Source organism: Prunus avium, chromosome 6 (genome assembly GCF_965620075.1).
Source record: "Prunus avium chromosome 6, drPruAviu1.hap1.1, whole genome shotgun sequence".
Lineage (NCBI taxonomy): Eukaryota > Viridiplantae > Streptophyta > Magnoliopsida > Rosales > Rosaceae > Prunus > Prunus avium.
In genome coordinates this window covers 34,344,756-34,461,936 of record NC_142289.1, presented here as the reverse complement: position 1 = coordinate 34,461,936, position 117,181 = coordinate 34,344,756, and the positions used below count along the sequence as shown (strand labels likewise).

General features: G+C 36.7%; 17 protein-coding genes, 1 long non-coding RNA gene, 1 other non-coding gene and 1 pseudogene across 24 annotated transcripts in view; 9 read left to right on the top strand and 11 right to left on the bottom strand.

Annotated features, from left to right (window-relative positions):
* Positions 1-1,087: 1,087 nt before the first annotated feature.
* On the bottom strand, positions 1,088-2,158 carry LOC110769214 (uncharacterized). The gene is made up of 2 exons (XM_088254727.1): positions 2,045-2,158; positions 1,088-1,963 (listed from the first exon to the last, which is right to left on the bottom strand). Exons 1-2 carry the CDS (start codon positions 2,156-2,158, stop codon positions 1,088-1,090), a joined length of 990 nt encoding a protein of 329 aa, XP_088110853.1.
* A 12,432-nt stretch (positions 2,159-14,590) lies between these two features.
* On the top strand, positions 14,591-15,288 carry LOC148294091 (uncharacterized). Of its 2 annotated transcripts, none has more exons than XR_015836753.1 (2): positions 14,591-15,049; positions 15,139-15,288. It is a non-coding gene; the product is annotated as an uncharacterized LOC148294091 (long non-coding RNA). The 2 variants fall into 2 exon arrangements; XR_015836754.1 differs by having other exon boundaries at positions 15,136-15,288.
* Positions 15,289-17,669: 2,381 nt separating this feature from the next.
* Positions 17,670-18,277, top strand: LOC110769191 (copper transporter 6). Its single transcript, XM_021973124.2, has one exon. The coding sequence runs from the start codon at positions 17,756-17,758 to the stop codon at positions 18,227-18,229; it is 474 nt and encodes a 157-aa protein (XP_021828816.1). The 5' UTR covers positions 17,670-17,755; the 3' UTR covers positions 18,230-18,277.
* Positions 18,278-27,319: 9,042 nt separating this feature from the next.
* On the bottom strand, positions 27,320-30,073 carry LOC110773450 (G patch domain protein). The gene is made up of 5 exons (XM_021977971.2): positions 29,684-30,073; positions 29,247-29,546; positions 28,698-29,028; positions 28,003-28,113; positions 27,320-27,845 (listed from the first exon to the last, which is right to left on the bottom strand). Exons 1-5 carry the CDS (start codon positions 29,945-29,947, stop codon positions 27,730-27,732), a joined length of 1,122 nt encoding a protein of 373 aa, XP_021833663.2. The 5' UTR covers positions 29,948-30,073; the 3' UTR covers positions 27,320-27,729.
* A 2,451-nt stretch (positions 30,074-32,524) lies between these two features.
* LOC110773474 (universal stress protein PHOS34) lies at positions 32,525-33,661 on the top strand. The gene is made up of 4 exons (XM_021977998.2): positions 32,525-32,810; positions 32,911-33,020; positions 33,152-33,270; positions 33,348-33,661. The coding sequence occupies exons 1-4, from the start codon at positions 32,633-32,635 to the stop codon at positions 33,427-33,429; spliced, it is 489 nt and encodes a 162-aa protein (XP_021833690.1). The 5' UTR covers positions 32,525-32,632; the 3' UTR covers positions 33,430-33,661.
* Positions 33,662-34,328: 667 nt separating this feature from the next.
* Positions 34,329-34,400, top strand: TRNAD-GUC (transfer RNA aspartic acid (anticodon GUC)). Its single transcript has one exon. It is a non-coding gene; the product is annotated as a tRNA-Asp (tRNA).
* A 568-nt stretch (positions 34,401-34,968) lies between these two features.
* Positions 34,969-37,289, top strand: LOC110773469 (UDP-Glycosyltransferase superfamily protein). Its single transcript, XM_021977989.2, has 2 exons — positions 34,969-35,294; positions 35,656-37,289. Exons 1-2 carry the CDS (start codon positions 35,103-35,105, stop codon positions 37,129-37,131), a joined length of 1,668 nt encoding a protein of 555 aa, XP_021833681.2. The 5' UTR covers positions 34,969-35,102; the 3' UTR covers positions 37,132-37,289.
* Positions 37,290-37,632: 343 nt separating this feature from the next.
* Positions 37,633-40,216, bottom strand: LOC110773461 (uncharacterized). Of its 2 annotated transcripts, none has more exons than XM_021977982.2 (6): positions 39,801-40,216; positions 39,058-39,145; positions 38,457-38,623; positions 38,254-38,329; positions 38,089-38,151; positions 37,633-37,952 (listed from the first exon to the last, which is right to left on the bottom strand). In XM_021977982.2, the coding sequence occupies exons 1-5, from the start codon at positions 39,924-39,926 to the stop codon at positions 38,135-38,137; spliced, it is 474 nt and encodes a 157-aa protein (XP_021833674.1). In that variant the 5' UTR covers positions 39,927-40,216; the 3' UTR covers positions 37,633-37,952; positions 38,089-38,134. The 2 variants fall into 2 exon arrangements, with proteins under 2 accessions (XP_021833674.1, XP_021833672.1); XM_021977980.2 differs by having other exon boundaries at positions 39,049-39,145; positions 39,801-40,212.
* Positions 40,217-41,949: 1,733 nt separating this feature from the next.
* On the bottom strand, positions 41,950-44,237 carry LOC110773449 (Pentatricopeptide repeat (PPR) superfamily protein). The gene is made up of 2 exons (XM_021977970.2): positions 43,700-44,237; positions 41,950-42,804 (listed from the first exon to the last, which is right to left on the bottom strand). The coding sequence occupies exons 1-2, from the start codon at positions 44,075-44,077 to the stop codon at positions 42,412-42,414; spliced, it is 771 nt and encodes a 256-aa protein (XP_021833662.1). The 5' UTR covers positions 44,078-44,237; the 3' UTR covers positions 41,950-42,411.
* Positions 44,238-44,819: 582 nt separating this feature from the next.
* LOC110773475 (subtilisin-like protease SBT4.3) lies at positions 44,820-48,713 on the bottom strand. 2 transcript variants are annotated; one of them, XM_021978000.2, is made up of 10 exons: positions 48,339-48,713; positions 48,075-48,166; positions 47,886-47,980; positions 47,547-47,793; positions 46,540-46,999; positions 46,314-46,408; positions 46,006-46,230; positions 45,813-45,924; positions 45,526-45,736; positions 44,820-45,449 (listed from the first exon to the last, which is right to left on the bottom strand). In XM_021978000.2, exons 1-10 carry the CDS (start codon positions 48,432-48,434, stop codon positions 44,893-44,895), a joined length of 2,190 nt encoding a protein of 729 aa, XP_021833692.1. In that variant the 5' UTR covers positions 48,435-48,713; the 3' UTR covers positions 44,820-44,892. The 2 variants fall into 2 exon arrangements, with proteins under 2 accessions (XP_021833692.1, XP_021833691.1); XM_021977999.2 differs by having other exon boundaries at positions 46,510-46,999; positions 48,339-48,712.
* Positions 48,714-49,282: 569 nt separating this feature from the next.
* LOC110773451 (subtilisin-like protease SBT4.3) lies at positions 49,283-52,510 on the bottom strand. Its single transcript, XM_021977972.1, has 10 exons — positions 52,415-52,510; positions 52,154-52,245; positions 51,953-52,044; positions 51,607-51,853; positions 50,930-51,413; positions 50,749-50,843; positions 50,440-50,664; positions 50,243-50,354; positions 49,948-50,158; positions 49,283-49,851 (listed from the first exon to the last, which is right to left on the bottom strand). Exons 1-10 carry the CDS (start codon positions 52,508-52,510, stop codon positions 49,283-49,285), a joined length of 2,223 nt encoding a protein of 740 aa, XP_021833664.1.
* Positions 52,511-53,093: 583 nt separating this feature from the next.
* LOC110773472 (subtilisin-like protease SBT4.3) lies at positions 53,094-56,536 on the bottom strand. Its single transcript, XM_088255789.1, has 10 exons — positions 56,379-56,536; positions 56,127-56,218; positions 55,943-56,034; positions 55,617-55,863; positions 54,745-55,228; positions 54,552-54,646; positions 54,243-54,467; positions 54,045-54,156; positions 53,749-53,962; positions 53,094-53,657 (listed from the first exon to the last, which is right to left on the bottom strand). Exons 1-10 carry the CDS (start codon positions 56,472-56,474, stop codon positions 53,113-53,115), a joined length of 2,202 nt encoding a protein of 733 aa, XP_088111915.1. The 5' UTR covers positions 56,475-56,536; the 3' UTR covers positions 53,094-53,112.
* A 10,817-nt stretch (positions 56,537-67,353) lies between these two features.
* On the bottom strand, positions 67,354-80,436 carry LOC110773453 (subtilisin-like protease SBT4.4; annotated as a pseudogene).
* Positions 80,437-81,580: 1,144 nt separating this feature from the next.
* Positions 81,581-83,112, bottom strand: LOC110773466 (BTB/POZ domain-containing protein). The gene is made up of 4 exons (XM_021977987.2): positions 82,797-83,112; positions 82,602-82,707; positions 81,917-82,035; positions 81,581-81,813 (listed from the first exon to the last, which is right to left on the bottom strand). Exons 1-3 carry the CDS (start codon positions 82,906-82,908, stop codon positions 81,957-81,959), a joined length of 297 nt encoding a protein of 98 aa, XP_021833679.1. The 5' UTR covers positions 82,909-83,112; the 3' UTR covers positions 81,581-81,813; positions 81,917-81,956.
* A 2,935-nt stretch (positions 83,113-86,047) lies between these two features.
* Positions 86,048-88,268, top strand: RABA2D (RAB GTPase homolog A2D). Its single transcript, XM_021977985.2, has 3 exons — positions 86,048-86,253; positions 86,369-86,561; positions 87,600-88,268. The coding sequence occupies exons 2-3, from the start codon at positions 86,397-86,399 to the stop codon at positions 88,083-88,085; spliced, it is 651 nt and encodes a 216-aa protein (XP_021833677.1). The 5' UTR covers positions 86,048-86,253; positions 86,369-86,396; the 3' UTR covers positions 88,086-88,268.
* MTPB1 (metal tolerance protein B1) lies at positions 88,184-90,823 on the bottom strand. Of its 2 annotated transcripts, XM_088255460.1 has the most exons (3): positions 90,397-90,823; positions 88,841-90,031; positions 88,184-88,717 (listed from the first exon to the last, which is right to left on the bottom strand). In XM_088255460.1, exon 2 carries the CDS (start codon positions 90,029-90,031, stop codon positions 88,880-88,882), a length of 1,152 nt encoding a protein of 383 aa, XP_088111586.1. In that variant the 5' UTR covers positions 90,397-90,823; the 3' UTR covers positions 88,184-88,717; positions 88,841-88,879. The 2 variants fall into 2 exon arrangements, with proteins under 2 accessions (XP_088111586.1, XP_021833676.1); XM_021977984.2 differs by lacking the exon at positions 88,184-88,717 and having other exon boundaries at positions 88,785-90,031.
* A 1,648-nt stretch (positions 90,824-92,471) lies between these two features.
* Positions 92,472-96,974, top strand: LOC110773465 (myosin heavy chain-like protein). The gene is made up of 15 exons (XM_021977986.2): positions 92,472-92,647; positions 92,747-92,834; positions 92,919-92,965; positions 93,096-93,185; positions 93,306-93,359; positions 93,643-93,720; positions 93,808-93,876; positions 93,953-94,108; positions 94,192-94,318; positions 94,893-94,930; positions 95,254-95,343; positions 95,435-95,539; positions 95,936-96,085; positions 96,504-96,613; positions 96,700-96,974. Exons 1-15 carry the CDS (start codon positions 92,612-92,614, stop codon positions 96,773-96,775), a joined length of 1,314 nt encoding a protein of 437 aa, XP_021833678.1. The 5' UTR covers positions 92,472-92,611; the 3' UTR covers positions 96,776-96,974.
* A 1,855-nt stretch (positions 96,975-98,829) lies between these two features.
* Positions 98,830-107,227, top strand: EIF3G1 (eukaryotic translation initiation factor 3G1). Of its 2 annotated transcripts, XM_088255364.1 has the most exons (3): positions 98,830-99,074; positions 105,107-105,425; positions 106,564-107,227. In XM_088255364.1, exons 1-3 carry the CDS (start codon positions 98,892-98,894, stop codon positions 107,091-107,093), a joined length of 1,032 nt encoding a protein of 343 aa, XP_088111490.1. In that variant the 5' UTR covers positions 98,830-98,891; the 3' UTR covers positions 107,094-107,227. The 2 variants fall into 2 exon arrangements, with proteins under 2 accessions (XP_088111490.1, XP_021833675.1); XM_021977983.2 differs by lacking the exon at positions 98,830-99,074 and having other exon boundaries at positions 104,930-105,425.
* Positions 107,228-109,855: 2,628 nt separating this feature from the next.
* On the top strand, positions 109,856-114,238 carry LOC110773473 (methylsterol monooxygenase 2-2). Its single transcript, XM_021977997.2, has 7 exons — positions 109,856-110,059; positions 111,370-111,507; positions 112,336-112,481; positions 112,643-112,762; positions 112,868-113,080; positions 113,180-113,260; positions 113,904-114,238. Exons 1-7 carry the CDS (start codon positions 110,030-110,032, stop codon positions 113,983-113,985), a joined length of 810 nt encoding a protein of 269 aa, XP_021833689.1. The 5' UTR covers positions 109,856-110,029; the 3' UTR covers positions 113,986-114,238.
* Positions 114,239-116,374: 2,136 nt separating this feature from the next.
* Positions 116,375-117,181, bottom strand: part of HAI1 (PP2C protein (Clade A protein phosphatases type 2C)) — a 2,067-nt gene continuing 1,260 nt past the window's right edge. Inside the window, exons 3-4 of the mRNA XM_021977988.2 lie at positions 117,173-117,181; positions 116,375-117,083 (exon numbers count right to left, since the gene is read on the bottom strand). The exon at positions 117,173-117,181 is cut by the window's right edge and continues 97 nt beyond it. Coding sequence (XP_021833680.1) covers positions 116,758-117,083; positions 117,173-117,181 — 335 coding nt within the window. The 3' untranslated portion in view covers positions 116,375-116,757. The remainder of the gene's footprint in view (positions 117,084-117,172) is intronic.

Genomic DNA, 117,181 nt, shown 5'->3' with positions numbered 1-117,181 from the left:
TGAGCAACTGATTGCCGGAAGTTGAATCCATGAGTTGGTCGATTCTTGGCAGTGGGAAGTTGTCTTTAGGGCAGGCTTTGTTGAGGTCGGTGTAATCGACGCAAACTCTCCATTTGCCCTTTTCTTGTTTCGCCACCAGAACAACGTTGGCTAGCCATTCTGAATAGGAGACCTCTTCAATGAAGCCGGCAGCTCGATCTCTGCTTCTATAATTGCGACCCGCTCGGGAGCTAAGTTGCGTCTCTTCTGCGTTACTGGCTTGTTGGCGGGGTTGACATGGAGCCGGTGGCAAATGATGTTCGAGTCGATGCCAGACATGTCAGATGGCGACCACGCAAACATGTCTTTGTTGTTTTGGAGGAAGGTGGTCAACTACACATTCTCATATGGGCTTAGGCGCGAGCTGATCTGTACTTTCTTGTCTGGCTAGTCAGGATCGAGGGGTACTAACTCAACGTCTTCCTCAAGCTTCCAACCTTCTTCAAGGGAGCCTTATGGGCGGATTCCCCCGTCTCGATCCTTCTCGTCTAGATTCTGGCTCGAGCCGATCTGCGCTTCTTTGCCTGGCGAGCCAGGATCAGGGGCTACTAACTCAACGTCATCCTCAAGCTTCCAACCCTTTTCAGGGGAATCTTCCAGGTGGATTCCCTCGCCTTGATCCTGGCTCCTTAATTGCTATTGTGAGGTAGCAACTCCCTTCCCGTTCAGGCTTGCTTGTCTGCTAGGAGCGCTTCCTGCCTCATTGGCAGCTTGCATTACTGGTGTGAACTGCAACTGCTTGCTCTTCTTAAGCCCTTGGGCTGTGCATCTCCTTGCCATGGCTTGGTCACTGTTGATCGCCACCAGGAATGGGGTAGCGGATCTTCTGGTGTAGAGCAGATGTGATGGCTTCGATCTTGCTGATCCACGGTCGGCCCAAGGTTCCATTGTAGGGAGAGACTTCGTCGATGACCATGAAGGTTTGCGAGTAGACCACTGGGGGTGAGTAGACGTCTAGGTCAATTTTTCCAACAATGATTGACGTGGCCCCATTGAAATCGGTGAGTGATCTGGCAAGTTTGCTGATCTTGGGCTCCAATCCCATCTGTTAGATAACAGATAGTTGCAGGATATTGGCTGCGCTACCCTCGTCCACGTGAACTCGCTCGATCACAGCTTGTTCAATTTGGATGCAGATTACTAGGGCATCATTATGCGGGAGATCAAGCCCGATCAAGTCCTTCTTCTGAAAGCCAATGATAGGTGTATCTGCAATGACTGGTACGCCCGTTGTGACTTGGGAGACATAAGTCGCCTGCGCGATCTTTCTCTTGTGCTCCTTGGTGGTCAGCCCAAACTCCTGGAAGTTAGCTAGAATGGTGTTGATCCATATGACCTTTTGGGGAGGTTCCTTGGCAACCGCATCACGATCCTCGATCTGCTGGATGGCTTTCTTTGCGACGAATTCTGTGCAATGGCCATCTCTAACCAACTCCTCAAGGTGCCTTTTCCAGGCGTTGCAGTTGTTTGTGTAATGACCGTGCTCCCCGTGGAATGCGCTGTATTTACTGGTGTCCCTCCTAGAGGGGTCTCCCCTCATGGGTGGTGGTCTTCTCACCCACGGCTTGTCCTTCACTTGTGCCAAGATCTGGTGGATCGGGATAATGAACTCAGTGAAGGTTCCTGTTTCCGAGCATCCCTCTTGGGGTCGCGATCTGCGCTTGTCTTTGGTTTTGGACTCGAACTTGTTGCTCTTTTGGCATGCCTGCCTTGTCGGGTGATCAACTTGCTTGCTGGCTTTCTTCGCCACTATACGGTCATCGTCCCAAAGTGCATAGCGCTCTGCCGTCCTGAAGACCTCTGCCAAGGTTTGGCTTGGAGTTATGGCCAGCTCACGGTATAGCTCGTGCTCAATTGGCAAGCCCTTCTTAAAAGCTGAGTATGCAACTTGGTCATTGCATCCTATGATGTTCGCCTTCTCAGCCTTAAACCGTCTGAGGTAGTCTCAAAGAGACTCATCTGGTTTCTTATGCATGTTGAACAAGTGGTCTGCATGCTTTCTGACCGTCTTGTAGGAGATGTACTCCTTTGTGAAGATGAGGGCAAACTCCTTGAAGTTGCCTATCGACGCGGACGGTAGAATGTGGAACCAGTCTTGAGCTGCTCCTCGCAGAGTCATCGCAAACACTTTGCACATCAGGGTGTCGTCTGCCTTGTACAGGATCTTGGCGCTCTTGAAGTGCATCAAATGGCTCTCAGGGTCAGAGTCTCCTTTGAAATGAGTGATGGATGGCGTTGTGAACTGCTTTGGCGGCAGAGCTCGTTCCACCTCGTCGGTAAAAGGCGAGCAGTCGACTTAATTAATTTCCTTGCGCCAGGCCTCCTCCGTGCTTCCTTTAAGTTGGAGACCTTGGAGTCGGTCATTCACTAATTTCTCGACATCCTCTGCCCGCAGGGCTAGTGGCTCGGGTCGATGTCTTCGGTGCCTTGAGTGCCGCTGGTTAACTTCCTCCTCATCTCACAGGGGTCGATCCCCTTGGTTGCTCTGCCCATGGGGCAGATTGGGAGATTGAGCTTGTGAGGATCCCTCTACGGCTTGTCACTGTGTATTGGTTCTCGAGCGGGCTGGTGAGCGTCGATCGTTGCGCTCATCACGCGATTGTTCATGAATTCGAGCTCCTTGTGTGCCCAACCTAGATTGGATACTTCCTTGTGGGCCCAAGCGAGCGCGGACATTGGACTGTGGGCCTAGCCTCTCGTGTACATTGGTCCTTGGACCTAACCTCGAACGGATCATCGATCGGCTTAGAGTACGACTTGCAAACATCTGTGTCTCGGTAGCACGATCTCGTTCTCCCCCTGCCTGTTTATCCCTGTCTGACTAGCCTGGGATCTCTTGAACTGCTCACTGGCATGCTCATGCGTCCTCCTCTCCTCGTCACGGGTTCCAAGGCTAGGGCCTTTGTTCAAGTTGATCTGCCTAAGTAGCTGGCCAATCAGGTTGTTTTGATCGTCAACCCTTTGTGTGAGCTGATCAACCCGTGAGTTAAAATCCACCTTACCAGAGGTGTGCGTCGGGCCCAATGGCATATGGGCTAGGGCTAGCTAGACGCATACGTCAAGTGTGGTGGCAGAGGAGGGAGAGAATGGATTTGCTCCAAGACTGGGACAGCGTCGAAGTAGCCATAGGGCTGTGCAGCAAGTCCGGTAGCTGAGTGGTGTGGCTGCTGCTGTGTTCTAACGGCAGGTTGGCGTGGCAGAGCAGCTCCAGCAGGATGATGATCGGTTCATAATTGTATATCATTTTGTACCCTTCTAGCTTATGATTTGGTTATGTTTTTGAGTTAAACTTGTGCTTTTAATCCTTTTTGTGTTTATCTTTCAGTTCATTGAGCTTTAGGTAATAATGATAGCTTTGGATAGTAAATGATGCAATCCATGCATGTTAGGGCCTAATTTGGATGAATGGATGAAGAGCTTAAAGACAAACTCAATTTTGGCTACAGTCCCCTGCCAGCCCAGTTTCGTAGGTCATATTGCAAGCTTTGTTTCAGCAACCTACATAGCTCGGATGAGGCCACATTCTTCATGAAAGTTGTTCCAATGGGTGTATACTATAACATATCCGAAATTCAGCCCCATTGGATAATTTTGGAGTCTGTTACCTAGCAAACACATAACCATGCTCAGGATGGATCTTATCAGCGCGGAAAATGAGTTAGCAATTTGTTTTGGCCTTAACTTCCTCCTCCGACCTTGGATTGGCCCAAATAACATATGGATGGAAAGAAGACATTCTGAACTTCAATTTCGAGTGCTTAAAGTCCTAATTTGATTAAGAGAAGCCCAAGTTGTAAGCCCTTGAAGTTGTTGGTCATGCTGATCTCAGCATGTGCTGGTTGGATGCTTGGTCATGGTGAGCTAGGTATGAGCTATCATTTCTGGTTGGAAGCTTGGTCATGGTGACATGAAGATGAGCTAGGGCTGCTGGTGGGATTTATTAGTGAAGTGCATCAACCATTTCAGATTTTATAATGGAAGTGTTGTATGCATTAGTGAAGTGCATCAACCATTTCAGATTTTATAAAACAAGTGTTGTATGCATTAGCCATACTTAATTCAGATTTTCAGCTTCCTTAGGCCTATATATAGTGAGGTTTCCCAAGCTTGTAAACACACCCCAAGGGGGGGAGCTCTCAAACACTTCTCTAGAGCTCCCTTCCCTTCTCTCCCTCAAATTCTCTTAATTTTGCTTTCTAGTTCTCAATTCTAGCTTTCCTTTTGCTTCTTAGTTGTAGTTTATTTTTCTTTGTAATGTAAATTCTTTTCTTAAGTTTTCAAGTTGAATTAGTTTCCAAGTTTCAATTATGGTTCATGTTCTTATTCATTATGCTTATAAGTTAATATGCTAGTTTGAATGATTGATCACCATTTAGGCTTGCATGTTAGCTATCTTGGTTTGAATTAAGAGTATACACCATGCTTTAATTCGAATTGAACTATGAATAGGAAGAGTATGTATGGACATTCGACAACAGGGATTAGATACATACTTGGTTGTTTAAATTGTTCTTCTATGCTTAATGGGTTCCTAATGCTTAATTTTAGGTTAGACAACAAATGATCAAATTAGGGAATTAGGAACACAAGGTTATGACCACACACCATGGCTTAATCATACATTAGCTAGAATCAATCCGTTAATCTAATTTGAACTTGGGAACTTATTTGCTTGAGTTACTTATTTCTTTCTTCCTTGTTTTATGTTCTTTGTTTTTGTTTCTATTTTGTGTAGGGAAACTAAATTGGATCATTCAATCACCAATCCCTGTGGAATCGACCTCGCACTTACATATGCTATACTACCAACGGTTCGTGCACTTGCGAGTATCACAAGTTGAGGATGCAGCTTAATCCATTTTGGTGGAGCTAAATCTACGCAACAAGTTTTTGGCGCCGTTGCCGGGGATTGGCAACATAGTTTGGTTCTATTTCTTTTCCCTACTTGTTTTATTTTTATTTTTCATTTTCATGTTTTTCTAGACAATTTCAAGTTTTAAAGTTAATGACGTTAATGGACAAGTTGTGTTTGTAGTCCAACAGAAAAGGACAATTGCCCAACAAGCAAGAGAACTGGGTTTAAGTCCCAGCTTACACAACCCATTGGTGCTTGTTGCTTTGAAGCATGGAATTGGATGTGTGTTGATTTTCCTTTTCCTTTTAGTTTTTATTTCATAATCCTTTTAATTCCATTTCAAGTTTGTGTGTTTGTTTTAGCAATTTATGATAGCTTAATAAAAATGGAGAGAGATGGCAACCTCAATCATAAGAATGGGAAGTGTGGAGCAATGGGAGAAGTCGCGACCTCCAAGTGCATCACATTCGACCTAATCGCTTCAAGGGGGAGCATTTCAATCCTTTCTCTTCTTTGAATTCTGTTTATTTTCGTAGTTGTTTTTGCCTTTTGGTCCGCGTTGAGTTCTTTGTTTTTCTGTGCTGAATCCAACCATATAAAGAACGTGAAATTTGGACTTACGGTTGGAAAGTTATAACCTAAAAACTGAACAGAGGTCGAAGCTGAAAAACATAGAAACGAATCTGTCCAAATGGTGATAAACGGGTGATAGAAAGTGCTGTTTGTTTTTTTTTTTTTTTCTTTGGTTTCTTGGTTTGTTTCTTTTAGTACAACAATTTATGTTGTTTGTTTGAATTTGTTTACAGTACTTAGTTCATTTTTGTTTATGGTTTGTTGTTTCATTTTATCTTAATTTGTTTTTATTTCTTATCTTAAAAATTTTAAAATAAAATAAAAAAAGATTTTTCATATGAGCCGACTTATGGTAACCCCAGTGAGCACTTCCGTTAATACAGTGTCTAGGAGTTCTTTAGGCGACACCTTCGGTGTCTAAGAAGTTTGGGTTTTAAGCGGGACCATTGTGACCCCTCCAACCTTCCCGGATCCCCTGGCTGTGTTTTCTGAGGCCCTTAACTGGTCATCCGTGAGTTGCTTGTATATTGTGTGTTTTTAAATTAAGTTTTTTTTTATATTTTATTTTCTGTTGAGTCTTTGTTTTTGTTTTGTTTCTGTTTTTGTGTTGTTATGTTAGTTTATTTATTTATTTACGTGGTATGGTTAGTTAGTTTATTTCTGAGTGTTAAAACACATTTTTATTTCAAACATTGCATAAAAAATAAAAATAAAAACAAAAATAAAAACAATAAAAATAAAAAACATCATCATCATCATCTTCATCATCTTCTTCATCTTCTTCATCTCCATCATCATCATGGCTTGCCTCTATTTTCTCTTACTTGCAGAATCTGCAGCAGCTCGACATGATCCTCATTTTTCCTCTGCAGTGCTTCCACGTGCTGATTGGCACAGTAGAGCCGCTTCTGCAAGTCCGCCACCATAGCCTTCAAGGAAGCTATTTCCTCGCTCATCGCGGCACACTCCCTTGTCCTCGCCAGTAATCGCATGCCCAAATTGGTAGCGGAGACCGCGTGGAGCACAGTTAAATTGTGGGACTCCTCTACCGCTGCCTTATCAGACCTCTGTGCCACATGCAGATGATCTGTTGGAGTGAGCTTGCTGCTAATCATGCCTCCTAGCAGCACTGCTCTGTTCGACAGTGCCTCAGAAAAGTTCGGTATTGCCTCAGCAAAGTTTGAGGCCGTGCCGTGATGATATGTGGAGTTTGGGAAGACAGGAGTTGGAGGAGCCCTTGTCTGGGCATTCGGTGGTGCAAGTGAGAGCTCAAGGTTGAGATCATCAAGGTGAGTGCATGAGGATGCCATTTGTTTTGCTTCTGAATTTTTTGATGTTTTTCCTTGAGTTTGCAGGAAGAAATGCTGGGTATCATCCGCTTGCAGAAGTGTGGTTTAAATAGACATATGCTGATGAGAGAGAGCCAACACCATTTCGGATTTCCCGGGCATGCTCGACCTAATCGCTTCAAGGGGGAGCACCTTTACTTTACTTTACTTTTTTTCCTCCGTGTTTTCTGGTGTTTAATATTTTTGCCCGTTACTTTCATTTTCTAGAGCTTTGTGTTTTTGCTTTTCCCTTTCGGCTATCATCTTTAGTTTATTTTAGTTAGGGAAATGTGTTTTCTTTTCCGTTTGTCGTCTTTGTTTTATTTTAGTTGGGAAGTGTGTTTTCTTTTTCTTTTTCTTTTTCTTTCTGCAACCTTACTCTTTTATTTCCGAAACAAAATAACGAAAATATAAAAACAACAAAATAAAATAAAAACAACAATAATGCAGTAGGAAATCATTTCTTCTCGGTGCTTGGTGTCTCGACCATTGGAGCTTTGAGTTTGGCCCTCTGGCTGTCCTCTTCCGGGGCTTCACGCACAGCTTCTTGGGGCTCATCACTTGAGCTCCCAAAGATCGCAATCTTAGCTTGAGCGTAACTACTCTCGCGATCTGCTTGTTTGCGTTTACCCGGTCTGTCTAGGTCTTCCAGCTGTTTTCGCATGTCGCGAGAGTACAACTCTACCATCTTTGATAGGTTTCTATTCTCGTCCCGCAATACTTCTAGCTGGTGTCGATTCACCTCCACTATCCTTGACCTCTCCCTTTTCAAGCTTTTTATAGCAGTCTGACACTCCTCAACCATACTTCGCTCCGCCGCCAACTGACCTTTCAGCACCTCTACCTCATGGGACTTCGCAAGTAGGCGATGACCCAAACTTGCGACTGTTGCTGTACTCTGCACGCTCAGTGCCAGGGCATCGCTCACGACCCGGTTGTCATCCCTTGTCCCCAGCACACGTATATCTTTAGGAGTCACTAAATTTCTAGCCACTCCAATGGCAACATCGTTGTCCAGGAGTATTGAGTCAGTTACTGTCACAGGCCCCCGTGCGGAAGCAAAGTAGGGCATCCATACTGGTGCCGCTGCTTGGCCTCGTGTCTGAGTCGGTGGAGCTAGGTTGAGATCCAACGAAAATGGGTAGTTAGAGGCCATTTGATTTCTCACTCTCTTTTCTTCTTTCTTTCTTTTCTCTTTTGTGTGTTTCTGAGTTTGCGTTTTTTTTTCACCCTTTCTTATAGACTTAGTCTTTGACAAACCCTAGCCATTACAGCATCTGAGCATTTTCTGAATCTCCAGCATTCCTTGAGTCCCACAACCTTCTCGCCTTCCAACCATACCCAACTCATTTATCACGACGTGTCTTTTCTGAACGAACGCGTTCAGTAAAGTCTTCGCGCCTTTCCATGAGCCCGTAATTTTTGCTTGTGGAGTCTGCGGCGCCTCTATGCGTCGACACGTGTCTCGCCCTGTCTGTTGGTCCCTTACACTGAACCGAGACATCATGACCCATGTTAAAATCCCGCTCTTTGTGTTGCTGTCACGGTTCGATAGTTTGTTTTTACAAAACTAAATAATAATAAAAAGCCGGAAATGAAAACAAATTGTGGGTCGGGTTTCACTTTAGTTTGGGTTTCAAAGTGGGTTAAATTCACCGTGGTTTGTGTTTCGAAATTGTGGGCTTTGGGCTTCAAAATTTTTTTGGGTTTCAGAATTGTGTGATTAGGGTTTACTGTTTTATTTTTTGTTTGTTTGTTTGTTTGTGTTGTAATTTTTATTTTATAATTGTTTTGTTTTTGTTTTCTTTTGTGATTTTGTGATTTTTTTTATTTGCTTTAATACCTTTCATTTGTTGTTATGACATTGTTTGTGGCTAATTTTTAAACATTGAGGACAATGCTCATTTCTAGGTTTGGGGGTATTGGAGTTTAGCAAGTAAACTTGGTTTTTCTTAAAAAAAATTTTTAAAAAAAAAAAAATTTAAATTTCTTTCTTGTTTTGAATCTTGTTTAGTCACTTTCCGAACACATTTGATGAGATTGTGATAAATGTTGCATGACTTAAATGAAAATTGAATTTTATTTATTTATTTATTTATTATTATTATTATTTTTTTGTTCCTTGTAAATTCTTCTTGTAAAATAAATAAAATAAAATAATTCATTAATTAATTAATTTGGCATCGTTCTAGCATGATATGTTCGAAACCTTCTTTGCACTTGCCATTTGTTTCATAATTTTCCAATTAAAGGATTTGCATGACCCAAAGAATTGTATCAAGCATAAATTAGACTTATATAACCATATAATGTGAGCTTTTGAGCCTTGTGCTTCATTTCATGAGTGTTATACACATACTCTTATTTTCTTGTCATCAAAGTTGTTGTTTGATCTCATTATTCATTGATTTGGTTGAACACTTAAAAGTCATTCATTCTTATGCAATTTGATTTCATGACATTTAAAAAAATGATATTAAGGCCTTCTTTGGATCGTTTGTGCCTTTCAAGCTAACCTTATGCATGCTTAAGCATGATTTTCCATTGTTAACCATTTTGAGCCTACATGTAAACCTTTTCTTTCATTTTACCAATTATATTTGCTCGCCTTAGCCCGAAAAACAAATATTTACCTTTCTAAGGAACTCATGAGCTCTAATTCGGATGTGTTTTTCATGCTAAGTTTGGGAAGGGATATTACATAGAAGAAAAAAAGAAAAAAAAGAAAATCACACAATTGGTGAAAGAAAAGAAAAGAAAAAAAAGTTATGATTAAATGGTAGTTGAATGAAATTTTGTTTTTGGGTTTCATTGGTGTTTGGAAAGGAGTTTAAATCATTGTAAATGAAGGTATAAGGAGTTTTGATCATGTAAAAGAAAAAAAATCTAATCGTGATGATTCCAAGTCTTGTAAACAATTTTTTTTATGCTCTTACATTGTGAGTTCCTTGGACTTTGTATTATCCATACCTTTCATTTCTCACTCACCTTACACCCTTGACCCCATTACAACCTATAATAAAGACCTAAATTGATCTTAAATGTCATGTGCTTGAATTGCATTCATTTTTCTACTTTTAAGTGTTTGGCCTCCTTCTTGAGATCATATTAATGCAAGTTCTTCATCTTCCTATTTTTGAGTTAAGTACCTTATGATTTAACTCTAATCCCATGTCTATAACTGAGTGTTGCATTGTAGCCCTCTTCTGAGTGATTCATTTGTGAGAGGACAACTTTGGTGAGATTTGAAGTTGCATTTGTGCTTGGTATGATTTTTGAAATTGTGTGGAAACTAAGATTGGGGAATTTGTTGCATTTGGCTATCACACTACTACACTTTGAGCATATTATGTTTTGAACTTTGCCGCTTTGTGAATAATGTCTAAAATTGAGCTTTTATTGTCAAAACGTTTAAGTCATGTGCATGAGTCATTTCTCTTCACAAAATGTTCGGAAAGATTGTTTTGAGTTTTTATTTTGATTTTGTTTTTTTTGTGTTTTGTGTTTTGTTTTTATTTTTATGTTTGTTTTTGGTTTTGGTTTTGCTTAAGAACTAACAAATCTAATAAGTTTTCTAACCATTTTGTTTTGTAGAGTTAGAAAAACGTTTGTGGGTATCGTAACTGTTAAACCCTCAGGAGACACAACTCCTCCTACTAGGGATGCCTAGAGGTTTAAAGGCTTGTTGCATTCGCTCAATGCAATCGAGTTACCTACGAAAGTGGTCTAGTTAACTTCTTGTTTTGTTTTTAACTTTGTTTTGTGTTGTTTTGCTCGAGGACTAGCAAAATCTAGGTTTGGGGGTATTTGATCGGTTCATAATTGTATATCATTTTGTACCCTTCTAGCTTATGATTTGGTTATGTTTTTGAGTTAAACTTGTGCTTTTAATCCTTTTTGTGTTTATCTTTCAGTTCATTGAGCTTTAGGTAATAATGATAGCTTTGGATAGTAAATGATGCAATCCATGCATGTTAGGGCCTAATTTGGATGAATGGATGAAGAGCTTAAAGACAAACTCAATTTTGGCTACAGTCCCCTGCCAGCCCAGTTTCGTAGGTCATATTGCAAGCTTTGTTTCAGCAACCTACATAGCTCGGATGAGGCCACATTCTTCATGAAAGTTGTTCCAATGGGTGTATACTATAACATATCCGAAATTCAGCCCCATTGGATAATTTTGGAGTCTGTTACCTAGCAAACACATAACCATGCTCAGGATGGATCTTATCAGCGCGGAAAATGAGTTAGAAATTTGTTTTGGCCTTAACTTCCTCCTCCGACCTTGGATTGGCCCAAATAACATATGGCTGGAAAGAAGACATTCTGAACTTCAATTTCGAGTGCTTAAAGTCCTAATTTGATTAAGAGAAGCCCAAGTTGTAAGCCCTTGAAGTTGTTGGTCATGCTGATCTCAGCATGTGCTGGTTGGATGCTTGGTCATGGTGAGCTAGGTATGAGCTATCATTTCTGGTTGGAAGCTTGGTCATGGTGACATGAAGATGAGCTAGGGCTGCTGGTGGGATTTATTAGTGAAGTGCATCAACCATTTCAGATTTTATAATGGAAGTGTTGTATGCATTAGTGAAGTGCATCAACCATTTCAGATTTTATAAAACAAGTGTTGTATGCATTAGCCATACTTAATTCAGATTTTCAGCTTCCTTAGGCCTATATATAGTGAGGTTTCCCAAGCTTGTAAACACACCCCAAGGGGGGGAGCTCTCAAACACTTCTCTAGAGCTCCCTTCCCTTCTCTCCCTCAAATTCTCTTAATTTTGCTTTCTAGTTCTCAATTCTAGCTTTCCTTTTGCTTCTTAGTTGTAGTTTATTTTTCTTTGTAATGTAAATTCTTTTCTTAAGTTTTCAAGTTGAATTAGTTTCCAAGTTTCAATTATGGTTCATGTTCTTATTCATTATGCTTATAAGTTAATATGCTAGTTTGAATGATTGATCACCATTTAGGCTTGCATGTTAGCTATCTTGGTTTGAATTAAGAGTATACACCATGCTTTAATTCGAATTGAACTATGAATAGGAAGAGTATGTATGGACATTCGACAACAGGGATTAGATACATACTTGGTTGTTTAAATTGTTCTTCTATGCTTAATGGGTTCCTAATGCTTAATTTTAGGTTAGACAACAAATGATCAAATTAGGGAATTAGGAACACAAGGTTATGACCACACACCATGGCTTAATCATACATTAGCTAGAATCAATCCGTTAATCTAATTTGAACTTGGGAACTTATTTGCTTGAGTTACTTATTTCTTTCTTCCTTGTTTTATGTTCTTTGTTTTTGTTTCTATTTTGTGTAGGGAAACTAAATTGGATCATTCAATCACCAATCCCTGTGGAATCGACCTCGCACTTACATATGCTATACTACCAACGGTTCGTGCACTTGCGAGTATCACAAGTTGAGGATGCAGCTTAATCCATTTTGGTGGAGCTAAATCTACGCAACAGATGACACAGTAGAGCAGCTTTGGCAGTCAGTGCTTGAGGCTGCAGGGCTGTGCAGGTCACAAGACCATGTGGCGGCTGTTCTGCAATTCCAGCAGCTGTCTGCGGTGGCTGTTCTGCAATTCCGGCAGTTGGGGGTGGCTGCAAAGCACTAGGAGGCGGCCGCAAGGTGTTGGCAGCCATGGTTCCATGCGGTTGCAATGAGGTTCCCACCACGAAACCATGAGATGGGCTCGTCGTGGTGGTGTTACTCTTCGTACGTATTGTATCGGCCATGGTTGATTGGAAAAAAGTGTGGAAAATGGATTTGAAGCACGCTTTGAGTATTATTTCGCACTCTCAATGAAAGCACCAATTTGTGGGAGCGATTTTCGTCCCACAAGAATTTTCGCCTAAGATTCCTTCGTCTTCTTCGCTTCTCTTTCCCCCTGCAAAACAAACCGGAGTAAAAGGACCACACCCTGCAGGTGTTGGCCAAAGGCCCTCCGATGCCTAAGTTAGGTTGGATGTTTAAAGGAAAACCGGGTGGCCAGAGCCGTGTGTGGTGGCCGAAGCCTTGTGTGTGAGAGAGAAAGAGTATAGCGGCTAGGGTTTGTGAGGGATAATTTCTACAGAGTTTCAGTAGGAATTTAGACGTACCTTAACCCTTGTGCGTAGCCAAGTATTTATAGGAGCCTCTGAGGCTAGGGTTTCAGAGGAATAATTTTGTAGATGGAAAGGAATTATTCCTCTCCGATTTGGCGAGATTTGATTCATTAGGGATTCGATTTATTTGATTATAATCAAATCCCTAATTGTGGTAGGAATCAAATCAATCCCCAATTTAATTAGGTAACTCCCAATTAGGTCAAATAATCCCCAAATAGAAGGAATTATTTGACCTAGGGTGATTTAATTCGGTTCCTACAGCCAGCAATCTAGAATAGACAATAAGTTAATTTAAACTTTTTTTTATTCACACATGGTGCTTAATTTTTTGGGTTTAAGCATAAGAAAAAAATCATCCAACATATTTTATCTGTATAGTTTTGTACTACAATTACCCAATCTAATATGTGTAGTACATAGAATGCTACTTAAAGAAATTGCATATGCTCAAAAGTATCGTTTCAACAAATCCAAAACTATTTTTCCACTTCCACTTGAAATCATTTAAACTCAAACTATTACCTTCCAAAATGCTTTTCATTTTGGGATCAATTGATTGCCCTAGATTATAGCCGTTTTCATAGTCAACAGCCGTCTTAATTCTTGTAAGGAAATCTAATTCCCATGGGACTTTATTGAGGAGTTCAATTGTGCTATACTTAAAATTCATGTGCCAACGGGGTCTATCCAATGGAAAAAGACATTGACGTGCAGACCAGTGATATTAGGTTCGAACCCCCTTGGCACTTTAGTATTGTGTGTGTGAGAAACCCTCCTCCCCCTTATAGTTTAGACTATATCACTTGTATTTATAAATAAATAAATAAAGGTCACGTACTCATCTTGTCTCCTTATTATATTCTTCTGATATGTGAGGAACTGAAGTGATTTTTAAAATTATATTATGTTTAAATAAAGTTAACAGTGTTAAATTTATGTTAAGTGACAAGATACATGTCAAAAGAATAGGGGCAGACTGGGCACGTGCATTTTGAGTACAACAAAGTTGATACAAACATTTTTTACACTGTGTTACTCAACACTTCTTGCACAATTTTTGTTTTTGTTTTTGTCTACGGGATGAGGAATTCAAATTTGCAACATTTTTCATTGTTAGAAAAAGAAAAGGTATTGCCAACAGGATGTGTGTGTGAGAAATCTCCCTCCTCTTTTTTTAGGTGAGACCCAAGGGTATTCACCGCCGACAGCAGTGACTAATCCCTTTAGCCGCGGGAGCTCTCCCAATGGAGGTAAACGGTTGGCAATCTCCCTCCTCTTTAGTTTACACTATCACTTATACTAAAAAAAAACTACTAGACCAATAAGTGGTTAGCAACCCCTTCACTCATACGTGAACATCATTAGTACTTCTTTGAAAGCCGGTACACTGGTGTTCTTTCATTGTTTCGTATTGAGAAATGCCGGCAATCTAGAATAGACAATAAATTAATTTAAACATTTTTTTTATTCACACATGGTGCTTAATTTTTTGGGTATAAGCAGAAGAAAAAAATCAGCCAACATATTTTATCTGTACAGTTTTGTACTACAATTACCCAATCTAATATGTGTAGTACACAGAATGCTACTTAAAGAAACTGCATCTGCTCTTAAAGTATGCAAATTTCCACCCCCAACACAAGACTATAGTGCAAAAGTTGTGACTAGTATATGACATGGCCCAGTTAATTATAGCCAGCCGACTAAGAATCTACTTGGTAAGTCTATGGTGGAAGCACCACTAACCAAGCTAGCTGATGGAGTTTGGCACCACAAATTAAATTAAGTACCATTTGTTGTAGTACAGATATATGAACTTCCAGTACTAAAACCCACTTTCCCTTATTTACTTCTTTCTTTTTATAATCTCTCATTTTTATTTGGGAGCAAAGCAACCATGAAAACCCATTTTACATATTTCTTGGGAAACACTACAGAAATTATGTTCTCAGGTTGGCCAGGCCAGAGCCTTGAGTCTTACATGTTGGCCTTAGTATCCGTCTTTCTGCTCTCTTTGGTGGTAGAGTGGCTTTCGCACACGAAATTGATCGATGGATCTACCGCAGATAATTATGTTTCTGATGGGCTTAAGCAAACCTTGATGTATGCTATTAGGGTTGGATTGTCTTATTTGGTAATGCTAGCAGTAATGTCGTTCAACGTTGGTGTTTTACTTGCTGCAATTTCTGGATATTCAGTTGGCTTCTTGATTTTTGGTAGTAGGGTTTTCATGATGAGATCGAAGAAGATAGTGCCTAATATGGATCAAACTGATGATCTTACTCCAATCAATTGTTGCTAAGCAGCATATTGGAGGTACCTTATCATCTGAAAATTTTAATTTTGATTGAAGAATATTCACTTACGTACTTATTTTTGTTTGGCAGATGATACTTGTGTACACACTTGTGAGCATATTATTCTTTTTTACTTTCTCTTCTTTTACCTTAATGCTTATGAACATTGTGTGAGATGTCAAACTGGTGTTTAATTATGCCAAACTGACCAATTGTACAGAAAATTGATTGAATATTAGGAAATTACTGGCCAAACCAAGAGAGGGATTATACGTTATACGAAAATCACAAGTAAATCTCACCTAGATCAATAGTCTATATAATGAGGATGATGGTGAAGTTCAAAGGCACAATTAATGTTCAAGGGGGAAACTAGGAATTTTCATAGGAATTTCGTCTCTTTTGCGTGGATGGTTGACTTACTTTTTATTACGCGTTGTTGGAGTGGACTAGACTGGACCAATACTCAAACTACATGCGTCCAAACCAACCAAAATGGTGTTTTTCTTGTAGACAATGCTTTTTCTTTGTAAAGTTGAAGGGATACCCGATTTGAATAAGGCACACCTATGTTGCACCGATATTCTTATTTGGAGGGGTATACTGGTATCCGATACTTTGATACGCCGATACAGGGTACAATACACCTCTGATACGTATACGATACAAATATATGAGCATCGTTGACTTTTCTGAAAATTTGACCTTCTAATACGTTTCCGATACTTCAAGGATACGTTTATGATACTTTAAGGGATAATTTTCAAAATATTTGAAAATATATTTGGTGATTTTCAAAATTATAAAATCCTAAGTTAGAGATTTGGGAAGTGGCTTCTCAATTTTTAATTTGTTTTTGTATTGCTTTTTTTTTTTTTTAATGATTTGAACAATCCTATGCAGACTTATATTTTGTGTTTTTTTTTTAATTATAGAGACTTGTATTTTGTGTTTAGTTTTTTGTTTTGAAGTTATGATGAATGATTATAACATGATGGATATAATATTAATTTTTTCTATTTATATTATTTTTTAAATATATATTATTTTAATCGCCATATTCATATCCTAGCTTTTGAAATTTTACTATATCAACAAATTGTATTGTATCGTATTGATGTACTCGTACCCGAACAAAAGCAACATAGCTTGGCACCATACCATAAGGATTTGCGATTGATTGTGCAGTTTCAGAACATACTTGCCGGCTGAAGATTTGAAGCAAACAATAGCTTAGCTACTTACTGTGTTATGGTGAAGCAAAAGGAAACAAAAAACAAAAAACTAGATAAGCAATAAATTGGGTCCCACATGTAGAGCAAAAGATGGTGTTAGAGAACCTTTGTCATTCTCCCAAAAAAAAAAAAAAAAAAAAAGAACCTTTGTCAGTTTGTGGCACTATCACGTCAGTGAACAAAATTTGACAAATTCAATATACAAATTACTCATAATTGAGTAGGATATGTGTTGAACAATGATCTGGCAGAGCGCGAGCCCAAAACCACAAGAGCAATTTTCTTCTCTTTTTAAGAAACAGAACCAGAAAAAGTTAGACTGACTATAAATGACGAAGATTTGATAAGATGCAGTAATCTAAATACGGAAGCAATATGAGTTATTGAATCACATTCATGCATTTCTTATTTCGGAACTTTCGGATGTCAAAATTGATTTGGACTAGCCAAAATCAGAAATTGTCAAAACGGAATTGGTCCTGTAATTTTAACCCATCCCCATCCATCCATCCATATATGATCTACATGTATGTACTATTAATTCCATCTCTTTTCTACTGCTCTTCTTCTCTAGGCTGCTATTTTGTACTGTATTATATATCAAACACCGCCGGATGCGTCAAGACGACTTGACCTTAGACTGGACCAAAAACAAAAAGACTGAGACCTTAGACGGTATTTCTCTTATTTTGGCAATGCATACGCGGCAGTGCCATGCAACACACGTTTCTTCATGAAACTGCAATGTACCATCTTCATTGACCCGGTGAATTGACGATTCCCAGATGAAAACAAAAACCAAAACCAAAAGAAAAATGAAAAACTACAGTTCAAAGTTCAAAACGATAGCAATCACGGATGACTTTTCAGGTGAACTTAGGACCATTTTTTATTTACACAAGAATACTGCCAAGATAATATTAACAAAACACGACAGTTGATTTTGTTTGAATCCAAAATAATCATTTTTAATTGGTGGTATATATATATATATATATTTGATTCTCATTTAAAAATGATGTAATATGACAGATATACCCCTCTATAGTACATCAAGCTATCTCGGCAAGGGTTTGTTGCACCTATTGCATATACATATTTGTAAATTCACAAATTTCCCAGTTGAGTTTTATCTTTGTACTACACATTACGAGCCCCAATGCGTACGAACAGATACATTAAGACACCCTAAGTAATATCCTTATAAATACCCCCAACTAAATGCATTGAGAGCACTCACTCATTTCAAGTTTTCAAACCCCAAACACAAGCAAAATTTTCACACAGAGAGAGAGAGAGAGAGAAGGTATGGATCATGGGCATATGGGAGGCATGGCATCACCACCATCACCACCATCATCCACGATGAACGGCTCAAATGGGATGATGCACCATAAGATGATGATGCACATGACCTTCTTCTGGGGCACGAACGCCGAGGTGCTCTTCTCCAAGTGGCCAGGCTCAAGCACCGGCATGTATTATGTGTGTCTGCTCTTTGTCTTTGCCCTAGCTGTCATCGTCGAGTGGCTGTCTCATTGTCGTTTAATCAAGGCTGGCTCAAGCGACGTCGTTTGTGGACTGGCCCAGACTTTCCTGCATGCCATTAGGGTTGGGCTGGCTTATATGGTCATGTTGGCCGTCATGTCGTTTAATGTTGGTGTGTTTCTTGTGGCTGTGGCTGGGCACACTATTGGGTTCTTGCTGTTTGGGAGTAGGGTTTTCAAGAAACCAGATCCTCAGGATGAAAAGGGCTCTGATCTTCCTCCCATGAGTTGTTGATTATTTTCATTAATGGAAATATTAAATGGGGCTTCTTCTTTTTCTTGATTTTGGACTTAATTTTATGAATTTCTTTTCAGATTTTGTTTGGTGGTCTTGAATATAGACGATAAATATTTACCAAATTAGTGTTGGTTTCAGAAATTTTTGCAGAATTATCTCTTTCTTTTTCTATCCAAGATTTTGATATGTGTGGCTGTGAAGAGGAGGGTGAGCTTTTGCTCTCATTACAATCAACTCAAGTCAATTTTCATTAATGACCGTGGGCTAGCCTAAAGGGCCAACCTTTTAAATCCTTGAGCCGTTTTAACGGATATAGATGTGCTATAATTCTTAATTGCAAAGAAAACAATTTTCAAAATTAAGATTGATTCTAATTAGCTTTGGAGTTGTTGAAGATAGAACGACGATGATAATGGGGATATCTTGATTTGTAAGAAATGTATATAATGATATTTGAAAATAGTAATCGAAATCACTAAACTAATTAAGGATGGATTAGAGACTATAATTTAATTTATTAAATTCAGGAGTTTTAAGCTATGTTTGGATGGAGGGATTTGAAAGAAAGGATATGAATTTGACAAATAAGCTTAAATTTGCTAAAAAACAAGAATCACATTAAATTGAATGTATTTGAGTCAACAGCAAGCATTAACCTACATTTGCATACCAGTGATTTAAGGTTCGAAACACTATGATACCTTGACAACTTGTAAGAAAACCTCCCTTCCCCGTATCGCTTTCGAGGTGATTGATTCTATTGAGTAACCCTTTTTTTTCCTTTTTGCTTAAACCATTTTTGTAACCCTTGATTCTATTCACATCCTTTTTTTTTCTTTTTTTTGGCAACCCAAAAAAAGGTCCGATAATAGTTTCACACGTTAGAAATGATATTCATCCTAGGAGTTACCAGGTATAGGGGTGGCAATTTCCGACTCGACCCGTTACACGACTCGAAACCCGCACGGGAAAAACACGACCCGAACACGCACGATTAATAAACGGGTAATTTTCGGGTCAACCAGCCACTGACCCGTTTATAAACGGGTGGGTTTCGAGTCAACCCGCCAACCCGATTAAATACCTGTTTAACCCGTTTATTAAACGGGTCGTGTCATGGGTCGTGTCAACTTGTTTACTACCTGCCAACCCGCGAAAAAAATTAAAGAAATTGAACCTTCAGCACACCCAATGGGTTTCGAACCCCAGCCAATTCCACCCCTCTCCTTGCAAAGTTGCACCTTATCCATCTTGGTGTGGATAACTTTGTGATTATATGTTACAACATTTGATATTTATAATGTCTTTACAAACTGATGAGCACTTAATTATTACATTTTTATCCCTAAATTATATTTGTTATTAATTGTTCCTTATTATTTGAGTTAATTATGTATATTTGATAAGTATTGGAAAGAGTATAGTTTGATCCTTGCAATTGCTGTAATATTGGATCCTATATATAAAATTCAGTTTGTGGAATTTTATTATAAAAGGTTGTATGGTACGAACTCCCAAGAAATGGCCAAAGTTCATGATATGTTGTATTCTCTCTTTGATTTATATGTGCAAATACATGCTAAGTCTGAATCAGTTGCTGGTATATCAAGTACCTCAAGTGGTGTTCATTCTCATGTTGATGACATGGTTTCAAAGGAATGCATGGATGTTATGAAGGTAAAAAGCTATTTCTTTTGTTCATAATACATCAAATTTCAGTTTATATTTGACTATGTGCTGATATCAATAATGTTGTTATATTATTAGGAATTTGATACCTTTGAAAGTGAGGAGTCTATCACTTCTTCCCAAAAGTCACAGTTGCAATTGTATTTGGATGAGCCTAAAGTAGATAGGAAGATAAATTTGAATGTTCTTGATTTTTGGAAGGCCAACCAATTTCGATATCCTGAACTATCTATTTTGGCTCGTGATGTACTATCTATTCCAATATCTACAGTCGCATCTGAGGCATCATTTAGTGTTGGTGGTAGAGTGCTTGATCAGTATCGTAGTGCTCTCAAACCTGAAAATGTTGAGGCACTAATTTGTACACGAGATTGGATATTTGGTGACCAAGGTATATTTCCCATAATCTTATTCATTGTATTTGTTTCTTTTTATCATCATCTAAAGTCTTATGGTTTGAATTGCAGAAAATTCCACTTTAGCACCCAGCTTGGAAGAACTGACTGAGGATATTAGTCAGATGGACGTAAATCCCTCCCAATCTGCTGAGTGCTCTAATACCATCATTAACAATGGTGGCTGAATATTTGAGTTAGGAATGTGATGTTGTATTTTGTGTTGTAATTTAATCAAAGTTTTTTTTGTTTATGTTTGATTTGGATTTTAGAGTGACTTTGAAGTTTTTAATTTTATTGTCATTTTGGAATGTTTGATTTAGCAGAATATTTGAGCTGGTTGTTAGAATATAAATTTGAAGCAAGCAGGTTATTAAACAGGTTATTATGTTATTAAACATGTCATTAAACAGGTAGGTTACCTGTTTATGACCTAACCCAACCTGTTTAGTAAACGGGTTACAAATGGGTCGTGTCGTGTCAACCCGTTTATAAACAGGTTGGGTTTGGGTTTGCATTTCCTGACACGATTAATAAATGGGTCGTGTTTGGGTTGGGGTTTCTTGACATGTTTAAAAGTTTGACACGACACGACCCATTGCCAGCCCTAGGTATGATAGAGTCCCATCTCCGTCGTTTAGTACCATAGATCATAAATCGTATTGTACGGTGTTGAAGCTTTTAGTTCCTTTAAGCATAATTGAAGTACCCACTACAAAAAGTAAATTTCCTTAACCACTTGAGTTATATATATATATATATATATATATATATATATATATATATATATATTACTCATATTGAAAGATACAACGCAGAACACACAAAACAGTTATGTGACCTGATAATTTTAGCCGACTGCAAATAATGTGAAGTAGCATCAAGCACTAGGGTTTGGAACTTTTTTTTGGTTGCCGAAGTTAGAAAGGGGAAGGGGAAAACTCACACACACGGGTATTATAAAGGCTTAAACCTAAGACTACTTAGGAGGGTATTATAAAGGCTTAAACCTAAGACTACTTAGGAACGCATCAAAGACCTGCCACAAGGTTTGGACTATTTAATCAAATTCAATCAATCTCTATATTTATTTACTTATTTAGTGAATTGATTGGGCTACAATACTTTTTCAAATTGAGCTGTGCTACAGTATTTTTCTAAATGGGCTTGGCTATGGTTTGATTTTCTAAAAAATATTTTTAAATTGTTTTTACAGGTTTGGGTTATGGGTCAGGCACTTACGGTTTGTTGCAACAACAGCAGGCCTTGCCTCGTCAGAATTCGTGGATCTAAAAATAATGGTTTTTTTTGGAGAACATATCCGCACTCTCATAGAAGCAAAGCTGGGAAAATTTTTAGGTGGAAAATTAACTGAAGGAGCTTTGTGAAAGTAATTTAAAATATAAGGGATAGTGTAATTTCCGAAACCTCGACGTATTTTGTTTTATGAAACACCAAAAACCTCAGGGGCACTCTTTTACTGACCCATTAATTCGTCCACCTCACGTTACCTGAGGGTTTGGGGATCGGAATTAAGAAATTAACTTATCCCTCTCCCTGCAGAATGCAGTAACGTAACGTGTCAATCACTATTGCTTCCAAAGTCTCAATATTTATTAATTCGGTATAACAAGTGCCCCAAGTTCCTAATCTAGGAAAGCTCCCCTTTGCATAGAGTGTTGTTTTTAAATGATTGGCACTGGCAGTCGGATGAGCACGTATGTCAAAGGGATCATTTGTGCATGGTATTTTTTGTTTCTTATGATGAAAATCAATTAAACGAATGAGGAGTAGAAAGATATTTGAGGTAGATATAAAAAAAGGAATTCGAATGCCAATAGGGTTTAGCCGAGTAGCGTGTGAGAATGAGAAACTCATCTTTCTTGTAGTTTAAACTATCGCTTGTATTAAAAAAATCTAAAAAAATTCAAATAACGACAAAATTAGAATTTAACTTTAAAAGTCGTAATGGAAATAAACACAATTTTTTTTATCAAATGCAAGTTGCAATGCGTTTTGATTATCTGATGGTGATTTGAGCAATTTGAATCAAATGCAGATCGATGACCCTATCGGAAGGTCTCTTTACAAGAATACGTAGCAATGGGATCAGCATTGGGGGCGATATTTGGCTATTGTTTTGTCTTATTTGAAATATTTTATATAAAACAAAAAACCAATCAAATAAGATGAATGCTGATGGTGATTTCTACAAAATTCAGATTTGCATTTTGGATATTTAACGTACACTTCTAATAATGGACGTTTTCTTTTAAAAGTTGATGTGAAAATAAATCATATTGCGTGTATGCAAATGATCATTTGCAGTTCACATAGGGGTAGGGATGGCTACTTGGAGAAAATCTATCGTGTCACGGTATATTTTTTGTGTGTCTACAAATTACAATACTCCTCCTCACGTGATGAATGTTGTAGACAAATGTGACAGTTGTAGGGTGTCGGTCCAAAAAGTTACTCGATATGAATTCAGTTGCAATTTATTTTATTTTTCAATTTATTTATTTATTCAAAGCCTTCTGGAATTTACATTTAGCTACTCGTGAGCTATGCATGGCTTTTGTAAGCATTAAGATTAATATCTGTGTTGTTTTCAATTTTTTCGGTCAATTTGTCTTTTTCTGGTGGTTTGGTAAAAAGTAAAAACCATATATAATGCATTGCATTGACCTCCAGCGTCAACAAACGATCATTACAGTTACCTAACTCATCACGGGATATTTACTATCATTAAGATAAAATATATGCATCTTCTGGTAAAAGGAATGAGTCTTAATATAAACTAATTGTACATCGAGGTAGCCCCTTGGGAGAGCCGAACATATATGATATAGAAAAAGAGAACCTAGGAGTTTCTTGTTATTTTACATCAAAGTGATTGTACGTGGAGAATTTAACTCTCGTTCGGTCTATTATTAAGTTGTAGGCCTCCTTTAAATAATCATTAATTAAGAATTAATATTCGTACTGTTGTGCCATTTTGCTTTGCCAATTTAAGACAAATAACATGCTTAGCATCAGAGTTCTTATTTGATCCACTCCACTCACAGACTAATTATGGTAAGGTAGTTGTGAAATTTAGTAATTAAAAATTGTGTGGTATTTGATTTATTTTTATATAGGTACTGTTTAATGTATTACGAATCTGTCATGTTGTATTATTATTTTCACTTTTAATGTCTTTGCATGCGGATGTGGATTAGTGGAGTTTGCCGTGGTTGTGAGTCCGTCTTCTTACACTCAAGTTTCAATTCCTCTCTTCGTATTAAAGTTAACGGTCTCCCAACGTATTAAATTTAGACTAGCACTTGTATTAAAGTTAAAATAAAAAGTCTTTGTCAACGGTCTAGCTCAATGGAAAAGAATTATAACTCGCATATCAATGGTCTTATGTTTAAACCAGCAGCATGATACCTTGATAGTGTGTGTGTGAGAAACATCTCTTTCCTTTTATAATTTAGACTATTACTTGTATTAAAAAATAAAAATAGAAAAAACAAGTCTTTAGACGTCAAGATGGATACATTTGCTTTCATTTATTCACGAGGAATGTTTTCCCTCTCATGAAAAGCTACTAGCTAAACCATAAAAGTTGGTTCAATTTTATATAAATAATAATGTATAATGAACCCTGAAACTTAAAAATCTTAGAAAAAATATTTGATTTTCACATTATGATCTCTTGCTAGAATGATATTTAATTCAACAGGTCAGTTGACATTGGCACTTTGCTTTTATTTTATTGGGTCATTATATAAGAGGCCCTTGCAACTCTAATAGTTTATACAAAAATTCATCTACATATTTACTTCCAACTAAAATCTAATTTTGAAAACGGATGCCATGAAGGATAAAAGTTGCCCATTTCTTATTACTTATTTACAAAACCCTGCCATTTTTGTTATCCAGCGATTTTCCCTAAACAATCCCTAATATCTAGCCTTTCCGTTATTATGGTGTTGCTGGACTCAACAAATCAAAATATTCTCATAATACATATAATATATGTTCGTTCTTAAATAATATGTATATATAGCTGTACATATAAACCATAATTACATATGATGTAGGGTATATTAAAATTAATGTAGGTATATTGGATGTCGAATAATGTAGGAAATTTACCTATACATATTTTCATAGTAGGTATATTATTCAAATGGTAGGTATATTGGATGACATATAATACCTAAATTCTAATCGTAAGTACATTAAAATTAATGTAGTTATATTGGATGTCGTATAATGTAGGTAATTTACCTATACATATTTTCATAGTAGGTATATAATTCAAATGGTAGGTATATTGGATGACATATAATACCTAAATCCTAATCGTAAGTACATTAAAATTAATGTAGGTATATTGGATGTCGTATAATGTAGGTAATTTACCTATACATATTTTCGTATTAGGTATATTGTTCAAATGGTAGGTATATTGGATGACATATAATACCTAAATCCTAATCGTAAGTACATTAAAATTAATGTAAGTATATTGGATGTCGTATAATGTAGGTATATTGGAATAGATAATTATGTACACTTCTTATAAATTAAAAATAGGTACACTATTCATACTAGGTAAATTATATTTTTCATAAAACAAATAATAAAAAGATTATTAGTTATTTTTCATAGAACAAGTAATAGGTACATTATTTTTTCAACATAATTACTATGTACAGTATTATTCATAAACAATTATAAAGTAGATTATTAGTCATGTATAATTCATAAAAAGAAAATAACATAAACATTTTTATTAAACAAACCAATTGCCTAAATCTGTATTTATTGTTAAATTTTTTTAAAAAATGTTTCCAAATTAATTTCTACATCCATTACAACCATTTGGAGATCTTTCCAAATTCAACGTCTGTCATTATATACAATCCAATTAAAAACTGTTTCCATATTGATTCCTACGTTAATATACAAAATGCAATAATAGCTTAGTTGGGGGTATTTTTGGAATCTGAAAAGTACAATAAATCATATTTTATGCTTAATTAAGTAACTTGCCGAGTTGGATCCTAGTCATGGGTTTTTACTTATACAAATTGGGTATTATTTATAGGAACAAAAAGTGAAGGGTTGTAGGTATGGCAAATTGAATTTGAAGGATGTAAGCCAAATTTACTATATTTTTTAATTTGTCGTGTAGCTTTAGAAACACCATGTTAACTAGTTTTTTTTATAGGACTTTTCCTATTGAAATGAGCAATAATATACTAAACTCATATACACTACATGGACATTAGAACTCGAACTCAGGACCTTGCCTAAGAGAATAATTGCTTCAAACCACTACAGTAATGAGTCCTTTGCTCGTATTAACTAGTTATTATTTAAAATTACAGCTGTTTTATTGTGGGTCAATGAATATCTTAGGTATGAAATCTTTTTTTCCCCTTGTAATTTATTATCACATTAATCTATTCCAGAATCATCTTCCATAATAAAATGTAAAAGCTGTTATCTCAAGCTCATATTTTACCAATATATAATGATCAATTTGATAGCTTAGGGTAATCTCCTTCTAGGGGAATGCTAGCAACCTTCTCTCTAACCTTCTCCCTTATTCTCTTGACATGTGGCTCTTTACTTACATTTAAAATAATATAATTAATGCATTAGAAAAATTAACTTTTGTTTCCCAATTTACCCTTATTAAGTGTATCCTTCAATTAATCCATTTTTTTACCAAATAGAAAAATAAGACTAGACATTAATACTAATAGAATAATTTTTTTTCTTTTGACCCAGCAGCCCTCGCTCCCTACCCTCGCTTACAGCAGCCACCACACCATTCTCTCTCCCCTTTCCTTGCCAATCCAACCCAGCCATCCACTGCCACTACTCTCCCTTTCCTTTTCTCTCTCTCTCTCTAGCCAACAACCCTCCCCCCACCGTTGATTTCCTTGGCTGCGTACCGAGCCGTAACCACCTCGCCTCGATTTTCGCCCTCCCCTCCACACATCGCGTTGATCTCCAACAGCAACCCCGTCGATCTTCGCGAAGAAGACGACTCCCACCCACGCTGATCTTCCCCCACCACCGTGGCGTCGATCCCTGCCACCCACTTCTTCTTCCCGTCCCCTGTGCTTGGGTTACGGGTTGTTTTTTCCATTTTTTTCATATTTCCTTCTTAATGTGTTAATTATTCAATTTCTTAAAACTGATCTTTAAAAAAATGAAATTAGGTGTTTGTTAAACGAATCGATATTTTTTATTAATTGGTTTTTGAAAAAATAAATAAATAAATAAAACAATACACAAAAGATAATATATTTAATAAGGTTAAATTTGGAAAACAAAATGTAGCTTGTGTGATGCATTAATGGTATTATTTTGAAAGAAAATAAAGTGCCACGTGTCATGAAGAAAATGGAGAAGATTAGAGAGAAGGTTGCTAGCATTCCCCCTCCTTCTAACATTATTATTATGTATTAAAACTTTTGCGACTCAACGTGTACGAAAGAAGCAAAAGTACCAATCAATTGCCCTCAGCGAACTTGTCAAACCAAAACGTGTATGGTCTATGTCAAACTCTAGCAGCCTTTTGTATTGCGTGGGCTAAAAAGGCTGAGTAGGTTAATTAAAAGGCCCACTATCAATATCCACGCGTCATTTCTTCATAGTTGTCATCTCCATCAATCATTAATTAAGTTGTACTTAAATTGGTTGATTCAAATTCACAGTTTGATAACATAATATGTGGACGTATACCTACTTATGTGATAGTATTTATATAAGTTTGATAATTTAATACGCGTATGCATACCGACTTACTTGATAATAGCTAATATAAGTTTAATTATAATCTGTTGCGTTTGGGTTTTTACTATTACTTCATAGTTGATATTGACAAAAGATTTGTAACTCAAGTAGTTAAAACCATTTACCCTTATATTTAAGGTCTTAAGTTCGATTGCTCTTTATGAAGAAACCAATTCTTTAGTGAACTAAAGAATCCCCATGAAAATAAAAATATTAATTACATGATGAAAGCAGAATTGGTACGTAATACTGTGCATTAACCAAACAAAGACCAGCCTGTTGCGTCCGTATCAGGCAATTAAAACTTATTGTTTATTTGAAAAAAGATGAAAAAAAAAAGAAAAAAGAAAAAAGAAGAAGATAATATTCTTGAATCTGTATGTTTTGTCCTAAACTATCTATCTTTAGATTCCCTAATCTAATTGACCGACATCAGCCTGTCATTTTTCTCTTTATTCTTTTTCTTGGAGCCTTTTCTTCTTTTCTTCTTTTCTAAGAACAAAATGCCAAAACACACACTACTGTAGACTGTAGTTGAGAACGAGAGCTTGATTAGCAACATCGATGATGGGTGGTGAATATTAAGGCATAGCACGTGCCAAAGCCGCGTCAATATGTCCATTCTTGAGGCAGACCCATCTCATTATGGTTCATCTCTGCCACACCCCGTGAGTTACGTTTTTTAGTTGATTGCATGCTTACCCTACCACCTTTGTTAAATCCATCTTCAACGAAACAAGGAAGAAAAATAAGTTAGAGGCCCGAAATCCGTGCACAAATCTAAACCGTACATTTAACAAGATTTTATCGTATCGATTCGAGAGTGACAATCGAATTATCTGTTCTACAAGTTATAATAAAAATTTATGTTAAAAAATGTACCATTTTGTATAGAGAAGCCCGTAGCATTGGGTCGGGGTAGCTCGCCAACTCGGTCGAAGTGAACTTTCAAGGCTTGCACTACCTTAGCAGGTATAAGAACAGGGGAACATCCTGTGGACAAAAAAAGAGCCGAAATGTTACCGTATATCATGATCATTCTTATTCTTTTGCCGTCATATTTAAACAAAACATCATCGATAATTTGACAATATAACATGTGAAATTGTGCGACATTATCTCAATTACATAAAAAGAAGTTGCTCAATTATTTTGAAGTCAATTTTGAAAGGATAAATAAATAAAAAAGAATCAATTTTGGCCAAACCCTAAGCAAGTGGACCAGAGAGGAAAGAAAGATTCGATTTCACACCAATCACTAGCGAGCAACAATTTTGGCCACTACGGAATTTGAGATTGGGGGCGAAAAGGAATCTTGAGAATTAAAGAAGCCCAATTCTTGATTAGATCCAGGATCAAACCAAAAGATGCAACACATAATCAAATCCCATGAAATATCTTAATCTGTAACATGGGATAGGTGATATTCCACTTCAAACCCAACCACTCCAACGACTAAGAAACCACAATTAAGTTTTAACACCCAAACAAAATACCACTAATTATTCTGCTAATTACCAACCCAAATTGACAAATTAACAAATTAACAAATTAAAATTTTGATTAATTATGTGTACCTCTTTTCTTGGGTGATTGTGAAGTGTTACCAATAACACAAGGCAAAAAGACACCTGTCCCACAGGACGACCTGATTTTCGAACCAGACCCACCAAGGAAAACGGCCCTCATACCCGGACTTGCCTGCTGGCTCATCCATGGGTTTGAAGCTGCAGGGAGTCCAAATTGTGTAGGAGACCTTGATCTTCCACAAGCTCCTCCTTTGTTCTGGTGCTTATAGTTAGTAGGCTCAAATTGTTGATTACCAATATTGGCTTGCCTTCCTCTACTACTTGACCCTTGTTTGCTTGAAATTTTCTCTTGCTTTTGCCTATGATAGGCCTCAACTTTCTGACCAAAGTAGGAAATGTTTGAGTAAGGTATACTATAAAATATCGACAATGCATCATATACGGTATATTATATATCGTATATTTGTTACCGGTCAATTACCTTATATTTATATCGAGAATGTATCATGTACTGTAAATTAGTATCCTTACAAGACTAACTCTGTAAACTTATAAACAGTAACAAATATGACCCAAAAGTTAGATTTAACTTATCACCTGAAAATCTTGGCTTTGATCAAAAGTTAGACCTTGCTTTGAGCAAGATCCAACACCTGGGTTCTCAACTACTTTGGTACACGTGCTGGCTCCCTGAGGAGAATTTAACCCTTGGTTGGTTATATCTAATTTGTCCAACTTTTTCAAAACGTCAGCGTATGTGCAGCTATTCCAAGCGTGGTTTTTGACTGGTGTTGCTGGTGGCGTTGGTTCCAGAGATGGCCCTTCTGGGCTACCATAGCTCGAACCCAGCGGTGACCACAGTGTTGAGTACTGTGGCCAACCAACAGAACCCAATAACTGAAAAAACAAAAATTAGTACCACATAATTCTAGTTTATATAAACTTCAGTTAATTAATTAGTATTACACATATTTTTGATACCAACGATATTGAAAGAGAGAGATTCAAACACAGGACCTCGAGTTTATAGGTACCTCTTGGTTTTTCTGAGAGCTAATATTGGCTTTGTCATGGTCATCTTGAAGCATGTAGTGAGTCATCTGGCGAGTCAACTCAGCAATGTAATCGTCGTCCTCATCAGTGGTCTCAGCTGACTCAGAGGAAACGAGTTCATCCTCAAGCACAGAAGACGAAGAAGAAGAGCTAAAATCTGATGAGCCAGTGAACCCTTTGGCAGCAGCTTTAAAATCCCAGTCCTTGTAGTTGGGTTTGGAGGAGGAGCACTCAAAATCCACCATGGTAATTAACTTGCTTAATAACAATTAGCAGAGAAGAGAGAGAGCGCTGAGCTGGGTTTAATTTGATAAGAGAATATGTGACCTATATGATTAGAAGCAGCTCAAGAAAGCTAGAATAGGGGTCAAAAGTGTGTGTTTTAAAGAGGCCTTGGGTGGGACCCAGTGGGTAATTAAGTGGGTCCAGTGTCACATATGGTATAGTAGTAGTAGCTGTAGTTGTGTTTCAGAAGGGTTGGGCATCGGTAGTTGGACGGTTTTGTCCAGCTGTGCTATCCTCCGTCCTTCCAATCGTTAGATAGAATTGCGGTGCCCCTATATCTACATCCCACCAAACCACCGTTAAACCTAGATTAGCTTTTCATGTATTGCCCCTTATCAAATTGTTCATGAGAATTTTATTTCCTTAAATCATTGAAATTTTCTTTCAATCAATCATGAGAATTTTATTTCCTTAAATCATGGAAATTTTCTTTTCATGTATTGTGTCTTATGATTTGATTTTGATGGTTTTATTTTTCTTTTTTCAAAGATGACTTTTGAAAGATAATTTGAAAAATGAATGACTAGATTATGAAATCGCATTACAAGTCTCGCCCGGACATGATTATTTGTGCTTATGATTATAAGAAAATGTATACAGAACTATTTTTGGTAAATAAGTTTGGTAAAATTTTACGAATTTGCTTATGCATTAAGTATTATCAGTTGTTTAATGGTTCGTTTTCAAAAGATAATATAGTCACAAATGGTTAGGGTTAGGTCGTGTCATGACCACCAATATGGTTGAGGGTTGATGCGGTTCAGTGTTGACTATTTGGCCACCGCGACATTCTCTTCGTTGTGTTTATTTTTTGTTGCTTGCCATGCACAGGACCGACAACAACCTCTCAACAATGCAGAGAATAAATAAGGAAATAAATATTGGCAATTATATATCAACGTGGAGTAGCTGGATCTTTGAAAGTAGCCCACTTCTTCTGGTGCATATACAATTCTGAATCTGGTTTTAAAGATTTTGTCAACTATTTCTGCAGGTTATGCCCCACTTGGGCTATTATAAACCAATTTACTGCTCCATATATTTGCAGCAGAAATATAATGTAATAGGTCCAGCTTTCATTCCATCAAAGCTTGAATGTATAGCCCAATAAGTTCCTCAGTCGGGCTCTCTCGTGACCAAGGCCTAAAGTTCTCCCTTTTCTTTTTGGTGTCACTATGAAACCATGGTGCTTTCTAGGTAGGGTTCGTCATTGGACCGGGAGTGGGGCCGGGCTCTCCTGAACCTTTTGGATTCATGTCGGATTTCATATGTTTTTTAAATTTTGGGCCGGACTAAGGTTTCAAATGCCAAAATTCAAGCCCTCCCCCATTGAGTCAAGCCTAACAAGGTTTGGTGGGCTGGGCCGCCCATGAGCCTAGATGAGTCGGCCCTTTTTTATTATAAAAAAAGTATATTTTTTATTACAAATTTTTAAACAACATTAAAAATATTAACCTAATTCATAACATGTGTAAAATAAAAAAATAAGTTTATTAATTTATGCTACATATTATATTATTTCAATTAAGTATACAATAAGGTTAGGGAGTACACTTGGATGTTGGTTGTGGTTCAATGTCTTTTATAAATTTTTGTTACAAATTTTTAGACAATATTGAAAAAGTTAACTTAATCTATAACATGTGTAAACAAAATAAAAAGTTTATTAAGTTTTCCTACATATTATATTAATTTGATTAAGCCTAAAATGAGGTTAAGGAGTGCATCAATTAAGTTGTTTTTAAAAGGGCCTGGATGGACGAGGCCATGAGTGAGGTGATGGTTTCAAATCCTAAGCTCAAGTCCTATACAATTCAAGAGCAGGCCAGACGACCGAACTTTGACCCATCATGCCACGAGTTACCCACTTCGACCAATGGGCTTAGGGCCAATTGATGATCCCTACTTCTAGGCTTGGTATATTGTAAATGCTAAAGTTAAGATGTATACAAAAACCCTAATAGTATTTTACAAAAATAAACACAAATTTACTTTTGGAGAATTTAGAGTTAAGAGTGTACATTGGATTGAAACTTCTAAAATTTCAAATTCTAAAAGTTTCTGTTATTACCGAGCATCCAAGTATCCGGACAAAGACAAATCGATATTTTAACCTCTTATAGAATTTTTTACATACTTAATAATCATCCCTAAATATTTTAAGTAATTTATCTTTGACATTACGCCACAATGTTACGGTCACATATGAAAGAGTTTTTCTAGTACTTTGCAACTTATAGAGAGCAGTGTTGAAAGAGAATATATGAAGCTAGTGTAGAAAAGAGCAAGAAGGATACTTCTTCTCCTGTCGTCTCCATCAATTGTATAATTTGTTCAGCCAGTGGACTGTTTGTTGAGATGTCTCACTCAATATTCAACCTTTGGACTAGTCCCTCTCTTAATCTTTCATTAGGGAAGAGATCAATCATTAATATATCATTATGTAAGAGTATTTCCGCACCACCTACCAGTCCTAAACCAGAGAATAGCAGATCATTATGTCATAAAAAATCCTCTGACTTTAAATATAATTCAAATCCCCACCGAAAGTTCAACGCTCAGATCCATCTCCTAGCTTCTTCTACCATATTCCTCAGGGCTCAGAGCACTTGTTTTTTTATTTTCTACTTTTATAATTCATCGAGATGACAAGAGATAGAAACATAGGGGTGGCCGTCGATTTCTCAAAGGGAAGCAAGATTGCTCTGAAATGGGCTATCAATAATCTGGCTCATGAAAAGGGTGACACCTTGTATGCCATCCACGTCAAGCCCTCTCAGGGCGATGAGAGCCGCAACCTTCTTTGGTCCACCACCGGATCACGTACTTTACCTATATATCATCTTATTAATTTACTAAGCTTTATTATATTTTCTGGATGATGTGTTTGGATTTTTTGAGCTTGGAATTTATCTGTATGCAGCTCTGATTCCATTGGCGGAGTTCCGTCAAAAAGCGGTGATTGAGCACTATGAAGTCAAGGTCGATCCGGAGGTCTTGGACTTGCTCGACACTGCACAGAGGCAGAACCATGTATGTTATCAGACTGTCAATCGACCAACGATTTTGATTGATGATAATTTGACGCGATAACTTATTAGACTGTTTGACAAGAGAACATTTTAGTACGTTTTGTATGCTAAATTTGTGTGAATTGATTTTAGGTGACGGTGGTGGCAAAGCTTTACTGGGGTGATGCGAGAGAGAAACTTTGTGGGGCAGTCGAAGATCTAAAGCTTGACTGCTTGGTCCTTGGAAGCAGGGGCCTTGGTAGCATCCAAAGGTATATTTACAACCAATACATCAAATTCAAACACTTGATATGGTTAGTATTAATTATTTGTGTTTTGTTGAATTTAGGGTGCTGCTGGGAAGTGTGTCCAGCTACGTTATGGCAAATGCAACCAGCGCCGTCACCATTGTCAAGGATCACAGTGCTTAATTAATTAAGAATATTGTACAATAAACATAGCTTGTGTTGTGTTTCTTTCAGCTTAGACCAGTCAAATTGAGACTTGTGATCAATGTGATGATGATATGAAGGCGGTTGAGTATGGTACCGCTACATGTTTATTTTATGTGCAAAGTTCCAAGGATGTATTCAATAAGTTAATCTATGTCTATCTGTTGATGAAGTGCAATAAGGAATTATTCATGCAAAATCTTTCGCTCAATTGGAAATTGTTCAATGATTATCCACAATTTCGTTTCTTTTTTACCTAACAAATTACGATTTTTTTGCACATTTTAAATGACTAATTTTTAAAGGATTCTTTTTTGTATGGATAATTCTTCATTCTTGAAGGATGATCTCAGTATAGGCGGTTCCAATCGTTGAAATATACTCAAAAAAGTAAAAAATGTTACTACTTTTCTTACCATATGGACATCCTTAACATTTTTTAAAAAAGAAGTCATGTTAGTTAACAACTTTTTTGAATCAAGATAATGATGATGGGTCTCTATCTCATTTAATTCAAACTTATCAATTTAATCTTCCAAGCGTGACACCTAAATCTTATAAAAAGTTAGCCGTATAACATTAGGAAAATGATGTCATTGCTTGGGACTAACTAGCCCCAGCAGAAAGGATAAGATACTACATTTGATGTACCGAAAAGCAATGTATCAAAGTGACAATTAGCCATGTACTTCTGAAATTGTGTAAATTCCTCCTAGTTCAATGGATACAATTATAACAAAACAATGCTATAAAAAATTTATTTTAGCGCCATACTTTTAATAGAAATGAGAGCCATCTATTATAAGGTAGATAAAAAGTCTTGATCTCTCTTACAATCGTGCTGTTAAATAAACCTGAAGTTGATATATAATCAACGAGTCGTTGTAGTATAGTGGTAAGTATTCCCGCCTGTCACGCGGGTGACCCGGGTTCGATCCCCGGCAAGGGCGCAAATTTTTGCTTTTTTCAAACTTTTTTTTTCCCCAACTTTTAAACTCTCACATGTCTTTGGCTTTGCTTCATCCCCTTCTTTCGTTCCCTTGCCTGAAAAAACACGTTACCCCAGAAAAGAGAAAACACACGCTACTCTCAGTTCCAATTTCAAGCTTCAAAGCCACGTTTTCCATTATATCGCTACAAAACAAAACATCCCAACGTCCCATTATTTCATAAAAAACGAAGAAAACAAAAAATGTTTTCTCCGTTTTCATTTCCACCACCGCGCCCGCCACAAAAACGGCGAAGACGGAAATGTCCGACGTCTCACGCCGTCCAACGCCCACGACGCGCATACACATAATGGCCTTAGACGGCATCGTTAACGTCAACTCACTCTTCTCCTTCGCGATCTTCGTCGGCCTCAATTGGTACCCCACCACCGACCCCGCCGCCATGCTCATCGGCTCCGACAAGGTTTGCGCCGCCGGGGCCGACTCCGCCGAGGGTCTCATTGCTTTCCACGTGTACTCCTTCAGCTCCTTCCTCTTCTCCAGCCTCGTCGCCCTCGCTCTCAAGCAAGCCATCAAGATCAGCCGAGCCGCTGGCCAAGACGGTGGCTACGGGTACCACGTCCGTGGCACCAACATGGGTCATTTGAACCGGGTCGCTTTGCGGGTCGGGACGTTGGTTTCGGCTTTCGGGTCGGTTTTGGGATGTGGGTTTTTGATGATGGCTCTGGTGGACTTGGTTCAGATCAAATTGGGGAGGTTGGGTTGTGGGAGTTTCTACACTTTGGCTGCAATTGGTCCTCTGGTGACTTTGGTTCCTCTGGCCCTCGTCATCTATGTGTTTCTTGTGCTACACGCTTTTACTCGATAGAAAAGTATAAATCCATGAAAAGGGAAGTTGAATTTACATTTTTATCTGTAGAGACAAATTGTTCATATATGAATTTATTAAGGCTTGAAATTTGGGTTGTTGGGTAGGCCAAAATGAATTTATGAAGTCAATGGATGTTGCTTCTGTGACAAGGTTCGTATTTCTTCATAAACAATCTATCGAGATTGCCAATTTGTATAGGATCTGCTTCTCTTGTACATTTAGTCTTGTAGGTGGCCATGTGCAGATGCCATTTGAATCAGAAACAGAGGAAAAGTGTTCTTAAAGATTTGTTCTTTCTTTCTCTTCATCAAAAAAAAAAAAAAAGATTTGTTCTTTCTTTTTGTTGTTGTTGTACACTCTGTATAGTTGCAAATTTTACTTTAGTATACTTCTTCAATGGCGAAGGATTCAGTTACTGTGTTGAACTTTCGCCGTCTTTGCTGCATCGTCTCGATGTTCTGTGTGTGGTCATTTATCTCATTCATTTACTGGTGCCATTACTATGGTCCAGGCTACTCTCTATACCAAAAAATGGAGCTGAAGCAAAACCAAATCAATGACCTCTTTGCATTCCCTTCTGCATGGAATCAGCTTGCTTTTTCCTCAAAACCGCCTCCGAAGCTTCTTAAAATTGCTCTGTTTGTCAAGAAATGGCCTCATAGATCTCAAGCAGGAGGGCTTGAAAGGCATGCCTTGACCCTCCACCTTGCACTTGCCAAAAGGGGTCATGAGCTTCACATCTTTACCACTTCTCCTTCTTCAAATTCCTCCTTCCCAAGGTACCCAATAAGCAATTTGTATTTTCACCTCTCAAAACCAACTGCTGCTGGGTATCTGGACCAAGCTCTGGTTTGGAAGCTGTTTCAAACTCAAAACTCAACAGGAAGGCCTTTTGATGTGATCCACACTGAAAGCGTGGGCCTCTTGCACACTCGATCGCGTAACCAGACAAACCTGGCTGTTACTTGGCATGGGATTGCATATGAGACTATCCATTCTGACATCATACAAGAACTTTTGCGCAGCCCCAAAGAACCACAGGGATCTGCATTGACTGAAAGAACTATGAAGGTTATTGCAGAGGTGAGGTTTTTCCCCAGTTATGCTCACCATGTTGCTACCAGTGACCATGTTGGAGATGTACTCAAGAGGATTTACATGCTCCCGGATGATCGCGTTCACATTATTCTTAATGGTGTCGATGAGGATATTTTTAAGCCAGACATTGCCAAGGGAAATGACTTTAAGAAAAAATTTGGAGTACCTGAATCCAGGACACTGGTTTTGGGAATGGCTGGAAGGTTGGTAAAGGATAAAGGGCACCCCTTGATGTTTGAGGCTTTGAAACAAATGCTAAAGGAAAATGAAGCATTTCAGCAAAGTATTGTGGTTCTGGTTGCTGGTAATGGTCCTTGGGGTGCTAGGTACAGAGATCTTGGAACTAATGTACTTGTTTTGGGGCCACTGGAACAAGCTCAGCTTGCTGAGTTCTATAACGCAGTCGATATTTTTGTGAACCCGACTCTACGCGCTCAGGGATTGGATCATACTTTGTTAGAAGCAATGCTGTCTGGGAAGCCAGTAATGGCAACAAGGCTTGCTAGCATTACGGGTTCTGTGGTTGTTGGCACAGAAGTGGGATATACATTTTCCCCAACAATAGCTTCACTAAAGACGACCCTCTATAGAGTTTGGAAAGATGGCAGAGAAGACTTAAAGCAGAAAGGCCAGGCAGCAAGGCAGAGAGGTTTGCAATTGTTCACTGCTACCAAAATGGCTGCTGCTTATGAAAGGCTTTTCCTTTGCATATCCAATGATGAGAACAGAGGGGACAACTATTGTCAATATCAGATTCCATAACACTTAATTAGCAGATCCTTCATATATCTCTAGTCCCCAAGGATGATTATGGCATCAGACTACAACATTTTGAAAGTTCAGAGGACCAGGTAGTGTAGAAAACTTTTCTTGAAGATGAACTAGAGGCTTGTCACCGGATTTTCGGCTTTAGAAGCAAGCTTTTCTAACAAAAAACCACCAAGTGGAGAAAAGGCCAGACACGGCTGAAGATCCAATCTGTATTGAAGCTGTAAGTATCTTTGACAATTTCCATATGCATTAAATTGGCTGATAAGCCAAGGATAGCTAGTGTGGAGGTTTTTTATGACATTTTTTTTGTTCTCTGCTAAAATTCCATGTATCCTCTTACTCTCTTGAAGGAAAAAAAAAAGTTTGAGTTTTGCTTGACCAGCAACTATGAAAACTTCTAATCTAATGGAGATGCAATTAGTCTTCAAGGGTAGCATTTCTTAGCAAAACACCATAATCCCTAAACCTATCATAATGAGAAAACACGTTGCATAAGAAACCAGAGTCACTTCAAGCATGTATGTTCAGAGCAAGAAGCTCATACCATTAGCCTGCGAGACATCGCAGGCTTCAATTTAACAGAAAAAACAACTTTTAAACTCAATATAGAAACATAGTCCAGTGGAGAGTAGTAAGAACTCAACATTTCGGAAACTCGGAACTTGTTGGTAAAACTCCAAAGAAACAGTTGATCATACCGACATAAAAGCTTTGCACTTCCTGCTCAGCATCTTTTGCAACCAATGCCCACATCAGTCACTTATTTATATTACACTTCTTCCATACTTTAAAAACCTAAGCCTCATGAATACCTGCAAAATGAAAATACATAAGGCTGCTTACATCAGCTACTTTCAGAGACAATGCTAAAAGACATTCTGACTGAAATAAGATGTCAAAACAACAAGAGCAATCCATTTGGAGAAATGGATCTAAAAGTGAATATACCTTGAATAATAGATGAAGAATTCATACGGCTAGGCAAGGAAAGGTCCTAATAATAGAGTGAACCTGCAAAAACACAAGTCAGAGGTTCAGGGACTGATCTACTCTACAACATCACTCTATATGCTACCAACTTACTACTATTAATGGCATCTGTAATAGCAATACCTTGCCACCAATTTCCTCGGGCAGCACTGTTCGAATTGCTTCCGTTAGGATCATCTTCTCCCCCATCTTTCTTGAACTAATTCAATCACAAAGTAATGAACAGAATCAGTTTCTCACATCATTTTTATCAGTTAATCATGCTGATACTATCAATATCACAGCAGTCTATGTATTATGTTGATGATCAACTTATCAAGACTCACTATAGGGTAGGATCCAGAGGCATGGGTACTTGGGGACTGGGAATACACCTCTTGCCCACCATAGTAAAGAGATGAACTTAGATAACATGGTTCTGCTCTTTCTTCCGGAAGAACTGAACTGCAGTCCTTGTTGGGTAAGCTATAGCGTGCACCTTCGCTACTTATAGCTATATTGTTTAAGAAAACGCAAAGGTCGAGGCAATAAGCTTTCAGTATCCAAAATTTAAGAGGTTCTTGAGAATTACAAAAGAAGCATATGATAATGGTAGTGAATGCAGGGAATCTGATGACCATGGAAGCTAGTTGTAGCAGTTGATTAAATGGAAAAGTTCTAAGAACTTAAACCCCACTCAAAGTAGCGTGGTTGCTAGTTAAACAAGCTTTCTTCTCAGTTAGGAGCAATACATCAAATGGTCATTTTCCACTTCAAAAAGAAAAGAAGTAAATTGTAAGAAATTATATTAATTCAGTGTAAATGATCAAAATTAAAAGAGGGTCCTTGTCAAGAAACCTTGAGACATGGTTGAATATAAACACAGAATAGGAAGAGAAAAATAATGAAGCTAAATTAGCAATTCAGCTTGATACAAACCTGGACTACCTTGCTTGGTGTTCCATGCATGATTTCCCAAGGACTGTTTTTGCCAGTATTCTGTCAGCTCAGAGCTTGAAGAGTTCCTTCCTACCACCTAAAATCAGGATAAATAAGTCAGATACAGGAAGACAAATCCAACAAAGTAAGAGTCTATGTTTCCAAGTGATCAGGACACTTCACTGCACAAAGCATTCTCAAGGACACTCATCTTTCTACCCACTTCCACTAATCTCAGTCTCAGAAGACTTGTCTATTCTCTATGTTGTATTATATTTTCCTAGACAAAGAGAATCCATGAAGAAAACTGCTATGCAAGAACTATGAGGAACAAATTGTTCTTTCTTTTTGGGCTATTTTCTCGATAGAATTCCGTTAAAGAATCCGTCCCCAGCCTCCGGTTCAAGAACAAGCAGGGAACGCTTGGCCACAACACGAAACACTTCACTGCAACTTCAAGGAACTTGACCAAACCATAATAACTTTCTTCCCCCGCCCCCCCGTTTGGTACTTCTGAGCAAGAATTTACTTTTCCTTTTTAAAGAATTCTCAATTCTCTATTATAAAGTTCACAAAAGTTTATCATAAAAATTATAAGCAGCATATGTAACCGCAAAAAGAAACCTAAGTAAAAGCCAAATTCATCTTCACCCAATTTCTCTGCTTTTAAAAGCAGCTTCCTGGCAGGAGACACTTATGCTATGCAGAACAAGCAGACAGCATAAATATGAATTCAGTAGAATCATATATACCTGAGATGGAGGTGGAAAAATAGATGCAAAAATCCCAGTAGAAGACTTGGGTGGTGGCTCCTTGACACCAAAGAGATCAGCAGTCAATGAGGAAGCTGCGCTGCCCTGGTTCTTAGCACTCTCCATTTTACTTCCTTTCTTTCTCTGAGTCAACTCAAAAAGCCACTCCAAACAAAAGCACTCTCCAAAAAAGCAGTTCCCAAGAAAAACCCAGTTGATGAAACAAAGCAAAGCAGATAAGATTTTGCAGGAGGAAGAAAACTAGAAAAGCAGAGCACGTGATGAAGATCCCGCACTATCTGAAGCCAAATTTATATTGGTAGTTCTACAAAAGACGGCACTGCAAGTGGTGCCCGCCCATGTGACACCATCACCAATATAAAACACCCTCTTTCTATTTTCATGCAAACAACATTTATTTCCCGTTTCCCATCAAAGATTTGGAACTTCCCTTGCGGTTTCCATAAATATTCCTGTTCCCCACACACATAAGGGATAAGCGCCACGTGGGTTCCGCATGTCCTTCCCACATGGACTAATCGGGGAGTGCCACGTTTTTCGTAGGTGGACGATTGAATAGGTTGATATTTTATGGTTATATCGAAGGGGATCCAACCTTTTAACATATCCTAATTCTAATCCAGTAACTTTACTCTCTTTTTGCCACTTGAGTTAAAGACACCGTCCGTGTATTTTCCGTGTTGATATAATGCCACTCATAATCGTGGGAGTATCTTCATCTCATCTCTCTCTAGCTCTCATGCCTATACATAGGCTTTTACTTCATCTCCCTAGCCAATGGCCTATTGTGCGATAGATTTTTGTTTGAAGACTATGGTGAGAGGGAAAGAGAAATGAATGTTAAAGCTTCTGATCCCATCAAGAGGATAAAAAGATAAGGTTTCCTCTGTCGGATGTGCTTCAAGTAGTGCTTGGTCCAACATTCTCTCCCTTTTAATATCAATGTACTATTCACTTGTAAACCCACCAGTCCTTTATGTAGGGCCATAGCTCATGAAGACTGAGAAAAATGATATGCATCATACATAATTGTATACAACCGATGACGGGAAAGTCTTTTTCTCGTAAAATTGAGATCTATATGACATAAGGAAAATATTCGAAAAGCATGAGATGTGATGAATAGAAAGGGCAAAATTATGTGAACATGATTGTAGCTGAAATTTAGTTTTGTTTGATTGTGGATTTGGTTTGAAGTGGGTCTCTTTGGATTAAAGTGGGATGCTTACGACATAGCTAGGTGGTACAATTATTGGTTCTAGGTCCTTTGGATTTCTTCAGCAAATTTTACCCTTGCTTTTGGTCCTTACTGTTTGGAATGTACAATGCAGGATTAAGCGACACTATTCAACAACTTCTTATTACTACTGTAAAGCCAACACCAAAGTCATAAATAAATAAATAATTCTTTAAACATAAACAAATTAACCCCCTCTAACTAGTCTACACAATAATAGTTATAAAAAAAATGGAATAAAAAAACACTACAATAATAATTTAAAAAGTGACTGAAACTAAGTGCAAAAGAAGAGTAGTTGTTTTTGGCATGTTTAGTTTAGTTACTATGAATAGAAAGGGAAAGAAGTAGGAATTATTCTCATTCCAGCATCTACTTTCAATAAAAGAATCAAAAGACATGTGTGCACCTTTTGGTAAGTCGGTGGAGTTAACCTTTTGGTAAGTAGGTGGAGTTCACCTAGGATTCATACAAAAAATATCTGATTAGTCATTAATTTTTTTTTAATTATATACAGGTGTACTCTCAACTGGTCTAAACTGCAGAAAGAGAATGTGAATTTGAGTGCAAGATATACAGGTGACAGTCTAAACTACTCTAAACTGCAGAAAGGGGAACGTGAATTTGAGTGCAAGAGAGCGAGGACATTGTGCATCTTTTAGCAAACTACTTTTACAGGAAAATTCAATATCTTGCAGTTTAAACCCGAACCGTTTTGCGTGGGCAACGAAAACCATAATACAGTTTTCTCTTTGGCCCGAGAAATATTTGTGCTGTTTTTTTGGGGGCCAAATGGTTTCTTGCAGTCAAAACTGGAGGCAAAACCAAACCACCGGTTTATACCATACTATTTGAGCATCTGATTTCTATGTTGTAGTGCACATTTAGTCATTTGGGCATTTAAACTTTCACGATTCCATTGTCCACCTCGTTAAATTTGGTGTTTGCACGGTAAAGCAACAGTGTGTTTCGCCACCTAAAAATCCTGAGGGCACCTTAAGCTTCCCTAGACATTGGCTGTGCCAAGATATACAGGGTACAGAATTCACCTTCACTCATATCAGTTAATGTACATGCTCATCGATGGCGACACAGGCAGGTCTAACAGTTCACATGGCTAGAAGAACATTTTGCAGCACATGACAAGTTACGTTTCAAGAGCTCCGAACTTCGATGCTCTAAAGAAGAATAGCAATTTTACGTTCCAACCTCCTCCAATGAAGTGAGAAATGAATTGAAGCCCTGGAACCAAATAAACTTCAATTTGGATGATGACAATAACAGAATCAATATAACATGCGTGTGGTGCATGCTAAGTTCTACAAAAAAGGCATGAAGCACAGATTGCAAGCCTCAGCAGCGCACACCAAATATCTCTTCCGGAGGATCATACACATGCTGTTCAGGAAAGAGCTCCTCAAAGTCTTGCTTGACTCTGTTTCTCAAAAGGGGGTGTGGTAGAAGCCCCTTCAACAAAATACGGAATGGTAGCTCCTCTGGTGGATCTGGAGAGTTCTTCATGTCTTCATATATGTTCATTGCATCGGCAGGAGAACCAGAGCTCAAAAAACCCCTAATAACTTCTGTATATGTTTGAGAATCAGGGAATAGATCCTCCTTTTTCATGCTGTCCCACAGCAGCATAACATCATCCATTTTCTTAGATCTTGCTAATGAAATGATTAAGTCTTTATACAGATAAACATCAGGATTGTACCAATCTTGCTTTCGAATCACATTAAACACCTGAAAATTAATTGAGTGGCTTGTAAGCCCAATCAAAAATTGGAGAAAGAAAAATAAAACTCAATAGTCAATTTAAACAAAAGTTGAACAGTCAATTGAAACAAAAATCACGATGGTGGAAATCTAGAAGGAATTGCATTCAAAATAATGAACTAAATCCATTTTTTTCTCACGCGTTCTGAGAAACAAGTCTGCAAACCACAGCATGCTATAATTTGTATTCTGAGAAACAATTAAAATGAAAACACCATCTGTGCATGGGAAGAGTTTGGGTTGAACCTGAGCGCTTGAAGGAAATAATAAACCCAAAATGTGAACACAAACTACTCTTGTTTCTCACTTTCATATGGCAATGTGGTCTTCCTGAGTCATTTGTTCATATGGTAATCTTGAGAATGAGATTTCAACAAGATTTAACAATTACTAGCTATTTCCAAATCCAAAAAGCTATCTTAACATCTATAACTACAAGTGAAAAGTTAAGGCCAATTTAACCATATGACAAAGATGGAATTGGCCTAAAAAAGGACCCTCTCCAATCCAAGTTTACCATACACCACGAGCTTGCATTACTCACAGAAATACAACCCAGCAAAACTAATACTAAAGCTAAGTTGACGAAGTGGCTTGCATCAGGAAAAGAAGGTGATAATGCTTCTTAAACTGTTAAACATTAGCTAAGCATATTCAAGGTGTCCAAGAGCGCACATTACTTTTGTGCATTTAATCAAACACATAACGAGCACCCACTGAAATCCTTTCCACGACAATTCTATACTAGCAATACTTAAGTGGATTTACATAGCACAAGTTATATACCCAAGAAAGAAAATTTCAGAACAACCCAGAAGAGCAAATGCAAAAATACACTAGATTTAAGCACAGAAAAGAGTACCTTAATTGCCAAATTGACCTCTTCTTGACGCTCAAGCTCAGTGAGAACAGCAATCAAATCCATCTTCAAGAGTCTCAAAACATGGTTCTTTATAAACTTGCCAAGCTTCTCTTCGTCATCCTTGAACCGCTTCAAACCCGATATCGCATAAAGCGCTTCTTTGCCAATCAGCTTCTTGCCCCTCCAAAGCGGTCCTCTCGGCCTCCCATCGTGGTATAGCCTAAACCCACAAATGGGTTTCCACGACTCGATTTCTGATTCTGGAATTCTGAATTTTCGAAGCAATGGGGTCTCTTGGGTGGTTGTTCTTTTTAGGCCACGAAGGAGTATTGAGGAGAAAATTGCGAACTTTGATGTTGAAAATGCACGAGTCGCCATTAGAAGTATGATGAAAGAGACGAGTTGATCAATGAGATTGATAAGGCTTTGTTTGGCAGATGAGAAACTACTCCTAGTTCTACAGAGAGGGGTTTAGGCGTAGGGCTCTAACTTAACAGTCGAAGATGAGAGAAGCTCTCATGAGTGAAGGGTATAATTGGATTTCACAACTGAAAAAAAAAAAAATTAAAAAAAAACTTGCTGGGTTTTCAAGGTAAGTACCACACATTGTGCTTGCGCAGACCTTAACAGTCTTGTTTTTTTTTTTTTTTTTTTTTTTTTTTTTTTTTTTTTTTTTTGGTGCTTAAGTGCAATTTATTGTAGAACTAATGTCAATTGAGTGCAAGAGGGGGAGCTTACTGCCATGGCCTGGTCTAACCCACGTCTGCAATTAAAGTAGTAACTAGTAAACTTAAAAATAGCAATTAGCGTTAACTAATCCAACCTTTTCTCCTCATTCAAAGACTAAAGGAAATTAAGGATCAATCTGGAATTTGGGAAAATGTTGGTCATGTAAGTGAACTTTGCAAGGCCAACATTTAAATGGCATTTTGTTTTGGAGCAAGGCATTTTCTATTTTCTACTTTCTTTCTTCATTAGTGTCTTTGCACAATAATAAGCTCATAGTGAGAAAGACAATAGGGAAGGCACATATAACTGAAGATTTCCATGATTGGCTATTGTTGAATGCTAAAACAAGAAGAAGAAAAAAAAAGCTTAAACCGGGCAATGACAAGGAATCTTTAAGCATCGTATTTTCTTCCCAGTAAGCTGAATGAAGCCCTTTAAAAGTCATACTAACACATTTGGAAATGTTAGGTCTCTTTACTCATTATTCTAGGTACTGTGTACACAACAATTGGACTTCTAACACTATGAGTACCGTCAGACCAGGCCAGTGAAGCAGAAACTCGCGATTCATATGGCAAACCACTTCCAGCAACCGTTACAGCAAAAGTCTTCTCCTCATTCAAGGACGCGAAGGAAATAACTTCTGGCACCACCTTGATGTCAACTTTGGCATTAGGAGACATAATGGCCTTGTAAGTGGAGTTTGCAAGGCCAACATTTTTAACTGTTCTGTGAAATTTTACCGTAAAAGGTTCCACTGCTGCAACTTTAGCTCCCATTGAAGGGTAATTAAGATCCACTAGAGATCCTTTTTCAGAACCTGTAGGGCAACTGCTGTTGTCTCCTGATATAAGTCTAACCATGCTTTCTTCATATTTCATGCATAGCAACTTTACGTAGTCTTCTTTAGACGCTTCATACACAAGCCCGGGGTCTATTGCTTTTACAGGATTGATATGTCCGGATCCATAAGCAAATTCACCACTGGAAATGTTGCTGTTGGTCTCATTCATGGGCCAAGCTACAAGCACAGAATAGATGATTTGAAGTTCAAAATAATAATGCTATTGAAGGAATATCTGTTATGAAGACCATACCAGTAGTCATAATAGATGATTTGATGGCTGCAGGAGACCAATCAGGGTGGAACGTTTTAACATATGCAGCTACAGCAGTGGCGTGGGGGCAAGCCATGGAGGTTCCAGTCATTATGTTGTATTTAACACGCCTCATGTCATGCGGAATTGAGATAGAAGCATTAGGCGAATATGCAGCCAAAATTTCTACCCCCGGGGCACTTATATCTGGCTGAAACACATAGGAGCTTAAATGTTATACATCTCTACGAACATGTAAGGTAACTGTAAGTGATCAGAACATGAACCTTGATAATATTGGGTAAAATGAGATTCGGTCCACGAGCAGACAAGGAGGCAACAACAGGTGCAACCAGATCTTTTATGACTTCACTTTTTAATATGTTCGCTTGAGGATCTCTACAAGAGAGGCATTCAATCCTTTAATGAAAATGATCATCATGAGACAATTGCCTTATCAGTATCCGAAAGAATCTATACCTGGTGGAGTTCATGTAGGACATGACCTCATTATACTCTGTGTTGTTTAAAGTTGACGCAGGTAATGGGAGAACAAAAGAAGCATCATCAATATTGATGTAATTGGTTAAAATTGAACCCAGTGCACCAACTTTGTAGGCCTCAGAAACTCCACTAGTGTATCGATCACATAGCACAATCTTCCCCTTCACCAAATCACTGTCCAGACAACCTTGTTCACAACTTCTGCAATGCAACAAGTCAGTACTCTAGCATCTTATTACTTCATAAATTTCACAGTTAAAAAAGGACAGGGGTACAAGAATTACCCGGCACTTTTTTCTGTGCAGTTCCTTGAAACATCTTTTCCATGTATCAGAGGAAAACTTGTTCCATTTAATGCGAAAGTGTTGACAGAGTTCCCCTGTTTGTGTGAACACCATTGAAAAGTACATAACAAATGAAATATACAAGTTTATCGTTAAATCTTTTATTTTGAGGATGGAGGAAATCAATTGTACGTACAACTAGTGTCCTTCCATCTCCAAGAACAACCTTGTCAATAATCCGACGGTCCATGCTACTTGCTGCAACTGTAAGCATCCAAGCAGCTACGCTTGACACAGTAGCACCTGAAGGACCATTGTTGCCGGCAGAGTTTGATGTTAGTATCCCTTTCTCCATTGCATGAAAAGCACCAATCGCAATAGGGTCCTCGTCGAAATCTCTTATAGCAGTAAATGAAACAGAAATTGTAATAATGTCAACTCCATCAGCAATAGCATCGTCAAAAGCACCCAAGGTATTGTGTGCACTGCACAATTTTTCATGGGAGCACACTTTATACACTGCAATTCTTGCAGCAGGAACACCTCCTCTTGCAGTTCCTTGTGCTAGTCCATAAAAGCTTACATCCTTTACAGCATTCCCTGCTGCTGTTGAGGCAGTGTGGGTTCCATGACCCCATTCATCCCTTGCTGACTCTGTTAAGTAATATCGTGCTCCAATGACCTTGCTGTAAAAAGAACATTTTTTTTCTTTGTTAATAAAACCTTAGTAGTTTATACATACTGTTACAGATTTCAGTGATTTAGTAGTCTGAACCCAAAGTATTAAGTTGCCATGCTTTCACATGAATATGCGGTTGTGTAATTTTTTCACAAGAGCATTGAAACACCAAGAACGTGCCTATGTCGAAGGTTGCCAACACCAGAGAGTGTGGTCAAAGAGGACGAACACCAAGAGTAAAGAGAGGTTCACTATGGGTGAGAGTGACTGCAAATTGTGGTTTTCTTAAAGAGTGCCAGAACTCAAGAGTGCAAAAGTGGAAAAGGGTGAGATTTTCAGGTCTCTCTCACAGTCCCACTGTTGTAAAGAAGTTTTCTGAACTGTGTAAATATGTGTGATATTTCCCTTTTTCTCTGTTCTAATTTCTTGGCTAGTTTTGCTATGTGATTTGTGCAGGTTTCTTTCATAACAATTGACATAATGGATCTCCAACTAGAGATTACTTATTACCAGCAACTTCTATCACTAGAATGATGAATACTGAGGAAACATACTTGTTGCAAGTGAAATTTTTGCCGCCTTCACAAGCACCTTTCCACTTCTTTGGAGGAGGACCAAAACCTTCATCTTTAAAGCTATCTGACTCCGGCCAAATTCCACTGTCAATCACACCAACAATAATATCACTCTCAACACCAGCATTTCGCTTGACTTTCTCATTGAAACCCATAAAGTCCCAAGATCTTGTTGTTTGAAGTTGCAATGGTCTGCTTGGAAAGACAGAGACCACTTCCTTCATATCTGCAATGCACAGTTTATAAACTCGATTAATTCTCAAACCAAACCATAATACTCTTTTCCAAGGGCATAAGAAAGCGTCGCCGAGCACTCACTAGAAAGTTTTTCTCTTTCCTGGTCAGTGAGCTTGGCAGCAAATCCATTGAAACTCCTTTTGTAACTTCTTACCAACAAATTTTCAGCAGAACCACTATAGAGAGTAAGAGAAACAAGAATAAAAAACTATCTTATAACTAAAATGGAAAAATAAAGAGGTAACCTTAAAAATCACTTAGACTTCATACCTTTCCTGGACAACTCTCTGTAGAATACTAAGGTGGTGAGAAGATGGGGAGAAAACCCAATCAGGAAGTGATCCCAAGTACACAATATACACCTGCATCAACATGATTGTATTCACACTCAAGAAGAAAAATAAAAATAAAACTAAAAATAATTGGCACCGGTGAGAGAGTTCCCAATAAGATGAAATTTCTAATTTATTTTTAACCTTCCTAGCCATCAAGCAAAAGAGAAGACTATTGTTTTACAACAAAGATGACTCTTACCTTTCTATCCTCAGAAGTTGCTTTGCAAAATAAACTCAGAGTGAGGATCAGAATTATGAAAGCATGATAAAACAGAAGAGCTCTATGCTTAGCCATTGTCAATTTCTCAAACACTTTGTGGGCAAGGTGAAGAGGTCTTTATATTGGCCATCTCCACTAAGCATCCAGGATTTGTCTCCTTCCTTTTAGAAGTATTTGGTATTGCAGCTAACTTACACAATTCATTCCAAAACAGCAATTCTAAATTCATAGAATGCCATGTACCTTCTATAAGTGTAAACAAATTGGGATGAGGGTGAAGTCTCGCTGCTAATATTCTAAAGTCCTCGCTGTTCATTAGCTTAATCTTTTGGACAAAGTGTGTGGGCGGAGTGGTTGTCTAATATGGTATCAGAATTCTTTGCAAGTTCCCCCAAGTGTGAGAGAGATATTTCCTTTTTACTTTTTTAATCTTTAATGGTATTTTCAATTTTTTGATTTTTTAAAAGTTGTAGTTTTTAACCCTTGATTTCTGAATCAATTGATATCATATGAGTGGTTGACATTGATATGTGGTGGACTTAGACTATTGTCTCAAAAGATAAATATACACGTTATAACATGAGTGAATTGATAACACCACGTGGCAGTGTGACGATCACACTAATAGATTTCTAAACATTCACGCTTCTCACGACACTACTCACTTCCACATTGAAATACATGTGAAAAAAGTAAAACAATGAGTAAAATGAGGAGTGTGTTTTGAGCTATAAACCATCTACATCAACACAAGTCAACTAGTCGTATAGTTTTTTAATAACGTCTTTTTGGCACTTCAAAGGTGCCCTTAAAAGTGCACCCTTCATATGGGAGAGGATAAACGAATGTAAGAAGTGATATTTGAAGTGCCAAAATAATTTTTTTATTATGTCCATAACACATTCAGTAAATATTTTTTTATTTTATTTAAAAAGGATATTGATCCTCTCCATTTGCATAGCTGAAGTGTACACAACAATTGGGCTTCTAACACTGTGAGTACCATCAAACCAAACCAGCTTTGTAGAAACTTGTATTCCAAAAGGCACACCGCTTCCAGCCACAGTCACATCAAAAGCCTTCTCCTCATTCAAGGACTTGAAGGAAAGAATTTCAGGCACCACTTTGATCTCAACTTTGGAGTCTTGAAAGATTGTGGCCTTGTAACTGGAGTTTGCAAGGCCAACATTTTTAATTCTTCTATGAAATTTAACCGTGAAAGGATTCATTGGGTTAACTTTAGCTGCCATTGAAGGGTAGTTATGATCCAGTGGTGACCCTTTATCTGTAGGGCATGTGCTGTTATCACCTGATACAAGTCTAACTTTGTCTTCATCATATTTCATGCATAGCAACCTTATGTAGTCTTCTTTTGAAGCTTCATAAACTAGCCCCGGATTTATAGCTTTTACTGGATTGATGTGTCCCGATCCATAAGCAAATTCACCAGTAGAAATGTTGCTCTTGGTGCTGGTATCATTCATGGGCCAAGCTACAAAACATAGAAAAAGATTTGGCTGTAGTATCAATTTTTTTTAATTCAAAACTAATGTGACCTATCAAGCAATTGCTATTATGCAGACAATACCAGTAGTCATAAGGGATGATTTGATGGCGGCCGGAGACCAGTCAGGGTGGAAGCTTTTAACGTATGCAGCTACGCCAGCAGCATGGGGGCAAGCCATGGAGGTTCCAGACATGATCTTATATTTTACATGCCTCTTGTCTTCAAACTCTGAGATGGAAGCATCAGGCGAATATGCAGCCAGAATTTGTACTCCGGGGGCACTTATATCTGGCTAAAACACATTAGAGTGCAAATGTTATTATTATCAGATCCATGCACGTAGAAGATAAATGTAGGTGACAAGGAACACCCATACCTTGATAATTTCCGGTAAAATTAGATTTGGTCCACGTGAAGAGAAGAAAGCGACATGAGGTGCAGCAGGATCTTTTATGTGTTCACTTTTTAGTATGGTTCCTTGAGGATCTCTATACAATTAGAAACGCATTTAATCATTTAGAGAAAGAAAACATGTTGAGACAATGCCCTTATGATATCGAAAAGAAACTATACCTAGTGGAGTTCATGTAGGACATCATCACACTATACTCTTTGGGGTGTAAAGCCGTCGCAGCTAAGGGGAGAATCAAAGAAAGATCATCATCGTTGTAGAAATTAAGTAAAACTGAACCTAGTGCACCAGCTTCATACGCCTCAGGAATTGCACTAGTGTATCGATCACACAGCACAATCTTTCCCTTTACTAATTGACTGTCCAGGCAACCTTCTTTACAATTTCTGCAATGCAACAAGTCAGACCCTAGAACCTTATTAGTTCATGTCTAGTGTTCGCAGTTAAAATACAATCAGTACAAAAATTACCCTGCGTCTTCCTCTGTGCAATTACTTGAAACATCTTTTCCATGTACCAGAGGGAAACTTGTTCCATTTAATGTAAAAGAGTTCACAGAATTCCCCTGTTTTCTATGAAGATATTAGAAAGTATATAACAGAAAATTGCAATGAAATACACAAGTTTATCGGTGAAGTTGATGAGACTTACAACTACTGTTGTACCAATTCCAAAAAAATCTTTGTCAATGATCCGACGATCTATGCTACTTGCTGCAACTGTCAATATCCAGGGAGCTGGACTTGACACAGTACCATCTAAAGGACCATTGTTGCCTGCAGAGTTTGTGGTTAGTATCCCATTTTCCATTGCATGAAAAGCACCAATGGAAATAGCATCCCCATAGACATCTGCCATAAAACCAAGTCCAATTGAAATGGTAATAATGTCAACTCCATCATTAATAGCATCGTCAAAAGCGGCCAAAATATCGTGTGCCATGCACGTTGGAGCACAAACTTTATATGCTGGAATTCTCGCAGACGGTACTCCTCCTCTAGCAGTACCTTGTGCTAGTCCATAAAAGCTTGCATCCTTTACACCATTCCCAGCTGCCGTTGAGGCAGTGTGGGTTCCATGACCTGTACCATCCCTTGCAGACTCTGCTGTGTAATATCGAGCTCCAATGAGTTTGCTGCAGAAAGAAAATTATTGTTATTTTTATTGTGGCTACAACCTTAGTAAGTATTACTAGCAAAACCATTAGAAAAATTCTGAAAATGGACAGACACGGGTATTTATGAAAGAATAGGTCTCTAAATTAGTTTCCTGTAATGAAAAGGATACTAATGCTACCACAAGATCGATGAATATGGAGGGGCACCTACTTGTTGCAAGTGAAATTTTTGCCACCTTTACAAGCACCTTTCCACCTCTTAGGAGCAGGACCAAAACCTACATCCGTAAAGCTCTCTGATTCAGGCCAAATTCCACTATCATTTACACCAACAATAATGTCACTCTCAACAGTGGCATTTCGATTGATTTTCTCATCGAAACCCATAAAGTCCAAAGATCTTGTTGTTTGGAGTTGATATGTTCTGCTTGGAAGGACAGAGACCACTTCCTTCATGTCTGAAATGAACAGTTTATAAGCATGATATAATCTCAAACCAAACTATATTACTACTGTGTAATGGGAAAGAAAAAAAAAGAGAGTCATGGAAGCATTACTCGAAAGTTTTTCTCTTTCCTGGTCAGTGAGCTTGGCAGCAAATCCATTGAAACTCCTTTTGTAACTTCTTACTAATAAATCTTCAATAGAACTGAGAGAGAGAGAGAGAGAGAGAGAGAGAGAGAGAGAGAGAGAGAGAGAGAGAAGAACTAGCTTATGACTTCAAAGACAAAAAAGACAATGTAATGTCGATAGACTACCTTCCCTGGACAACTCTCTGTAGAATACTGTTGTGGTGAGACAATAAAGAGTACACTCCTTGAGGAAGTGATCCCAAGTACACAATAGAGACCTGCATCATCATGATCGTATATTCACAGTCAAGTTTAAAAATTATTAATACTGTTAAAAGAGTTCTTCATAAAATGGCATCAATCACAGATTGAATAGCCTTCCAATCTTACTATTCATCAAGCGAAAGATCGAGAAGACTATTGTTATACAACAAAGATGACTCCTACCTCTCTATCTTCAGAAGTGGCTTTGCACAATAAACTCATAGTTAGGATGAGAATGCAGAAGACATGATAAAACAGAAGTTCTCCATCCTTAGCCATTGTTCAATTCTCAAAAGGACTTCCTTAACAAAAATTCTAAATTCATAGAATGATATGCACCTTCTATATATGTATATAGGTTGGCATTAGCATTAATTATGGCCACTAGTATTAGGGGTGTGCAAGATCCAATCCAATCCACCCAAATCCCCAATTTTAATTGGTTTCGATGACTTAGTGGATTGGATCAAATGAAACCGCTCTTAAATTCAGAGAGACAGGCTAGTGGCCCACTACTAACATCACCAATATTGTCCCCAACTTAACCACCTACAAAGCTCAGTATGTGTGGGGTTTTATCACAAAAGGCCTCGGTGTTATTAGTAGTAGAACTATTAATTATATTTTGTATTTTATTTAGTAAAGTTTCCGATGTGGGACTTATAAAGTTATATTCTTCAACAATCACGTAGTCAGGCAGCCATTGTTATTTCAAACTCATCATTATATTTAAGAAAACAAACATTAAATTTAATTATGTGAAATCAAATATTCTCACACTCTGAATAAGATATTATATTTGTTTAAGGGCCTCAAATAGAGTCATAACTTGTGTATATTTCTTGGGGTGATTGATCCTCCATTTGAAAATGTGAATCTCATTACTCATGTTCAGCTGCAGTGTATACAACAATTGGACTTCTAACATTGTGAGTACCATCAAACCAAACCAGCGCCGCAGAAACTTGTGATCCATATGGCAAACCGCTTCCAGCAACGGTCATATTGAAAGTCTTCTCCTCATTCAAGGACTTGAAGGAAAGAACTTCAGGCACCACTTTGATCTCAACTTTGGATTCTGAGAAGATTTTGGCCGTGTAAGTGGCGTTTGCAAGGCCAACATTTTTAACTCTTCTATGAAATTCTACTGCGAAAGGTTTCATTGGTTCAACTTTAGCTCCCATTGAAGGGTAATTAAGATCCTTTGGCGATCCTTTATCAGAGCCTATAGGGCATGTGCTGTTATCACCTGACAGAAGTCTAACTCTGGCTTCATCATATTTCATGCATAGCAACCTTATGTAATCTTCTTTAGAAGCTTCATACACTAGCCCAGGGTCTATAGCTTTTACAGGATTGATATGTCCCGATCCATAAGCAAACTCATAAGTGGGAACGTAGCTCTGGGAATCATTCATAGGCCAAGCTACAAGCATAGAAAATATTTGATAGTATTATCATAATTTGCAAATTTAAAAGGAGACTAATCAAGCAAAAGCTATTTGAGAAGACAATACCGGTGGTCATAATAGATGATTTGATGGCGGCAGGAGACCAATCAGGGTGAAAGCTTTTAACATATGCAGCTACACCAGCAGCGTGGGGGCAAGCCATGGAGGTTCCAGACATTATATTGTATTGTACATGCCTGTTGTCTCCAGGAGTCGTTGAGATAGAAGCATCAGGCGAAAATGCAGCCAAAACTTGTACTCCCGGGGCACTTATATCTGGCTGAAAAACATCAACAGAGTGTAAATGTATAATGTATCCATGAATATCGAAGCTAAATATAGGTCACAAGGAAATCATATACCTTGATAATGTCGGGTAAAATTAGATTCGGTCCACGTGAAGAGAAGAGAGCAACAAGAGGTGCAGCAGGATTGTTTATGGCTTCACTTTTTAATATGGTTCCTTGAGGATCTCTATAAAATACGAGAGGCATTCAATCATTTAGAGAGAGAAAACATGTTGAGACAATCCCCTAATAACCATCCAAAAGAATCTATACCTAGTGGAGTTCATGTAGGACATGACCACACTATATGTCTTCTCATTTAAAGTCGTTGCAGCAAATGGGGGAATCGTAGAGAAATCATCAGTATTGCGAAAATTATATAAAACTGAACCGAGTGCACCAGCTTTATATGCAGCTGTATTTCCCCTATCGTAATCATCACACAGCACAATCTTTCCCTTTACGAAATCACTGTCCAGGCAACCTTCTTCACATCTTCTGCAATGTAATAAGGTAGTATCTTGCATGTTATTAATTTGTTTAGAATGTTCACAGTTAAAATAACAATGGTAGAAGAATTACCCAGCCCTTCTCTCTGTGCAATTACGTGAAACATCTTTTCCATGTACCAAAGGAAAACTTGTTCCATTTAATATAAAAGTGTTCACAGAACTCCCCTGTTTGTGTAAAGATCATTAAAAAGTCTTCAACAGAAAATCTCAATATAAAAAAAATGCAAATTATTTTGAGGATGGAGGAAGGGGATGTGACTTACAACTAGTGTTGTCCCATTTCCGAGAACAACTTTGTCAATGATCCGACGATCTGTGCTACTTGCTGCAACTGTCAATATCCATGGAGCTAGACTTGACACAGTAGCACCTAAAGGGCCATTGTTGCCTGCAGAGTTTGAGGTTAGTATCCCTTTCTCCATTGCATGAAAGGCACCAATGGAAATAGCATCCCGATCCAAATCTTGTATAAAACCAAATCCAATGGAAATTGTAATAATGTCCACTCCATCGGCAATAGCATCGTCAAAAGCAGCCAAAATATTGTGTGCCATGCACATTGGAGCGCAAACTTTATATGCTGAAATTCTCGCAGATGGAACTCCTCCTCTTGCTGTACCTTGTGCTAGTCCATAAAAGCTTACATCCTTTACAGCATTCCCAGCTGCTGTCGAGGCAGTGTGGCTTCCATGACCTGTTCCATCCCTTGCAGACTCTGCTACGTAATATCGAGCTCCGATGAGCTTACTGCAAAGAGAACATAGAATTACAAGCAAAACCATAACAAAAATAACGAAAATGAATATACATAGGTGTTTCTAATAGAATAAGTCCCTGATTTAGTTTCCTATTACGAAAAGGATGACAATACAAAAGTATCAATTTGGTCCATATATATTGGTATTAGCTATAGAAATTTGGAAGTTGATTGTAAAGCTGCCTTTTCCATTGACATAAACAAGCTATTTGAACAACTTAAATTTGTGTTTTCTCTTTCTCCCTTTCTATCTTCTCTTATTTCTTGGTTAGTTTTTCCTTGTGATTTATGCGAGTTTTCTTTTTTCTGCAACAGTTTACATATAATAAATATTGAAGACATACTGCCACAATATTGAAGAATATTGAGGGAACCTACTTGTTGCAAGTGAAGTTGTTGCCTCCTTTACAAGCTCCTTTCCACCTCTTGGGAGGAGGACCAAAACCTTCGTCTTTAAAACTCTCTGATTCAGGCCAAATCCCGCTGTCAATCACACCAACAACAACATCACTCTCAACAGTGGCAGTTTGATTGATTTTCTCATGGAAACCCATAAAGTCCCAAGATCTTGTTGTTTGGAGTTGATATGTTCTGCTTGGAAAGACAGAGACCACTTCCTTCATGTCTGCAATGCACCGTCTATATAAATGATATATTCTTAACCATTTTAATGAAAGAAAGAAAAAGTATCATGGAGGCATTACTTGCAAGTTTTTCTCTTTCCAGGTCAGTGAGCTTGGCAGCAAATCCATTGAAACTCCGTTTGTAACTTCTCACTAATAAACTTTCAAGAGAACTGAGAGAGAGAGAGAGAGAGAGGTGTAAGAACTAGCCCTATGACTTAAAAGACAAAAACAAAAGGTAACATTAAAGATCTGCATAGACTACCTTCCTTGGATAACTCTCTGTAGAATACTTGGGTGGTGAGACAATGGAGAGTACACTCCATGAGGAAGTGATCCCAAGTACACAATAGAGACCTGCATCATCATGATCAAATATTCAGTCACATATAAATATAATAATCAATACTGTTGAAAAAGTTCTTCATAAAATGGCATTTCCTTTTTATTTATTATCAATCGAAGATCAAGCGAAAGACCGAGAAGACTATTGTTTTACAACAAAGATGACTCCTACCTCTCTATCTTCAGAAGTGGCTTTGGACAATAAACTGATAGTTTGGATGAGAATGGTGAAGGCATGATAAAACAGAAGTGCTCCATGCTTAGCCATTGTTCAATTCTCTTAACACTTCAGGACCAGGTGAAGAGTACTTTATAGTGGGACTAAGGATGCAGTATCCCATCACCTCCACTAAGCATCCAGAATTTCTTTTCTTTCTTTTAATTTCACTTTTGGCATACAGCTAACTTATAAAAGTTATTCCTTGACAAGAATTCTAAATTCATAGAATGTTATGCACCTTCTACTACATATGTAAACAGATTGGCATTAGAATTGATTCCGGCTACTGATCGGTTCATAATTGTATATTATTTCTTACCCTTCTAGCTTATGATTTGGTTATGTTTTTGAGTTAAACTTGTGCTTTTAATCCTTTTTGTGTTTATCTTTCAGTTAATTGAGCTTTAGGTAACAATGATGGCTTTGGAGAACATAATTCATGCAATTCAAGCATGTTAAGGCCTAATTTGGATGAATTGATGAAGAGCTTAAAGACAAATTCATTATGGCTACAACCCCCTGCCAGTCCAGTTCCGTAGGTCATATTGCAAGCTTTGTTTCAGCAACCTACATAGCTCGGATGAGGCCACATTCTTCATGAAAGTTGCTCCAATTGGTGTGTACTATAACATATCCAAAAGTCAGCCCCATTGGATAAATCTGGAGTCCGTTACCTAGCAAACACAGAACCATGCTCAGGATGGATCTTATCAGCGCGGAAAATGAGTTAGAAATTTGTTTCGGCCTTAACTTCTTCCTCCGACCTTGGATTGGCCCAAATAACATATGGCTGGAAAGAAGACATTCTGAACTTCAATTTAGAGTGCTTAAAGTCCTAATTTGATTAAGAGAAGCCCAAGTTGTAAGCCCTTGAAGTTGCTGGTCATGCTGACCTCAGCATGTGCTGGTTGGATGCTTGGTCATGGTGAGCTAGGTATGAGCTATCATTTCTGGTTGGAAGCTTGGTCATGGTGACATGAAGATGAGCTAGGGCTGCTGGTGGGATTTAGTGGTGAAGTGCATCAACCAATTCAAGATTTTCTAATACAAGTGCATCAACCATTTCAGATTTTATAATTCAAGTGTTGTATGCATTAGTCTTATTGAATTCTGATTTTCACTTCCCCTAGGCCTATAAATAGGGAAGTTCTCTAAGCTTGTAATAACACCCCAAGGGGGGGGAGCTCTCAAGCACTTCTCTAGAGCTCCCTTCCCTTCTCTCCCTCAAATTCTCTTAGTTTCCCTTTGTAGTTCTCAATTGTTGTAATAAGATCATTCTATTAAATTTTCTTTGTACTAAATATCAAACATCTCTCTACTTCCCTTCTCTTCCAAAAGTCTTCATGTCTCAAACACTTCACAAACACATTTCTCTTCATTCCCTAAGTTCTCAAATTCTCCAAGTTCACAAACATCCTCCAAGTTCTCAACCACTCTCTTCCAAATTCTCAAAGTTCCTAAACACTCTCTTCCAAAATCCACAAAGCTCTCAAAACACCTCTCTACTTTCTTCTCCAAATCCTCCAAGTTCTCAAACAGTCTCTTCCAAATTCCCCATGTCTTAAACACATTCCCTTCCAAAATCCTCAAAGCTCTCAAACACATGTTCTTCCAAAATTCTCTAAAGTTCCCAAACACTTTCTTCTCCCTCCTCAAAGTTCTCAAACACTTCCTTTCTTCCTCAAAGTTCTCTTAGTTTCCTTAATGTTTTCTTAGTTGTAATTTATTTTTCTTTGTTATGTAAATTCTTTTCTTAAGTTTTCAAGTTGAATTAGTTTCCAAGTTTCAATTATGGTTTTTGTTCTTATTCATTATGCTTATAAGTTAATATGCTAGTTTGAATGATTGATCACCATTTAGGCTTGCATGTTAGCTATCTTGGTTTGAATTAAGAGTATACACCATGCTTTAATTCGAATTGAACTATGAATAGGAAGAGTATGTATGGACATTCGACAACAGGGATTAGATACATGCTTGGTTGTTTAAAATGTTCTTCTATGCTTAATGGGTTCCTAATGCTTAATTTTAGGTTAGACAACAAATGATCAAATTAGGGAATTAGGAACACAAGGTTATGACCACACACCATGGCTTAATCATACTTTAGCTAGAATCAATCCATTAATCTAATTGAACTTGGGAACTTATTTGCTTGAGTTACTTATTTCTTTCTTCCTTGTTTTATGTTCTTTGTTTTTGTTTCTATTTTGTGTAGGGAAACTAAATTGGATCATTCAATCACCAATCCCTGTGGAATCGACCTCGCACTTACATACGCTAAACTACCAACGGTTCGTGCACTTGCGAGTATCACAAGTTGAGGATGCAGCTTAATCCATTTTGGTGGAGCTAAATTTACACAACAAGTTTTTGGCGCCGTTGCCGGGGATCGGTAACATTGTTTGATTCTATTTGGCTTTCCTACTTTATTTTTTTTTCTTAACTGAACAATTTCAAGTTTTAATTCCATTTCAAGTTTGCGTGTTTGTTTTAGCAATTTATGACAGCTTAATAAAAATGGAGAGAGATGGCAACCTCAATCATAAGAATGGGAAGTGTGGAGCAATGGGAGAAGTCGCGACCTCCAAGTGCATCCATGCTCGACCTAATCGCTTCAAGGGGGAGCATTTCAATCCTTTCTCTTCTTTGAATTATGTTTATTTCCGTCATTGTTTTTACCTTTGGGTCCGCGTTGAGTTCTTTGTTTTTCTGTGCTGAATCCAACCATATAAAGAACGTGAAATTTGGACTTACGGTTGGAAAGTTATAGCCTAAAAACTGAACACAGGTCGAAGCTGAAAAACAGAGAAACGAATCTGTCCAAATGGTGATAAACGGGTGATAGAAAGTGCTGTTTGTTTTTTTTCTCTTTGGTTTCTTGGTTTGTTTCTTTTAGTACAACAATTTATGTTGTTTGTTTGAATTTGTTTAGAGTACTTAGTTCATTTTCGTTTATGGTTTGTTGTTCCATTTTATCTTAATTTGTTTTTGTTTCTTATCTTAAAAATTTTATAAAAAAAAAGATTTTTCATATGAGCCGACTTATGGTAACCCCAGTGAGCACTTCCGTTAATACAGTGTCTAGGAGTTCTTTAGGCGACACCTTCGGTGTCTAAGAAGTTTGGGTTTTAAGCGGGACCATTGTGACCCCTCCAACCTTCCCGGATCCCCTGGCTGTGTTTTCTGAGGCCCTTAACTGGTCATCTGTGAGTTGCTTGTATATTGTGTGTTTTTAAATTAAGTTTTTTTTATTTTCTTTGTTTTCTTTTCTGTTGAGTCTTTGTTTTTGTTTTGTTTCTGTTTTTGTGTTGTTATGTTAGTTTATTTATTTATTTACGTGGTATGGTTAGTTAGTTTATTTATGAGTGTTAAAACACATTTTTATTTCAAACATTGCATAAAAAAATAAATAAATAAAAAAAAAAAAACAATTAAAAAAAAAAAAAAAAAAAAACATCATCATCATCATCTTCTTCATCATCTTCTTCATCTTCTTCATCTCCATCATCATCATGGCTTGCCTCTATTTTCTCGCACTTGTAGAATCTGCAGCAGCTCCACATGGTCCTCATTTTTTCTCTGCAGTGCTTCCACGTGCCGATTGGCACAGTAGAGCCGCTTCTGCAAGTCTGCCACCATAGCCTTCAAGGAAGCTATTTCCTCGCTCATCGCGGCACACTCCCTTGTCCTCGCCAGTAATCGCATGCCCAAATTGGTAGCGGAGACCGCGTGGAGCACAGTTAAATTGTGGGACTCCTCTACCGCTGCCTTATCAGACCTCTGTGCCACATGCAGATGATCTGTCGGTGTGAGCTTGCTGCCAATCATGCCTCCCAGCAGCGCTGCTCTGTTCGGCAGTGCCTCAGAAAAGTTCGGTATTGCCTCAGCAAAGTTTGAGGCCGTGCCGTGATGATATGAAGAGTTTGGAAAGACAGTGTTTGGAGGAGCCCTTGTTTGGGCATTCGGTGGTGCAAGTGAGAGCTCAAGGTTGAGATCATCAAGGTGAGTGCATGAGGATGCCATTTGTTTTGCTTCTGAATTTTTTGATGTTTTTCCTTGAGTTTGCAGGAAGAAATGCTGGGTATCATCCGCTTGCAGAGGTGTGGTTTAAATAGACATATGTTGATGAGAGAGAGCAAACACCATTTCGGATTTCCCGGGCATGCTCGACCTAATCGCTTCAAGGGGGAGCACCTTTACTTTACTTTACTTTTTTTTTTTTTCCTCCGTGTTTTCTGGTGTTTAATGTTTTTGCCCGTTACTTTCATTTTCTAGAGCTTTGTGTTTTTGCTTTTCCCTTTCGGCTATCATCTTTATCTTATTTTAGTTAGGGAAATGTGTTTTCTTTTCCGTTTGTCGTCTTTGTTTTCTTTTTCTTTTTCTTTTTCTTTCTGCAACCTTACTCTTTTAATTCCGAAACAAAATAACGAAAATACAAAAACAACAAAATAAAATAAAAACAACAATAATGCAGTAGGAAATCATTTCTTCTCGGTGCTTGGTGTCTCGACCATTGGAGCTTTGAGTTTGGCCCTCTGGCTGTCCTCTTCCGGGGCTTCACGCACAGCTTCTTGGGGCTCATCACTTGAGCTCCCAAAGATCGCAATCTTAGCTTGAGCGTAACTACTCTCGCGATCTGCTTGTTTGCGTTTACCCGGTCGGTCTAGGTCCTCCAGCTGTTTTCGCATGTCGCGAGAGTACAACTCTACCATTTTTGATAGGTTTTTATTCTCGTCCCGCAATACTTCTAGCTGGTGTCGATTCACCTCCACTATCCTTGACCTCTCCCTTTTCAAGCTTTTTATAGCAGTCTGACACTCCTCAACCATACTTCGCTCCGCCGCCAACTGACCTTTCAGCACCTCTACCTCATGGGACTTCGCAAGTAGGCGATGACCCAAACTTGCGACTGTTGCCGTACTCTGCACGCTCAGTGCCAGGGCATCGCTCACGACCCGGTTGTCATCCCTTGTCCCCAGAACACGTATATCTTTAGGAGTCACTAAATTTCTAGCCACTCCAATGGCAACATCGTTGTCCAGGAGTATTGAGTCAGTTACTGTCACAGGCCCCCGTGCGGAAGCAAAGTAGGGCATCCATACTGGTGCTGCTGCTTGGCCTCGTGTCTGAGTCGGTGGAGCTAGGTTGAGATCCAACGAAAATGGGTAGTTAGAGGCCATTTGATTTCTCACTCTCTTTTCTTCTTTCTTTCTTTTCTCTTTTGTGTGTTTCTGAGTTTGTGTTTTTTTTACCCTTTCTTTTTACCTTTTATAGACTTAGTCTGCTAAACCCTAGCCGCTGCGGTTCTGAGTTCTGTGCGGCCCTTACCGCTTATCTCTATATGTCGCCGCACCCGTTTCCCAACCCCCTTAATTGCATTTTCACCTTTCACCACCTTCTAGTGAAAAAGTCGTCCCGCTTCACCCAAGAAGCCAATAATTCTAGCTTGGGGGATGTGACTGCTGCCTCTGCACGCCGACACGTCCCTCACCCCTTTCACCCGTGACTCCCCAGGAACCAAGGCATCAGGGACCACGCTCTTCCCTTTCAGAAATCACACTCTTTGCACTCCCAATGCACATTTTTTTTTTAAATTAAAAAAAAATAAAAATAAAAAATAAAAAATAAACGTCTGGGCTTCGGATTTTATTGTGGGTCGGGTTTTCACCGTTGTTTAGGTTTCAAGGTGGGTTAACTTTCTTTTGGGTTGGGCTTTTAATTGTTTGGGTTTTGGTTTGCGTAAGACTGTCTGTTTAGGGCTTTTTGTTTCGACTGTTTTACTGTTTCATTTCTTTTTATTTGTTTGTTTGTTTTGTAATTTTTTATTTTGTATTTATTTTATTTTATTTTATTTTTGTTTTTTGTTTTATTTATTTATTTATTTGCTTTAATACCTTCAATTGTTATGTTTGACATTGCTTGTGCCTAAATTTTAAACATTGAGGACAATGTTCATTTCTAGGTTTGGGGGTATTGGAGTTTAGCATGTAAATTTGGTTTTTCCTTAATTTATTTTTTTATTTTTTTATTTGCTTGTTTTTATTTTTATTTTATTTTGTTAAGTCTTGCTTTTATTTTGATTTTGATTTTGATTTTGATTTTATTCACTTTCCGAACACTTATGATGAGATAGTGATAAATGTTTGCATGACTTAAATAAAAATTGGATTTCATTTTATTTTAGTGTTTTTTTTTCTTTATTAAAAAATAAAAAAAAAAATTTGGCATTGTTCTAGCATGATATGTTTGAAACCTTCTTTGCACTTGCCATTTGTTTCATAATTTTCCAATTAAAGGATTTGCATGACCCAAATAATTGTATCAAGCACAAATTAGACTTATATAACCATATAAAGTGAGCTTTTGAGCCTAGTGCTTCATTTCATGAGTGTTATACACATACTCTTATTTTCTTGTCATCAAAGTTGTTGTTTGATCTCATTATTCATTGATTTGGTTGATCACTTAAAAGTCATTCATTCTTATGCAATTTGACTTCATGACATTTTAAGAAGTGATATTAAGGCCTTCTTTGGATCGTTTGTGCCTTTCAAGCTAACCTTATGCATGCTTAAGCATGATTTTCCATTGTTAACCATTTTGAGCCTACATGTAAACCTTTTCTTTCATTTTACCAATTATATTTCCTCACCTTAGCCCGAAAAACAAATATTTACCTTTCTAAGGAATTCATGAGCTCTAATTCGGATGTGTTTTTCAGGCTAAGTTTGGGAAGGGATATTACATCAAAAAAAAAAAAAAAAAAAAAAAATCACACAATTGGTGAAAGAAAAGAGAAAAGTTGTGATTAAGTGGTGGTTGAATGAAATTTCATTTTTGGGCCTTCAAAATAAATTGGTGGTTGTTCAGGAAAGGAGTGAATCAATGTAAATGAAGGGTATAAGGAGTTTTGATCAGGTAAAAGAAAAAAATCTAATCGTGATGATTCGAAGTCTTGTAAACAATTATTTTATGCTCTTGCATTGCGAGTTCCTTGGACTTTGTATTATCCATATCCTTCATTTCTTACTCACCTTACACCCTTGGCCCCATTACAACCCATGTTAAAGACCTAAATTGATCTTAAATGTCATGTGGTTGAATTGCATTCATTTTTCTACTTTTAAGTGTTTGACATCCTTCTTGAGATCATATTAATGCAAGTTCTTCATATTCCTATTTTGAGTTAAGTCCCTTATGATTTAACTCTAATCTCATGTTTATAATTGAGTGTTGCATTGTAGCCCTCTTCTGAGTGATTCATTTGTGAGAGGACAACTTCGGTGAGATTTGAAGTAGCATTTGTGCTTGGTATGATTTTTGAAATTGTGTGAAAACTAAGATTTGGGAATTTGTTGCATTTGGCTATCACACTAATACACTTTGAACATGTTATGTTTTGAACTTTGCCGCCTTGTAAATAATGTCTAAAATTGAGCTTTTAAACTTTTGAGTCATGTGCATGAGTCATTTATCTTCATAAAATGTTCGGAAAGATTGTTTTGAGTTTTTATTTATTTATTTTTATTTTTATTTTTGTTTTGTTTTTGTAATTATTTTTGTTTTTGTTTTTTATTTTGCTTACGGACTAACAATCTTTTAAGTTTTCTAATTACCTTGTTTTACAGAGTCAGTAAAACGTTTGTGGGTATCGTATCTGTTAAACCCTCAGGAGACACAACTCCTCCTACTAGGGATGCCTAGAGGTTTAAAGGCTTGTTGCATATGCTCAATGCAATCGAGTTACCTACGAAAGTGGTCTAGTTAACTTCTTGTTTGTTTTTATCTTTGTTTTCCTTTTGTTTTGCTCGAGGACTAGCAAAATCTAGGTTTGGGGGTATTTGATCGGTTCATAATTGTATATTATTTCTTACCCTTCTAGCTTATGATTTGGTTATGTTTTTGAGTTAAACTTGTGCTTTTAATCCTTTTTGTGTTTATCTTTCAGTTAATTGAGCTTTAGGTAACAATGATGGCTTTGGAGAACATAATTCATGCAATTCAAGCATGTTAAGGCCTAATTTGGATGAATTGATGAAGAGCTTAAAGACAAATTCATTATGGCTACAACCCCCTGCCAGTCCAGTTCCGTAGGTCATATTGCAAGCTTTGTTTCAGCAACCTACATAGCTCGGATGAGGCCACATTCTTCATGAAAGTTGCTCCAATTGGTGTGTACTATAACATATCCAAAAGTCAGCCCCATTGGATAAATCTGGAGTCCGTTACCTAGCAAACACAGAACCATGCTCAGGATGGATCTTATCAGCGCGGAAAATGAGTTAGAAATTTGTTTCGGCCTTAACTTCTTCCTCCGACCTTGGATTGGCCCAAATAACATATGGCTGGAAAGAAGACATTCTGAACTTCAATTTAGAGTGCTTAAAGTCCTAATTTGATTAAGAGAAGCCCAAGTTGTAAGCCCTTGAAGTTGCTGGTCATGCTGACCTCAGCATGTGCTGGTTGGATGCTTGGTCATGGTGAGCTAGGTATGAGCTATCATTTCTGGTTGGAAGCTTGGTCATGGTGACATGAAGATGAGCTAGGGCTGCTGGTGGGATTTAGTGGTGAAGTGCATCAACCAATTCAAGATTTTCTAATACAAGTGCATCAACCATTTCAGATTTTATAATTCAAGTGTTGTATGCATTAGTCTTATTGAATTCTGATTTTCACTTCCCCTAGGCCTATAAATAGGGAAGTTCTCTAAGCTTGTAATAACACCCCAAGGGGGGGGAGCTCTCAAGCACTTCTCTAGAGCTCCCTTCCCTTCTCTCCCTCAAATTCTCTTAGTTTCCCTTTGTAGTTCTCAATTGTTGTAATAAGATCATTCTATTAAATTTTCTTTGTACTAAATATCAAACATCTCTCTACTTCCCTTCTCTTCCAAAAGTCTTCATGTCTCAAACACTTCACAAACACATTTCTCTTCATTCCCTAAGTTCTCAAATTCTCCAAGTTCACAAACATCCTCCAAGTTCTCAACCACTCTCTTCCAAATTCTCAAAGTTCCTAAACACTCTCTTCCAAAATCCACAAAGCTCTCAAAACACCTCTCTACTTTCTTCTCCAAATCCTCCAAGTTCTCAAACAGTCTCTTCCAAATTCCCCATGTCTTAAACACATTCCCTTCCAAAATCCTCAAAGCTCTCAAACACATGTTCTTCCAAAATTCTCTAAAGTTCCCAAACACTTTCTTCTCCCTCCTCAAAGTTCTCAAACACTTCCTTTCTTCCTCAAAGTTCTCTTAGTTTCCTTAATGTTTTCTTAGTTGTAATTTATTTTTCTTTGTTATGTAAATTCTTTTCTTAAGTTTTCAAGTTGAATTAGTTTCCAAGTTTCAATTATGGTTTTTGTTCTTATTCATTATGCTTATAAGTTAATATGCTAGTTTGAATGATTGATCACCATTTAGGCTTGCATGTTAGCTATCTTGGTTTGAATTAAGAGTATACACCATGCTTTAATTCGAATTGAACTATGAATAGGAAGAGTATGTATGGACATTCGACAACAGGGATTAGATACATGCTTGGTTGTTTAAAATGTTCTTCTATGCTTAATGGGTTCCTAATGCTTAATTTTAGGTTAGACAACAAATGATCAAATTAGGGAATTAGGAACACAAGGTTATGACCACACACCATGGCTTAATCATACTTTAGCTAGAATCAATCCATTAATCTAATTGAACTTGGGAACTTATTTGCTTGAGTTACTTATTTCTTTCTTCCTTGTTTTATGTTCTTTGTTTTTGTTTCTATTTTGTGTAGGGAAACTAAATTGGATCATTCAATCACCAATCCCTGTGGAATCGACCTCGCACTTACATACGCTAAACTACCAACGGTTCGTGCACTTGCGAGTATCACAAGTTGAGGATGCAGCTTAATCCATTTTGGTGGAGCTAAATTTACACAACAGCTACTATAGTATTTCTAAAGTTGTTGAAAAAGCCTTGATTTCACTCCTCAGGATTATTTACAATAACAGCAGTAAAACAACAATTCATTTGGATCGAATCGCTTAGTCAGGCAGCCATCATTATGTCATACCCATTATATTTGTTGTAATATGTCTTTCCATGTAGGATTATATAAAATTGTTCAAATTTTAAATGTGTTTTTCTGCAACAAGAAAGCACAAGCTGCTACATGTATGGATGAGTAGATCATACCTGGTGATCACCAAAAGGGTCATTCATATTCATGCACACCAGCACATGACATATTCTATTCCATGAAAGAAATGGTACTTTAATTTTTCATTTCTTTCAAATACAACTCATACACAATTTAATGCTTCTCTGGAAATTTCAGACAATTTTTTTCTGGGTTGTGAAGATTACACTTTTATTAGTCGAAGTTTGGGTCCTTGGCCAACCTAGAACAAGAAACCACAGTGATTCCCCAATAGAAAAACAAGGAAATATGTGTAAGTATACAAAAATTCTATATTAAATTCTTAATAATGTCTTCAAATCAGAGTGTGTATAGAAAGAAAGAATATCAGAAAAGGAAAAAGCCCGATGACAGAGAAAAATAAAAATAAATAAATAAAAAGAAGGAAAATCCTAAATGCACAGCGACCGTTGGATTTAATCTTTAAATAACAGTGGTTGATAACAATTAAAAAAACTAAAGCCAAAGTTGCTCAACTTTTTATTCATTCAAACACATTTAAAAATGTAAAACACTATTTCTCAAAGAGTTCCTCAAAAGATCCCTTTTTTTAATTTTATAATGGCAGATTGTGTAGCTTTGTAATCTTACTAATGGTCATCAAGCAAAAGAGAAGACTATTGTTTTGCATCAGAAAAAAGAAGAAAAAAAAGCACAAAAGATGCACAGGACTTTAGTTGAATTGAATTTCTCTACTTTTGTTTATTTCATCTAAAGCACTTTAAAAATGTAAATCTCATTACTCATGTAACCATGTTCTGGTGCTCTTGTTGAATATATGTATAAACAACAATTGGACTTCTAACACGTTGAGTCCCATTGGACCAAACCAGTGATCCAGACACTTGTGCTCCATCTGGCAAATCGCTTCCGACAACGGTCACCTCAAAATCCTTCTCCTCATCCAAGGACTGGAAAGAAAGGACTTCGGGCACTACTTTGATATCAGCATTCGAGTTCGAGAAGATTGTGGCCTTGTAAGTGGAGTTTGCAAGGCCAACATTTTTATCTCCTGATATGAGTCTTACTTTGCCTTCATCATAGATTGTGCATAGCAACTTTATGTAATCTTCTTCAGAAGCTTCATAAATAAGCCCTGGGTTTATAGCATTTACAGGATTGATATGTCCAGATCCATAAGCAAATGCACCAGTTGAAACGTTGTTGCTGGTACCATTCATGGGCCAAGCTACATGCACAAACCAAAAAAGGTGAATATCATAATTTTAAAATCAAGATGTGGCTAATCAAGTAACAGCTATTATGAGGACAGTACCGGTAGTCATAAGAGATGATTTGATTGCCGCCGGAGACCAATTAGGGTGGAATACTTTAACATACGCAGCTGCACCGGCAGCATGGGGGCAAGCCATGGAAGCTCCAGATAATATATTGTATTTTACATGCCTCTTGTCTTGTGGAAGTCGTGTGACAGAAACAACAGGTGAATACGCAGCCAAAATTTCTACCCCCGGGGCACTTATATCCGGCTAAACACATTAGAGCACAAATTTTATGACTGTATCCGGGATATATATGTGATATATAACAGAAGGTGAAAAGAAACATTTACCTGAATTATATCAGGTAAAATTATATTCGGTCCATGTGAAGAGAAGTAAGCGACAGTAGGTGCAGCAGGATCTTTTATGACTTTCGCTTTTAAATATGTTTGCTTGAGGATCTCTATAAAACAACAGAAGCACTCAATCATTTCAAGAGAGAAAATATGATGACACAATTGCCTTTTGAGTGTCCAAAAGAATCTATACCTAGTGGAGTTCGTGTAGGACCTGACCACATTATACTCTTCCCTCATTAAAGCTGTTGAAGCTAATAAGGGAACAAGAGAAACATTGTATCCTACTTCATTCATCAAAACTGAACCAAGTGCACCAGCTTTGTATGCCCCTCTATCTCCAGCTAACGAATCACATAGCACTATCTTTCCCTTAACAGAGTCACCGTCGAGGCAGCCTTCTTCACAATCTCTGCAATGCAACAACAAATCAGTAGTACTCTAGAAGCTTAACAATTCGTATATCCTCTTTGACGTGAAAAATAAATGGACACAAGAATCACCCAGCATCTTCTCCAGTGCAATTTTTTGTTCCAGCATCTTTTCCATATATCAGAGGGAAACTTGTTCCATTTAATGTGAAAGTGTTAACACATTTCCCCCTGTTTGTGTTAAGACCATTAAAAAGCATAGAACATAATATGCAAGTAACAATGATAGATTTATTTCGAGGATAAAAGAAGTTGATGAGACGCACCACTAGTGTCTTTCCATTTGCAAGCACAACCTTGTCAGTGAAACGGCGATCTATGCTACTTGCTGCAACTGTTAATATCCATGGTGCTACACTTACCACAGAAGCAACTTTAAGACCCATATTGCCTGCAGACTGTGAAGTCAGTATCCCTTTCTTCATTGCATGAAAAGCACCAATTGCCACAGGGTCGTCATTTCCCATTGAAATTGAAATGATGTTAACACCATCAGCAATAGCATCATCAAAAGCAGCCAAGACATTGTGACCCAAGGACGGGCCCCAGACTTTATACACTACGATTCTCGCAGCAGGAACACCTCTTGCAGTACCATTTGCTAGTCCATAAAAGTTTACATCCTTAACAGCATTCCCTGCTACCGTTGAGGCAGTGTGAGTTCCATGACCCAATTCATCCCTTGCAGACTCTGCTGTGTAACGTCGAGCTCCAATAAGCTTGCTGCAAAATAAACATTTCAGAATGTTGATATAATCTTTCTAAGTTCAGAGCTCAACAGTTATTACAACAATGCTGCATATATATTGCTGTCATGCAAGATGCATTTGTCTATTTATGATTTAGTACTAAAAAGAACAACAATAACTAAAAAGTACTTAGTTGGTTTCTATATTTTGGAATTAGTTACATGGATTTGGTTTTCTATATTGGACAACGTCGTGATCCAAAAAGCAGGATGAGGGCCAAAAATATATATCGAGATAACAGTTTCGAAATAGAGTAGTTCAGTACACTCTTGGATGAAGAGTGCTTAAACACTTTGGTAGTTCTCCTGGATTGGATTGAATCCAAATAATGAATCAGAGCACATGGAGCCATCTTTTTATCATTCTCTCAAGAAAAAATATGGTAGTCTAGGTGATATTTATATCAGTTGCCTGAAGCACAATGAGAGTATCACTATCAAAGATTCCCTCTATTTCTGGTTAGTTTCATCATGGTTATTTTTGTGGGCGTTTTCACAACACTTTAGAATATCAGATCTCCAACTAAAGATGATTTGCATGATCCTGTAATATGACTAAATAAGTGAGAAAAAAAAAAATGGAGGGAATGTACTTGTTGCAGGTGAAATTTTTGCCACCGTCACAAACACCTTTCCAACTCTTAGGAGGAGGACCGAAACCATCGTCTTTAAAGCTCTCAGATTCAGGCCAAATTCCAGTGACGATCACACCAAATTTCAATAGTTCAATGGTGCACGCGATTTTGGATATCATATGTATCCAGGATGACTTTCTGCATGCTGAAACTCTCATTTGGATAGAGATAAAGTGGCCATGGTATCAGATGGTGTTTCGGACTTGCAAGATTTACAAAGAAGAATAAAAGCTATTGAAAAGGCAATGGTGGAAAAAGAAAGGCATTTTTCAGAAAATCAGGTAGAAAAGAAATTCAGGGATGGGGTTGGTAACACTATGAAGAAGCGTGAAAAAAATTAGAAAATCCACATCGAAAATTCACACTCCTATTAAGGTGTTTATAAACAAAGCACAACGATGATTTAGTAAGTGCAGTTAACATTGGAGAGTTGGGCTAACGGGCTTGGTTTTGGATTTGGCTTCCATTAATAATAATTAAATTAATCAAAGACTTGGGCCTTGGGCCTTGGGGCTCTTGGGCTCTGGGGAAGTTTAATTCAAAAAAATAAATATAAACTTAGGATGTTTACGTTAATTAATTTTTTAAAATTTTATTTTTAGTAATTAAATAATATATTTGATTGATTTAATTAGTTAAATTAGTAATTATGTTTTAGTTATTATTTAATGAAAAAAGAGAAATACATATTATGCTACTTAAAGGCTTTGTAAAATAGTATAGCCGTGCGGCTACACTTTTTTTTAAAAACATTAAAAACACAGAGTATAGCCGCGCGGCTGTACTAAATTTTGTTTTTCTTTTTTAATTTTAAAAAGGACCCTCCAACGATTAGACGCCACGTGTCACTATACTATTTTTGGAAAAAAAAAAATCGCACTACGGACACACGGCTATACTATTCTAAAAGGTCTATCTATAGTATTTAATATACAAATTTAAAAAAAAAGAAAAGAGGACCCTCCAAGTTTCATGAGTTTGTACTTTATAGATATTAATTTGCTAGTTTCAACATATCCAAAGTAGATATTAAGAAGCCATTATATAATATTTCAGTATAACTTTTATAACATATATTATTCGTATTCAATAATATGTGAGAATTATTTGTATAATACGTGAACTTTGTGTGAATTACTGAAATTTTTGTAAAAAATATGTGTATTAAGCATTAGAAATACGTATGTACATGTACAATACGACTTAAAAAACAATAGACGTGTATAGAATACGAATGTATTATTGAAAAATACGTACGTACGTATATATATACAAAGGACTATAGCCACTCTTGGGATCTTGGGAAGTCTAATCAAGACACCCAATCGAAAACAAATTATTATTTCTTTTTGTTTTTGCACAGAAGAATTTAAATTAAAAAGGATAAGATATTAATTAAATTAAAGAAGTTGGCGAAAAAACAAAAGTAAAGAAACTAATTTTCTATTTCAAAAAAATTTTAAAAAAAATAACATAAACACTTCTCCCGACGAAATTTCGTCGGCATAGGTCTATGCCGGCAAATGTTTGTCGGATTAGGTTTCTCCCGACGAAAGAACCTCTGCCGACGAAATTTCGTCGGGAGAGGTCTTTTTAAAAAAAGTAAATATAAACTTAGGATGTTTAGGTTAATTAATTTTTTTAAATTTTGTGTTTAGTAATTAAATAACATATTTGACTGATTTAATTAGTTAAATTAGTAATTATATTTTAATTATAATTTATTTATTGAATAATTAGTATTGAATATTTTAATTAACTTCATGAATTATATTACTTAATAAATAGTAATTCAATTTTTCTTTTTCTTTTTTTCCTTTAATATTCACTGAGTGAATAATAACTAAAACATAATTACTAATCAAAGTAATGAAAAAAGAGAAATACATATTATGATACTTAAAGGCTTTGTAAAATAGTATAGCCGAGCGGCTACACTCTTTTTAAAAAACATTAAAAAAAACTCAGTATAGCCGCTCGGCTGTACGATTTTATATATAAAAAAAAGAGGACCCCAGTCATATGGCGCCACGTGTCAAGACAATTCTTCTTTTAAAAAAAAATTAAAAACACAGAGTATAGCCGGGCGGCTGTACTAAATTTTGTTTTTCTTTTTTAATTTTAAAAAGGACCCTCCAACGATTAGACGCCACGTGTCACTATACTATTTTTGGAAAAAAAAAATCGCACTACGGACACACGGCTATACTATTCTAAAAGGTCAATCTATACTATTTAATATACAAATTTAAAAAAAAAAAAAAAAAAGAGGACCCTCCAAGTTTCATGAGTTTGTACTTTATAGATATTAATTTGCTAGTTTCAACATATCCAAAGTAGATATTAAGAAGCCATTATATAATATTTCAGTATAACTTTTATAACATATATTATTCGTATTCAATAATATGTGAGAATTATTTGTATAATACGTGAACTTTGTGTGAATTACTGAAATTTTTGTAAAAAATATGTGTATTAAGCATTAGAAATACGTATGTACATGTACAATACGACTTAAAAAACAATAGACGTGTATAGAATACGAATGTATTATTGAAAAATACGTACGTACGTATATATATACAAAGGACTATAGCCACTCTTGGGATCTTGGGAAGTCTAATCAAGACACCCAATCGAAAACAAATTATTATTTCTTTTTGTTTTTGCACAGAAGAATTTAAATTAAAAAGGATAAGATATTAATTAAATTAAAGAAGTTGGCGAAAAAACAAAAGTAAAGAAACTAATTTTCTATTTCAAAAAAATTTTAAAAAAAATAACATAAACACTTCTCCCGACGAAATTTCGTCGGCATAGGTCTATGCCGGCAAATGTTTGTCGGATTAGGTTTCTCCCGACGAAAGAACCTCTGCCGACGAAATTTCGTCGGGAGAGGTCTTTTTAAAAAAAGTAAATATAAACTTAGGATGTTTAGGTTAATTAATTTTTTTAAATTTTGTGTTTAGTAATTAAATAACATATTTGACTGATTTAATTAGTTAAATTAGTAATTATATTTTAATTATAATTTATTTATTGAATAATTAGTATTGAATATTTTAATTAACTTCATGAATTATATTACTTAATAAATAGTAATTCAATTTTTCTTTTTCTTTTTTTCCTTTAATATTCACTGAGTGAATAATAACTAAAACATAATTACTAATCAAAGTAATGAAAAAAGAGAAATACATATTATGATACTTAAAGGCTTTGTAAAATAGTATAGCCGAGCGGCTACACTCTTTTTAAAAAACATTAAAAAAAACTCAGTATAGCCGCTCGGCTGTACGATTTTATATATAAAAAAAAAGAGGACCCCAGTCATATGGCGCCACGTGTCAAGACAATTCTTCTTTTAAAAAAAAATTAAAAACACAGAGTATAGCCGCGCGGCTGTACTAAATTTTGTTTTTCTTTTTTAATTTTAAAAAGGACCCTCCAACGATTAGACGCCACGTGTCACTATACTATTTTTGGAAAAAAAAAAATCGCACTACGGACACACGGCTATACTATTCTAAAAGGTCTATCTATAGTATTTAATATACAAATTTAAAAAAAAAGAAAAGAGGACCCTCCAAGTTTCATGAGTTTGTACTTTATAGATATTAATTTGCTAGTTTCAACATATCCAAAGTAGATATTAAGAAGCCATTATATAATATTTCAGTATAACTTTTATAACATATATTATTCGTATTCAATAATATGTGAGAATTATTTGTATAATACGTGAACTTTGTGTGAATTACTGAAATTTTTGTAAAAAATATGTGTATTAAGCATTAGAAATACGTATGTACATGTACAATACGACTTAAAAAACAATAGACGTGTATAGAATACGAATGTATTATTGAAAAATACGTACGTACGTATATATATACAAAGGACTATAGCCACTCTTGGGATCTTGGGAAGTCTAATCAAGACACCCAATCGAAAACAAATTATTATTTCTTTTTGTTTTTGCACAGAAGAATTTAAATTAAAAAGGATAAGATATTAATTAAATTAAAGAAGTTGGCGAAAAAACAAAAGTAAAGAAACTAATTTTCTATTTCAAAAAAATTTTAAAAAAAATAACATAAACACTTCTCCCGACGAAATTTCGTCGGCATAGGTCTATGCCGGCAAATGTTTGTCGGATTAGGTTTCTCCCGACGAAAGAAGCTCTGCCGACGAAATTTCGTCGGGAGAGGTCTTTTTAAAAAAAGTAAATATAAACTTAGGATGTTTAGGTTAATTAATTTTTTTAAATTTTGTGTTTAGTAATTAAATAACATATTTGACTGATTTAATTAGTTAAATTAGTAATTATATTTTAATTATAATTTATTTATTGAATAATTAGTATTGAATATTTTAATTAACTTCATGAATTATATTACTTAATAAATAGTAATTCAATTTTTCTTTTTCTTTTTTTCCTTTAATATTCACTGAGTGAATAATAACTAAAACATAATTACTAATCAAAGTAATGAAAAAAGAGAAATACATATTATGATACTTAAAGGCTTTGTAAAATAGTATAGCCGAGCGGCTACACTCTTTTTAAAAAACATTAAAATAAACTCAGTATAGCCGATCGGCTGTACGATTTTATATATATAAAAAAAGAGGACCCCAGTCATATGGCGCCACGTGTCAAGACAATTCTTCTTTTAAAAAAAAATTAAAAACACAGAGTATAGCCGGGCGGCTGTACTAAATTTTGTTTTTCTTTTTTAATTTTAAAAAGGACCCTCCAACGATTAGACGCCACGTGTCACTATACTATTTTTGGAAAAAAAAAATCGCACTACGGACACACGGCTATACTATTCTAAAAGGTCAATCTATACTATTTAATATACAAATTTAAAAAAGAAAAGAAAAGAGGACCCTCCAAGTTTCATGAGTTTGTACTTTATAGATATTAATTTGCTAGTTTCAACATATCCAAAGTAGATATTAAGAAGCCATTATATAATATTTCAGTATAACTTTTATAACATATATTATTCGTATTCAATAATATGTGAGAATTATTTGTATAATACGTGAACTTTGTGTGAATTACTGAAATTTTTGTAAAAAATATGTGTATTAAGCATTAGAAATACGTATGTACATGTACAATACGACTTAAAAACAATAGACGTGTATAGAATACGAATGTATTATTGAAAAATACGTACGTACGTATATATATACAAAGGACTATAGCCACTCTTGGGCTCTTGGGAAGTCTAATGAAGACACCCAATCGAAAACAAATTATTATTTCTTTTTGTTTTTGCACAAAAGAATTTAAATTAAAAAGGATAAGATATTAATTAAATTAAAGAAGTTGGCGAAAAAACAAAAGTAAAGAAACTAATTTTATATTTCAAAAAAAATATAAAAAAAATAACATAAACACTTCTCCCGACGAAATTTCGTCGGCATAGGTCTATGCCGGCAAATGTTTGTCGGATTAGGTTTCTCCCGACGAAAGAAGCTCTGCCGACGAAATTTCGTCGGGAGAGGTCTTTTTAAAAAAAGTAAATATAAACTTAGGATGTTTAGGTTAATTAATTTTTTAAAATTTTGTGTTTAGTAATTAAATAATATATTTGACTGATTTAATTAGTTAAATTAGTAATTATGTTTTAGTTATTATTTAATGAAAAAAGAAAAATACATATTATGCTACTTAAAGGCTTTGTAAAATAGTATAGCCGTGGGGCTACACTTTTTTTTAAAAACATTAAAAACACAGAGTATAGCCGCACGGCTGTACTAAATTTTGTTTTTCTTTTTTAATTTTAAAAAGGACCCTCCAACGATTAGACGCCACGTGTCACTATACTATTTTTGGAAAAAAAAAATCGCACTACGGACACACGGCTATACTATTCTAAAAGGTCTATCTATACTATTTAATATACAAATTTTAAAAAAAAGAAAAGAGGACCCTCCAAGTTTCATGAGTTTGTACTTTATAGATATTAATTTGCTAGTTTCAACATATCCAAAGTAGATATTAAGAAGCCATTATATAATATTTCAGTATAACTTTTATAACATATATTATTCGTATTCAATAATATGTGAGAATTATTTGTATAATACGTGAACTTTGTGTGAATTACTGAAATTTTTGTAAAAAATATGTGTATTAAGCATTAGAAATACGTATGTACATGTACAATACGACTTAAAAAACAATAGACGTGTATAGAATACGAATGTATTATTGAAAAATACGTACGTACGTATATATATACAAAGGACTATAGCCACTCTTGGGATCTTGGGAAGTCTAATGAAGACACCCAATCGAAAACAAATTATTATTTCTTTTTGTTTTTGCACAGAAGAATTAAAATTAAAAAGGATAAGATATTAATTAAATTAAAGAAGTTGGCGAAAAAACAAAAGTAAAGAAACTAATTTTATATTTCAAAAAAAATATAAAAAAAATAACATAAACACTTCTCCCGACGAAATTTCGTCGGCATAGGTCTATGCCGGCAAATGTTTGTCGGATTAGGTTTCTCCCGACGAAAGAAGCTCTGCCGACGAAATTTCGTCGGGAGAGGTCTTTTTAAAAAAAGTAAATATAAACTTAGGATGTTTAGGTTAATTAATTTTTTAAAATTTTGTGTTTAGTAATTAAATAATATATTTGACTGATTTAATTAGTTGAATTAGTAATTATGTTTTAGTTATTATTTAATGAAAAAAGAGAAATACATATTATGATACTTAAAGGCTTTGTAAAATAGTATAGCCGAGCGGCTACACTCTTTTTAAAAAACATTAAAAAAAACTCAGTATAGCCGCTCGGCTGTACGATTTTATATATAAAAAAAAGAGGACCCCAGTCATATGGCGCCACGTGTCAAGACAATTCTTCTTTTAAAAAAAAATTAAAAACACAGAGTATAGCCGGGCGGCTGTACTAAATTTTGTTTTTCTTTTTTAATTTTAAAAAGGACCCTCCAACGATTAGACGCCACGTGTCACTATACTATTTTTGGAAAAAAAAAATCGCACTACGGACACACGGCTATACTATTCTAAAAGGTCAATCTATACTATTTAATATACAAATTTAAAAAAAAAAAAAAAAAAAAGAGGACCCTCCAAGTTTCATGAGTTTGTACTTTATAGATATTAATTTGCTAGTTTCAACATATCCAAAGTAGATATTAAGAAGCCATTATATAATATTTCAGTATAACTTTTATAACATATATTATTCGTATTCAATAATATGTGAGAATTATTTGTATAATACGTGAACTTTGTGTGAATTACTGAAATTTTTGTAAAAAATATGTGTATTAAGCATTAGAAATACGTATGTACATGTACAATACGACTTAAAAAACAATAGACGTGTATAGAATACGAATGTATTATTGAAAAATACGTACGTACGTATATATATATACAAAGGACTATAGCCAATCTTGGGCTCTTGGGAAGTCTAATTAAGACACCCAATCGAAAACAAATTATTATTTCTTTTTGTTTTTGCGCAGAAGAATTTAGATTAAAAAGGACAAGATATTAATTAAATTAAAGAAGTTGGCGAAAAAATAAAAGGAAAGAAACTAATTTTATATTTCAAAAAAAATAAAATAAAAAAAACATAAACACTTCTCCCGACGAAATTTCGTCGGCATAGGTCTATGCCGGCAAATGTTTGTCGGATTAGGTTTCTCCTGACGAAAGAACCCCTGCCGACGAAATTTCGTCGGGAGAGGTCTTTTTAAAAAAAGTAAATATAAACTTAGGATGTTTAGGTTAATTAATTTTTTAAAATTTTGTGTTTAGTAATTAAATAACATATTTGACTGATTTAATTAGTTAAATTAGTAATTATATTTTAATTATAATTTATTTATTGAATAATTAGTATTGAATATTTTAATTAACTTCATGAATTATATTACTTAATAAATAGTAATTCAATTTTTCTTTTTCTTTTTTTCCTTTAATATTCACTGAGTGAATAATAACTAAAACATAATTACTAATCAAAGTAATGAAAAAAGAGAAATACATATTATGCTACTTAAAGGCTTTGTAAAATAGTATAGCCGAGCGGCTACACGTTTTTTAAAAAACATTAAAACAAACTCAGTATAGCCGCTCGGCTGTACGATTTTATATATAAAAAAAAAAGAGGACCCTAGTCATATGGCGCCACGTGTCAAGACAATTCTTCTTTTTAAAAAAAATTAAAAACACACAGTATAGCCGCGCGGCTCTACTAAATTTTGTTTTTCTTTTTTAATTTTAAAAAGGACCCTCCAGCGATTAGACGCCACGTGTCACTATACTATTTGTGGAAAAAAAAATTCGTACTACAGACGCACGGCTATACTATTCTAAAAGGTCTATCTATACTATTTAATATACAAATTAAAAAAAAAAAAAAAAGAGGACCCTCCAAGTTTCATGAGTTTGTACTTTATAGATATTAATTTGCTAGTTTCAACATATCCAAAGTAGATATTAAGAAGCCATTATATAATATTTCAGTATAACTTTTATAACATATATTATTCGTATTCAATAATATGTGAGAATTATTTGTATAATACGTGAACTTTGTGTGAATTACTGAAATTTTTGTAAAATATATGTGTATTAAGCATTAGTACATGTACAATACGACTTAAAAAACAATAGACGTGTATAGAATACGAATGTATTATTGAAAAATACGTACGTACGTATATATATATACAAAGGACTATAGCCACTCTTGGGCTCTTGGGAAGTCTAATTAAGACACCCAATCGAAAACAAATTATTATTTCTTTTTGTTTTTGCACAGAAGAATTTAAATTAAAAAGGATAAGATATTAATTAAATTAAAGAAGTTGGCGAAAAAACAAAAGTAAAGAAACTAATTTTATATTTCAAAAAAATAACCTAAACAGTTCTCTCGACGAAATTTCGTCGGCGTAGGTCTATGCCGGCAAATGTTTGTCGGATTAGGTTTCTCCCGACAAAAGAATCTTTGCCGACGAAATTTTGTCGGAAGAGGTCTTTTTAAAAAATATATATATAAACTTAGGATGTTTAGGTTAATTAATTTTTTAAAATTTTATTTTTAGTAATTAAATGATATATTTGACTGATTTAATTAGTTAAATTAGTAATTATATTTTAATTATTGTTTTTTTAGTGAATAATTAGTATCAAATATTTTAATGAACTTCATGCATTATATTACTCAATAAATAGTAATTCAATTTTTCTTTTTCTTTTTTTCCTTTAATATTCACTAAGTAAATAATAACTAAAATATAATTACTAATCACAGTTATTAAAAAGAGAAATACATATTATGCTGCTTAAAGGCTTTGTAAAATAGTATAGCCGAACGGCTATACGTTTTTAAAAAACATTAAAAAAACTGAGTATAGCCGTTCGGCTGTACTATTTTTATATATAAAAAAAGAGGACCCCAGTCATTAGGTGCCACGTGTCAAGACAATTCTACTTTTTTAAAAAAATTAAAAACACAGAGTATAGCCGCTCGGCTGGACTATGTTTATTTATTTTTTTTAGGACTCTCCAGCGATTAGACACCACGTGTGACTATACTATTTTTGAAAACAAAATCGTAGTATAGACGGACGGCTATACTATTCTAAAAGGTCTATCTATACTATTTAATATATAAATTAAAAAAGAAAAAAGGACCCTCCAAATTAAAAAAGAAAAAAGGACCCTCCAAGTTTCATTAGTTTGTACTTTATAGATATTAATTTGCTAGTTTCACACTCTCAACGACAGAATTTCGACTGACTTTCTCATTTAAACCCATAAACTCCCACGATCTTGTTGTCTGAAGTTGGAAGGTTCTGCTTGGAAAGACAGAGACTACTTCCTTCCTCTCTGCAATACACAGTTTATTATAAACATTATAAACTCTCAAACCAAACCATACTAATCCTTTTATTAATGGAATAAGAAAGTATCTCAGTGAGGTCACTTGCAAGTTTCTCTCTTTCCTGGTCAGTGAGTTTGGCAGCAAATCCTTTGAAACTCCTTTTGTAACTTCTTACCAATAAATTTTCAGGAGAACTGAGAGAGAGAGAGAGAGAGAGAGAGAGAGATTGTAACTAAAAGGCCCAAAATGTAAAATAAGCTTAAGGATTCAGATATGCTTACCTTCCCTGAACAACACTCTGTAGAATGTTAAGGTGGTGAGCCATAGGAGAGTACTCCCCATCAAGAAGAGACCCCAAGTACACAATATGAACCTGCATTGTAATTAGTAATCATCAAGTAAAAAAGAAGACTTGTTTTGCTACACAAATGACTCTTACCTTTCTATCCTTATCAGTGGCCTTGCATAAAAAGCTCATGGTGAGTATGAAAATGGAGAAAGCATTATAAACCAGAAAAGCTCCACACTTAGCCATTGTTCAAATTGTTCAATGCTCAAAAACTTCATGGCTGAAGTGCACTTTATATACTGGGACTAATTTAATGCATCCAGATTTTCTCACTCCTAAAAGGCAGTTGTAATCAGATTGGGATTTGCATTAAATTCAGACACCAGATAATTTAAAGTTTGTTGCAAATGAAAGACATGCAGAGAGGGATTCAGTAGTGGCAATCAACCAGCAATTAATTATTATGTCAAAACCATTATCATGCAGAGATGGGGATTAGAAAGCATGGGAATTTCATGTATGGATATAGCAGGTCAAACCCAGCTATCACCAAAATGGTAATGTTCAAGTACACAGTCTTCTTTTAAAGTTGCTGCAAAATCCTGGATTTGGCTAATCTGGAATACAAGGGTCAACCATTATCATCTGCTCTAACACTTGCTTCTAACACTTGGCTTGGCTTTGCTACAAGATATTGACGTTTTTGGTAACAATTAACATCCTCGTGACGAACTGCTAATTTAGAAAATTTTATTGTCAAAATATTTATTGAAATCGTATTATAAAATATGAGAAATATGAACATTAGTTTGATTTGGCATGGTACTATCTCAATTACCCAATAGAAACATATATTTGTGTGAAGTCATCTTGTAAAATAGTTATTGAAAATTGTATTAGAGAAAGAAAAAAAAAGGAGCACACTTTTTATTAATGAAAAACTCACTTAATTGAGGTTATTAAATTGAAAGCTGAATTTATATATAAAAGAGAAACGCACGAATACATGTTAAAAATTTTTTTTTTTTTTAGTACAAAAGATTAAGAGAGGGGTGAGCTCAATCAACCGAGCTATACCCCACTGACAAAATACTTCTTTTAAATCAAACGTATGGATAAATTATATTTCAACACCATGGCTATTGTAATCATTTGACATAAGAAAAAGACACTGATTTTTACAAATTATCATTACAACACTGATTTTTCAAGGCATCACCAAAACACCAAATTCACTCTAAATAAAGTGTGTGGGCTGTTATATCTCCAAGAATATCACTAACGAGAGGTCACTGTACTTATCCCCTTGCCTTGCCAACAAGCACAACTAACTTGCATCAGCTCTGAGAATAGAGTACACATAGAAAACAACTTGCAAAAACTATTCTACTTATGGTGATGATTCTGAGACTAATCATTAATGTCTCGAAAGTAATCTTACAATATCTTATAAGTTATAACTGCATGAATTTGACTACAATAATCTTATATATATATATATATATATATACTACATTGCAGTCTAGGAGAGAATTCCAGTGCTTGACACCAACGTAGATTTCCTATGCTTTTCACGCCCTCTCAGGTAACGATCACATCCTCGTACATCCTCCTGGGCAATCACTAGAGGTATCCAAATACAAGGACAGAAACTTGACTTAAACCAAGTTAAACTGAAAACTAATGCATGTGTATCTCAGGAAGTGATTCCAAAAAGTTTTCTTACATGTTAAATAGGACTTGGTCACCCAAGAGAGATGGCATGCTCATGTATGGAGATAATTGGCTGCCATCATCAACTCCAGAACCAATTCAGGTTCAATATGAAACTCGGTCTGCTTCCCACTGTCAAAAGAGCAACATGACAAGTCAATAATAGGGAAAAGGAGAGTCGATGAAAACCAGCCTTCTGACCACGCTCTCAAATTTGGTCAATTCAACTTTCCACCATTATCTTGGTAAGAATCCAGCAATTAAAATTGGTGCAAGAGACGATACGCAGAACATTCTAATTATACCGTCTCCAAGTCCATCAGTAAACAATCAAAATCATTAAATAGACCTATAAAGCACTCAAAAATTTTGCTAACAATATAACATGTCAGACTGAAGGATCCTAGAGTCTCTAGCAGCCTAACATGCAAACTCTAGCAACCTATTATGGAAGACAGACTATTTCGAGGGGCCACTGATCCCAGCATAATTCTTAATGTTAACCATTGATTAGGCGAATTTTTGTTTGAATGGGCGGTCTAGAAAGGCAGTTTGGAGAGCAAAATCTCCACTAACTTATTCATTGTTCAATATAAATTTCAATTCAGAAACCCATCAATCTTCAAAGCATTAGCATGGATGCTGCAAAAATAATTATAAGCAGAATAGGGGGAAAAGCAGAGGGAGAGAATCTAAACCTTGCATATTGAAGGTTCCAGTAAAAATACTTGCAGATCTTCTCAAGAATGGTGGTGCTGATCTCAGGGAACGTCACCTCGCCGTGTTCCGTTTCAGCAAAACTCCCTACCAAAAAAACCAAGCCATGTGATTTCAAACCCTAAGCCCCAAATTGCTCCTCAGTTAAAACCAATTAGACAGAGAAAAGGCCTTACCTGGAGACGTGAGCATGTTTCGGATGGTCTGAGAGACCATGGCGGCGTCTTTGTGGATCACGAACTCGAAGCCCTCGGCGCTGATTAGTTTCACAGTCTCTTCCTTCCTCATCTTGCAGTGGAAGTCGAGATTGATTGAGTTTCGAATTGAGTGATAGAGGAGGGACGAGATAGAATTATAAACTCAGTGAGAAAGCCTGTTTAATTGATTTTGCTTCTGCGTTGAGGTTGAAGAAGACGAATTTGTCTGATAATCTTATGGAGTTAGATTCTGGCAGCGGCAAGTTCCGTGGGAGCCTTCAGAACCAAGCGTAAAAGCTAATATTTCACAAGCATGCGTTTTGTAGTGCGAATACGTCTTCTCCTATTCCCTAAACTCATTCCCCACAGTTTCACGCTTATACAAAAATAATTCAACAAAAATTCAAAAATAAAAACTTACGCAAACATATTATTTCCTAAAGAATTTCTAGTTTTTTTATTATCAAATTTCTTTTTCTTTTTTTTCTTTTTTTTCCAATGGGTCTTGACTTATAAACTCGTGGTCTTCAGTTCGAACCTCCATTACACCTATCTCTTATAATTTAGAGACTATTGCATGTATTCAAAATTTCTATTAAAATTTTAAGATGCTTGTAGGGGTGTGCATAATGCGGTTTGTTCAGTTTAAGTCTAAAATCACACACTGAACCAAAGAAAATTGGTTTACACTTTAAATTAGTAGTTGAACAACCCGAATAAATCTATTAGTGATAGGTTTTGGTTTGGGTGGTCTCTCTTGCTAAGGAATTAAATAAATATTATTTATTCTGGAGAACCTATATCAAAGGAAACTTTATACCGCAAATTGTATAATAGTTGTAAGAATTTCGTATCAAAAAGATGAAGATAGAGATGACGTCAAACTGAAATAGTTTAGGGATATTAGTTTTTGGTACTTAATGTTTAATATCAATGTGTGTGATGAACACAATAATAAAATGTCAATTTAAAAAAAAAACTAATAAATTTAAGTGGTTTTCAAATAAATCAAAACAAACTAACTCAAATACATTGTGGTTTGGTTTGGTCTAAAATTATAATTTTAGTGTAAAAATCAAGCAAATCGCTCAACTTAGTTTGGCTTAATCGGTTCGACTAGTTTTTTTCTCAACCGTACTACTTGCAGGCCACGAGGCCATAGTGAGTGTTCATAAGCATAACGCACAGGTTTTGGTGGTGAACAATTCTTCTGTGTGGCCAAACTATAGGGGGAATTCAGTCTTTGTGAGGGTGGTCACATTTCCACGTGATCTGAACTGCCATATATAAGAATTTCTCTATTGAGATTAGAGCAATAGTGCAAAATGTAATTCTATTTTTTAGACAAGCGATATTGAAGGAGAGAGACTTGAATCTAGAACCTTAAATGCAGGAATAAATATTTTTAACCATTTGAACTACAAATCTCCTCCTAAATGTAATTCATCTTAAAATATTACTTTTCATTAAGTTGCAGTGGCATAGCGTTGGTAGCGGCAGCAACTCGACTGAGTTTTGTTTAGGATTTGTTTGCTGTCTTTACCTTTTGTTTGAGCTTTTGTGGGCTTTATGCATATGTGGGCTTTAGGCTTGTTGTGGGCATTATGTCTTTAATTTGGACCTCTGGTCTTTTTGTTTTGATGTTTAGCTCAGTTTGTTGAGTCTCACTTTTATATTGTATTTTGAACCCTTTTATGAGTTTCTAATGAACTCTAGTTCCAAAAGAAAGAGAGAAAGGGTTATGGAATCTCTGTGCCAATTTTGCACCTCCAAAGTCAACGTGACGATTTGGTTGCAATATTCAGAAATTGATCATTGGACGCTACTGTTAATTATTACATTTTGACTTCACATGATAGTTTTTGATTACTCACACATCCAATGATGAAACCCAATTATATTAGCAAAATATTCAAATGGTTAATGATGCTTTTCGTTACTTTAAACACACTAAAAGTCTAAGCTATATATATTGTGCCCAATAAAATCTAAACCATCTATAAGGCCATCTCCAGTCATAGGACTAAATGTAGTCCAGGGCTAAAAATTTAGCCCTCCAAAATATTAATTTTTTAAAGAATAGTGCAGGGTTAAATTTTTCCATCTCCAACCATGCAGGGCTATATTTTAGGATCCTTCATATTTTATTATATATATCCAGCTATGACATCATCTTACTTTATTGTTGGCTTTTAAAAAGCAAATGCATGGGCCCACAAAAATTTGGCCTAGATTAAAGGTGGGCTATATGTGGCCTGGTTGGAGGGCTAAAGGGCCAAATGTGGCCCTCCAAATTTGACCAAAATTTTATTTAGCCCATGGCTGGAGATGAATTTTGCATGATTTTAGGGCTATATTTGGGATATAGCCCATGGCTGGAGATGGCCTAACTACCCGTCGCACAAAAGTTTCACCCCACCCCACGTATAAAATAAGGTTAAAGTAATTTAAATTCACCACATGAAAAATGCTAAGCTAAATTCATCAAGATCATTGCTGAAAAGGTTAATGGCTCACGCTTCTTGAATGTCATCAGCATTTGTAAAAACAATTGTACTTTGTCAATGAATATAGATTGCTAATATCATTTGTTTGCTATTATAATCAAACCAAACTTACTAAGCAGTTTGGTTCGGTCATTTCTCTTCATAAATATTCTATATTTCCTTATGTTACTTTCAATTGCGAAATCTTATCGTTGAAGATGGAAAAAATTCGAGAGAGAAATTATCTTAAATTGGAATGGTTCGTTTCTATGTTTTTTTTCTTTTTTCTGTAAAATGCGAATCAAATTACTTAGATATCTTAGTTTCTCCCGTTGAGACAATGTATTAATATGTGTTTAGCAAACCTCTAATTTCAACAATTTATTAATATGTGTAACAAAAATTATCAACTTTTGATGTAGGTGAGCTCTAAAATAGAATTTAGGCACAATCAACAATTAATCGGCCGTTCATTTTGCGCTGGCGACTGTCCAAACAGGAAACAAATCTGAATTAATTAATTAATTAATTAAAATTAATTAATGGCGTGGGAAAACACTAATTGAAAATTAAAAACATCCCTCTGGCACCAACCGCCAGGCCAGGCTGCCCCTGTCAGAGGCATGATTCTCACTGTCTCACTCTCTCTCACATTGACGAATGACAAAGTCCCAGTTGTCCTACAAAACGACACCGTCTTCCACCCCAGAAAGGAATCTATTTATTTGCCGTTTCAACTTTCAAAAGCCTCCTTTGGCCCTCTCTCTCTCTCTCTCTCTCTCTCTCTCCATCCACCTCATCGTTGTTTCCGTTTTTTGTCTCATTTCCTTGCTCTTTGAAAAGCCCACACCACACCACAACCCTCTGCTGTGCTCTCTCCGCTCCAATTCGTGCAGTGACTTTGATCCAACACTTGGATCGCATTCTCTCCTCGATCGATTCGCCTTAGGGTAAGTCATGCGATGAGTCTCAGAATTCAGATCTAGATATATATGTGTATATACATATGTATAATTGTGTGTGTACGGTTTTGATACGGTGTGTTTGGATTTGAATTGGTTGCAGGTTAGAGAGATCGGAGAGGAGAGGCTGTATGGCGAGTAGAGTAGACCACGAGTACGACTATCTGTTCAAGATCGTGTTGATCGGTGACTCTGGTGTGGGCAAATCTAACATTCTCTCTAGGTTTACCAGAAATGAGTTCTGCTTGGAATCTAAGTCAACTATCGGCGTCGAGTTCGCTACGAGAACTCTCCAGGCAAGTCACCTTCTCATTTGATCTTGTTTCTAAGTCTTGCTTAGTCTGTTTGTGTGTAAATCTGTGTGAATGTTGATAAATGTTTTACTTGCTTAATTTTATTGGCGTTGAATGTGATATTTGTTTGTGATGTTTCCGAGGTGGTTTAAGGTTTGGGGTTTTAGGAGTTTGAATTCATTTGGTTGAAGTTTTGTTTGGATGCTTAAGAGCTTGTGATGATTATTTGGATTTTGTTTATGGATTTACTTCTTTGATTGAAGATCATCAAATTTGTTATTAATAGCTTGGTGGATGGAGCTTGGGTTTGTTTCTTTTAGTACTTTAGTTTTTAGAAGATCAGAATTGGTTGTTCTGTGTGGGGTACTCAATGGCCAAATAAGCTTGATGAACCGGTGTGGAAAACATCCAGTCTTCCTGTTTGATAGAAGTGGGGGTTTATTTTACACTAAGGCTGGCTTGCAGAGTTCTATAGAGAGGATTGATTTTTCAAGCAGTTGACTGTTGATGATATTTAAGTTTGATAATGAAACCAAACTTGCATAGTTTCATGGAGGTACATGCAAGAACATGTGTCTCAGTTTTCTTCATCCTTCCTATTTGGAACATAATAAGAGAGTACAAACTGATCACAATTGGAAACTAAATAACGGCCCAATGAGGTTGGGGTTTGTTTAAATCTAGTCTTGAGTTTGTTTGGTGGGTCAGGATACTATGGGTCAGTTAGTTTTGTGTTGTGCATATGGCCTGTTGATTGAACGCTTTGTATACAGACCGATGAGGACACATTTTTCTAGCATTAACAACATGTGCAGCTAATACGGTTGAATGTTAAGTTTCTCTTGTATTATGAATGGCGTAATACTGGTTCCAGAGAATATTCATGAGTTTGAAACATACAATTGTCTTTGTAGTGTACCATTCAGTATGTGTTGATTACTAGAAAAGAACCATAAATACAATGTACAGATGACACAAGTGGGTTTGTGAATTATGGCTTGCAATTTGATCTGAGCTAAAACTCCTTGTCTGGAATTACAGGTTGAAGGAAAGACTGTGAAGGCACAGATCTGGGATACAGCAGGTCAGGAGCGATACCGTGCTATCACCAGTGCTTACTATAGAGGGGCAGTGGGTGCTCTCCTTGTCTATGACATAACTAAGCGTCCAACTTTTGAAAATGTCCAAAGGTGGCTCCGTGAATTGAGGGACCATGCAGATTCGAACATTGTTATCATGATGACAGGAAACAAGTCTGACTTGAACCATCTTAGATCTGTTTCAGAGGATGATGGTCAGACCTTGGCTGAGAGGGAAGGTCTCTCATTTCTTGAGACATCAGCATTGGAAGCAACCAATGTTGAGAAGGCATTTCAAACTATTCTTACTGAGATCTACCATATTGTAAGCAAAAAAGCACTGGCAGCTCAGGAAGCAGTCTCGACTACCCTGCCTGGTCAAGGAACCACTATCAATGTTAGTGATGCTTCTGGGAACAATAACAAGAGAGGTTGCTGCTCTACATAAAAGATGACACCTAGGAGAGGAGGGGAAATATTTTCTGGATGCCAGACCTTTTTCTTTTTCTTTTCTTTAGTTTCTTTTTTTCTTCTTTTTTGGGTGACAGGGAGGCATGTAGAATACAATTTTACTTCATTGAGTTGTGATAAAAAAAGCTTGTGAAAATGAAATTACAGTAGTATTGGTACATTTCGGGGGTCTGCTTTTACTTATGATTCACCATTTGTTATACTTATATGTTGCTTTTTATAAAGTGTAACTACCGAAATTTGGAATGTTAGGTAGAACTTGGCATCTCAAATTAAAGAATCAATGGAACAGATTCAGAGTTTTATTCAGTGTTTCGTTTCTAAGCCACTTCTAAAATTGTAATAAAGGCTTAATACCTTTTTATTATATCCTAAATTCACTTCTTCTTTTACCTTCTCTCCTGTAATTGGTTTGCTTGCGAAGTCTCCGTGGTGGTGGCATTTGCACCGTGCATTTTTTTCTTGTTATTCTGGGTTGCAGAGTTCGTAAACAGTTTGTGCTCAACTCAATCCGAAGTTCAGTTAACCAAACGTTGAATGTAGTGGTTGCCTGGGTTTGTTTGCCAGTTCCTCACTAACTGAGTGGCTTGAAGTTTAAGTGCTCAAAACCTGTCCAATTTGTGAGGATGGTAGACAAAGGCATCACACTTTCCATATCTCAAGTTCTATTAAAAGGTTAAGAGGAAAAGGTAAAGAATTTAATAAGATCCAACAAAAGTGTAGGTTTTTTACCCAAAAAACAAACAGAGGATAGGCTGAATCTGAAGTCTACTATTCAATCTGTATAGTTACATGATGTATTCTGTAAGTTCTTTCACAGTAATCCCTAATTTTGCCAATTATCTCACTAGAGCTCACTGCCGGCTCTGCCTTTACATGGCAAGACAAAACCGTTTTTCCAACTGTCAGTTCCCAAACATGTAGGTCGTTAATATCCTCAACCCCTTTGATGCACTTGATGCCTTTTTCTAGATTGGTGATATCAATCTCACTTGGTGTTCTCTCCATCAGTATGCCATATATATTTCTAAGCATCGATGTAGTTGTGCTAACAGCAAAAACAGAAAATATGAGTGTGCATATCAGATCAACTACAAACCAATCTGGCTTTGCCCATATGATGCCTCCAGCAATCATCACCCCAACAGACTGAATCATATCAGCGATGACATGCAAGTAAGCTCCTTGGAGGTTTATGTTTAATATTTTAGTATTTTCCGGAGAACTTGATACCAGACTAGTTTTATCGTCTTCAGTTATTGCATATTCTTCCTCCCTGTCGTGATGATGATCATGATGATGATCGTGATTATGCTCCTGATTATGATCATGTCCTAAGCCTCCACAGGCATGATGAGTGTGATCATGACCGAGCCACATGACCATGATTAAGTTGACAAGAAATCCAAATGCTGCAACTTCAAACATGAGGAATCCATTCACCTTTTCATTTTTGTGAAGGATTCTGCCAACTGCTTCATAGATCAAGATCCCAGAGACCAGCCATATTAGCTGCACAGACAGAAGGGCACTCAAAACCTCAAGACGGTGATATCCAAATGACTGGTATGATGTTGCCTCCCAACCTGAAGCCATTACTGTGAAATGAGCAATGGAGAATCCAGCAACATCAGTGAGCAAGTGGGCTGCATCCGTGAGTACTGCAAGGCTATTGGCTTTGACACCACCAATAATTTCTACCACCATAAACAAGACAGAGGCAACAATGAGTCCACAAAGTTTTTTTGCTGACTTGGACCGTTCTCTTGAATCCAAACTACAATGTTCTTTTTTGAAGAAAACACAAACAGAAGAGCAAGGTAACTGTGGTGGCACAGGAAGAGCATCAATTCCTTCAGATACTATTGGGATCTCAATTTCCTGAGACTCTGTTCTAGTAAAGGGTACCTCCTCATGGTCCATCTGCTTCAGCAAAGTCATGGTTAACACTTAATTTCTTAAAAGAGGAGGGGAAAATATGATAAAGAGATTCATTAATATAATTAGGGGTGCTTGCTGATCATAAAGAATCAATTTTAACGCCCTGCTCAATCCCAAGCATTCAATTTTGCAACACACCTAATTTTTTTTTTCCCAATCAACACACCTAATTAACCTAAGAGACCCAGAACTTCAAATTGCATGAACTACCATTATGCTTTATTTGATACAATCATATAATCAAAATCCACATGAAAATCCAAATACCCACTTCAAAAAAATCAAAGAATCCAAAAAGTTAAACAAAAATAAACAGAATTTTTTTTAAAGTGATCAATTGGAGGTACCTGAGAATCAGAGGAGAGCGAAGAACAGCTTTGATGGGTCTCTTTGGGGTCTCACAGGTTTAGAAAGTATCGATGGAATTTATAGGGAAAGATTGAAATGAATTAATTTGGTTGTCACGTACATGGAAAGTTGGAAAATCACTCATAATGTGTGTGCTCAGTCGTCAAGAAGTAAAAAATGGCATTCTGAATGCTCAATCCTCAATTCTCGGGGACTACGGTCCTTTTAGGTTTAACGTTAAAGACATCGCAATCAGGACGAAAACAATGGAGTTGATGGGTCGGCCTGCTGTGGTAAATCAAATTTGAGATTTTCACTCAAATTTGATTCGATTCGATTCGATTCGAGCAAGAGTTTGAAGAATTCTGTTCCCACATCAAAGACTAGTACCGAAGAAGTTGGATCCCTTTACTAATTATCTTTGCCTTATTTTATATTGACTCGTCAATGTAAATTAATAACCATTAATTAGTTCTCACTCTTATAAGGTACAGTCTAAATTATAAGGTGAGGTATGAACAAGACCAAAAAAAAAAAAAAACAGAGGTGAGGAGGTTTCTAATACACACTACTAATGTGTTATTATGGAGGTTCGAACTTGAAACCATTAGTTTGTAACTCAAGATTATTTGTCACCCAACTAGACCCCCGGTGACAATTAGTTCTCAGTCTAAATGATCATTTTTTTCTCTTACTTTTATTGTTTTCACAAAATGATATTGTAATTATTCTAATGTAAATGAAGGAGATTAAACTCAAGTGCAAAACATAAGGCACATTATGGCATAACCTACGTATGCCACAAAATTACGTCATAGTAAAGGATCCACTAGTGTAGTTGTATGGAGTAATTGCGCTCCCATACAAGGTTCTAGGTTCGAGTCTTTGTATCCGTATTGTTCGTATAAATTTTGTATATTATCGTTCCTCTCAACATAAAAAGTCCCAAAAAAAACCAGGTCATATTTGCTAGAAAAGACCCCATCATGTTTTGTGTTAACATGTTATGAACGTGTAAACAAGGGCGGAAGTGTGACCGGGGTGGGCTATGGTGCAGGATTTGGTAAAAGAAGACTAAGCTCTCCATAGTTTTTGACTCTCATAAATATTAGCCCACCCCTCCTTACCAAGTCAAAGCGTAATTGTTGGGTTCAACTTCAACTTGTACGAGCAAATATGACGAACAAAATAACTTGTAGAAACTGAACAAGACATGTAGTTGTATACCTTGGGTTCTTGTTGGGTTCAATTTGCACAAGTAAAATGAGGTGATTCTTGCTCACATCAAGTTGTCTAAATGTCCATCTTTATTCTTCATGTGTATTTTATGCGTGTGGTCGAATCTTGTTTTGAAAGTAAGTCATATATACAAATTGAACTTAGTTTTCATTTCAATTCCAGAATTCCATTCTAATCTGATAATGCCACTGACAAATCTATTTCGAATATTTATTTCTTTTGCTTCTACCTTTTACTGTCGTAAATATTTGTGTGATGCTTGAAAATATGTACTCGATTTCTTTTTATTTATTTGTATTTGTGTTATTGTTTAGAATTTATAAATAAATAAATTTTAAAAAAAAGAACTTGTTTGGTTTATAAATTTTAACTAGACTACTTTACAAATAAACTTAATTTATTTTTCTCAATATTGAAGTTTAGGGTTGCTAATGAACATACAGAAAAAAGAAGTTCAAAATTGGATTATTGGAGCTCACTTTACTTGTGTTTTATATGATTGCTATTATAATAAGAAGAAATGCATCAAGGCTTCTTTAAATAAAAAAAATTTCTTTGATTTTTTTTTTTTTAATACAAGCGATAGTCTAAACTATAATAAGAGGGGGTTTCAAGGCCAGGTGTCATGAGGATTCGAACTTGAGACCAATAGTCTGCAAATCAAGACCATTTTTCACTAAGGCTATACTCCATTAGCAACTTTCTTTGTTTTTCGATTGCAAGGGTTTAGAAATATTTTAAGAAAATGATGAAAAAGGAAATGGGCTTTATTTATGGGCCCAGGCCCAGTACCCGATTATCTTCCAAAACATAAAATCGGTTCGATCGTCTCTTTCATTTGGGCCTCCGGACCTTTGGAAAATTTTCAAGATCACCGTTCTCTCTACGCAAAACAATCGCAGAGAGAAACGCCGTGCAGTCGCAGAGGCTGACGAGAGAGCGAATTCCTCCGCCTTAGCTCGTCTTTACTCTGCCATGGACTCACGCCACGCATCTCTAGGCCGACGAACGGTTCAGATCTCATCGCCCGCCACCTTTTTTTTTTTTTCAAATTTAAATCCGAATAATCGTATTTTTCTTCAATTTGTTTTTTTTATTTGAAATTTTCAGTTGGAAGATATTCGCCAAAAGCGAGCTGCAGAAAAATTGAGCAAAACTTCTTCGGGACCCGATCTCAGCAAAGCCTCAATCCCTATCGGTTCGTCATCTATATTTCGTTAAATTTCGCAATTAAATTTGCTATTGATTTTGTGAGTTATTGCTAACGTCGTTCATTGCACAGACCATGTAGGAATGAGAAAATCGGAGAGTGCAAGTCGGCTATCTGAGGTAGGAGGAGCTAGTTTCTGTATTTTTTTTAGAAAAGAAAAAGATTCTGAATTTTTTTTTTTTGAAGCTTTCGTTTGGTTGCTGAGAAAATCAAGTTTAAATTCTCATGTAATTTTAATGGCTTGTGCAGAGCGACGTTGGCGATTTGGTTGCTCAGATAAAAGACTTGGAGAGGAAGAATGCAGAACTGGAAGAACAAAACAAAAACTTGGCTTCCATGGTAGGTCTATTATTTATATAGTTTTGTGTTTCTTTCTTAGTTTGCAGTTTAGGAGACTTTTAGTTATGGGTGATGATCAATTGTGGTGTGCCTAATTAGTTAGTTTTCTTGATGTTTCAGCTTGAAACTAAGGAAGCTGGGGGTGACGTGCTGCAGAAACGTTTGAATGATCTGGTAAATGCAACTTTTAGATATCTCCAATTTCCTTTTCAGTAAAAGATTTTGTCTTTTTATGTCTAATGTATTGTCAACTCTATCTTCCATATATTATGTCTTGTAATGTCTGTGTATATTGTTTTCTTTTCAGGGTGCATATTAGTTTTCTGCTGCTTGTACTAACATTATTACTTAAAAATATTGGTATGAAATAAATGCACAACTATTGGAGAGAAAAAGGGGTTTTCCTAGTTAAATATTTCTGCCTGTTCCCATATGCTTTGTTTGTTGTAAATTGCAGGAGAAAAACACTGTACCGTCTCTCAGAAAAGCTCTCAAGGACGTTGCAATGGAGAAAGATGCGGCAGTTGTTGCACGGGTACTGACCATGTATATGTTAGTTGGTGATTCATCTCACTTGGTTCATCATGTTTTGTGTCACTCTCAATCTGGTTTCATAGTGTAGGAGGATCTTTCAGCTCAGCTTCGTACGCTCAAGAAACGTCTGAAAGATGCAGAAGAAGAACAGTATCGTGTATGCAATTAGTTTTCCATTAGTTCTCTTGGAACAGCAGATTATTATGCTTTTCTCACTTGTTGTCTTGCAACAGGCTGAGGAAGATGCAGCATCCTTGAGAGCCGAACTGAATATGATACAACAACAAGCAATGAGTGGTACACTTAGTGCAGTAACCTCAATTGCTAATTCACCAGATCAGATACAAACCTTAGAAAAGGAGTTAGCTAGCTTAAAATTTGAGTTACAGGTGATAATTTGTTTAATGGACCTTGTGTAGTTTTGCTTCTGGTTCTTGTTTGTAGGCATTTGACTTTGGTACAAATTTTGTAGCGAGAGTCGCAATTGAGGCAGCAAGAGCGACAACAATTAGCTGAGGAGCAAGCCCGGGCATCCACCCTTACATCTGAAAAGCAGGAATTGGAAGAAAAGCTCGAAGCTATTTCTAGAAAGGCTTCAGGTACAAAATCTACCAAATATATATGCAGAGATTACAACACCATAAGGAATTTCAGAAAATCTCCTTTCAGATATTCGATGTACTTTAAAAGGAGAGGACTTTAGGGGCCTACTTTAACTCTTAGGGTGAACATAGTCTCATGTGGAAGAGACTGATGAACAGTTGTACCTATAAGGCTGTTGGTCAAGAAAAGTTAAACAAATTGGTCATTGTTGGCTTGAAATTTTCCTCTTAGGGGATGAGGATTTCAATACAGCTACCATTGCATTTTGTTTGCATATTCAGCAATACATTCATACGTTCCTCTATGTCTAATTTAAGATTTAGAACCTAGATCACTTGACGGCTCGGGGTATATGGAGTTGCAACTGGAACCCCCGTTGGCTTTTTTTATTCCAAACATAATTGTTTGTTCTTGATGCCTTCTGTTGTGTTTTGATTTGCTATATCTCTTTTATGGCTCTGTCAGTTGTGTTGTCGTTTGGCCTTTTAGTATAATTCATTTCTTGGATAATGGCGTTTAATAAAAAAGAAAGCTCTTATGAATGTTGTTTCCCTTGTTCATGCACTGCAGAAGTCTCAGAGAAAGTGGCTGGCAAGGAATTTTCATTAGTAAGTTAATTTATTGATGATCTTGTTAAATCCTTTTATAGTTGCTTTGTCTATGATCAGATGCCAAACAAAATAGGGAGGAAAACAAGGAGGCAGCTACTTAATGAGTTCATCTCAGTCACAATTGAGTGCAAATGTTAATGAGTTAAAATTTGAGTGGTCTCTTATCAAGTTCATGTGGTTCTAGTCCACTTGCATTACTTTTTTTTGCTATTATTGTTAGTATGAGTGTGACTGATCAGTTCTACCTCCTTTTTTTCTTGTTGTTTCTTGATTAATTTTATTTGGATAAATGTTTTACTGGTTAATGCATTAATGACCAGGAGGACAAGGAGAAACTTGAGAAGCAGTTGCATGACATGGCTGTAGTGATTGAGAAATTGGAAAGCAGTAGACAAAAGCTTTTGATAGAGGTTATCCTTGCAACTCTTTCTTATTTTACTCCAATATGATTTTTTGGTGTATGTCTTTGACAGCAAACTCGCTTTTTGTAAATGGTGGCAGATTGATTCCCAATCTTCGGAGATAGAAAGGCTTTTTGAGGAAAATTCTAATCTCTCGAGTTCCTATCAGGAGTCAATGAGCATATCAGTGCACTGGGAGAATCAGGTAATTGTCAATGGCTAAGGTGATGGAGAATGACAGAATGTAGCTTGTGGTTCTAGGAACTGGTGTTGCCTATCTGTTCACTTATCCGTTATACATTTTTCCTAATATTACGTGGCACATTGGATTCCAAATAATTAGGCCGAAACAGTTGTCAACTGTACATGGAAAATGGTTGTTATGGCCTGAGCTTACACTTTACTATGCTGGACTAGTAAATTCAGTTAATCTGGTGCATGTTTGCAGTATGAAACTGCATTGTGATACTGAATCAGTAATGATCAACCCAGAGTTTAATTATGTTTGCAATATCTTCTTAGAGTAGTCATTCAGTTTACTATATTTCGCCACTTTTTTCTTTCTGTGAAACTTCTTAGTTTTTGGCATGTGAACTTGCAGGTGAAAGACTGTCTTAAGCAAAATGAAGAGCTCCGTGGAACTCTAGATAAGCTGAGAACAGACCAGGCCAAGGGTATGCCAGAATCCCTTGAAGGCAGGGATAATGAGACTGGTTCAGCTGCATATAGAACTGAAGTTCTCTCCATCAAGGTTAGTCTGTGTGCTTAGTGTGCCAAATTTTTTCACCAATAAGGTTTTGAAGTAAAATAGGAGAAAAAAAGTTTTATTTTTGAACTTCCCTTGGTGCTTTGTTTTGTTATAGATTCAAGATGAGGATGTGTCAAGACATTTTTTTAATGAAAAAATTCTGAATAACATAATATTTTTATTTTTATTTTCTTGTCAAACAAGCATGGATTATCCGGAAGAAGGTTTTTATATTCTTTGTTTTATGTGGTTGCCGATTTTGAAGAGGTAGAGAAAGACCAATATGTTAGAAGTTTATATAACTCGTCAAGTAATTGTAGCTTTCATTATTTGGGGTAAGCTTGTAAAATTGATGATGTCATGAATTTTTCTTGGTTACTTCTCTGTCTGACATCAATGCTACTTTTTCTTTGGTTTGTAGGATCAACTTGCAAAAGAACAGAGCAGAGCAGAGGCATTATCAGCCGAGGTATTGCAGCTGTCCGCACGACTCCAACAATCCACCCAAGCATACAATGGGCTTGCACACCTGTAATATATTATCTCTCTCTCTCTCTGTTTCCTTTTTCTTCTTATAAGTTCCATGCTAATGTCTATTTCATCTAAACCTTTTGCAGCTATAAACCAGTGTTACGAAACATAGAAAGCAGTCTCATCAAGTTGAAACAAGATGGCCCTGTGACTGTGCGGTGAATGCAGAGGCAAATAAGCACAACCCCCTTTGTAGAAAAATTGGTCAAAGAAGCGCATTTTCAATTGTAAAGTTTTTCAAACCCATTTGGGCTCGGCTTTTTTCATGTATCAAGATGTGCACTAGTGAAAAAAGTGGTATTCTCTGTATCAAACCCATTTGTAGCACCACATGTCAAAGAAACGATTTAAATCCCAAAAATTTGTGGCCTTAGTGCAAGTATCTCAAAACCTAATTTGCCCGATTCCCTTCGGCAACATGAAAGGCGCATCACGAGAATTTGCATCATATAGTTCGACAACAACTTGCTCCGTATGTTTTTCAAGATCGCTATAGTAGCATAAATCTGTTGCAATGTGCCACAGAAGAATGCTCTTGTCAAACAGTACTTCAACCAATCTCCAGTTGAATTTTTCGATACAATTCTCTGTTGCGGCACATGATTCCCTCTCCAAGTCAACACTTGACTAGCATTGTGTTCTTTTCGAGCAACGACTGCTTGAGCATCTTTGAGTTGCCCAAAGATAAGCTGTTTCATTTTGACGGGGGACATCGTCTAAAGTCGTGTACCAGTACTTCTCAGACATGCTATGGATACCAAGGAGCCTTTGAATTCCAGCATACTTTAGGGGCTTCTCTTTTAGACAAAAGTTGATGAGATTGTACTGCGTCATGGATTCCGACCACCTTTTGTCACATTTCTAATTTGATCGAAGCAAAGAGATATTGCTCGATACTAGGAGGACGAGCCAGCGAATACTTCTGCTTGCTTAACCAGTATAGTGTCCAGTCTGTGAAAACTAGTACAATATAGCCCGAGGGCAATAGCTCCAACAGAGAAGAAGTGAGAATCACGTCAATGGTGAAATAACGTTGCTTATCAATGACGGAACAAAAGACGAAATGTTTAGGGGGTTGTACATTGATTACAGTGAGGATTTGAACGATGGTCACCTATATAGCTCGTTCACTTGTTATAATATAAGTGAATATTTATTAATACTACTGTACTTTAAAAATGAAAATCTTAAACATGACGTCCACCTATATTATGACACATGAACAAGTTATATCAAGTGACCGTATTGCAGTATCATATAAATAATTTTTCAACATGATATAGGTGTAGATTTGGCAAATGATTTTTATGCAAATAATGTCATGTTATGATTTGCCAACAGCCTGTCACAAGTGTTGAAAACATAGGCCCATACTTTGAAGGCACCACTTGCCAGCAATCAATGGATGTCGTTCATATATTCTTCTCCGTGATACATGCCTCCACAATCGTAATCTTTGCTTAATAAAGATTATATTCTCAGTCTTTTGTCAATTTCAACTGTTTTAAGGAATCTTTGGCTTTTTATCCCATACCTTTAGCTTTTGTAGCATAATAATGTTATCACTTTACCTTGATTATACAGCATATGCCACATAAACTCTGTTAACATGTTATTACTGCCAATGATAATTTGGTTCAGCTGTACTCAGTTTTTACTTTATTGATGAAAGAGGTCCTTAATTCTGCTCTCGTACGGAGTCACCACTTTGGCCAAAACTTTACCCCTTACGGGCCGACCCGGTGTGAGGGGGGATTAGTCTGAGTTGTGATTAAGGTTTAAAGGTGTCACCCATAGTTGGGGCCCATCCAGGACCACCTCATGGTTTAGACCAAAAAGAGGTCCTTAATTCAATGATACATGTTTTTTGAAAGAGGTCTTGAGTTCAAATAATAGAGACGACATAAAAATATATGTTGAATTTAAAATAATTAAAAAAAATGTTATCTTGCTATGTAGAAATTATAATGGACATTAGTGATTTGGTGGTGTAGCACAGCTGGCCACCTGATCATTGATGCAAGTATGAACTATTAAGCATAATCAAGGTGTGAGGCCAATCCAATGTGGTTGGTGAAAGAAACTTTGAACCCATTTGAAAATGGGAGAATACAAAAGGAAAAAGTAAGCACTAGCTATTCTATGAGATTCCTTGTCTCATGTCATGATCAAAACTTGTTAAATAAGAAAATCATGATACTCAACATGTCATTCTCATCCCTTTTTCAAGTTCTCTTATAATTAGCATGCTCTGCTGATAATTCCATTCCAGCAAAACATGAAGGGGAAAACCATTTGCTTCTGCATTCCTGCAGGGCGCAAACACAAAGATAATGAAGAGAAGCATGATGAGCCCTCTCATTCCACCTCTCGCAGAAGCCGCAAGAGCAGAGGACATGTTGTTGCAACAGGTCCTGGTGATCACGGTGAAGGCAATGATGGAGACACCGCGGCTGCCGCTGCAGCACCAACAATGGCCGCGGCAGCTGTAATGATGAGTGCATCCCACATGTCAACTATGGATGGCGATGGCGATGGCGGTGGCAGCAGTGCTCATGGTGGCGGCGATGGTTGATGGCATTGAAAGTTGATGCTTTTTTAGCTTTTTTCTTCAATTATTGTCTCTACTATTATATTATACCACTTAATTTTGTTCTTTTGTTTTTGGGTTCTATGATTGTGAAGAGTGAAAGAGTGGACAATCACAATGTGATATTGTGTATTTTCATTTTATGTTTTGCGATAATTATGTAAGTTTGATTCTCAATGAACTGAGAGTGGAAGGCTTTCGTTTTTGCAGTTGTCTTTCTCTCTCTGTTCTTTTGTTTATTGTTGCTTCTGGAGCCTTTTGTTTGCAAGAATGATTGAGTACCATCCCATAAGCTTGTGAGTCTTGCACTAAAAAACCCTCTTCAATATCGATAACCAAATGGTTTAAGGATTTTAATTTTAAGAAGGGTAGCGATTCAAGCTAGTATATTTTTGTGCTGGATTGAGATAAGTTAGGATCAAATTTGATCAAATTTTAAGTTGTACTCGAAAGCCTTTTAGAGTTCATACATAGGCTGGATCTTAAATTCTCTGTAGTGATTCTATGGCTACTCAAAACTTGCCCCCGACAACATCTATGCTCAAGCTTTAAACGATAAAAAATGGAAAATTAGACCAATGTCACCTACTCAACTGCAGGGAAAGATCAATTCTGACAAATTTTGCCGGGAAAGATTTATCCAGACAAAATTTCGTTGGAAAATATCTATCCAAACAACAGTTTCTTCGGGAAAGAACAAACTTCACTAGGAAAGATTTATCCTGACAAACTCTTGCCATGAGAGATCTATCCGGACAAAGCCGGGAAAGAACAAATGTTGCCGGGAAATATTTATTCCGACAAACTTTCGTTTGGCAAGATCTATACAACAATAGTTCGCCGGGAAAAGATCTATCCGGACAAAATTTCTCCCTAAGAGCATCCACAGGGGGGTGTATAAGGGGGTGTATGTTAAATATACACCCATTGTGATCGGAATCACCCACAATGGAGGGGTGTATATGAATGTATAATTACATCACCACCTTGGAGATGTATATTTAGATGCAATTGTACATCCTTTTTTACATTTCTTGCAGGTGGGACCCGGCTGCAAAAAGGAGAGGAAAAATGGAGAAAAGTGGCTTTACACCCCCGAAAATACACCCCCCATTGGAGCAAAAAGCGTATTTACACCCCCCGGAGGTGTAATGGGGATGTAAAAGTGGCTTTACACCCCCAAAAATACACCCCCCCACTGTGGATGCTCTAAGAGATATATATCGACAAACTTTCACTGGGAAAGATCTATCCCAACAAAATTTAGCCGGCCAAAAACAACTTTCACTGGGAAAGAATATATACATACAAATCAATTCAGCACCTCAATTTAAATTTTTTTGCAATGTACTATAACTTACACGCTGTCTCAAATAAGTTGCTCATGATCAACACGTGAGCCTTTTGAAGAGTATTTTGACATCCAACATATATTCATACACCATCCTCGTTCTCTCTCTCTCTCTCTCTTCCTACATGGATAATGGAAGGCTTAAGTTACAATATCTTATTCGCAATCCCGCTCACCTAAGGACCTGAAAATGAGATCATGTGAGGACCAAATTCATCTTAACCACAAAATTATGTTTAGTTAGATCCAATCGCTTAAAATATTTTCCAACTTAAAAGGCCAAAACCTAATTTCCAACATAAATTCAAATTCAAATTGTTATAAAGGCCAATTGGCATGCTCGCCAAAATGCTAGTATAATATAAAATATATCAAAATCATCGTCTACATACAATATTTTGGAATTAGAGGTAGGAGAAGGTACCGTCTGGACTGCAACTGCATCTAGGTTTTCAGACCAGTGAGTGAGAGAGAGAGAGCATTTCTTACATGAGTTTTCAGGAGCAAGGTTCGATAGGTGGCAAATTGACTTCTAATCGTTATGGGCCTGTTTGGTGGGCTTAAATTGGATCTACAATCCACAACCCCATAGAATCTCTATAGGTCGCAGCCGGCGAACTTGAGCTGTTTCTAGTGAACCCCACCCATCTCTGGCTATGGCTCAAACCATGTCATCTCCGATCTCTTATTTCTTTTCTGGGACTTGTTCGCCATAAGTGATTCTTTTGTGGTCGGTGTCTCCTTAGTCCCCAGTGCTTCTATTTCATCGTTAAGATTTTGCGTTTTGATTCAATTAACATGTGAATTTAATGCTTGAACTTTGTTGGATTTTTCATTTTCTCCAAAACATATTTGATCATGCACTATTGAATTTATTTTGGGTTTTTTTTTTGGACGAAAATGATAATTCATTGACGGAGGACAAACTCCTGGAAACAAGAGCACAACATAAGGAAAGGCCCAACCAGTAGGTACGACAATCAAAAACAACCAACAACATAAACAAAGCAAGCTGCAAAGAAGCAAAAAAACAAAAACGCCACCCACACTAAGAGCAAGTCCACCCATAAAGGCAAAGGCAAGGCTAAGGCAAGGCAAGGGCTGCCACTATTCATGTGAATAGTGGCAGCCTTGCCTTAGTTGGCTCCACCCTTGGAAGGCTAGGGCAAGGGCAAATACTATTCATTATACTTTATTTTTTATTTTTTATACTTTAAACCATTAATTATAACCTTTTTAGATAATATTTTCGGTTGTCATGTGTCACTATTTATTATAAAATTCTCACCTGAAATTTGAGATAACATTTTCGGAAAAAAATTTCGGATAAAATTTTTGGTTGCCACGTGTTCATTTTTATTATAAAATTCACATCTCACCATACAATTGAAATACCTACTCACTCATCATACAATTGAAATACTCCCGGTCTTCATAGTCCGACATAATTGAGTACAATGACGAATCAATCATTGGCGGAGGCGGTTCCACCGGATCACGACGTGGGGGAGTATTTTTCTTCAGAGGACGTAATAGTGCCATTATTTCCGACACGGAACGCACCACTGGAACCGATTGCGGGCATTGCTCACTTGAGGAGCCATGTGTAATGGTTTTCCTCTTTTTTGTTTTGCCTTGAATAATCTATTTAAAAAATGAAATTAGAAATGCAAGAAAGAAAGAAAGAAAGAAATATATATATATATATATATATATAAATTTTACCTCGTCGCCAAGATTTTGACCTCTTCGAAAGTTTGTCCACGAGCCTCCAGCTTCGATGGAAGAGGCCATTTATATTTTTCCACAAATGGAATTTTGTAATAGAAAAATGCGAGTGGAAAGTAAAAAATATTGGAAGGAGAAGAGTTGGTATGAAAATTTGGTGTGGAAGGTGAATAAAATTGATAGGTATTTATAGGGAAAAAATCTAGAATTTTTTGATATTTTTTAAATTTTTTTATGAATTTATTTCGAATTTTTTACAATTTTTTTGGTAGAAAAAACGAGGATCGTCGGATTTCTGCAAAAAAACTGGATCGGAGAGCTGGGGGATCGCCACGTGGCTTCTGCCCGTTGGGGCTGGCAGGCGCTGACGTCAGCGCCTTCGGGCTTCAGCCCAGGCAAAATCTGCCCGTGGGCTTGCCCAGGTACGTAGGACCCACCACTTGCCCGGGCTTCTTTTCTTCCGCTGGAGCTGCAATGGGCTAGCCCGAGGGGCCTTTTGCCCGGTTTTGGTGCATGGCTGGAGGGGCTCTAAGGCAACAACGTCCAACCTTGCAGACTGTAATACTTTTAATAATATTTTATAGCCAGCCGGCTATACGTTTAATAATATTTTTATCATATTTTTTAAAAAGAGTATAGCCGGCCGGCCATACTCGGTTTTATTAATGATTCCAAAAAAATTGTGTAGCCGCTCGGTTATACTCCTTTTTTAAAATATAAATAGTATAGCCGCAAGGTTATACTCGGTTTTTTCTGTATTTTTAAAAAAATAGTATAGCCGGCCGGCTGGACTCGGTTTTATGAAATGTTTCTAAAAAATAGTATATCCGACCGGCTATACGTGTTTTGACACGTTGCCGCCCATTCGCTAGGCAGGTTCTCGTCTTCCAACTTACCAAGCCTAAAGCAACCAAACACACAGCTTCAAACAAAAACAAAACGACAAAACTTGAATTGCAAAACCAACGAATTGAGCAACAAATGTACGGTTATTGGGCAGAGAGTGAGGTGAGTGTCTTCAGGTTACTGGACTGGAGAGACTGGAGTTGCAGAACAGAGTGAGAGGCCATGGCAGCTAGTATAATATTCGAATATATTTCCAGCCGCGGCTATACGATTTGAATATTCAAATATATTTAAACCAAAATTTAATGGCCTCTGTATCTGAAGCCACACATACTTGAATACTTGTTTCGTTTATTGCCCAAACAAAGGCGAAATTCAATGCTCACAACTAAGGGACTCCAAGTTTTCAATCGTACTTAAAATCCACTGCTAATATTTCTCTAGATCGTATATAGAGTTAGAGGGAGAATGGGATTGATTGACGAAGGAATTAGAAAGAAAAAAGAGTTCCCGATAAAAAAAACCAAGAAGAAAAAGTTTCGACCTTTTAAGTTGGAAAATATTTTAAGCGGTTGGGTCTAATTAAACATAATCTTGTGGTTAAGATAAATTTGTTCCTCACATAACCTCATTTTGAGATCCTTATGTGAGCAGGACTCATCTTATTCGTGGCTTATCAATTGAGAATTATCGTGTTTTCTTTTGCAATTAGCGCAGCACAAGTTTTTCTTGCCTATTTTGTGGCTTGAAATCGAGGTTATTTTTGTTGGGATAATTTAGATTAAAAACTAAAGGCTTTTTATCACAAATGGTCCTTGACGTTTATGAAATTATCACAAATGGTCCTTGAGGTTTTTTTGTGACACTAATAGTCCTTAACGTTTGGACTTTTTATCACAAATGGTCCCTGTCGTAAAAAATTATGTTAAGTGTATGATGTAGAAGATAAGTGGAGCCCACATGTCCAATCACATTGTTACATTTGGATTAAATAATTAAATAAATAAATATTTTTTTGATGAAAATCCATTAAAAAACCATTTAGCCTCTCTCTCTCTCTCTCTCTACTCTTCAAGTTTTTCAATCACGAAGACCAAGTTCAAGCTTAAGTTCATCATCCTCTTCAAATAGACAAAGACCAAGAAAAGCCTGGGGATGAATTGTAGAGAAATTGAAGCAAATGAGAAGAAAATGGATCAAGAGAAAACAATCCGTGCATATAGAGAAGAGATTGAAGGCCTTAAAGGCCGTCTATCAGTTTCACAGAAGAAATTTTCTGAAGCAGAGAAGAAAGCTAATGCACCCAAAGAACTAAGAGAGAGAGATGATGTGATACTCAAACTAGAGGAGGACAATCAGAAGGTTTCAAGATCAGCTAAAATGGAAGAAGGAGCAGTTCAGACATCTAGAAGAAGTACATGACAAGCTCTGAGAATAGTTTCTTATTCTCTCAGCGATCCACATAGAGAGAGAGAGAGAGGCTAAATGGTTTTTTAATGGATTTTCATAAAAAAAAAATATTTATTTATTTATTTAATCTATATGTCACGATGTGATTGGACATGTGGGCTCCACTTATCTTCCACATCATACACTTAACAGAATTTTTGACGGCAGAGACCATTTGTGATAAAAAGTCCAAACGTTAAGGACTATTAGTGTCACAAAAAAACCTCAAGGACCATTCGTGATAATTTCATAAACGTCAAGGACCATTCGTGATAAAAAGCCAAAACTAAAAGGGAGAGAGAAAAACAAACATCAACAGCCCAAATAAAAGGGCCCAAGAAACTCAATCCACTCCTTGCCCCGTGCGAAGGCTTTGTCTTTTATCAAACACACACTCGACGACACTCTCACATCCCAAAAGCCCTAATCTCTGTAAACCTAAAATCCCCAATCTCCTCATCTCCTTCGCTTACGCACATACAGAGACACAGCCATGTCTCTAGTTAGACCCGGATCAGGGTCAGCCCAGCCGACGAAGCTTCGATGGGGAGAGCTTGAAGAGGACGACGGCGAGGATCTGGACTTCCTCCTTCCGCCGAAGCAGGTGATTGGGCCCGACGAGAACGGGATCAAGAAGGTAATAGAGTACAAGTTCAATGAGGACGGCAATAAGGTCAAGATCACGACCACGACCCGGACTCGGAAACTCGCGAACGCTCGACTTAGTAAGCGGGCCGTGGAGCGCCGCTCCTGGCCTAAGTTCGGCGACGCCGTGCATGAGGACGTCGGTGCCAGGCTAACCATGATCTCCACCGAAGAGATCCTCCTTGAGCGCCCCAGGGCTCCTGGTATGTCTTGTTCCGATTTTCGGATTGTTGTTGTTGATGGGTGTTTTTATTTTAGGGTTTGTAAGGAGGATTATGTGGAATTTACTTACCCTCTCTGTTTTTTTTGGAATGTTTTTGACAAAACTTTAATTGTGTATCATTATGTTTTTGTGAGTAAAAACCGATTCTTAGAAATATGTTAAAATTATTTGGGGAGATTTTGGTTATTATTTTTAAGTTTCTCTGTTAGTTTTTGTAATAGACATGTAATGATTCTTGAATTAAATCTCGGCTAAATATGTTTTTGTAGTAGTATTTCAAGTAGGTTAACTGGGTTTGCTATTGGAAATTGTGAATTGTATTGTTCGTTGCTTTGTTACTAAGCATTTTGCAAGGGAAATTAGTGATGTGTCTGTTTGAGGCAATTGCTATGTTTGAATGAAGGGAATAGAAAAAGGCGCTTTGTTTACATGAACAATTACTTTGTTGTTCTTGACAATTAGTCTGTCTAGCTGACCTTATATGTCTTTTCTAGGTGAGCATAGGGCATTTAGCCATTCTTCATGGAATTAGTTCCCAACAGTTTTCCTAATTGGCTTAAATCTCATAACTCGATATGGACAGTATACATGTCTAGTTAAATGATGCAGAAAGATCTTCTAACCCAAGACCTTAAGTATATAAGTTTGTCTTACAAAGTTAAGACAAGTTCAGCTGTGCCAGCTATCTTGAAATGCTCCTTCATCTGGGCCTGGACTCAAGTCCCTTAGATTAGGTTTATATGGAGGTTGGATGTTGTTTTAGGTTAAGAGGCCTGCTCAGGGATGGCTACTTTCTCAGAGATAATTTAGTGCAAATTCATTGCATCAATTTGATTTTGAAGATAACGTCTCTTGCCATGTCATTTTCATTTGTGCATGATGCATGATTGACATAGAATAATATTTTGAGTAACTATTTGTTGATGGCCTCCTATATCTCATTGCTTTTGCGGCTTCTCTATTTATGTCTTATGTCAGAGATTTGTTTTTGATTTGTTTGTTATCATTCAATTCCAATTGGTCACAGTAACTGAATTTTTGGGGTTTTGTGCTTATATTTATCATCACCACCCCATTTTTGTATTTGTTTTTGACTGTGAACTCCAAACTCCAAACAGGTAGTAAGGCAGACGAACCAAAGGCTGGAGGAGACTCTTTGGCTCAACTCGGAAAAGGAGGGGCTGCTCTCAAACTTTGTAGGACTTGTGGTAAGAAGGGTGACCACTGGACTTCACAGTGCCCGTATAAGGATCTCGCCCCACAGGCTGAAGCATTTAGCGATAAGCCTCCTACATCAGATGCTGCAACTGGAGCTGCTGGAACTGGCAAGTATGTTCCTCCAAGCGTGAGAGCAGGGGCAGACAGAACTGGATCTGATATGAGACGAAGGAATGATGAGAACTCTGTTCGTGTCACCAACCTTTCAGAGGACACACGGGAGCCTGACTTGCTTGAACTTTTCCGGCCTTTTGGGGCTGTAAGCCGTGTTTACGTTGCTCTTGATAAGAATACTTCCATTAGCAGAGGATTTGGGTTTGTCAATTTTGTGAACAGGGAAGATGCCCAGAGAGCAATCAACAAACTGAATGGGTACGGTTATGACAATCTCATCCTCAGGGTTGAATGGGCCACACCCAGGACAAATTAGACCCTTCTTACCCCTCTGTTTTCTTAATCTTATGAAGATACTTGCATTAAGATTGTTTTGTAGGATTTTGGTCCTATAATGTTTTTGTTCAGATGCTTTATCGAATTTTATGTTCAAGATTTTGTTGCTCTAAATGGTTATTAAAGTTGCTTGTGCGAGTACTAAAAGATTAATATGAGTTGCTTCCTACAAAGATTTAAAAATGTTGTGCTTGCATTCGTTTTTTTTTATTGTACTAGAAGAGAGATGTGGCTAGAGATCTTGGGTACCTAACACTGTTTCGTTTTCTAAATAAACTCAAGGGTTTGAGTTTTGTACGCATCGTTTGCAATGAATCATGAGCTGTTTGGTTTGTGCAGCCCCCCGAGATTGGGTTCTGCAACTTTATTTTGTTCTTGAAAAAACATTTAGTTATTCACCTGCTCTTTTGTAAGATAAACAAAGTTTCCATGCAAAGGGAGAAAACAAGAAATTGAATATAGCCTATTTTGATTTTTCCACAATAGGCCACAGCTATCAACATTTAGTTGACCATTGATTGTTAGGATATGAGCGGGCTGGAGGTAGAAGCACGCATTGTGAACTGGATTCCAGGAGAGGCAATGAGTTGGGAGCTTGGGGGAGGACTCATGGCAGAAGCCGGAGACAAGAGGAATTTGATTCCCGATCGATTGGAGCTTGTTGAATCTGCCGGAAGTGGCACGTAGGGCACTGCAGGCAATTCACAGTTCCAGGACTCCGCGGGGGTTGGTTGCTCACCAGCCCTATACTGAAGGATAGTCCTGTATAGTAAGGGTAGGAGGCCCTCCATTAGAAAAGAGGAGAGGGGAGAGTTGAACTATTTTTCAGTGGGGGTGAGATTTGGGAATGATTTTAAGGCAAAAGGAGAGGGATGGTATTGTGAAGGAACTGGTACAATGTCATTTTCTCCACGCCTAAAAGTGACCCTGTGAGCTAAAATGAAGGCTCATCTCCATCTGTGGGGATCCAAATAAAAACTGTGGGCATGATATTATATATTTTACCAAATCTGTCTAAGATCTGTTTTTTAGGTGGCAACATGTCCCTTTTCTTTTATATTTGTGTGTGTTTTTTTTTTAATATAAAAAAATCTAGGTTTCATTTCATCTGTGAAATCAATGAGATGGTCTCTACCTTCTTCCAGAGGGAGGCTCGAGAGCCATCATTGTTACAATTTTGATGCCTACTGTACAACTTGCCCTCTTCCCTCTCCAAATGCAATCTCTCTAGGGTTTGATGTGCATACTGTAAAGTTTTCGGGTATAGGGTATATTATGGAGTGGAAAATGGTAATAGAATATATATATATAGAGCTTCCATTGATGAATGCCTCAAATAAGCTTATTTGAGGAGTACCCTTATATATAAAAGTTACAAAATAAGCCTACCTCATTGCTCGTTATAAATATAAAATCTAGTACACAAATCCGACCTTGAAAAAGTGCAGGTGGTGCCACAGCACAAGGTAATGCTAACTTGTACTTTTGGATTTATTATGAGTACAATAAGCTAAATGATCTCTTAAATAATAACGACATTTCCAAAAGTACGGTATACTATTACTATGCTTGATTTGGACAGAAGAATTTGAAAGAAATTGATTTGGATGCAAAAATAAAGCTAATTTTGGCACAAAATCTAGAAAAACATGAAGATTGAATGTATTCGAAAGAACTAAATGTAACACATTTAAAATGACTATATAATAGCAATCATTTGAAATCCATTTATTTTGCTATACATTGAACTGTGATAGTTTAAACAAACAATTTTACTTCATAATATCTAATCACTAAATTTGGAATTACATCATCTAAGTGGACACTAATTCCATCACAATCTTTTTTTGGTTTCCCAAGGTATCCTCAGGTATGGCCCAGACCTAATCCTCTGAAGTATTGTCAGGTGCATATGCGGGGACCTCTCCCAAAAAAGTTTTATACATCTACAAGGACTCAAACTCGAGACCACTTGTTTAAACGACCAAAGACCCTTCCACTCTGACCAACCCTCATTGATTCCATCACAATCTTTCACCATCCTAGAGATCACATCTTGTAAACGTTACGGTTAATTCCTTGAACACGTGTAGTTCTTCCCCGACATAAATCAATGACTATCAGAGCTATACGTCAAATCGGAAAAGTGACCACAAAAGGGGCCCATTATCTGTACACCTATAATCAAAAGTTCTACTTGACTTTATTCTTCTCTTCTTGGAAGGATAAAATTGCTATAGCCACTAACCTATTATCTAGAGATAACTGAATCTGCCCATAATCCTAATTTTTTTCTCTGAAATTATAAAAGTTGTAACCTAAAGTCCAGGTGCAATAAGACATAAGAATTTAAAATGTATCCATTTACGTGTAAAAATAAATATCACTAAACTAAAAACTAGTTCGTTTAAAACGTGATTTATCGGGCTGTTCGTTTGGTTGATCGAGAGAAGTGCCAAATTTTCGTGAAAATTGGAGAAGCTGCCTACCCCACTAGAAATTACATCTAATTCAGATAATTACTGCAAGCCATGTGATCCTATCCTACCCCAAGTAAAACCAAATCATCAATGGGTTAAAAAAAAAAAAAAAAAAAAAAATCAAACTGAAAGGAAAAGAGGGCAGATTGGGAAAAACAGAAAGAACCAAAAGAATCCAAACTGGCAGGCAGACGTGCACTCTCTGAACTCCGCTCGTCAGCATCGGCTTCATTGGTAATTTTGGGTATATAAAGCAGCAAGGGGCCCAAATCTTAAAGAGCCCAGATTCCCTTTTCGACAGTCTGTCTCAAATCTTTCATCTCGTGGGGTGCTTCTTGTGCATTACTGAGTAGAGCTCACCTTCCAGGTTGTACCCACGACCGCATTTTCTTGGGTTCTCAGATATCAGCTTCTTCCATCCCTCAGAAACGTTTTCATGGCTTCGCTCGTCGAATCTGGCTGGAGGGTACTTCCTCTTTCAACCCTTTTACTTTTATACTGCGGTCGTAGCTTTTACTGGTTTTTTTAAATAACAAAAATTGTTTCTTGAACCCAGATTTGATCTTTTTGTTGGGTGTTGCTTGCTTTTGAATTATTGTGTGTTTTTTTCCCCTATATGTGTATATTTTCATAATGCAGGCATGTGGGTTGTGATTGGTGTGATTGATTTTTCTGTTTTTGTGGGATAACGTAATGATTTGATCTGCCTAGTGCGTTTGGATATTGTTGTTACTGAATTTAAGTAATGAGGTCACTGGGTGGTTCTTTTCTTTCTTTTTTTATTTCTTTAAGTAATTTGGATGAGGAATAGTGACATTAAGGCGCATTATGTGTTCAGAATTGATATCAGCTGACTATTTGGAGATATTTTATTAAGATTATGTTTCTTCAAAAAGAAGCAGGTTCGTGTAAGTTGTGGTCAAGCAGTGTTAGTCGTATGATGCTTGAGTGTGAAGCAATATAATTGGATTGAAATGTTATTGTCCATTCCTGGGATAACGCAATGATTTGATGTACCTCGTGCATTTGGATATTGTGGTTACTGTTTTCAAGTAATGTGGTTATTTGGTTGCCTTTTTTTTTTTTTCTTTTTCTTTTCCTGTCCTTTTCCATTGTAATGACATCAGGGCAGCATTAGGTGTTCAAGATTGACATCAGGTGAGGATTTGTAGGTGCTCTATTATGATTATGTTCCTTCAAACCTAAGCGGGTTCATGTAATTTGTGGTCTAACAGCATTAGCTATATGATTCTTGGATGTGAAGCAATATAGTTTGAAATGGTATTATTCCACTGTTCTTTTCTTTGACTAATAACGGTACCTAAATGTATATCTGTTTCTTATTTCATGCAACACCAAACTCCTTTTTCCAAACTTCCAATGTCCTTTCTATTGAATCTTGGGACCCTGGATCACATGGACTGGGATCTGAGTCTAGGTTAGGAGCAACACGATGCATAGGCGGGGGTCATCATACTCTGGGTTTTAAATGATGGAAAGTATTTTTCATTCTTTCAATTAAACGATGCATAGGCGGGTGGCATCATAGTGTTTCTCAGTTGGTCCTTGCTTTCATCTCCATCGATCAATTTTGTAACTTTGGCGTGTGAATGTTACCTTTAAATGTTCTCAAATGAAAGGAGAATGCAACTGATTTCTCTCTAGAAACTCCTCTGGTCAGGAATGATTAATTTTCCTTCTTAATTCTCCTAATTGTCTCTATTGTTATCTAAAATTTTTCTTACTTTGTGAAATTCTTCTTTCTTTACTGTGCAGTATCTGATCACAAATTTCAACGACTTTCAACTGGCATGTCTAGGAAGTTTCTTTCTCCATGAGAGTGTTTTCTTTTTATCTGGACTCCCTTTTATATTTCTTGAGAGGGCAGGATGGCTGAGCAAGTACAAGATTCAGGTTCATCTCTCTTGACTCGGCTCGTAGTTAATTATTTTCACTTCTTTTTTTTTTCAGATCAGGAAGTATTTTTTTCTTCCTCAAAGATTTGTCTGACTAGCGCTATATGCCAGCCAAAATGTTTTCCAGCTCTGTTTAACATTGGAGATTGTAGACACAAATGTGTCTTGGAATCCAGTTTTTAGTAGAAGTCTCAATGATCAGGGATGAAGTTAGTTGTAGATTTGTTGAAGTCTTTATATGATGCTAAAGTGAAAGGTGATGGAGACTACGTAGTTGGGTCGGGCTTTATGTTTTGGGAAGAAATTTGATACCAAAGCTTTTTACTGAGCCTTATTGCAGTAATCACACTTTTGTTTCCTTTGGGTGAGGCTTATGGGATAAGTGAGGCTCTAGAGCTAGCCTTTTACACATGAACTGCAGCTTATAAGATTCTTGCACTTGATAGTTTGTGTGATTGGGGTGACTTGGATTATACCTAGTTGGGCAGTGATGTATTAAGAGTTGGCATCGTCGTGTTGCACAAAGCAGAATAGAAGAGTATGGACGGAATATTCGTTGTGTGTATTTTTGGTCTTTCTCAATGGAGCAGAGAAGCTGATGGGAAGGAGTACGCTCTCAGGGAGAGGAAATATTTTAAGAAAGCTGTTTGAATGGACTAGATGGGCTTTTGCTACTTATTTTGTAGATTCATGACAATTTTCTTTCTCTTTACATATGTAATGATTGTTTGGTACCTTTTACCCTTATGGACATAGGTGCTGCCCCATTGGCATTTCAATAGAACTTATAAAAATAGTGCCGTAACTTGATTCTAGTTTTCTGCAGACAAAAAATAACAGCCCTGCAGCTCAGGAGAAATGTATTACTCGCCTACTGCTGTATCATTTTTGTGTCAATCTGCCAGTTATGATCATTTCCTATCCTGTCTTCAAATTCATGGGCATGCGGAGTAGTCTTCCATTGCCGTCCTGGTATTTTCAGGTTCTTTATATGCTAAAGCATATTTTCTCAGACATTGTGGAAGTTGATGTCATTATCATTCAAATGATGAAGGCCACAATTTTTTTATACCTTTTTGAACATTTGGACTTTGAAAAGGCATAATTCTGTAATTCTGCATTTGGTTTGGCAGGAAAGTTGTTTCAACACAGATCATTTTCTACTTCGTCTTAGAGGATTTTGTATTCTATTGGGGACATAGGGTTCTGCATACAAAATGGTTGTATAAGCATGTGCATAGTGTCCATCATGAGTAAGTGAGAGTTCTAAGTGAACTTATTCGGTGTTAACAGTTTTGAATAATGTAATATGTGAGCTGCATTTTGGAGCTCTTACTGGTATAGCAAAACATGTGCAGATATGCTACGCCTTTTGGACTGACTTCTGAATATGCTCACCCGGCTGAGATATTGTTCCTTGGTTTTGCCACCATTATTGGTCCTGCCATCACTGGGCCACATCTGATCACTCTGTGGTTATGGATGGTACTTAGAGTGCTCGAGACAGTCGAGGCACATTGTGGTTACCATTTCCCGTGGAGCCTCTCAAACTTCTTACCTTTGTATGGAGGGTATGTGTATTTTTCTATAGCGGTCCTTTTTATCAGTGTGTATACAATATGTGCTAATTTATTCCTTTGTTTCTGAAATGGTTTTCTTTTATCATCCAGTGCTGATTTTCATGACTATCATCACCGTTTGCTTTATACCAAGTCTGGCAACTATTCATCAACTTTTGTTTACATGGACAGGTAAGCTTTTAGCATCTGCTGCTTAAAGCATTAGGAATTTTTCTACTGTAGTGTAAACTATAGCGATTGCCAGATTATCTCTGAATTATTTTTGAAAAATACTTGGATCAGACTATGAATTAATGTTTCATCATTTTTGTCAGTTGATAGTTCCTTGTTTTCAAAAATGAATATATGCCATGGAATATAGTGTTACTAATCTAACATGAAACCAATATTTGTTCATCTTATGAACTTAGTTGTTATGGCTGACATTTTCTGTTCCGTTAGCAGGTTCTATAAATTGCTCTTTTTAAAATACAGAGAACGTTTCGCTTAAAATATCTGAAATATTATTTCCCTGAGATGCACAAGCTCCTGATTTCGTTTTCAATACGCGGATGGGTCTTGTTGGTTAGACCAAAGTCTTCATTGAAAGTATGAGATGGTTTAAGGCTCATCCTTTTCATTTGTGAACAAGGGACAAGGGACAGGAGAAGACACCTTTGGCAATGATTCACTAGTTCATCTTGCTATTAGTTTATATAAGAATCTAATTTCTTAATTAAGTAAATAAGTGAACACCAACAGAGGCAGCAATGCCTGCAAAAAGTATACCAATCCATGTCTCATAGTGTCATCTCTCTTTTGTATGATTTTTCAGGATCTTTGGAACCGATACTGGTTACAGAAAGTTGAAAGCACTGAAGAAAACTGGAGTTGAAGACTACAGCAAGGAAATGTGACATGGGAGCCAGAAATTTTATGAACTAGCTTGACATTAGTAAATGGGTTCTTTGATTCTAAGGGCAGTGCTGAAGAGGTCTCTGTTTCTGTCTCCACCTAATCTTTGTATGCAGCCATCTTTTTTGTGTTTAATTTATTTTTCTCATTTTAGAGCTCATGTTAATGTGGAATCAGTTGAAAGCATTATGCAGACATTTGTGCCCGCTAATTGCTGACATGAATGAAGGTGCCGCCTTTTTCTTCTTCCCCCAACGTTTTCTCTTTGGCCCCTCTGGTGATAATAATCTTATGTTGAGTCATGGAATTTGGAATTTGAATTCACTAAATCAGCAAAACATTATATTTTTCTTTATTAACTAATTAATTTCATTAAAGATATAAGAATTTATAGAAGATAAGGGATAACATTTTGAAATGATTGATCAATATCTGTATATGTTCAAGGTTTGTTATTCTTCTATTTCTTTTCCTTTTATTTTTTTTGGTTTGAACCATGAGGTGGTCCTGGATGGGCCCCAACTATGGGTGGCACCTTTAAGCCTTAGCCACAACCCAGACTAATCCCCACTCACAGCGGGTCGGCTCGTAAGGGGTAAAGTGTTGGTCAAAGTGGTGACTCCGTACGAGAGTAGGGATCGAACCCCTGACCTCTCTTAAGGAATGAGAGTGCCGAACCACTCACACCAACCACCTTGGTTATTTCTTTTCCTTTTGACTCCCCCTGAAAAACTCACTACAGTGTGTTTGGATGATGAAAGATGAAATGTTTTAGAATTTATCAAGTTTATTTAATGAATTTTATGAAGTTTTTTATTTGGCTAATTAATTTAAACGCAAAATTTAATTTAATATTTATCATCTTAGAATTTAAAAAATAACGACTATTTAAATATAATTTAAATTTAAAATCTATGACCTAAAAATTTCATATTTTTTACTACATGAAATTTCTAGATTTCTTTATCTATATATATAAAGCAAAAGGGAAAGAATAGTGAAACATTCAAAATATCAGAAAATGTCATTGGTTAATACAAACATTAAGAATTGAAATTATTAATGAAATGAGAATAATATGATAAATTCACACTTTTCATATTAAAAAAATTAAAATTAAAAGAAAAATCAGATAATAGATCCTATTTTTATGGAACACAACTACCCATTATTTTTTTAAATTCTAAAATAAATTTTAATTTTTTTTTAAAAAAAGCCTCTATCAAGGGCAGAAGAGCGTGCAGATAGACCAATTTTTTTAATCCAAATTTTTAGATTTCTTTGTTTTTTCTAATCCAAACAAGGGAATTAGGGCTAGTTTGGCATTGATATGATGTAAAAATAATCGCTGTCAGATTTGCTGTGAGAGAAATCAGTTGTGAGATAAAACAGTTTGGCGTTTGGTAAACTTTTTGTTAAAAGTGTTGTTGATATTGATTTCCGCATAATTAGAAAATGATTCCCTATAATTATTAAACTTAGCATAATCAGAAAATTCCCTATAATTATTAAACTTAGCGACTCTCTGATTCCTGCATAATTAGAAAATGAAAGAACCCTATTAGCTGCTTTCTCTTGTAACTTTCTCTCACAACAATTTTTAACAGTAAGTGATTTTCTCATAGTTTACCAAACGGGCTGAGTTTCCTAAATTTTTTTAAAAATCACTTATTACTCTGAATAAGCAATGTCAAACGAGCACTTAGGGCCAGTTTGGCATTGCTGTGCTGTGAAAATAATTGCTGTTAGATTTGCTGTGAGAGAAATCAGCTGTGAGAGAACACAGTTTGACGTTTGGTAAACTTTTTGTTAAAAGTGTTGTTGGTATGGATTCCCGTTTAATCAAAAAATAATTGTTGCATAATCATTAAACCCAGCGCCTCTTTGAAACTGATTCCTATATAATCAGAAAATGAAAGTACCTTATTAGCTGCTTTCCCAAATAGCTTTTTTTCACAGCAATTTTTAACAATAAGTGATTTTCTCATAGTTTACCAAACGGATTGGGCTTCCCAAATTTTTTTAAAAATCACTTATCATCCCAAATAAGCAATACTAAAACGGGCACTTAGTGTTAATTTAAGAAATTCTGATTTTTATCAAAATTCCAAATTATTTCCCTCATTTCCAAGTAATAGTATGACCTAATTGTCGGTAATAGCGGTAATAGTATGACCCGATTGTCACAAAAATGAAAAGAGACAGAAGTTTAAATCCGCAAACGGATAAGAAGGGGTTTGATAGAATGCAGTTGGGATTAACGAATTTTCTACTCATCAGCTGAGTTTCAAACCCTCCAAATTAACCAAACCAATTACTCAATCTCCCTTCAAACCCACCTTATTTGTCATGCGGACTTGGCCATCGACATCCTTTTTCTTCAAACACGTATACAAATGAAGGTAAATTTTTCTTCAAAGGAAGGAAAAAATGAAGTACAATTAATTAAATAAAAACAAACCAAAATCAATAATACCACCATATTCACTTGATAAAACACCAAACCTTTTTTATAGCTTTTCGGCTTAGAAAAACTACATTTTCTTACCCCGTTTTTGGAATCCACTAAACTTACGTTGGGCTTTTAGGAAACAGATTTTCCATTCAAAACGCAACTTTGCTGATCATGACCCATTACCATTGCCAAACAGACCCCTCCACTTTTACCATTTCCCCAAAAACCCCAAAAACCCCATGACCCATTACCAGACCCAATAGGATTAACCAAACCTAACCCAAACCTAAACTTCCAACCCCAAAATAAAACCCTAAATTCAAGGACACGTGTTGCGCCTCAGATTCACCACGACCACGCTCACGTTGTCAGTGCTGTGCCTGGCCAATGCCAGCTTCGTCAGCAGCATCGAAGCGTCGGAGCACGCCCTGTCCGACGACGCCGCCGATGACCCATCGGTCTCCGCCGCCGCTGCCGCAAGTCGTTTCCCCCTCAGGCACATTCTCGCCACCCCACACGCCGTGTCATTCGACACCACGTCCCACAGGCCATCGCTCGCCAATATCAAACACTCGTCCTCCGCCGTCCGATCCGTGATCGTCACCTCCGGCTCGCAGCTCACGTACGGCTTCAAATAATTGTCACCTGCAAAAAAATTCACAAATTAACAATTAAAATCTTGCCGTACGACCTCTCCGAATAATTGTGTTCAGCTTTAACAGTTCCTCACGTACCTATGGCTC

Coding starts and splice junctions, on each gene's coding strand:
- LOC110773465 (XM_021977986.2), top strand. CDS start 92,612: ATGGACTCACGCCACGCATCTCTAGGCCGACGAACG. Junction 92,966..93,095: donor GTGCAAGTCGGCTATCTGAG/GTAGGAGGAGCT, acceptor TGGCTTGTGCAG/AGCGACGTTGGCGATTTGGT. Junction 93,186..93,305: donor ACAAAAACTTGGCTTCCATG/GTAGGTCTATTA, acceptor TTGATGTTTCAG/CTTGAAACTAAGGAAGCTGG.
- LOC110773473 (XM_021977997.2), top strand. CDS start 110,030: ATGGCTTCGCTCGTCGAATCTGGCTGGAGG. Junction 110,060..111,369: donor TCGTCGAATCTGGCTGGAGG/GTACTTCCTCTT, acceptor TTTACTGTGCAG/TATCTGATCACAAATTTCAA. Junction 111,508..112,335: donor TGAGCAAGTACAAGATTCAG/GTTCATCTCTCT, acceptor AGTTTTCTGCAG/ACAAAAAATAACAGCCCTGC.
- LOC110773469 (XM_021977989.2), top strand. CDS start 35,103: ATGTGGGTTTTTGATGATGGCTCTGGTGGACTTGGTTCAGATCAAATT. Junction 35,295..35,655: donor ATAAATCCATGAAAAGGGAA/GTTGAATTTACA, acceptor ATTTTACTTTAG/TATACTTCTTCAATGGCGAA.
- EIF3G1 (XM_088255364.1), top strand. CDS start 98,892: ATGAAGGGGAAAACCATTTGCTTCTGCATTCCTGCAGGGCGCAAACAC. Junction 99,075..105,106: donor GAGACACCGCGGCTGCCGCT/GCAGCACCAACA, acceptor GGGTCAGCCCAG/CCGACGAAGCTTCGATGGGG. Junction 105,426..106,563: donor TGAGCGCCCCAGGGCTCCTG/GTATGTCTTGTT, acceptor AACTCCAAACAG/GTAGTAAGGCAGACGAACCA.
- LOC110773474 (XM_021977998.2), top strand. CDS start 32,633: ATGACAAGAGATAGAAACATAGGGGTGGCCGTCGATTTCTCAAAGGGA. Junction 32,811..32,910: donor TTGGTCCACCACCGGATCAC/GTACTTTACCTA, acceptor ATCTGTATGCAG/CTCTGATTCCATTGGCGGAG. Junction 33,271..33,347: donor GGCCTTGGTAGCATCCAAAG/GTATATTTACAA, acceptor TGTTGAATTTAG/GGTGCTGCTGGGAAGTGTGT.
- LOC110769191 (XM_021973124.2), top strand. CDS start 17,756: ATGGATCATGGGCATATGGGAGGCATGGCATCACCACCATCACCACCA.
- LOC110773450 (XM_021977971.2), bottom strand. CDS start 29,947: ATGGTGGATTTTGAGTGCTCCTCCTCCAAACCCAACTACAAGGACTGG. Junction 28,114..28,697: donor ACAATCACCCAAGAAAAGAG/GTACACATAATT, acceptor TTTTGTCCACAG/GATGTTCCCCTGTTCTTATA. Junction 27,846..28,002: donor GGGCTTCTCTATACAAAATG/GTACATTTTTTA, acceptor GTTTCGTTGAAG/ATGGATTTAACAAAGGTGGT.
- LOC110773461 (XM_021977980.2), bottom strand. CDS start 39,926: ATGGAGAGTGCTAAGAACCAGGGCAGCGCAGCTTCCTCATTGACTGCT. Junction 38,624..39,048: donor CACCAAGCAAGGTAGTCCAG/GTTTGTATCAAG, acceptor TAAACAATATAG/CTATAAGTAGCGAAGGTGCA. Junction 38,330..38,456: donor CCTCTGGATCCTACCCTATA/GTGAGTCTTGAT, acceptor TGATTGAATTAG/TTCAAGAAAGATGGGGGAGA.
- LOC110773466 (XM_021977987.2), bottom strand. CDS start 82,908: ATGAGGAAGGAAGAGACTGTGAAACTAATCAGCGCCGAGGGCTTCGAG. Junction 82,708..82,796: donor AAACATGCTCACGTCTCCAG/GTAAGGCCTTTT, acceptor TTTTTTTGGTAG/GGAGTTTTGCTGAAACGGAA. Junction 82,036..82,601: donor TGGAACCTTCAATATGCAAG/GTTTAGATTCTC, acceptor CTCTTTTGACAG/TGGGAAGCAGACCGAGTTTC.
- LOC110773472 (XM_088255789.1), bottom strand. CDS start 56,474: ATGGCTAAGCATGGAGCACTTCTGTTTTATCATGCCTTCACCATTCTC. Junction 56,035..56,126: donor CAGAGAGTTATCCAAGGAAG/GTAGTCTATGCA, acceptor TCTCTCTCTCAG/TTCTCTTGAAAGTTTATTAG. Junction 54,468..54,551: donor TGCACAGAGAGAAGGGCTGG/GTAATTCTTCTA, acceptor ATTACATTGCAG/AAGATGTGAAGAAGGTTGCC.
- MTPB1 (XM_088255460.1), bottom strand. CDS start 90,031: ATGGACCATGAGGAGGTACCCTTTACTAGAACAGAGTCTCAGGAAATT.
- LOC110773475 (XM_021977999.2), bottom strand. CDS start 48,434: ATGGCTAAGCATAGAGCTCTTCTGTTTTATCATGCTTTCATAATTCTG. Junction 46,409..46,509: donor GAGATGGAAGGACACTAGTT/GTACGTACAATT, acceptor TCACACAAACAG/GGGAACTCTGTCAACACTTT. Junction 45,737..45,812: donor TTTTACCCAATATTATCAAG/GTTCATGTTCTG, acceptor TATGTGTTTCAG/CCAGATATAAGTGCCCCGGG.
- LOC110769214 (XM_088254727.1), bottom strand. CDS start 2,158: ATGACTCTGCGAGGAGCAGCTCAAGACTGGTTCCACATTCTACCGTCC. Junction 1,964..2,044: donor AGTACATCTCCTACAAGACG/GTCAGAAAGCAT, acceptor AGACGGTTTAAG/GCTGAGAAGGCGAACATCAT.
- LOC110773449 (XM_021977970.2), bottom strand. CDS start 44,077: ATGGCGACTCGTGCATTTTCAACATCAAAGTTCGCAATTTTCTCCTCA. Junction 42,805..43,699: donor AGGTCAATTTGGCAATTAAG/GTACTCTTTTCT, acceptor ATTAATTTTCAG/GTGTTTAATGTGATTCGAAA.
- RABA2D (XM_021977985.2), top strand. CDS start 86,397: ATGGCGAGTAGAGTAGACCACGAGTACGACTATCTGTTCAAGATCGTG. Junction 86,562..87,599: donor TCGCTACGAGAACTCTCCAG/GCAAGTCACCTT, acceptor CTGGAATTACAG/GTTGAAGGAAAGACTGTGAA.
- LOC110773451 (XM_021977972.1), bottom strand. CDS start 52,510: ATGGCTAAGGATGGAGAACTTCTGTTTTATCATGTCTTCTGCATTCTC. Junction 51,414..51,606: donor AAAAATTTCACTTGCAACAA/GTAGGTGCCCCT, acceptor TTCTTTCTGCAG/CAAACTCATTGGAGCTCGAT. Junction 50,355..50,439: donor TCCTACATGAACTCCACTAG/GTATAGTTTCTT, acceptor CTAATTGTATAG/AGATCCTCAAGGAACCATAC.